The sequence below is a fragment of the Delphinus delphis genome, chromosome 4 (genome assembly GCF_949987515.2).
Source record: "Delphinus delphis chromosome 4, mDelDel1.2, whole genome shotgun sequence".
NCBI lineage: Eukaryota > Metazoa > Chordata > Mammalia > Artiodactyla > Delphinidae > Delphinus > Delphinus delphis.
Window position 1 is genome coordinate 3434093 of NC_082686.1, and position 141918 is coordinate 3576010.

At 50.7% G+C, this 141918-nt stretch overlaps 4 protein-coding genes and 1 long non-coding RNA gene across 10 annotated transcripts in view; 3 read left to right on the plus strand and 2 right to left on the minus strand.

Annotated features, from left to right (window-relative positions):
• The window catches only part of LOC132424021 (trefoil factor 1-like), a 7298-nt gene extending 7247 nt beyond the window's left edge, over positions 1 to 51 (plus strand). The window contains exon 5 of the mRNA XM_060009844.1: positions 14 to 51. Within this exon, the coding sequence (XP_059865827.1) occupies positions 14 to 51 (38 nt within the window). The remainder of the gene's footprint in view (positions 1 to 13) is intronic.
• Positions 52 to 16520: 16469 nt separating this feature from the next.
• TFF2 (trefoil factor 2) lies at positions 16521 to 19470 on the plus strand. Its single transcript, XM_060009775.2, has 4 exons — positions 16521 to 16599; positions 17271 to 17420; positions 18318 to 18464; positions 19360 to 19470. The coding sequence occupies exons 1-4, from the start codon at positions 16521 to 16523 to the stop codon at positions 19371 to 19373; spliced, it is 390 nt and encodes a 129-aa protein (XP_059865758.1). The 3' UTR covers positions 19374 to 19470.
• Positions 19471 to 26478: 7008 nt separating this feature from the next.
• LOC132423931 (uncharacterized) lies at positions 26479 to 40210 on the minus strand. Of its 2 annotated transcripts, XR_009519139.1 has the most exons (5): positions 39851 to 40210; positions 32163 to 32918; positions 31425 to 31576; positions 29053 to 29173; positions 26479 to 26718 (listed from the first exon to the last, which is right to left on the minus strand). It is a non-coding gene; the product is annotated as an uncharacterized lncRNA (long non-coding RNA). The 2 variants fall into 2 exon arrangements; XR_009519138.1 differs by lacking the exon at positions 31425 to 31576.
• A 4169-nt stretch (positions 40211 to 44379) lies between these two features.
• On the plus strand, positions 44380 to 47843 carry LOC132423932 (trefoil factor 3). 4 transcript variants are annotated; one of them, XM_060009778.1, is made up of 4 exons: positions 44380 to 44676; positions 44772 to 44902; positions 46467 to 46613; positions 47651 to 47842. In XM_060009778.1, exons 2-4 carry the CDS (start codon positions 44779 to 44781, stop codon positions 47662 to 47664), a joined length of 285 nt encoding a protein of 94 aa, XP_059865761.1. In that variant the 5' UTR covers positions 44380 to 44676; positions 44772 to 44778; the 3' UTR covers positions 47665 to 47842. The 4 variants fall into 4 exon arrangements, with proteins under 4 accessions (XP_059865761.1, XP_059865760.1, XP_059865762.1 ...); XM_060009777.1 differs by having other exon boundaries at positions 44380 to 44596; XM_060009779.1 differs by having other exon boundaries at positions 44380 to 44544.
• Positions 47844 to 56945: 9102 nt separating this feature from the next.
• ABCG1 (ATP binding cassette subfamily G member 1) lies at positions 56946 to 117123 on the minus strand. 2 transcript variants are annotated; one of them, XM_060010279.1, is made up of 15 exons: positions 116996 to 117123; positions 110213 to 110456; positions 76722 to 76839; positions 75129 to 75261; positions 72581 to 72631; positions 69727 to 69872; positions 69443 to 69566; positions 68620 to 68734; positions 66258 to 66406; positions 65984 to 66085; positions 64834 to 65002; positions 63880 to 63980; positions 63608 to 63766; positions 62304 to 62422; positions 56946 to 61184 (listed from the first exon to the last, which is right to left on the minus strand). In XM_060010279.1, the coding sequence occupies exons 1-15, from the start codon at positions 117035 to 117037 to the stop codon at positions 60956 to 60958; spliced, it is 2001 nt and encodes a 666-aa protein (XP_059866262.1). In that variant the 5' UTR covers positions 117038 to 117123; the 3' UTR covers positions 56946 to 60955. The 2 variants fall into 2 exon arrangements, with proteins under 2 accessions (XP_059866262.1, XP_059866261.1); XM_060010278.1 differs by having other exon boundaries at positions 66222 to 66406.
• Positions 117124 to 141918: the final 24795 nt, after the last annotated feature.

A 141918-nucleotide genomic window follows, 5' to 3' on the forward strand; every position in this document is an offset into this window, starting at 1 on the left:
TGTCTGGCCTCAGCCTCCCAGGACATCCCAGTGGGTCCCAGCGCTCAGTGAGGCTGTGGAGGGAGAGAGGTGAGAGCCGGGGTGTTGCGTCCTTCCCGTGTTCAGAGCCAGGATGGGGGAGACGGCAGGGGAGCGGGTGGGGGACAGAACAGGACCGTAAAGAAGTCACCACCACCCACGGGGGCAGACCTGCCCCTATGGCCGCCTCCCTGTCACGCTCTCGCATCACCTGCCCCTCCCCGTCACGCGCCCCCATGAAGGCGATTGGTTGGTGACCCCTCCTGGGGAGGGAAATCTGGGCTTCCCAGGAGCCTGGACCACCTCCCCGCCCCGCGTTTCACTACAGCCAGGAGTCCACGGCCAGGGAAGTAGAACAGATGGCAGGACTTAGGAGCAAAGGCGCCTTCTCACGGCCAGTGCAGAGGCCTTGAAGCATCCAGAAGGTGGTGGAAAAAAGGCAGGCTGCGTGATACAGAACAGCTCTGCTGGTAAGGCACAAGGAGCCTTGACATGGGGACCATGTCACACGCATGCACACACACACACACACATATGCAGACACACATACACACAGCTCTTAAGGGGCCCACGCTGCTCCCTCCCCCCAACCTTGGAAACCAGGCTGAGGGAGGCTATTTGGGGGTGAGCTCTCTTGCACATCAAGACCAGTGGATTTCTGCCAGAGGAGGGAAAGCCACCCTTATACTTTCTACATCTGAATATGTAGCTTGTTAGTGGAAAGTTTTATGTTTTCTATCTTCGTTTTTAGAGACAGGCCTTCAACTTCAGAACGACGCAATGGAGTGATGTGTCAGTTTAGAGTTTTCTTGGTTTTCACACAAGTGGAGCTACAAGGCTAACTGGCCAGTCAACGCGGCTGTCTGACACCCTGCGTACTACCCTTTCCCTCCAGCCTGGAAACCACCAATGCGGGAATTTTTCTAGAACTTTCCATGTCCTTGAAGAGCTTCAGACAAAAGTCCAGGAAGTTTCTCCTGGGAGAGATTCATATTTTGAGAGGAAGTCAGGGGTCTTCTGGTGGACACAACTGGTGTGGGAGGGAGTCACATCTGTATCAGCCCTGGAGAGAATGGGTAACAAATGCATAACAGAGGAGCCCAAGTGAGCACAGCTCCCCACGCGGCCTGAGGGGCTGGGCAAGGACAGGTGGATGTGCAGAGAGGGGCCAAAGGGAGAGGGAGCGAGTCCCGATCCCAAGGCTGGCAGTGCTGTCATCCTAGTGTCCCAGTGACAACTGAAGCCATGTGACACACCCTCCCCTTTCTTCATCAGCTTGCGCTGGTATCCTCGTCAGACCGGACGACTTAAACAACTGACATTTATTCTCACAGTTCTAGAGGCTGCAGGTCCAAGATTGAGGTGTGGGCAGGGCTGATGTCTCCCGAGGCCTCTCTCCTTGGTGTGTAGATGGCCGTCTTCTCCGTGTTCTCTGTGTGTGTCCTAATCTCCTCTTCTTAGAAGGACACCAGTCATATTGGATTAAGGCCCACCCTACTGGCTTCATTTTAACTTAATTACTTTTAGAGACTTCATCTCCAAATAAGGTCACATTATGAGGTCCTGGAGAATAGGACTTCCACATGCGAATTTGGAGGAGACATTTTAGCCCATAACAGCTGGTGTCTCTTACTTGAAACCAAGGAACCCTAATAAATGCAAATTACCAAAGGGCAGGGGTCACAACTGTTTGTTGCTGAGACTAGTCACTTCTGCTCTAGGTGGTAAGAAAACAAAGGGAATACATGAGACTGAGAATGTGTCAAATGCAGACAGTGAGCAAACCCAGAGACCATGAGACATAGGGGACATTCACACTGTGTGTTAAGGGCAGACAGGGAGTGAGTGGGTCACCTGTAGGGTGTGTTATGTGACAAAGAGGATGGAGCAGGCAGAATGTTATCACAGGTGGGACAGGATGGAGGATCCGTAGGAAGCAGACTGCGCGTCTCCAGCCTGGCCGCTCCGTCATCCTTAATCAGGCCCCCATTGATGACCCTGGTCATGGTCCAATTCAGGCTCCACGTGTCATCCCAGACACAGACTAACAGCATGGCTGCTCTGTGGGTCACTGTGGGCTGCAGTTGGGCCAACGCTGCTTTCCCTGAGTCTCCCCAATAAAGCCTGAGTGTGTGGTGGCACTGCCCATGTCCTGGCCCCTGTTCAAACCCCAGTTCTTGTCCTTGTCACCATGCATTGATGGAAAGGCCGAGAGAGGAACAGGACACATGAGCATCTCATGACCCAGGATCCAGGTGTGTGGTCCTTCCACCCACTTGCACCCCATGCAGAGTGCAAACCTGCCACTTCTGCCCCTCACTTTTCATCACGTGTGGGAGATAGATTTACTAAACCCCGTGGCTCAAGCACCTTAATTGGATCTGTGAGCCTTTCCACTCTGCAGCTGGCCGTGTACTTGGAGGTTATCATTGTTTCTAGAAAATTACCAACACAACAATAGGCTTCTATTCAGAACATGTTGAACTAAGGACCAGACCAGGAACCAACTCTGGAAGCCAAGTTGTGGCTTCAGATACTATTCGTAGGGTTGTAGGGAAGGGTATTGTTAGCTCAAGAAAACTCCCTTGCGTTTATTTGTGAGTGTGGGCAGAGACAGCTTGTGGAAATGTTCAGTGCTTGTGAGCCCGACAGGAAACATTAGCTAAGAAGAGACACATACCTGGGAAATACCAGCACAGGAATGTACTGGCAGGTATCAAACAGTCACCCATTTAAAGGTCCGAGTTGTCACATTATAGTTAGTTCCAGAAAGGTAAATAGTATTATTTTAAAGGTATTTCTTAATTGTTCTTCTCAGCTCTTGACATTGCCCTGAGCCGGACATTTTGGGCGTAGCAAACAGATTAAATTAGGCAAAGCCATACACACTCACATATATATGTGGTACCGTGTAGTTGATTGAACCTAAAAGTAGGGAACATCTATTCTAAAGACAAACAGTGATGGGGATTTTTACATTTAATCTTATCTGGTTCATCAGTGTTGAGAACTCAGAAGGGCTGAGAGTTTACCCTACTTGCAAGCCAGTAGCTTCATGGCCGCTGGCCGAGGACAGGAGACTCCCGGTTCAGAGATAAAGGACCTTATTACTCATCACATAGCAAGCAGCGTAAGCAGCAGCACGCTTGTCTTGGTTCCCTTTGCCCCCAAGTCCTGCAGGGGTGCCACCGATGAGCTCAGATGGGTGTCAGCACACACAGTGGGCTACCTTCCAGGAGAGAAACACTGACCTCTCAAGGGGTTTAAATCTTTCAAGGGGCAGTAAGCTTGCCGGCCCTCTGCCGCCTGCTTATCTACCTTCCAAGGTTGTTTGCCACACAAATATCCTGCCACGCAGGGCCACACGGGAGCTGCACTCAGGAACACAGCGAGCAGCCAGGGGCTGTGGAAGGAGCTGTGTAGTATCAAGAGGGCGGGGTGCTCCCTGGTTCCTGCAGGAGGATGAGATTGGCTTGATTGGATAGTTCTGCTGGCTGGCAGGGAAGTGAGGTCCACTCCTCAGGGATAAGCAGGAACTGTGCCCAGTCCCTAGATAAGGAGGTTGTTTGGCTAAGGGGCCTTATCTGTGGGAGCTGAGTAAGGAGGAGAATTCGTGGTTAGGCCACTCGCGGCCACTCAATTGCCAGATGTCAAGGCATCTTGACATCATTAACATTCAACTGTAATTTTAGGTCCTAAGCTATCGGGACAGTTAGCATCTCATTCACAAGACCTGCGGGAACGTGAGAGACTCACGGGGAATTGTCTCCTGAAAATCAGTATACTAAATATACCATTTCCAAGACCAGATTACAGAAGGGGAAAAGAGCACTGAGCCACATTTCTGTAACATTTCATTTATAAATACATATATTTACCACCTTCCTTTTAAAATTTTGTTTTTAGAGAGTTGTAGGACTAAAATACAGGGATAGGCAGATTTTTTTTTTCTTCAAAGGCCAGAGAGTAAATATTTTAGGTTTCCTGGGCCATACAGTCTCTGCCACAGGTAATCAACTCTGAAATCATAGCTAGAAAGTGGCCATAGACAGTGTGTGAATGAATGGGTATGGCTGTGTTTTTAATAAAGTTTTATTTAAACACAGGCAACAAGCTCATGGGCCATAGTTTGCCAACTCCTACTATAATATATCATTTTTCCTTGACTTGTGGTAAGTTTCAAGACTGGCCAGCTCCCACTCAGATACAAAAGGGGTACAAAAGAGACATTTTGAAGGAATGTAAATCTTGGTTAAAGTCCCTCAAAGTAGGACAAGGAGGAATTCCATTGCACAATACATTGAAAAATGCTAAGGTTTATGTCCGTCCAATTATGTCCCCCGGATATAACCCATCAAGACCTCTCTATTTGCTCCTTCCTAAAGTCTGTACCAAATTCTCATCAGCATTGGCTCATCTGCTTATGTCTCCTCCCAGCTTTGGCCATCTTCTTTATTATGTAGCTAAATTAAGTCCTGGGTTTTAGAAGAGTCTATTATTATTATTTTTGCCTGCATTGGGTCTTTGTTGCTGTGTGCCAGCTTTCTCTAGTTGCGGTGAGCAGGGGCTACTCTTCGTTGCGGTGCGTGTCTTCTCATTGCAGTGGCTTCTCTTGTTGCAGAGCATGGGCTCTAGGCACGTGGGCTTCAGTAGTTGTGGCACATGGGCTCAGTAGTTGTGGCTTGTGGGCTCTAGAGCACAGGATCAGTAGCTGTGGCACATGGGCTTAGTTGCTCTGCAGCATGTGGGATCTTCCCAGACCAGGGCTCGAACCCGTGTCGCCTGCATTGGCAGGCAGATTCTTAATCACTTCGCCACTAGGGAAGTCCCATAGAAGAGTCTATTATTTACCCATTCTATTGATCAGCACAGCCAAACTCCAGAAACCTGGAATGCTGGGGAGGGAAATTGAATTTGCATGTTTTTCAGCCCCACCTTCTATATTTAGGAACACTGTACATGCAAATGTTAGTAATAAAAATTTACTTTTTCCCCTGATGACAGTGTAAAAATGAAATATTATCCTAGTCAGTATCCGAGTGAGGGTTCACCAGGCATGTGAGACCTTGGAGATCATTTGATAAACTCTGATTCCAGCTCTCATTTCACAGATGAGGAAATTAATCCAGAGATGAGAAGAGGCTTGCCTTACTTATTTGCATATATCCAGGCCTAGGTATTATTTTATGAATTCCATAAGGAAATTTGGGCGAATGGGTGACATTAGGAGGCAGACTCCTCTTCCTCACCTTCTGGGTGTCACTTACCCATTTTTCCACCCCACACCACCTCACTAAGTAGGTCTAGTTTGTGCAGATGCTGGCTTTGGTTCTAGGGATTCAAAATAAAGGAGGCATAGGTCCGGCTCTGGATGCCACCCTGCACTTACTTTCTGTGTTGTTTGGGGAAACTATTTTTCCGTATACACTATAAACTGGGGGTGATAGGTTCAGCCCTTCATTTGGATTGTTGTAAGAATTAAATGACATACAGCACGTGAAATCCTTAGAATATCACCTGGGACAAAGTTGGCCTGCAGATTTAGCTGTTACCTTTGGAACAATTAATAAAGGAACCAGAAACATAAAACTCTACTTAAAATGCAGGTGTGGCTAAGTGTTGTGAATCAGGTGAACAAAGGATGCGTGGGGGAGGGGTGAAGGGCCCTGTCTTCTCTCAGGGGAAGTGAAGGAGGCCTTCCTGGAAGAAGTGGCTCCTGAGTCAAGAGCTGAAGGGTGGACAGGAGTGAGCAAGGCAAAGAGTGGAGGAAGAGCACTGAAGAGAGAGGAGGACATGCAAACAAAGTGTCAGAGGTCAGGGTGTGTCAGAGGGCAAGAGGCTTAGGTTATGAAGGAGACCCGGCAATAGAAGAGCGCGGGGCTGGGGGGGTGGGTATGTGGGGACCAGCTCATAAAAGGTCTTGCTTTTCACGCACGCTTCAGGCTGGGAGGTGTGAGGGAGTGCCAGGGGAGTGACATGTACTGATTGTCACTTTATAAAGGTAATCAAGGCACCAGACTTTTGTCTAGATGAGGACAAAACTCTGGCTGAGAGATTATTTAGGAAACAGTTGTAGCAAACCAAGGGAGAAATCATGAGACTAGACTGGGCTGTAAACACAAATGCTGACAGAGGCCCAAATGCTGCCATAAGTGAATAAATCCAGCCGGGTGGGAAGTGGTGGCAGCACTGCCCTGCGTCAAGGGACAACCACAGCTTCAGCCTGAAGAACCAATTTTAGATTCCTTGGAGGAGAGGTTGGCAAGTGACAGATTCTTACAGCCTTTGTTTGTCTAAAAAAGTGTTTTGAAATCTCTGTACCTTCTGCTCAATTCTGCTGTGAATCTAGACTTGCTCTAAAAAATAAAATAAGGACATTTTCCGTGAGTATAGAATTCTGACTTGACAGATTTTCTCCTTTAGCACTTTAATATCGTTGTTCCATTGCCTTCCAGATTGCACAGTTTCAGATGAGAGGTCCCTTGTCATTCTGTTCTTTTTCCAATACAATATTTTTAATAACTATTTTATAATACCAATTTTTCTAAAATATACTTTAAGTATGTTTCCATCCAAACCTTGAACTGACATTTAAAAAATTTTTTTAATTTAATTAATTTTTTTATACAGCAGGTTCTTATTAGTCATCCATTTTATACACATCAGTGTATACATGTCAATCCCAATCTCCCAATTCATCACACCACCCCCACCCCCACCCCCGCTTTCCCCCCTTGGTGTCCATACGCTTGTTCTCTACATTTGTGTCTCAACTTCTGCCCTGCAAACTGGTTCATCTGTACCATTTTTCTAGGTTCCACATATATGCGTTAATAGACGATATTAGTTTTCCTCTTTCTGACTTACTTCACTCTGTATGACAGTCTCTAGATCCATCCATGTCTCTACAAATAACTCAATTTCGTTTCTTTTTATGGCTGAGTAATACTCCATTGTATATATGAACCACATCTTCTTTATCCATTCGTCTGTTGATGGGCGTTCAGGTTGCTTCCATGACCTGGCTATTGTAAATAGTGCTGCAATGAACATTGGGGTGCATGTCTTTTTGAATTATGGTTTTCTCAGGGTATATGCCCAGTAGTGGGATTGCTGGGTCATATGGTAATTCTATTTTTAGTTGTTTAAAGAACCTCCATACTGTTCTCCACAGTGGCTGTATCAATTTACATTCCCACCAACAGTGCAAGAGGGTTCCTTTTTCTCCATGCCCTCTCCAGCATTTGTTCCTTGCAGATTTTTTGAGGATGGCCATTCTGACTGGTGTGAGGTGACACCTCATTGTAGTTTTGATTTGCATTTCCCTAATAATTAGTGATGTTGAGCAGCTTTTCATGTGCTTCTTGGCCATCTGTATGTCTTCTTTGGAGAAATGTCTATTTAGGTCTTCTGCCCATTTTTGGATTGGGTTGATTGTTTTTTTAATATTGAGCTGCATGTGCTGTTTATATATTTTGGAGATTAATCCTTTGTCTGTTGATTCATTTGCAAATATTTTCTCCCATTCTCAGGGTGGTCTTTTCATCTTTTTTATGGTTTCCTTTGCTGTGCAAAAGTTTTTAAGTTTCATTAGGTCCCATTCGTTTATTTTTGTTTTTATTTCCATTACTCTAGGAGGTGGGTCAAAAAAGATCTTGCTGTGATTTATGTCAAAGAGTGTTCATCCTATGTTTTCCTCTAAGAGTTTTATAGTGTCTGGCCTTACATTGAGGTCTTTAATCCATTTTGAGTTTATTTTTGTGTAGGGTGTTAGGGAGTGTTCTAATTTCATTCTTTTACATGTAGCTGTCCAGTTTTCCCAGCACCACTTACTGAAGAGACTCTCTTTTCTCCATTGTATATCCTTGCCTCCTTTGTCATAGATTAGTTGACCATAGGTTTGTGGGTTTATCTCTGGGCTTTCTATCCTGTTCCATTGATCTGTATTTCTGTTTTTGTGCCAGTACCATATTGTCTTGATTACTGTCGCTTTGTAGTATAGTCTGAAGTCAGGGAGTCTGATTCCTCCACCTCTGTGTTTTTCCTTCAAGACCACTTTGGATATTCGGGGTCTTTTGTATCTCCATACAAATTTTAAGATTTTTTGCTCTAGTTCTGTAAAAAATGCCATTGGTAATTTGATATGGATTGCATTGAATCTGTAGATTGCTTTGGGTAGTATAGTCATTTTCACAATATTCATTCTTCCAATCCAAGAACATGGTATATCTCTCCATCTGTTTGTATCATCTTTAATTTCTTTCATCAGTGTCTTAGAATTTTCTGCATACAGGTCTTTTGTCTTCCTAGGTAGGTTTATTCCTAGGTATTTTATTCTTTTTGTTGCAATGGTAAATGGGAGTGTTTCCTTAATTTCTCATTCAGATTTATCATCATTACTGTATAGGAATTCAAGTGATTTCTGTGTATTTTGTATCCTGCAACTTTACCAAATTCATTGATTAGCTCTAGTAGTTTTCTAGTGGCATCTTTAGGATTCTCTATGTATAGTATCATGTCATCTGCAAACAGCAACAGGTTTAATTCTTCTTTTCCAGTTTGTATTCCTTTTATTTCTTTTTCTTCTCTGATTGCCGTGGCTAGGACTTCCAAAACTATGTTGAATAATAGTGGCAAGAGTGGACATCCTTGTCTTGTTCCTGATCTTGGTGGAAATGGTTTCAGTTTTTCACCATTGAGAATGATGTTTGCTGTGGGTTGGTCATATATGGCCTTTATTATGTTGAGGTAAATTCCCTATATGTCTACTTTCTGGAGAGGTTTTATCATAAATGAGTGTTGAATTTTGTCAAAAGCTTTTTCTGCATCTATTGAGATGATCATATGGTTTTTATTCTTCAATTTGTTAATATGGTGTATCACATTGATTGATTTGCGTATACTGAAGATTCCTTGCATATATGGGATAAATCCCACTTGATCATGGTGTATGATGTTTTAATGTGTTGTTGGATTCTGTTTGCTAGTATTTTGTTGAGGATTTTTACATCTATATTCATCAGTGATACTGGTCTGTAATTTTTTTTGGTAGTATATTTGGTTCTGGTATCAGGGTGATGGTGGTGTCATAGAATGAGTTTGGGAGGGTTCCTTCCTCTGCAATTTTTTGGAAGACTTTGAGAAGGATGGGTGTTAGCTCTTCTCTAAATGTTTGATAGAATTCACCTGAGAAGCCATCAGGTTCTGGACTTTTGTGTTTTGGAAGATTTTGTTTGTTTGTTTGTTTTCTGGAAGGTTTTAAATCACAGTTTCAATTTCAGTGCTTGTGGTTGGCCTGTTCATGTTTTCTATTTCTTCCTCGTTCATTCTTGGAAAGCTATACCTTTCTAAAAGTTTGTCCGTTTATTCCAGGTTGTCCATTTTATTGGCATAGAGTTGCTTGTAGTAGTCTCTCATGATCCTTTGTATTTCTGCAGTGTCTGTTGTTACTTCTCCTTTTTCATTTCTAATTTCATTGATTTGAGTCCTCTCCCTCTTTTTCTTGATGAGTCTGGCTAATGGTTTATCAATGTTGTTTATCTTCTCAAAGAACCAGCTTTTAGTTTTATTGATCTTTGCTATTGTTTTCTTTGTTTCTATTTTATTTATTTCTGTTCTGATCTTTATGATTTCTTTCCTTCTGCTAACTTTGGGTTTTGTTTGTTCTTCTTTCTCTAGTTCCTTTAGGTGTAAGGTTAGATTGTTTATTTGAGATTTTTCTTGTTTCTTGAGGTAGGCTTGTATAGCTATAAACTTCCCTCTTAGAACTGTTTTGCCACATTGCATAGGTTTTGGATTGTCTGGTTTTCATTATCATTTGTCTCTAGGTATTTTTTGATTTCCTCTTTGGTTTCTTCAGTGATCTCTTGGTTATTTAGTAATGTATTGTTTAGCCTCCATGTGTTTGTGTTTTTTACATTTTTTCCCTGTAATTGATTTCTAATCTCAAAGCATTGTGGTCAGAAAAGATGCTAGATATGATTGCAATTTTCTTAAATTTACTGAGCTTGATTTGTGACTGAAGATGTGATCTATCCTGGAGAATGTTCCGTGCGCACTCAAGAAGAAAGTGTAATCTGCTGTTTTTGGATGGAATGTCATATAGATATCAATTAACTCTATCTGGTCTATTGTCTCATTTAAAGCTTGTATTTCCTTATTAATTTTCTGTTTGGCTGATCTGTCCATTGGTGTCAGTGAGGTGTTAAAGTCCCCCACTATTATTGTGTTCCTGTTGATTTCCTCTTTTATAGCTGTTAGCAGTTGCCTTATGTATTGAGGCGCTCCTATGTTGGGTGCATATATAATTGTTATATCTTCTTCTTGGATTGATCCCTTGATCATTATGTAGTGTCCTTCATTGTCTCTTGTAACATTCTTTATTTTAAAGTCTATTTTATCTGATATGAGAATTGCTACTCCAGCTTTCTTTTGATTTTCATTTGCATGGAATATCTTTTTCCATCCCCTCACTTTCAGTCTGTATGTGTCCCTAGGTCTGAAGTGGGTCTCTTGTAGACAGCATATATATGGGTCTTGTTTTTGTATCCATTCAGTAAGCCTGTGTCTTTTGGTTGGAGCATTTAATCCATTCACGTTTAAGGTAATTATCAATATGTATGTTCCTATGATCATTTTCTTAATTGTTTTGGGTTTGTTTTTGTAGGTCCTTTTCTTCTCTTGTGTTTCCCACTTAGACAAGTTCCTTTAGCATTTGTTATAGAGCTGGTTTGGTGGTGCTGAATTCGCTTAGCTTTTGCTTGTCTGTAAAGCTTTTGATTTCTCCATCGAATCTAAATGAGATCCTTGTCAGGTAGAGTAATCTTGGTTGTAGGTTCTTCCATTTCATCACTTTAAGTATATCATGCCACTCCCTTCTGGCTTCTAGAGTTTCTGCTGAGAAATCAGCTGTTAACCTTATGGGAGTTCCCTTGTATGTTATTTGTCATTTTTCCCTTGATGCTTTCTATAATTATTCTTTGTTTTTAATTTTTGCCAATTTGATTACTATGTGTCTTGGCGTGTTTCTCCTTGGGTTTATCCTGTATGGGACTCACTGTGCTTCTTGGACTTGGGTGGCTATTTCCTTTCCCAGGTTAGGGAAGTTTTCAGCTATAATCTCTTCAAATATTTTCTCTGTTCCTTTCTCTCTCTCTTCTCCTTCTGGGACCCCTATAATGCGAATGTTGTTGTGTTTAATGTTGCCCCAGAGGTCTCTTAGTCTTAGTCTGTCTTCATTTCTTTTCATTCTTTTTTCTTTATTCTGTTCCACAGCAGTGAATTCCACCATTCTGTCTTCCAGGTCACTTACCTGTTCTTTTGCCTCAGTTATTCTGCTATTGATTCCTTCTAGTGTAGTTTTCATTTCAGTTATTGTACTGTTCATCTCTGTTTGTTTGTTCTTTAATTCTTCTAGTTCTTTGTTGAACATTTCTTGCATCTTCTCAATCTTTGCCTCTATTCATTTTCTGAGGTCCTGGATCATCTTCACTATCATTATTCTGAATTCTATTTCCGGAAGGTTGCCTATCTTCACTTCATTTAGTTGTTTTTCTGGGGTTTTATCTTGTTCCTTCATCTGGTATGTAGCTCTCTGCATTTTCATTTTGTCTGTCTTTCTGTGAATGTGGCTTTTGTTTCACAGGATGCAGGACTGTAGTTCTTCTTGCTTCTGCTGTCTGCCCTCTGGTGGATGAGGCTATCTAAGAGGTTTGTGTAAATTTCCTGATGGGAGGGACTGGTGGTGGGTAGAGCTGGGTGTTGCTCTGGTGGGCAGAGCTCAGTAAAACTTTAATCTGCTTGTCTGCTGATGGGTGGGGCTGGGTCCCCTCCTTGTTGGTTGTTTGGCCTGAGGTGACCGAACACTGGAGTCTTCCTGGGCTCTTTGGTGGGGCTAATGACAGACTCTGGGAGGGCTTACACCAAGGAGTAACCAACTTCCCAGAACTTCTGCTGCCAGTGTCCTTGTCCTTGTCCTCATGGTGAGAGAGAACCACTCCCCGCCTCTGCAGGAGACCCTCCAACACTAGCAGGTAGGTCTGGTTCAATCTCCTATGGGATCACTGCTCCTTCCCCTGGGTCCCGATGCGCACACTACTTTGTGTGTGCCCTCCAAGAGTGGAGTCTCTGTTTCCCCCAGTCCTGTCGATGTCCTGCAGTCAAATCCTGCCAGCTTTCAAAGTCTGATTCTCTAGGAATTCCTCCTCCCATTGCCCGACCCCCAGGTTCGGAAGCCTGACGTGGGGCTCAGAACCTTCACTCCATTGGGTTGACTTCTGTGGTATAAGTGTTCTCCAGTTTGTGAGTCACCCACCCATCAGTTATGGGATTTGATTTTATTGTGATTGCGCCCCTCCTACCATCTCATTGTGACCCTTCATTTGTCTTTGGATGTGGGGTGTATTTTTTGGTGAGTGCCAGTGTTTTCCTGTCAATGATTGTTTAGCAGTGATTAGCAGTGATTCCAGTGTTCTTGCAAAAGGGAGTGAGAGCACATCCTTCTACTCCGCCATCTTGAGCCAATCTCCGACTCACCTGTCATTCTTAATATGCTCCCCTGTAATTCAGTGTGTCTTTCTGCCAGTTGCTGTAAAAACATTTTAAAATTACTGATTTTCAACAATTTGATCATGCTCTGCCTTTATCTGGTTTTCTTTACCTTGCTTGGCATTCATTGAGCTTCTAGGATATATGAGTTTATATTTGTCAGCAAATTTACAAAAAATTTGGCCATTATTTTTTCAAATCCTTTTTCTTGCCCCAATATTTCTTCCCCTCCTACTGGTACACTAATTACATATATGTTGGTCTGCTGACACTGTCTCATGGGTCACTGAGGTTCTGTTCCTTTTTATTTCAGCCCTCTTTCTCTCTATGTCCCAGTTTGGAGAGCTTGTACTGCACTGACTTCAAATAAATCAGCGATTTCTTCTAAAGTATCTAATCTAATTAGAATTTTTCATTTCAGATATTGTCGTTTTCATGCCTAGAATTTCCACCTGGTTCATTTTTAGTTTCCATTTCTCTATGCAGATTTTAAAATGTGTTCCCTTGTTATATTTCTCTTTAAGTAGTTGAACATTTTAATGCAGTATCTGGTCTGTTTCTATTCTCTGTTATTTCCAGTGCTTAAGGTCCTGCTTCTTCACACACCTAGTAAGTTTTGAGTTTGTGTTGAACATTATGGATGCTATGTCATGTGTCTGGATTTTGTTGTCTTCCTTAACAAAATGCTGAGTTTCATTCTGTTAGGCAGTCACTTTACTTACAGATTAACTTGATCTTTTAGGACTTGTTTTAAAGTTTTGTTAGAAGGGGTATGGCTTTACTCTAGAACAAGATCAAGCCTACTCTTATGGCATGTTATGGGCTGAATGTTTGTGCCCCCCCCCACATTCATATGTGGAAGCCATACCCCCCAGTGTGATGCTATTAGGAGGTAGGGACTTTGGGAGGTAATTAGGGTTGGAAGAGGTCATGAGGATGGATCCCCCATGATGGGGTTAGTGGTCTTATAGAAAGAGACAGCAGGGAACTCACCCTTTCTCCACCAGGTGAGCACACATTGAGAAGGCCACCATCTACAAGCCAGGAAGAGAGCCCTCACCAGAACCCTACCCTGCGGCCACCCTGATAATGAATTTCCAGCCACGAGAACTGTGAGAAACCAATGTCGGTTGTTTAACCCATCTCCCTGTGGTATTTCGTTATGGCCACCCAAGCTGACTAAGACATGGCATGGTCATTCTATGTCCCTACTCAGTGCTTGGAGAGCCAACAAGCCTTCCCCTGTGGCTGGTCAGAACTCATGTGAATCAGGCTGCTGACAGCCCTGTCTCCTTGGTGTGCGTTCCTTCCTGGGAGCTGTTTCTTCCTGGCCTTTTGTGTGTGGCGGCTTAGCATCTGACTAAACCTCAGGGAGTCCCCAGCCCTGTTTCAGGTGTCCCTCTCCTCCGGCCCCCACCCTGGAAGCACATCACCCCGTGGTCTCTGATTCCACCCTCTGTCCCTCAGCCCCATAAACCTCTGATGCTCTGTGGCCAGACTGTGTTTCTAGACAGAAAACCAGGTGACCTTGGGCCTCTCCACACTGCTTCCCTTTCTGTCCCACACAGCCTGTTGCTCAGCATCTGTAGACGGTTATTCCACATAGGTTTAGAGTTACTTATGGCAGGAGGAAGGGTCTGGTACCAGTACCTCCATAATAATCAGAAGTAGACTGACATGGGTGACATCTAAGGGACCCCCCATTTGGCTTCTGTTTCCTGTGAGAACTGATAGGTAACATCACTACAAAGAAGAATTGCAATCCCACTAGGCGCGGGATGGGTCTGAGACTGGGCGCTCCTGTGGCAGCACCAGCTAGCACAGCAGGTGGGGTGGGAGGGCCTGGAGATGGTCAACAGATGGGTACTCCTGGGGGTGATAAGACAGGGGGGGAGCAGGTGGAGTGGGGACCATGGGAACCAGGCTGGAGAAGGAGGGGAGGGGGAGACGCAGACGGTACAGTGCTCAGAGGGGAAGCCGAGGGGTTAAGGGACTGGAGGGTTTAGGAGTAACGAGGAAGCAGTAGAAGCTTAGACATGCTGAACAGAAAGGACATTTGCATGTCCTCTTTCAGAGGTGGAGTACGGGTTCTGAGTGTGGTCATGGGAGGGGTGGCAGAGTGGAGGAGGGATGGAAGTTCCCAGAGATGAGGAGGAAATAAAAACCTGAGCTCCTGTGGCTTTGGGTGAGATGTCCCTGGAGTGCTGAAGCCGCCCAGGATGTCACACATCTTGGTGTGACAAGGGACACAGCGAGCGCGGTGCCAAACCCTTAACAAGGAGCAGGTTGACAGTCAGCCGATGACGGTGGGGCAGGAGCCTTGAAGGTGGTACAGTCACAGCTGCGATTCCGAGGAGCATGGTGACACTGGGGCTCAAGGTCAATGTCCAGCCCCCAGCCTGAGCCCACGTGATGGGAGCACAGGCACCCAACGCAGCTTAGAGGTTGTGCCGTGCACAGAGCTCCACGTTCAGGTGGGTGCCACTCCTACTGCAGACATTGTCTCTAACGTAATGACTTCCCCACAGTGGAAGTAACTTGTCTTGAAGAAAATGTGCCTTTTTCTAAAAGCACTAAAATACCGTGTGGGCGGATGGTGCCCTGGATGGGGGCCTGAGCACCTCCACCTGAGATGCATGCAAGAGGAACATCGCAGGGAAGATGCAGGCTTCTGTTAGGGCCAGAGCAGGTCAGAGACCAAGGGGCTGATAAGCCGTCTCTTTGGCATGGGTCAGGCGGTTTCGGTGGGAATCCCGGAAGGGCCAGGAGGGTGCAGAGGGAAGTCGGGCAAGGGGGAGGAAGCAGAGAGGAAAGTGGAGGTGAGAATCTGGGAGAAGAGGGAGGACTTGGGGCCCTATGTCTTGGTGGTGACTAAGAGTGACAGGGACGCAGTGGGGAAAGGTGACTTTCTCAAGGTTTGCAAAGATAGAGTCATGGTGGTTGCTCAGTGGGGGAATAGGCAGGGGTCTGGGGCGGCTGGAGCTGGAGCTGGCAGAAGCCCTGAGCTCTCCAGACCCTGAGGACCCAGGGTTTCCGATTCCACGCATCTCTGGGTTTCTGGCTGCTCAAGCCGTGCTGGACAGATTGGTGGCTCCTGGAAGTCCCCCAGAGTAGGGAGTTTATGATCCCCTCTTTCCTCCACATTCCCCTTCTGTGTTGTGTGTCTCATCTCCACTTCTCTTTTCTCTCTTTGGGTCCCATGCACAGAGTCTTTTCCCCGGAGTATCTTATCCTGGGCATAGGCTGGCTTACAGGTACCATCTTTTAGGCAACACAGACAGTTCCCATGGAAGAAAAACATGACACACTTCAGGCTTTGCTGAAACGAACTTGTTACTTCTACACTCATCTGGGGCCGTTCCGTTTACCTGGACAGCTTCATCTCCACGAAGAGCAGCCCCCTCCCCAAAACAGAGACAAGGAGATACAGACAGGGGCTGAGAGAGGGGTCTGCAGCCCTGAAGGAGGGTCTCCTGCCTTCCTCGGAGACCCTCCCATTCCTGGAGGAGGGGTCTTCTCTCTGTCCGCGGCTGGCCCGGTCATTTCCCCCAGTAGCCTTGGGCCCAATATTTTAAAACTCCTGTGGTAGCCGAGTACTTTATCAGGAGAAATACATGACTTCTCCCTTCCTGGGTGGGACCCTGTGAGTACCCAGCGCCACACGCACACGTGGCCCGTCTTCCATGTTGGCATCCTGGCATGACCTGGCTCCCTGCCTGGGTCGGGGGGAGCCCGGCTGTGCCCGGGGAGCCCGGAGACCTGCTCTGTCACCACTTGGCACTTCAGCCAAGCTACCTCAGCTCCTTCTCCTAACAAAGGTTCCAAAGTGTCAGTGCCACGGGGAGAGAGGGGGTTATCTTGCTTACTGAGCAAACAGAGAGAAGCTTATAAAACAACCCCCCGCAGTGGGGAGCGTGCACTCTTCCGGCGGCCCTGGAATGCAGCGGAGCGTGGGCATGGGGGTCCGCTGCACCCGGCTCCTGGCTGCGCTCCTTCTGCTAGGGCTGTGTGCCCTGGGGGGGGCCCAGAAACCTGGTAAGCGAGGGCTCAGGTCCTCGAGGGGCTGTGGGGACCATTCGGACCAGCGAGCCTGGGGAGGCCTCTAGGGCCCCGAGCGCAGGGAGGGCGTGAGAGGTCCTTGTTTTCTGCCCCTCGGGGTGTCTCTGTTCATGTTAGTTTCCCTCAGAGAGAAAACGCAGGGGATGAGTTAACTTGAGAAGGGAAGCAGGTGGGAAGGTGTCCTGAGGTTTGGGACGCTAGCCACACAGCCGGCTCCTGTGTGCGTCCCCCCGCTTCCCCGCCACTCAGGAAGGGCAGCAGGGGGGCACTGGAGGGGGGTGAGACCTCCCAGGAGGACCCCCTTCAGGATCAGTAGGTTGGCCTCAGGCTCAGGTGGGCGGGGGCTCCAGGAGAGGCTGGGTGGGAGGCCCACTAAGGGCTCCTGGGGGTCCGGCCTTGCCCACTTTCATCCCGACCTGGGCCTGAGTGCATCTGTCCACTCTCTTGCCAGAAGGTTTTATTTTTAAACTAAGAAAACCCTTTCAGCTAAGCCCTGTCAGTTCCTCTGAAGGACACTGGCTGGTTCAAATACGACCAAGATAAGACGGCCTTTCCCAGGGTGGGAGTGGCACTGCTGGGGGGTCCCGGATGCGCCCGGGGGCTGGGGGCAGGTGTGGGGGGCTGGCTGAGCCAGGGCCTCTCCGCAGATCCCTGCCAATGCTCACGCGTGAGCACCAAGAACAGGTTGAACTGCGGCTTCCCGGGCATCTCCAGTGACCAGTGCTTCTCCGCCAGCTGCTGCTTCGACTCCAGCATCCCCGGGGTCCCCTGGTGTTTCAAGCCCCTCCCCAAGCAAGGTAACGTCCAGGAGAGCTGGGACCTCCTCCTGTGCCCCGGGTGGCAGCCCGGGACCTGGCTTCTTAGGGCTCCAACACCACCTGGGCCAGCCCCAGGGAAGGGGAAACGTGCGCCCACCCCTATGTCCACACTGGACCCCAAGGGGAGCCTTGTTGGAATCCGTTTTACAGTATTTGAAGAAGAAACAATTCTGAGGCCCCTCTTCGCTGTGGCTCCTGAGAAGCTTCTAAGGGCCGTGAGGCATTAAGATCAGGGCATTATTAACACAGCAGCAAACAGACCCTGAATGTTAAGAAATTCACTTAAGTCTTCTTGAGTTACCTTTTGAGAGTGAGTTTTGTGCCTGTGCATGCTATCAATTTAGAAAGTCCCGACTCCAAAGCGTGCACACAAAAAAGTCTGTGTGCGAAGCTGATCCGTGTGTATAGAACTGAGTACTCTGGCCTCCCGTCCACAGCCCCCGAGGCTGCCGGTCAGAGGCTCCCGGGCTCCGGGGGTAACAGGCCCGATGGCTGGCTGTTGGTTGGTTGTAGCCAGGGCTCTCCCGGTAGTGGGAGCATCGCTGGGTTTCAATTCTTTGGTCTAATGCTTTACATCCTTAAAGGGTCCCCACAGGAGGTACAGTGGGCCACCCCGCTTTACAGAGCAATGTCAAGTCCAGGGAGGTGAGACGATCTTCCCTCCAGACCTTCTGACTTTTGGCATCAGGAGGAAGGGGTGCCCACCTGCTGGCGCCCACTCTTAGCCCAGGGGTGACAGTCTCAGAAGCCCCTCATGCTACCCCGAGCCTGTGAGCCCAGCGGCGCTCCCCTGGGAGGATGGAATGGACATGTCTGGTTAGCTAGCTGGCCTAACTGAGTCCCCTTGTCGTCCCCAAATCCGGTGGCACGCGGTAGAGTCGGAGGAGTGTGTCATGGAGGTCTCAGCGCGCGAGAACTGCGGCTACCCAGGCATCAGCCCCGAGGAGTGCGCCTCTAGGAAGTGCTGCTTCTCCGACACCATCCCCCAAGTGCCCTGGTGCTTCTTCCCGCTCTCCGTGCAAGGTAATGTCCAGTTCCTGGACAAGGATGCTTCTCGAGGGCAGTGGGAGCTGGGGCAGAGGAGGTCCTAGGCTGGGCAGGATGCCTGATGCCATCCCGGCCAGGCCCCTGGACCCAGTGGGTGACCAGTTCAGGAAAAAGTGTCCTCGTGTAGGAAGCCACCTCTATTGTGAACCAGCTCAAAAGGCAATTCCAGAATGTTCTCAACAACGACAGCTTCTTTTTAATCAGTTAAGCCCTCCAGCCTTCCCACTGTGGCTTTTGGACGGTTGCAGAAAGCATCCCTTTCTCAGCGCACCCCCAGGTCCCAGCACAGTGGGGTGGTGTCACTATTTTGGGTGCTCTGAATGCCACGTGCTGTGCTGGGCACAGTGAGAGGGACCCAGAGTGAAGCAGATGTGGTCTCTTCTCTCGTGGACCCCGCAGTTCTCTCCCGTGACCACGAGTGACAGGTCCTGCCCCAGCGCCAGTCCCAAGAGAGCCCATCTCCCCTCCCCCGCCACCCCTCAGTTACAGTGTGTCCCTGACACTGAGTTTGACAAGATCAAGGAAAGACCGGGTATTCCAAAAGGTGGTGAGAACGCACTGATCCTTGAAGGACGCCTCTTCCCATTTTGAGAAAATCAGTGTGCTCTGAAGAGCATGGCCTTTACTTTCAGAAATTTCCAAGTGAGTTTTTTGTGTGACCTAAGTGTCTACCTGGAAAATTACCAGTTATCTGGGGAGAATGGACTCCCAGAGGGCATCTGGCCCCAGGGGCCTGTGCCCGCAGGCAGCTCCTTCTCCAGCAGGGACGGCTGGACTAAGGGCTATAGTCCCGTGAACCCACGGGGCCTTCTAGCTCAGGCACCCTGGCTCTCTGACGTGCTCACCAACAATGTCACGTTTAAATTTCTAGACTGTCACTATTAAGAGGCAGTGGCTTCAGAGAACCCCTCAGGCTCCTTGGATATCCTGAAACTAAAGAAGAACATGCACCGTCTTATGGTTTCAGATTTCATGTTTCCCGAATTCCTGGGTTTTCTTAATCTGCTTTTTATCCTTTTCAATGGCTTCACATGCAATTTCTTCAAATAAAGAAAACACTTAAAATGTGCTAAATTTCATTTTGGCTTCATTGACACAGAGGTGGCAATAGCAGTGTGTGTGTGTGTGTGTGTGTGTGTGTGTGTGTGTGTGTGAGAGAGAGAGAGAGAGAGAGAGAGAGAGGGAGAGAGGGAGAGAGAGAGAGAAAGGTTGAGAGTACGAGTGTGTGTATAATTTTAAGATTCTTTCATTTGCCGGAAGAGCAAGAATTCATCTAATACGTTCAGGCTACTCTGACCGTGAAAAAGTATTGCATGTAAGGAATTTCAGAATCCATGATCCCTTTATAACTCTCGTACTAAATCACTGTATTAAAATTCAAATGATTTTACCCCAAAAAACATACTAAAAATTATATGCTGCTCTTGGTGCAACGTATAATTTCAGATCGCAATCACAAAACGGCTTTGCTTTTGCAAATGCATCGCAGACCACGTGCTTTTGAAACTCGTGCCAGGAACCCCAATACCTCTTCCAAAGGTGAGTCGGGGCTTGTGCCAGATTAGCCCCTATGAGCTCTCCCCTGGGCTTGGGAGCGCACGGCTGCAGCGTCCGTCGTGTTGCGATTTGAAAGCCGTTCCAAAGAGGTAGTTGACAGCTTCCGTCAAGGCTTTTAGGAAGCGTGTGTGAAAGTCGTTGCGTGAAAGGTATTTCAGGCATCCGGGTGAAGGGGTCCTGGCATTCTTCGGCTCAAGGGTGGAAGTGCAGGCGGGTGACCCCAGGCCAGACTTTCTGTGGCCTGTCCCTCCTCCCTAACCCTCCTCCAGCCCGGGGCCTATGGTCACCCTGGAAACCCAGGGCCTCTCCTTCTAGGTGACACTGGCTTTGCATTGAAAAGAGGGAATTTTAAAAAGTGTTTCTTTCAGGAAGGGACTTGGCCTCACATCCCCTCTCGGGACACCTATGTTGAGAAGGGGGCCCCATACGGTCTTAGGTCACTGAGGCATCTTCATCTTGCTAATAACACACACACAAGCTCCATGAAACAACGGCTCTTGCTGGAACACGGGGTCTGAAACATTCAAGACAAGTGGCCGGTGGAGACAGGCGCGGCCTTAGTGAATCGATTCCTCACCGGGAGCCATGTCCTCACGTGCGGTTCGCCTGTCCCGACTCAGCCCCGCGCTCGGCCCCCGCAGAGCCAAGGCCGGCCCTGGTATTGGCACATTGGGGAAAGGGTCTTTGACACATGAATTCTTCATACCCACACCCCCGGGGTTGGGAATTGGGCTGTGCCGCTCCCAGAGCGGCCCTGGCTGTCTTGGATTTGGGGTCTGGTGGAAGCTTTTGGTCTCAGGCCTCCTGTTCCAGGGCTGCAGGTGCGGGAGCCCTGGTTCTTTCTCAGGAGTCCTCGCGCACGACCCCCACCCCACCTCCTCTCGTACGTTCTCTCTGACGCGTTGACGCCCTCATTTCCCAGCCGGCTCCCTATGGCCCTTCTGATAACTGAGCGCAGACTTTTAGATTTTGAAGCAATTTCAGTGGCGCTCCCCGGGCGGGGGATCCTTAGGCCATTTAAATCTTTTTGACGTTATTTCCATACCTCCGCTTGCTCCAGCGCCATTGATTACAGAGAACGGCGTGGCCCCCCAGAGTGGTTCAGACCGTCCCCCTTCTGGAGGTGGCCCATGGGGAGTGTCCTCGTTGCCCCTGGAGCAGCAGCTGGTGACATCCGAGCCCCCTCCGTCAGACAACCGACCTTTCTTCCTCCCGCCTCCATCCCCTCCTCGGCTGGGCCTACGCCCTCCAGGGGCACCCATAGCCCCGCTGGGCTCAGCTGGGACATAGCTGAGGGTGGAGAAGGGCGGGCTTGGTGCAGAGGGTCTGGCAGGGGGAGGGGACGGCAGCTCCGCCCCTCACTCCCACTGTCCTGGTCTCCGGGCTCCGGGGCTTCACCCAGGTCCTTGCCTGGCTGGTTCAGGTCATGAAGGAGCTTCGAGGCGGTCACAGGAGAGGGGATGGGCCAGGTCTTTGGGGCGGAAACAACAGGAGACATCACAGTGCTGGTGTGTGACCCCGGGGAGGTTCTCCACATCTCCTGAGATGTGGTTAGAACAGTATCGGGCACGTGGCGAGGGCTTCATGACAATTAATGCCAGTTATTGTTATATTCACACATACTGACCCGATAGTCCAGGCCCTATTAAGTGGGGGGACAGATGCGATCTCCTTACCCCAGTGCCCGGTCATCAGCCCCTCCCAGGTCGCCCCTGCTGATGCAGGAAGGCTAATCCCTGCCAGGTCCCCTCCCCGGGGGTTCTTCTGTGGCCCTGGCTAATGCCATGGTCTTAGTGGACAGCTGTACCCACAGCAGGCTGGGCCCCAAATGCTGGACCTCCTGGGAACACCCTGGGAGTTGGCCTGGCCAGCAGCGTTCCCGTGAAATGAGGGGAAGCTTCATCTTCCCTCTCGCTGCACTTGGTGGGGACCCCGGAAGGGATGCTGAGCCTTGGCACCCCACAGCCTTGAGAAAGTGGCTGAAGCGGAGTGTCCTCTGCAATCCCCGAGTCCACCGCTTCAGGGCCACACACACAGAGTGCAGCGTGTTTCTGGGGTTTGCACACCTAAGCATCACCTGGGTGCTGAGCAGTGCCCCTTCCCCTGGCTGGTGGCCTGTCTTGCTACAATGAGGTGACACCGTGCCTCCCAGCCAGGCTGGCTCGGGGTGACGTCCTCATGGACCTCCGCTCTCCCCTGCCCGGTGTCCCAGAACCCCTCCCCCCTGGTCAAGCCCTTCCCTTTTCACAGCCTCTGGCCCTTCCCCAGGGCTTGTCTGCATCTGTGTGAACAGTTGTGGGAGGTTCCAGGACATGCTGGCAGCTTCCTGGGCTTCCCTGCAGCCCAGACGGATGGGGACCAGAGGAGCAGCCTCACTGCACAACCCCTGGGGGCCGGATCCCCGCTCCAGCCCAGCCAGGCCTCCCTGGCAGCTCAGACACACGCCCAGGTGTCAGGTACCTGGGTTGATACTGCTCCGGGGCTGAGGGGCTGGGTTTCCAGAAAGTCCCGTGGGTGGCAACTTCTGTATTTATTTCCTGGGATCCAAAGAGAGCTCAGCACTTAATGAAGACTCGACCTTAATTTAGCACAGTCAGAAACGCGGCTTCAAGGAAGGAAGGCCCGTCCTGTTCGTCTCAGGACACAGGTTTAATGAACTTCGGAAGGTGTTTCCCCATGAAGAACCTTCAGGCCCAGGATGCTCGAAGGGCTGTCTGTCCTCCAGTGCCCTCTGCTGGCCACCCTGGGGACTGACGCACCTGCCTTCACCAAGGGGCAGGGATTTGTCTGACAATAGGTAGCCTCCTCATGTCCAGAGATTGGCCTCAATAACTATTGTAAAGGGGGAAAGGGGGGAGTGGGAGGAATTGGGAGATGGGGATTGACATATAAACACTATTGATACTATGTATAAAATAGATAACTAATGAGAACCTACTGTACAGCACAGGGAACTACTCAGTGCTCTGTGGGGACCTAAATGGGAAGGAAATCCGAAAAAGAGGGGATATATGCATACGTAGAGCTGATTCACTTTGCTGTACAGTAGAAACTAACACAACATTGTAAAGCAACTGTACTCCAATAAAAATTCTTTAAAAAAAGATTGTAAGTTGCTAAACTTATAAAGTTGGATCAGACCGAATTTACTGATATGGGTTCACGAAGCAGAAATGTCACATGTAGTGTTGCAGCCTAGGAACTTGGAAAGGGCTCTCTTGCTGGTTTGAAGATGACCACCTTCTGGCTGTCCTTACAGGGACTTTCCTAGGTGTATATACATGGAATGAGAGGCAGAGACTGAGATAGAGACAGAGCGGGACAGGGAGAGAGAAAGCTATAAGGCCTAATCCTATCAGGTCAAGGCCCTACCCTGATGACCTCATTTAAGCTTAATTACTTCCCTAAAGGCACCATCTCCAAATACAGTCACATTGAGGCTTAGGGCTTCAACAGGTGAATCTGGGGTCGCAATTTTGTCATAGCGTTGACCTTTCATTCAGCTCACTGTCTTTACACCAGTAATACTGATAATTGTTATACATTGAGGTTTTTTTTTTTAAATTAGCCTTATTGAGGTATAATTCAAGGCAATAAAATTTGTCTATTTTAACTGAATCCGTTCAGTGAGTTTTGAAAAATGTTTGCAGTTGTGTAAACACTACCACAAGGAAGATATAGAAGATCTTCATTCCCCCCCTCAATTCCCTCATGCCTGTTCGTAGTCAATGCCCTCCTTCCACTTCCAGCCCCAAGTAACCAATGAATCTGCTTCCTTTCACTATAGTTTTGCCTCTTCTAGAATTCCTGTAAATGTAGTCACGTTGTGCATGGTCCTTTGCATCTTTCTTTATGAGATTTATCTGGGTCGTCCACGCCTGTTGCTTGCTGAGTAGGATTCTGCAGGAGGGCATTTCACTGTGTGTTTACCATTCCTCAGTCGATGGGCATTTGGGTTGTTTCCGGGGCTTCACTCTTAGGAACAGACCTGCTGGGGACAAGTGTGTACGAGTCTGGAGTTGGCTGTGTAAATACCTTTTCTCTTGGAAAATATCTGCTAAGTAGGATCGCTGGGTCGTATGGCAACTGTTCTGTTGGACTTGATAAGAATCTAACAAACTCTTCTTGCAAAATGGTTGTGCCATTTTGCCTTCCCACCAACAAAGCATGAGAATCCGGAGGTTTCCCACACCCTCTCCAGCACGATGTTGTTAGCGTTTACTTTGAGTCATGCTGCTGTGTGATGGGCATCTCATTTCCACTTTAATTTACATTTCCCTAGTAACTAATGATATGGAGTGTCTTTTCATGGGCTTGTCTTTTTTTTTTTTTTACTTTTTCTCCGGTTAAGCATCTGTTCAAGTCTTTTTATTTTAAATTGATTTTTATTGGAGTAGAGTCGACTTACAATGTCTTGTTCGTTTCTGCTGTACAGCAAAGTGAGTCAGTTATACCTATATCTACACTTTTTTTAGATTCTTTTCCCATTTAGGTCATTGCAGAGTATTGAGTAGAGTTCCCTGTGCTCTACAGTAGGCTCTTATTAGTTATCTGTTTTATATACGGTAGTGTGTATATGTCAGTCCTACGGTTTTCATCAGTTGTTTTGTCTGCTTTATATTGAGTTCTAAGAGCTCTTTATCCATTCTGCATACAGATCCTTTATCAGATTTATATTGTGCAGATATTTCCTCCAAGTCTGAGACTTGCCTTTTCATTTCCTTAAGTATTTTTCAAAGAACAGATGTTTTTAATTTTGTAGAAGTCCCATGTTTTCCATTTTTCTTTCATGATTCACACTTTATGTGCCCTAGCTAAAAAAATTATTTGCCTAATCCAAGACCACAAAGATTTTCTAGTATATTTTCTTCTAGGAGTTTTACAGCCTTAGCTCCTATATTTTGGGTGTATGACACATTTTGAGGTAATTTTTTCAGTGTGAATTTTGGCATTCTCCTTTGCTTTTTTTTAAATTCTCTGGAACAATATATGTTGCACTGGGACTATTTGGTATTTGCAGCGTTGTTAGAATTTCTCTGTGAGACTATCTGGGCATGGAGAGTTTTACAGAACAAATCTGTAAAACTTGATAACGTTCTCTCTTTCCTCTATGGTTGATTTGAGCTTCATGCCTCTACCAGATCACTTCAGGTAAAGGGTGATTTTCCTAGGAACTTGTCTATTTCATCTAGATTTTCAAAATGAGCTGCATAAAGTTATTCAGAGTAGCCTCTTATAATTTTTAAAGTTTCCTCTATTGTAATAGGTGTTTCCCAAAGAATTCTTATTTTATTTGGGGTTTCTCTCTCTCTCTCTCTTTTTTTCTATTTTCTTTATTAGGTTTGCTAGTGGTTTGCATATTTTATTTTTCAAAAGAACCAAGATTTTGATTTATTACTTTATTCTTGTTCTCTGAGCTACTTCATTAATTTCTTCATCTTTGTGTTATTTTGGCTTGCGTTCCTATTCTTTTCCTAGCTTTCTGAGTTGGGAATTTTCTTCCATTATTACTGATATGTGTTTAAAGCTATACATTTTCTTTTTTTCCTCCCCCTCGCTTGCATGTTTTGTTTCTGCCGTACGCGGGCCTCTCACTGCCTCTCACTGTTGTGGCCCCTCCCGTTGCAGAGCGCAGGCTCAGCGGCCATGGCTCACGGGCGTGGCTGCTCCGCGGCACGTGGGATCTTCCCGAACCGGGACAAGAACCCGTGTCCCCTGCATTGGCAGGCGGACTCTCAACCACTGCGCCACCAGGGAAGCCCTATACATTTTCTTTTGATCACTATTTTAAATACTCTTCATAATTCAGAAATGACGTGTTTTTATTACCATGATTTTTAAGAAAGTCTGTAATTTTGGTTTGTAGTTAATCTTTTAGCCACAAGTGTTTAGTAGAGATATTTAAATTTCCTTATGCAAGAACCTTCAGAAATGTTGTCATTATTTTCTAGCTTTTTTTACATTTGACCATAGAGTGATTGTCACATGTCTGCCATATGGAACACAATGCTTTCTTTGTGAACAAACCTATGATTAAATTTTGTGAATATTTCACATGCACTTAGGAAGTTGTGTTATGGAACCCACGTTCGGCTGCTGGCGGCTCCTAAGCCAATAGTTCGAGAGGCAATAGCCGGTAGAAAGGAAAGTTGCTTCAATCAGAAAACCCAGCCATCTGGGGAGAAGGTGGACTCGTGTCCAGAGACCAGCTCCAGAGACTCTGCTCAGCCATGGCAGTTTTAAATGGAAAAAAAACCGGGGTGGGGGAAGGGGCGAAATCTCAGTGAACTATGGAGTCAGGAGGTTGGGTTCTGCATCTTTCTCCATTGCGTGCAGACTGGATGACTCTTCAGATGTCATCTTTTTTTTTTTTTTGCGGTACACGGGCCTCTCACTGTTGTGGCCTCTCCCGTTGCGGAGCACAGGCTCCGGATGCACAGGCTCAGCGACCATGGCTCACGGGCCCAGCCACTCCACGGCATGTGGGATCTTCCTGGACCGGGGCACGAACCTGTGTCCCCCGCATCGGCAGGCGGACTCTCAACCACTGTGCCACCAGGGAAGCCCCAGATGTCATCTTGCCCAAGTGGTCTGCAGGATTGCTGAGGGGCTGTTGGGGCAGAGAGCTGGTCACCCTTTAACTGCTTACTTCTTCATCCTTACTTATTTTTATCTAGGGAAAGAATCAACAGGTCAGACACGGCATGGTGGGCATTGAGGAGAGCACATGTCAGGAGTTAGTTTCAATTGCTTAGTGATCTCATTCCTATAATTAGGTTCTTTGTAAGGTTAGAGGGGAACAGAAAAGGGGACACAGGAAAGGGGCAAAAGAGCTGCTTAACAAATCCCCACTTGTCAGACATCACTCCAGCTCTAAAGGGTTATGGGCAAAAGTCCGCCTTCTGTAACTGACGGGCAAAAGTCCATCTTCTGTCACTTCTTCATGCTGAATAGGATGCCGTATTCTCAGAGCGGAAGATGTCAACATGGGTCTGTAGCATCCCTGGGCTGACAATTTTGGTTGCCCGTTTACAGACACGGGCAGAGCAAGCAATTATTTTGATGCCCACAAAAATATAGATTACTATGAGCAATCATGTTAATCCCATTCTCTTGAGACCAGTTCTTGGAATTGTGCTATAGCTCAGACTCAGTACTGCTCAAGATGGAGTAGCTTATGTCATGGCTGCAGTCTGGTCACCATGCAGTTAGCTTTTCCTCTCCAGTGGCAGTTCCAGTATCCGTAAAAGCAATTCGGGAATGTGCATCAGACAATGAGTCTGTGACTCTATTGACCTAATTATTAACTACTCGGTTTTGTACTTGGAGCAGGCAGGGGCTTCAGGGTTCTTCTTGGTTCCAGTTGTATTATCAGGCCCTAAGTTCGACATATGTATGTCCGTAAGATCTACCTTATTGATTATATTGTTTGTCTATCTTTTCTTACTTATATTTTTGTTCACATGACATACCCAGAATGGTGTCCTCATCAACACAGCATGGTGTTCCCAACTCAACATCAGCTGTGTTTTTCTCTCTTTCTGCATCACCTATGCTTTCTGGTTAGTAAAGTAGAATACCTTTGCCCAGCCCCTTATTGGTACAAAGATATTTGTAACTGGTATACCTTCATGGTGAATTGTGGCTTATAAAGTGTCCCTGTGTTACGTATAAGTGCTTTGTCCTGAATTCTATTTCGACTGAGGTCAAGACACATCCCCTGCTTAATGTCACATCAGTTAAATCACTTTTGATCCTTAGTGTTTTCAAGTTTACATTTATTAGCAATATATTGACTAATTTTTCATCATAATGACAACTAGTTAAAAGCAAGAAGCAAGAGAAGACTGGTCAAGAAATACAGGAAGCCAATGAGGAGAAAAATCATAAAAGTAATAATACTGAAAATTCACCTTCAGATCTTCAGCAGAGAAGTTATCTGAAGAATTGATTTAAAAACCTTACAGAGAACATCAAATTTCTCCAGAAAGTAAAAACGTTAAGAAATAAACACAACTGTAATAGAAATGACTGCAGTTTTAAGGAAACACCTAAAAGAAAATATTTTTATATCAATTCACTTTATCCTACACCATACAAAGTTACTGCGACTTATGTTTTTGTAATTCCTAGAAAAGCGTTTGAGGGTTTTTATGTTTTACTGTGAAAAGGGCACAGTGGAAAGGGCTGGGAAGCCCGGCTCCAGGGCCTGCCTCCACAATTCCTTATAACTCGGAACCTCAGAATCACCCCACCAGTTATTTATTAGCTACAGAATCTCTGAATTTTTCTACTTTATGGCTACATCATTCTGCAGAAGGTACCTTGGAGCAGTGAGTGTATTGAATTATGGTCCAAATGACCCTCATTAAGGCAGATAAACCCAGCACAGAGATCCTGCCTGCCTGCTCTCAGTTTCCTTTATTAGAGTCTATAAAAGTGGGATGATAAGCAAGCACCCAGCTGGTGGTTCTCCAGTCAGTTAACAGCCTTTGGGCGCTCGCCCGGAGCTGTGCAATCTGCTGGACTGCTAACTGCTGGCCTCAGGGTATAGCCCTCGCGTACAGGGCTCCTTATCCATGAGCTCCAGGCCAGGTCACCTCCTTCCTTCTCCTCCGTTAGCCATCCCACTTCCACACTCACCTACTGGGAGGACTGCCATCCCCCGCAGCTGGGGTGCCAAGGAATTGAGCAGACAGCAGCTTCCAGCTCAGGGAGAAGAGCTGGCAGGGCAGGGGGTGCCAAGGGTCTGGTCCAGGACCGGACAGCTGCTCTGGGCACAAAACCGAGAGTGGGACCCAGTCCCTGAGGCCAAGTCAAGCTGAACTGAGTCTTGAGGGATGGAGAATGTTTACAGGGTTTGCACCTCCAGATTATCACAACTGCACTAAAGCAGTCACCTTGTATAGGACTCCTGTAATGATGGCAACACCACCTGCGACCAGCACGGGAATGACGCGTCGCCCATTAGATTATCCTGACATCACTGCTCCAGCCTCATACCCACCTCGGAAGGCGTCCTAGTTGCCCATCAGGAAACCACAGCTCAGGCATGCGGGGACACCCACGAAAGCTTGAATCCAGTTTTCCGTCGCTCGATCCCACAGGACCATCCTCTCTCAACCTTCCTGCACGACAGCAAAGATGACATCATGGAGGGTCCAGGTCACGACCACTGTGCTTGGTCCTGGAGCTGCTGCCACGTGGACACCAAGTGCTGGGGACCCTTCTGCCCAGGGCTTTCCAGGGTCTCTCACCACGTATGCTCCAGTGTCAGGACTGTCTCACTCTGCCCTGATGCCCTGGAAAGAGGCGTGTTCTTGCTACATCTTCATCTTCCTCTTTCTCACATTTAGGACAACATACCCCCATTGCCCCCTGCCTGGCAGAGCCTGATTCAAGGTATCCTGTATCTTTCATATTGATATACCCTCTGTTAGGAAGAGTGATGTGCAGACATCGGGGCCCCAACACTCACATCTTTTCCTCCCACACGACTGCCTGTGTGTTTTGAATTTATTTTTGAAATCAGCATATTCACCCACTCAATCCTTCCTAATATAACGAATATGAAAAAGAATGTATATATATGTGTGTGTGTGTGTGTATGTGTGTGTGTGTGTGTGTGTGTGTGTGTATAACTGAATCACTGTGCTGTGCAGTAGAAATGAACACAGCAGAGTAAATCAACTGTACTTCAATAAAATAAATTTTTAAAAAAATGAGTAAGTTTGGGGAATGATAACAGCTTCCTTTTATGCAAATTGATGTCGGATTAATTTAATTATTCATGAAAGGCTATGTGTTATTCACCTCTATTCAGATAGAATTAGAAGGTATATACATAATAGAAAACAAAGCCCTAAGTTGACTATAGAAGTTTTCCAATTAATTTCGGGAGGAAAGAATTCTAAGGTGAAATTAAACTTTGAGACAATGTTATACCATTTCGATACACATACGACCATGTAAAAATAAAGAAATATGGATTATAGAAAAATAAATAAGTTGTTGTATTGTGTGTACTTTTAAAGATATAAGCTATTTGGAGTACAATGGAGTCTTTCATGTCATGTTAACCATTTACTTAGTAAAATACCCCCCAAACATCTAATAAAAAGTATTCTTAACGTTTGGAGCCACTGGAGGGAAGTAGCTGCAGCAGAAGGAATGCTGCGTGGATTCCGTAATGAGGCATCTGGGTTTGAGTTCATGGTGCTCCCTTCATGACCACAGCTTCCCTATCAAATGTGACCACATCACCTTCTCCCTTTGGAACCTCCCCAGGGTATCTGGGCCAAAGGCTGTGCACACAATGGATGTTTAGTAAATATTGACTGATTTTTCTTTGCTCAGTAATGTATCGGCCTGTGGGAGTTGAACAAATATTAACGCTTTGGTAAAACCTCTCAGACAGTCAAACACAAGCTATCATGTGAGCGCTGTGGGTATGAATCATCTGTTAATGAGCCTTGGTTTTAGCTTATTTACATTTAATATGCGACACAGGACTATTCTGAGTCTTGAGAACATGTGAGCTCCTTTATAACCAAGAGCTACATGTAGGGAGGCTTTGGCGGTTGAGGTAGGCTCTGGCCTGTCGATGTTGCCATTCTTGATGGTCTCACACTTTGCTTTCAATTTCCTGGTGGACTGAATTCTTAATGAGGAGAATATATTATAGCCGGGGAAATGCATTCTCTGAAATACTGAAATGGTGATGGTGAGTATGAAGGGTCAACCTGAGAGATAGGCTTGCTTCAAACCCATGTGGCACCTTAGCACAAACCAGCCAGAGTCCCTGTGAGCAGCAGCCCTGGAGAGGTGGCAACCGTGAGGAATTCTCCTCCATGCAGAGAAAGCTCCTTTCCCCCTGTGTAGACAGCTTCGAGGGATCCGTCGGAGATTCCAGTCTGGGTAGCGGATACATTCTCTTTGCAGTTTTGATGGTCCAGTATGACTTTGTTTCTGGCGACACGTTTCTCACTGGACGGATCTGCTCTCCATATCTTCTGAATTCCCTACAAACTACTTTCTACGCAGCGGAGCCAACAGTGGTCTGGGATGTGGTGGAAAGAGCCAGGGGTGAGATATGGCTGCAGTGTATGAGATGTAAGGTGCCTTCAGTTCTGATCATTCTATCCTGCATTGTAGTGAAAAACTGAATAGGCCATTTGCTCACCTCTGCTGGAATCACTTGCTTTTTGAACAACTTAGTGGTCATCCCTAAGAAGTCAGAACCACAACCTCCAGTTTATTTTCTCTGACGAACTTTGAGGTGAAGGATAAGCTGCTACATGGTGCGAGGGTCACACTGAGAGCACATTTGATCCAGGGATTCTATACGATCCAGGGATCGTATAAAACATGGTCACTTACTGGACGCTTCCCTGGTGGGATGCTAAGTCACTATCACGAATGTTGTCCATCCTCACCCAGGGATGTAGCCGGGTCTTGGTAGAATTAGTAGAATTTGGCAAATCTACTAATATACAGAGAAAGTTGGGATTGCACTGCAGATGTCCAGGGACCTAGGAATTAAAATAAGAAAACTCGAAATGGCTTGAGACTTGTATTTCCTCTTAAGCTGGACGCTGGGTAGGATTTCAGTGGTTCCCTCCTTCATCCCTGGGCAGATACATCTCTTCGGTATTGACTGGGCATCCAGGATGGGACGTTCAAATGGCTCCCAAACCGGGTCCCCAGGGTTCTGACCCCAAGTCTTAGTGCTGGCCTCTTCCAGGCCTGCCTCACTCTCAGCCCTTCCTCTCCCTGCTTCCCGGACCACCTTATTTATTTGGATATTTTTAATGAAAATTTTAAGCTGCCATATTTTAAGCCCTTTTCCTCAGATTAACAGTGTGTAATGTTATGGGCATCTATATATGTGCTACCCAGATTTATCCACCTTGGACTTTGGTTCTATTTGCCTAGATACCTCTCATTTTATAAAAAGAAATAAAACAATAAAAGTGCCCCCTTAACCCATCTTTTTTCCCTCCCTCCCCAGAGTCAACTGTCATTCTAAAGTCAGTGTACATTATTTCCATCATATCCATAAACATTCTATAGTATTTGTTGCTGTTTTTAAAATAATCAGAAATGGTAGGGACTTACCAGCGGTCCAGTGGTTAAGGCTCCATGCTTCCACTGCAGGAGCATGGGTTCGATCCCTGGTGAGGGAACTAAGATCTCACGTGTTGCACAGCACAGCCAAAAAAAAAAAAGAAAAAATCAGAAATGATACCATAATACGCAGGCTTTTCATCTTATATTGTACAGTTAAATTCTGAAATTTATTTCTATTGATAAATAGGTCTGATTCATTTAATTTAACATAGAATGCATTCCCCTACTGATAGGCAATTAGGTATATTATTCCCAGTTTCTTCCTTTTGGAACGATACGGACTTGTTTGATTTCCTAGGTATCGCCCAAATGCTTGCCAGGGTGGATGTGTCAATGATACCCTACCAAATTTAAGAGTTCCTAATTCTCTGCACCCTTATCAACATTTGGTGATGTGTCATCATTCTAATGTTAGTTTATTCTGTAATTATCAGTTAGGAGTGAGGTGGAGCCTCTTTCCACATCCTTATTGACTACTTAGGTTTCCCTTACCTTACATTTCGTATTTGTGTATTCTAAAAACCATGTTTGTCCTTTGTGGCCTTAGTTTGTAGGAGTTCTTTGTGTATCCTTGATAGCAATCCTCTGTCAATTATGTGGGCTCCAAATATCTTCTCCGAGTTCAAGACTTGACTTTTTACTCATCTGTCACATACTGATACATACGTAGTCTTGATTTTAATTGAGTCATATTTATCAACTGTGCCTTCACAATTTGTGCTGTTTTAGAAAATCCTAAGAAACCTTTGAAACAAAAAAGTTATAGGATACAAAGTTAATATAAAAAATCAATTGTGGTTTTATATATTAGCCACAAGCAGTTGGAAATAAGATTGTCTTCTGTGAATAAAGTCAATTTTACTTCTTCCTTTGTGATCTCTACTATTTTTTTACCTTGCCTTATCACATTTTCTGGAACCACCATCATAATGTTAAAAGAAGTGGTGCGATTGAGAATTCTTGCTTTGTCCCCAGTCTTAGAATGAGAATGTCCAGTATTTCACCTCAAGGTATGATGGTACTTGTGGGGCTTCTTTTTTTGCCGATACCCTTTATCAGCTTAAGAATGTTCCCTTGTATTCCTAGTTGCTGAAATTTCTATCATGCATGGGTGTGAATTTTGTTGAACGCCTTTTATGCATTTATGAAAATGATTGCATGTTTTTATTTTCATTTTCCTATTAATGTGGTAAATTGCATTAATTATCTGATGTTAAACCTACCTTGTTTTCCTTAGATAAATCCACCTAAATCCTGATGTATCATTATTTTTGTGTCTTGCTGGATTCAATTTACTAAGATTTTGTTAGGTATTTTTGAATCTATATTCACAATGGTCTTTCATAATTCATAATGTATTTGTCAGGTTTGAGTATTAGGCTCATGCTGGCCCCATAAAATGAGTTGGGAAGTGTTTCCTTCTTATCTTTTTTTTCTAAGTTTGCATTAAGATTAGAGTTCTTTGTTTGATAGAATGCAATAGTGAAACCACCTTAGTCCAAAACTTTCTTTGTAGGAAGGTGTTTGATAGTAACTTCAAACATTTTAATAGAAATAGGGATATTTAGATTTTGCTATTTATTCTTGTGCTCATCTAGGTAAATTTTGTTTTTCAAGGAATTTGTCCATTTCATCTAAGTTGTCAAATTTGTTGGTATTAATATTAATTAATATTATTCTGAATATTACCTATTTTTCCTTTTAATGTCTGTAGGACCGTAGTAATAGCCCATCTTTCATTTCTGACGTTGGTAATTTGTGTTTTCTTTAATTTTTGTTTCTTCACCAGTCTAGTTAGAGGTTCATCATTTTGTTAATCTTTTCAAAGATCAAAGATTGGTAATTTTTTTATCTTGTTCATTTTTTTCTATTTTACTTCTGTTAGATGTTTTGATAGTTTCCCACAGGTACTGAGGACTTTGTGCATGTTTTAAACTTTTTTCTTCTCTGTTCTTCAAATAGGATGATTTCCCTTGCTCTATCTTTAAGTTAACTGACCCTTTCTACTGCCATCTGTATTTTGCTAAGTCCATCCGATAAGTTTTAATTTCACATATTGGAGTTTTCAGTTTTCGAATTGTTATTTGTCTATTTTATTACCATTTTCTTTCCTTTTCTTTCCTTCCTTCCTTTCTTCTATGATTTTCTATCTTTTCATACATTGTGAGCACATTTTTCTTTACTTCCTCAAACACAGTTATGGTTGCCGTTTTAAAATCTTTATCCTATTGTTGCAACATCTGGGCCATCTCCGTTTGTTTTTTCTCTTAAGAATGCATGACACTTTCCTGTTTCTTTGTCTTTTAGTAATTTTGGATTAAATACAGGATAATATATTGTTATGTTGTGGAGACTCTAGATTCTCTTACATTCCTCTGAAGACTGTTATATTTGTTTGTTTGTTTGTTTTAACAAACCATCTACTTGGTTGGATTCAAACTTCAAACTCTGCCTCTTGAGTGGCACTCAAACCTCAGTTCTTTTATTTTAGCTGGAGTCTGTCCTGCATACACATGGTTCAGAGGTCAGATCAAAATTTGGGAAGAGTTTTTACACACAATTTGGGGTTCTCCCTGTGGCTCTCTCCTTTTGGGAATTTCCCCTTCACTTCCCAGCCGCTGGGCTTGTCTTGTTCTCTGTATGCTAGTTACTTAGGCTAGAAAGACTGTAGATTTTCTGTTGGGGTTTCAGCCACCACTAGACAATATCAACCATGACCTACCCTCAGGCAAAAATCCATAAAGATAGCAAATTCACTCCATTCCCTTCCTCCAAGTGTCAATGCCCCTCTAGGATCTTACAGGGCATTTTTGTTCTGTTTTCGCTTCATTTTTCACTCCCCATTGCCTACGGGTCATTGTTTTTGTATATTTTCCAGAGTTTTCATTATTATATTCAGGAGGGTTGGGTCTGGTGTGAGGTAGCTGGTCATCTGTATTTTCTTTTTAAATTTTAAGGCTTACTTTCACTTTGGGGCCTTTAATTTATCTGGGAATATGTTAATATGAGTTGTAAGTTGTGAATCTAAATTTACCTTTTTCTCGATATGGATAATTAAGAGATGCTTAGCGTTGTGATGCAAGGATCTAAGTTTATCCTTTTCTGATATCAATAACTGATTGTCCTGATACCATGTACTTAGCTGTCCTTTCTTTCCCCACTGATATGAGTCTTTTTCTGTTATTATCCAAGTTACCTTATGTAAATGGATCTATTTCTAGGCTTTCTGTTCTGTTCCAGTTGTCTGTGACTCTATCACTGCACCAATACTTCTTTGCTTTAAACACAATTTTTGAATAATCTGATTAGACAGATACCTTCTGATCCTTCTCTTCCTCTTTTTACTACTTGTTTTTTAAAAGTTTCACTGGATATCTTTGGTCCTTTACCTTTCCATATAAATACTAGTACCAATTTGTGGTGTTTCATAAAAATCTCCCTCAGGGATTTTGATTAAAAATGCATAGAATATGTAGTTTAATTTTGAAAAAATTGCTACCTATAAAATCTAGTCTCTACAACAAGTGGTGTTGGGAAGGATGGACAGCTACATATAAATCAATGCAATTAGAACACTTCCTCACACCATATACAAAAATAAACTCAAAATGGTTTAAAGACAAATATAAGACATGGCACCATAAAACTCCTAGAAGGGAACATAGGCAAAACACTTTCAAACATAAGTTGCAGCAATATTTTCTTGGGTCAGTCTCTCAAGGAAAAAGAAATAAAAGCAAAAATAAACGCATGAGACCTAATCAAACTTAAAAGCTTTTGCACAGCAAAAGAAATCATCAACAACCAAAAAGACAACCTTCAGAATGGGAGAAAATATTTGCGAATGATGTGACTGACAAGGGGTTAATATCCAAAATATACAAACAACTCAATATCAAAAAACCAAACAACCCAATCAAAAAACGGGCAGAGGACCTAAAGAGACATTTCTCCAAAGAAGACATACACATGTCCAACAGGCACATCAAAAGATGCTCAACATCACTAATTATTAGAGAAATGCAATCAAAACCACAGTGAAGTACCACCTCACACCTGTCAGAACAGCTATCATCAAAAAGTCTACAAATAACAAATGCTGGAGAGGGTGTGGAGAAAAGGGAACCCTCCTACACTGCTAGAGGGAATGTAAATTGGAACAACCACTATGGAAAGCAGTATGGAGGTTCCTTAAAAAAATAGAAATAGAACTACCATATGATCCAACAACCCCACCCCTGGGCAGATATCCAGAAAAGAAGAAAACTCTGCTTCAAAAGATACATGCATCCCAGTGTTCATAGCAGCACTATTCACAATAGCCAAGACATGGAAACAACCCAAGTGCCCATCAACGGATGAATGGGTAAAGAAGATGTGGTACATATATATAATGGAATATTACTCAGACATAAAAAAGAGTGACATATTGCCATTTGCAGCAACATGGATGGACCTAGAAATTGTCATACTAAGCGAAGTAAGTCAGACAGAGAAAGACAAATATTATATGACATCACTTATACGTGGAATCTAAAAAGTAATACAAATGAATCTAAACACAAAACAGAAACAGACTCACAGACGTAGAAAACAAGCTTATGATTACCTAAGGGGAAAGGGGGTGTGGGAGGGATAAATTAGGAGTATGGGATTAGCAGATACAAGCTACTATATATAAAATAAACAACAAGGCCCTACTGTATAGCACAGGGAACTATATTCAGTATCTTGTGTAATCTAAATCTATTTCTATTTATGTTTACATATATATATATATATATAAATGAATCACTATGTTGAAACCAGCACAGCTGAAACCAACACGATATAGTAAATCAACTATACTTCAATCAAAAAAAGTACAAAAGAATGTGGTCTTCTTATCCATGAAAGGCACCTCCCTACTTATTTAGTTCTTTCAGGGGCTTCAGTAAAGTACACAATTTGTTTATTTATTTAGTCTTCTGTTGTGTTATGAAGTCCCTCATGAGAAGGAAATGTTCATTTACCTGATTTTGTTCTCTCTCACTAGAGTCTGTCACAGTGACCTGCCCATTAGAAGATCTCAAGAAACAAACTTAGAACTTCTGTCTTTGGGTTTTATATTCAATCAAGAATAAATACAGTTATAATCTCTCTTCTAGGTCCCCTACCCCTAGGGTCATAGGATGTTAAGAGTGGAGGGTCAGCTGGGACATCCAGAAACAACAGATGTCATGTTTCAATGTGAGATACAGACCATGACATCTTAAAAGTAATTTGGACAGTTAGACGAGTCTTAAATTTTGTACTTGTATTGAAGCTATACAAGCTTCATGAGCAGAGACTTTTGGAGAAAATGACATGTGAGAACATTCAGAGAGAGCTGTTTAGGTGCTGCGAGTCCTTCCCACTCCCATCTTGCCCCAACAGGGAAGGAGGGTGGGTGTGCCCGCCCTTGATCTCAAGCCTGGTGGACAAGGTGTAGGGGGGCCACTGAGAGAGCTTGGTCCATGCCCGCCATAGCTGGGGGTGACAGAAGGCTCGTTTCTGACTCTTGAGAACTCTAATCTCAAGCAAGGAACAAGATGAGCTGTTAGGCTCTTCCTGCATCCCAGAGTTCGTTGGGCAAAGGATAAATAAATGTTTCTACTTATGAACCAGAGGCAGGCCATGGGGCCTAGGGGAACTCTGTGCATCCCCTCTAGGGCTTGTACAAGAAGTGTGAACTCTTCTTTTTTTTAAAATAATCTAACTACCAATTTTTTTAAAAAATTAAAAAATTTTTATTTTGGCCATGCTGAACAGCAGGTGGGATCTTAGTTCCCCGACCAGGGATCAAACCCGGGCCCTGATATATATCTGAATATATATAGGTACCTGAATATATATACAGATACACAGTCATAAATCTACAATACAATTATCATGCTACCACTAATCCCTTTATAGCATCAAATGAAATCAAATTTAGAATTTTGAATTTAATTATAACATGGAGCTTAAAGCTTCAGTTCCTGACAACTAAGTTTTGTGACTTTAGGGATTATGGGATCACCTGAGTTTTCATCCCAAAAGGAAAAGAATCGGTCCCCACTGAATGGGAAGTGAAAACAAAGACACTTAGTGATGCAATCCCACAGGCCCTGTGTGGTTACTCCGCTCACTGACTACTGATTAGGGCCTGCAGTGGCCTGAATGCTTGTGTCCCTCCCAAACTCCTGTGTTGAAATCCTAATGCTCCATGTGATGGCCTTTGGGAGGTGATGAGGTCATGAGGGTGGAGCCCTCATGAATGGGATCAGTGGCCTTATACATGAGGCTCCAGAGATCCCCAGCCCCTCCCGCCATGTGAAGTGCAGATGTCTCTGAGCAGGCAGGCCCATCTATGAACCAGGACAATGACCCTCCACAGAAGGCCTCAGTGCCATGATCCTGGGCTTCCAACCTCCAGAGCTGTGAGAAATACGTGTTGTTTATAAGCTGCTCCATCTGTGGTGCTGTTACAGCAGCCTGAACACACTGAGACAGGGCTGGATATTCACACTCATACCCACAAGCACACTGCCCGCCAGGGCACAGGCATGCACGTCAGAGCATGACGGACCATGACACACTCATGTTTGCACCCCTTGGCTTTGTGTCTGTTTCCAGAGCTTTAGAGAGCGCCTTGCCAGTGCCCCATCAAAGCCTCACGCTGTTCAAATCAGACTCAGAAGTGACTGCCATTGGTGAGGGGCTGGTTGAGTGCCCTCTTGGCGGGTGGCCTGGGACCCCACACCTCCTGTCCTGGCATAATCGCTAATAGCACCCCATACTCTCTGAACAGGTCCCAGTTTGGACAACTCAACTCACGACACGGTTACCTCCCTTGGGCCTCCCCTGGTGTGGGCTGCTCCCTGCCCTGGCCCATGAGGCCCTGATTGGGAAGTGGGACCGCTGCACTTCCCTGCTGGTCAGTGTGGTCCAGCCTCCCCAAGACAAGGAAATTGGAATAAAGGAGCCATGGGGATTATTTGGGTGACGTGTGGAAGCATGGGAAGGGATTCAACAAGCACGTGGTCATTGATTATAGCCTGTGATTCAGAGGGGCCAACAATCACATGCGCACAGTGAGGACAAATGCAGGGGCCCGGGGCAGGGGTGGAGTCACAGTCTGCACAGCAGGAGGGTCGGGGTCCCAGGCGGGGGGCACTGGGCAGAGTGCATCCAGTTCACCAGGGGAGGGTCAGGGTGGGGAAGACGAGGGTCTCTTTTCAAAACAACTGCCGAGATTTTTAGCTGTGCCCTCCCCTCCCTGCCCCTCACCCGAGAAAGTACAAGTTAAAATAGCCCCTCGGAGCTGGGTGTCCCTTGGGGCGACCATAACAGAGTACCACAAACTGGGTGGTTTCAACCACAGAAATCCCTTCTCCCACAGTCTGGAGGCTGGAAGTGTCAGCGGGCTGGGCTCCCTCTGAGGGCTCGCCCCCGTCTCCGGACTCCTTGGGTCTGCCCGCGTTCCTTGTATCTTAGCTGTATCTCCCGGTCTCGGTCCCCGAAGTCAAGGGCATCTCCCTGTCTGTCCGTGTTCACATCGTCTCCTTTCTGTGTGTCTGTCTCTGCATTTCCTCCCCTCTTATAAGGACACCAGTCAGATCGGACCAGGGACCCACCCTACTCCAGCCTGACCTCGTCCTAACTGAAACACTTACATCTGCAACAACTCTGTTCCAGATAAAGCCACACTCTGAGTTTCCGGGAAGGACGTGAATCTGGGGAGGACACGCTTGTATACCCAGCACACCTGCAAGTCATTCAGTGACAGCGGCTTGATTCACAGGGAAGAAGTGTGCGGTGGCTTTTATCCAACTTGGCTGGCGGGAGGATGGGGTCCCCGGGGTCTCCTGCAGCTGCTGGGCCTTTGTCCTGCCCCGCCTGTACCGGGGGCTCTCAGGGACCACCTCTGTCTTCCATGGCTGTCCCCCTGGGACACAGCGCAGGGCCAGGGGCTGGCGTTCGTCAGCCCCAAGTGGAGGCACACCCAGGTGCTGCCTTAGCAGCCGCCAGGCCTAGGTTCCTGCTGGAGCCCGTCCAGCTGCAGAGAAAGGCCGTCTGGGTCCAAAAGGCAGGGCTGTCCACGAGGGGCCGGGCACATCCGCTCCCGGCTCCCAGCTCTGTTTGCTTCTGACTTATCTCTGTTCCTTTGGGTGCCCTGATCATCAGCTGACTTGTTCTTGGGAACATTTCCTGGGTGTCACAGCACCTGGGGCTGACGCAATAGCTCCAAACCCAAGCGAGCCCTCGACGTAGAGGTCACTGGGGCAGCATCACCAGATGTGTACCTTGAGCTGGACGCTGCTTTCCCTGAAACCCCCAATGGCTGTCACATGCCCCTGTATGTGGTATGACGGGTGCTGGCCCAGGACTGGGGGCAAGAGATCCAGGGTCCATGAGGGGCGTGTTCGGGCCCATAACCTCCGTCCGGACTCAGGACCCGCTGTCCTCTACCCCTCCCCTACAGCTGGTGCGCGATACATGGGCACGACTCTAAGCCCCCGCTTGTCCTCGGTGTAAGCCAGGAGCCTCCCTGAATCGGTCCATGGTTGCGTCCCCAAAGCATACACACTCAGGTCCGGCTCCTCAGGAAGGGTCGGGCTGGAGGGAACTCTGTACGGAACACAGACGGCAGGGCCACACCCAAGGCAGCTGCAGAGCGATGCGACAGCTGGTCAGCAGGAAGCTCCCTGGGGAGGTCTGTGGCCCCAGGGCTACCCTAGGTGTGTGGAAAAATGTGACTTTGTACCTTCTATCTCTGTGTGGCTCTCTGCCGGCTTGAGTAACCCAGAGGGACGGTATTAGAAAGCTGAGGGGTGACATGGAGTATTTGGCCCTGACTGTATTTTCTGTGAGGTGGTGAGTTCACAGTGACTGCCGGGAACGCGCTTCTGACCTTCATCCATCTGTGAACTCCTACTCATCCCTCAAGACCCAGTGCAGATTTCGCCCCGGATGAGAAGCCTGCTGGGCAGCATTCTGCCAGGTCTTGTGGCGTCATACCACAGTTCACACTTCAAGCCTGGTTCGCCCTCACAGGGCTGTGGGCTCTGAGGGCAGGACTCTGCCTGGTGTCCTCAGGGCCCTACATTACAGGTCAAGTACCGGGCCTGTGATCACGCTCGGCCCATGCTTGTTGTATGCGTGCCAGGGGCCATGCATCCTGCAGGTGGGAGGTTGCAAACCTAGCGCTTGGGGCCAGACAGTCTGCTTCGTGGCCCTCGCCTTCCCTGGGCACCAGCATACAAAGACCAGGGAGGGAGCGATGCAGGGTGGGCTCCCAGGACGGCCCAGGCAGCTCTTTACCCTGGTCTCTGGGAGCGCTGGGCAAGCCATCTGTCAAGGCTGGGCCAAGACAGGTGACCCTGGGGCCTGCCGCTCTGGCACTGGTGTTATTTCATTCCCAGAACTTGAACTCTCCCGGGGGAACGCGGATGGCTATGGGCCTGTGCGCTCTGGAGGGCAGGATGGGCTCTCTGCCCCCATCTTCTGCCCCTGGTGGACAGCCCAGGGTCCCCAGAACAGAACAAAGAGCACACACACGGCTGAACTTCCCCCAGCAACGTGTGCTCACCTCTCGAGGCTCCGAGGCCGGCCTCACCCTCTTCCCTCTAAGAAGCCTGTGCTCCTTCCCCCCCGCCCCCCTTCCCATAGCTGCTACTTCTATCAAGACCTGGAGTCTGCGAGGCTGGACCCTCTGCCGCTATAGCTGCTGCACCACAGCTGGCAGGTGATCAGGTGTGACCCCAGCACCTGGTTCGGGCTCACCAGCTCAGGCAAACCTGCACATGAGGCTGTGTGTGACAGGCGAGGAGCTGGGGCGCCGGCGGGAAGTGAAGCGTCCAAGATCACACAGCCCCGGACTTGGGACCAGGCCTCGCGGCTTCATCATTGTAACGGTGACCCCCGTCTCCCTGTGAGGGAGTCTTTCAGGACGGGGCTCTGCCCCCTTGTTATTCCTTCCTCAGCCCCAAGCCCCAGGCTCCTGCAGCGGGGTCTCCATCCACATCCACCGAGTGAAACTGCAGCAGACCAGCAGGCAGTGGCTCGCGCTGGCTGCCGGGAGAACTCAGTGGTCTCCCAGCCACCTGCCCGGGCAGGCAGGTCCCAGGGGTCCACGCCGGTCCGGCCCTCCAGGTGATTCCAAGGGCAGCCAGGCGGGCTCCCTGCCAGGGCAGCCTTCAAATAACTGCCCCTTCTAAGACCGTTTCTGGGGGTCTGTGTTTTCCTGAAACCTGGTCCAACCCCAGCCTGGCCTGGCCTGGGGTACTATGGGGGGTGGGATGGCGGGGGCTGTGGCAGCAGTGTGGCCAGAAGAGGCTCCCAGGAATTTCTCCTGCAATGACATAACCATCATGCCCTCTGTTAGCTGGGACGACTCTCTCCCTCTGGGAACAGAGCGAGGGGCGTGAAAACGATGAGGAGCCTGCTGTCTCCAAGCCTTGGAGCGGGGAGCAAACCAGATGCAGGTGTCACGGCATGGGGATTCCCCCAGGGCTCACTGGGTAGGCAGCAGGGCTGGGTCAGGGGAGTGGCGAGGGGGGACAGAGTCCCCGTTCCCAGTGTAAGCACAGGCTGGTCCTATGGGTCACTCAGGGGAGGACAGCTCTGAGGAGGAACCCCTGGGTGGTTTGGGGACCCCCTCCAACACTGTAACCCCGCCTGGGGATTAAAGTGCGGCCAGCAAGTGGGTCCGCCCTGGGATGGTGTACAAAACCTACCCCACGGTTCCTGGGTCAGAGCTGAACAGAGAGAAGAATAGCCCAGCCAGGAAGGAAGCCTGAAGAACACACGATAGCTGGACCCCAGGGGCGCCCTCTCTCCCCAGTCAGCCAGCTGCAGGGTGGGGCGGGTACCCTGAATGGAGAGTGGAGACCGCAGGGTCCCACAGAGGCAGGTCGAATCCCAGCTCCGCCGGGTCCCCTAGGTAACCTTTGACAGCCATCCTGTAACAGAGAAGTACAAACCTGACTCCAGGCGGGATCTGTCCCCTCAGCTCTAACCTCTGTGCTCTGTGCTTAATCTTGTTGCCTCTTCACCTGGGTACCAGAATGTCCCCTATGGCCTGAAATACACGTAACAGCCCTTTCTCAAGGCTCTGCCTCCCAGGCTTGACCTTTAAAGATAAACCCCTTTTCACTCACATAGGGATAAAAAGTTGCACAATAGAGAATAACCCTTGTCTTGTTGGAAGTTTACAGGCACGCGGTGACTAGACCTACGTGGAGGCTGCAAGAACAAAGGTCTGGGTCTGGCGGCGCTAAGAAGTTTCAGGCATCAGCCGCGCCCCCTCCCCTTTTAGAATAAAAGAAGCCCGAATTCTAACCCGGGTAAGATGCTTCTTCGGGACACGAGTCCACCATCTTCTCGGACTCCCAGCTTTCCCAATACAGCCGCTCTTCCTGCCCCAACCTGTCTCTCGATTTACTGGCCTTTTGTGTGGCCAGCAGTATGAGATTGGATTCAGTAACAACGTTTTGAGTCTTGGTGTGTTCCTCCAGAAAATGGGTAAAATTATACCCGTATCATGTAGGTATGCTGTTAGAAAATAATTTCCAAGATATAGCCTTCACTTAAAAAAAAAAAAACCAGCCAGCTGGGCAAGGTGTAAATTCGCCTTTGTGTTAAAAATGTGCTTAAATGTACAGAGAACATTCTGGAAAACACCTAAGAACGTGTTAAACATGGACAGCGCCACACAAAAGGGGGAGAGTCTTCTGTACTGTCTGATTTTAAAAACCTACTGCAGGGACTTCCCTGGCAGTCCAGTGGTTAGGACTTCGCCTGCCATTGCAGGGGGAGCGGGCTCGATCCCTGGTCGGGGAGCTAAGATCTCACATGCCTCCTGGCCAAAAAACCAAAACATAAAACAGAGACGATATGGTAACAAATTCAACAAAAACTTAAAAAAACCAAATGGTCCACGGCAAGAAAATATTAAAGAAAATAAAAACCAGCTGCAGGTATTGTATTTTTATGAAACTGTATTGAATAAGTTTATTTAATACATTTGTTAACGTGTAGCTGATGATAAAAACAATTGTTTTGCTGGAGAAAAGCAAAAAAGAAAGAAAAGGAACTTCTACCTTTCAAGAGTTGTGAAATCTGTGTGCACCACGTACCGCACTTGCGCCGTCACCTGTCTTTTCAAGTACCCGAGACTGGTCTGCGATTACGCGGCCTGGGAGCTCTTGTCGCTGAGCAGGAACCCTGGCGGCCTGCTGCTGGGCGGGTTGCAGGATTGATGCCCAGGCCTGTTGACCCTGCCCTCCAGCCCCACGCTGAGCCTGTATCCTTTTCTTCCAGCCAGGCTAACACAGGCATCAACACGGCCCGGCTCCCTGACAGAGAGGTATTCGCAGGAAACTGGAATCTGCTACCACCACTGGCTTACTACCAGAAAGGTGGGTTCGGAAGCAGCCTCTCCCCTTTGGGATGGACGACGCTCTGGGGGCTGTACCATCCTGTGCAGGGGAAGAAGCAGGTGGGGCTGGACCTAGAGGGAAGGGCTCCCCAGACAAACAGAATCCGGAGTGCCTGTGTAAACACAGGGGTATAAAAAATGAGTCTTCTTGGCAGACGTGGCATGTCCTCTGAGCCGACGGGTCCCCAGAGCCCGCCCGTGACCATGGAGGCCAGAACATTCTGGCTGCTGCTGATGGTCCTGCCCTTGGTGTCCTCCAGCTCGACTGGGCAGTACGTGGGTCTGTGTGAGTACCGCTCTGACCTCCTTAAGGAGGAGGGGCCGGGTGGCGGGGTGGGAGCACATGACAAGGGGACGGGACGTGGGAGAGCCAGGCTGGGGGCTTCCTGTGGCTTGAGGAGAGTGACCGGGCCCCTTAATAAAATTGCCACTTACCAGACACACACGTTTTCTCTCAACAGCTCCACATAGTGGGTCTTGCTGTCCCCATTTTACAGACAAGGAAACTGAGGCTCTGACCCTCTCGGGCAGTGTGGAAATTAGGATTGGAGCCCAGGTCCACCCGGCTGGCAGCCAACACCGAAGCCCACTACCCCACTGCCTGTCTTGCTGGGGATTTCCAAATTACAGTATAGGTCTTTGTGCATTACGCTAGCACATTCGCAAGACAAAAAGAAAAGACAAATGAAAACGATCACATTTTCAATACCTACAAACACAGTTTTCATTTAGCCATTGCACTGCAGTTCCAGTGGAATGAGTCTGCCCCATTAACCAGCGTGTGAAGAAATTAGGGTGTGGAGCTTCCCTGGTGGCGCAGTGGTTGAGAGTCCGCCTGCCGATGCAGGGGACGTGGGTTCGTGCCCCGGTCCGGGAGGATCCCACATGCCGCGGAGCGGCTGGGCCCGTGAGCCATGGCCGCTGAGCCTGCGCGTCCGGAGCCTGTGCTCCGTGGCGGGAGAGGCCACAACAGTGAGAGGCCCGTGTACCGCAAAAAAAAAAGAAAAGAAAAGAAAAGAAAAGAAATTAGGGTGTGGCAGTTATCTGCTGAGAGGTCTCGAACTTGTCACCCATCAGAATCACCTGGAAGATTTTAAAACTCTTAAAGCCCAGGATACGCCAACTATATCAGAGAGTCTCTGGGTGGGAGGAGGTATCAATGGTTTTTCAAGACCCCCGGCTGATCCCAATGTGAGCGAAGTTTGGGGACCAGTGGAATGAGGAATTATGAATTGGCAGCCATAGGAGAGGATTTGAGATTTCACGTGATTTCTATTTTCCTAAGGACAAATCCAGTTTAAGAAATGAGGCAAAGTGGAATTTTGCTGAACTTCAGACATAAAGGCTTACTTGGAAAATGAACAGTAGAGGCCAAGGATGTACAGGGAAGGCTTGACAGGGTGGTAGGGAGATACAGAAAAGAAGCAGGAAATAGTAAACATTGTGATTTTCTCTTCTGAATGCCCGCCTTCTGTTATACTCCTTTTGTTTTAAGGGGGAGATTTTGTTGATAAGACAATAAAGAGGAACATTGTTTCCGGGTTCGGGGGCCCTGGATTCCCATGGGTGCCTGCCAGCTGGAAGGAATCCAGGCCCTATTGACTTCCTGGCAAGGTTCTAGGAGCACCCGAGTGAGAGACACCAGGCAGCCAGCCAGATCGCCTACAGAACGCTTCTCTTTAAACACTTACGGGAAGAGTGTCCTCGACAAGCAGACAAGCACAGGTTATGGGAGGGGTGAGACCACAGCCTTTGAACTCAGGAGCTGGGGGAGGGTGCAGACCAGCAAATGCAGCCGGTAGACCAACCCCAAGCCAACAAGGGCTCTGACTGGGCTTTGTTTGGGACAGCGCCGAACCAGTGCATGGTCCCAGCCAAGGACAGGGTGGACTGCGCCTACCCCGACGTCACCGCCGAGCAGTGCACCAACCGGGGCTGCTGCTTCGACTCCAGCATCCTCGGGGTGCCCTGGTGCTTCAAGCCCCTGCAGGAAGGAGGTGAGTCAGCCCCACGTGCACGGGGGACCTTTCTGGGCTCCCAGGAAGCCACACACACCTGAGCCCTGGGTGGGACCCCCTGCGCCACGGCTGTCAGTTGGCCGAGGAGGTCTGTGCAAACTCTAATCGTTTCAGAAAGGTGTTCAAAGTCGAGGCCCTACGGAGAGGGAACTAGTTTGGAGAGAAATGGACAATACGTAGGTTTGGAAAGCTGGGCGGATTTCAAGGTCATTTTCAGCACACGACCCCTGCAGAGTCTCTGTCCTTTGTGACTGGCGACATGCTGGGCTGGAGTCCTGGCACCTCTCCCCACCCTGCCATCCCCCACCATGCCCCCAGCACGAGGTGCTCACCCCTCCATCGCTGGAGCAGTGGGGTGCAGGGCAGCCCCTGGGGAGCCGCGTGGCAGGAGCAGACTGCGCACAGGTGATTTGCCTCCATGCCCCGCCCATCACCTGTGCGGCGTGGAGGTGGCCGTGAGCCACCTGGCAGCCCCGGTGCCAGATCACCGTCTACGATGAACGTAGCTACCTAAGGCCCCTTCCTGGAACGAGCACCCAGGGGGCCCCTCTTGCGCTTCGTCCCCGGGTAATGACGAAGGAGGCCACGTCTCAGCCTGATGCCGGCTCCCTAATCAGCACGGGGCCCCTTCCCACTGTCCAGGGCCTCCTTCCCTTCCCGGCAAAGCCGGGCAGAGGTCCAGATAAGGCTCTGGGCCCAGGAGGGAGAGTCAGCCCTGTGCTGGCCGTCCCCGCTCTGCTGGCTCCTTGGCCAGCAACAACACTTCTTTGAACTCTGGCAGTGGCCCTACCTGGGCCCGTCTCCGGTGCCGTCTGCCCCGACAACCTGGGTCCCCGTGGGGCATGTGGCTATTCTCCCACGAGGGTCGGGGGGAGCTCAACCCTTCCCCAGGGACTTGGTGTGGAAAGCAGCAGACGGCGCTGACCTCGGAGCCTGTCTGGACCTGGAGAAGCGGGGCAGCGGGTGGGCAGGCACGGGATGGCTCAGCGCAACGCACGTCTGTGCTTTGTTTCCAGAATGCACCTTCTGAAGCCCTGCTGCTGCCCGACAGCTTGGGAGGGGACTCTGCCTGCCACTAGCACCTCTCCTTTTCTATCACCTGCTCCCGGCAAGCACTGCCCCTAATGTGTGAGGCCTGATGTTTAAAGAATAAAGCTCCCGTGCTCAGCATGAGTTCACGTCTTCATTCCTGAGACTTTCCGCTGCTGTGTTTTATTTCTACCGAGTCACACTCTCCCTTCTCAGCATTTCACAGACGGGAGCGGCGGAGGGTGTCTTAGCATCTCCCAGCGGAGGGTCTCCCCCAGGCCTGGGGAGGAGGGAAGGGTCCCAGAGTAGCTCCCTAGCTGTGACGGTGCAGCAAACCTCACATCTAGCGCTGACCAGACGGGGAGGGCAAGCCGCCTTCTAAGTGTCCCTTGAGAAACTCCGTTTCAAATGTAAGTTCCAAAAAAAAAAAGATTATTAATGTCTTTCCTGGCGAAGAGAAAGCTAATAATACCATCTTACCAATTGGCACTTTTTGGTATTTCTTTGTAAGTCAAGTTTACCATCTGTGAAAGCTTGGGTGGCCTTCTTTTGCTTTTTTCCTCTGAGAATGGATGCAGCTTTGTGGATACGTGAACAAATGTCACCACGAACACTCAGGAAGTCTTAGTAACCCCGAGATGGAGAGCTGTCCCCTCCCTCCCTCTTGGGGACACGCAGCTCTCCATGGACACCGGGACGGTCTCCAGCCGTCCAAACTGAGTGTCCTGCTCTCCTCCTGCTGACAGGACTCTGTTAAGGTTGCACAGACGATTCTACTCATTCTACCGCAGGGCTCGTTTACGCCGCATGCGCGGGGCGGAATGGAAAGCAGCGCAGCCTCCGGTCGGGGGTTTCTGGGTCTGAGCCATCCTTCCCGCTGGAAAAGAGCCACTTGCTCCTTTTCGAAACCAAAGGCTTTGTTTTTCAGCTTGCCCTTTGGGCCAGGTCTCTCGAGTGAGATCCCATGAACATCCTAGCAGTGAGATGTTATTCCCTTTGTTGTAGGATAAGTAACTCATCCCAAAGCCCCCGCTGAGGGCCCACCCAGGGGAGGCCTGTTACACTGCGATTTGTCACGTGAGGTCTAGTTGGAGGAGCTAGAGCCCCTCTGAGGTGCACGTGATTCCCCAAGAGCGAGATGCCCAGCCCGCTCCCTGAGCACTCTCACGCCCTCCACCCTGCGAGAGGGACTCCATCCTGTCCTTCCTCCCTGACGGCCGAGTCCGTAGCTCTTTGCGGCGTCTGCCCTCACGCCCTCGACTTGTCCGCAGAGTCCCACCAGCGCCTTCCCCCACCCGCAGGTCCCCGCTCGCCCTCCACCCCCAGGAGGACCAGGCATTCAGCGCACAATCCCGTGGGGTGAGGAGGGAGCGGAGGCTGGGGACCACCCTCCACCCCAGAGGCCCCAGCATCCCAGGCCCCTGCACCCGCCCTTCTGGATGGAGCTCGAGGCCCGGGGAGCTGCTATCTCCCCTCACAGACGCTGCTGCCACCACCCCCCGTAGCTTCCGTGGTCAGATCTGAGCCACTGCTTCTGTGTCAAGGCCACCGACACCATCAGGGGAGACGGTGCTCACCCCTCACCCCCAGGCCCCAGACGGCGGCTTCTGTTCCCTTGCCGGCTGCTCAGGGCCCCGTCTTGAGTGTGTGCTTTCCCGGGGGAGACCCCGGGCCAGACTCAGACGCTGGAGCGACCTTCATCCCTGCTCAGGAGAATCACCCACAGGTGGGGGGATGGGGAGATGGACCTTCATCTTCCCCTCCTGGGGCGCACATGTCTCTCCCCAGCCTTCGCTCCGTTGTTCGTGCAGGGGGCAGAGGCGGTCATTGCGCAAGCCGGGCCGCGTGTGCCCTGGGGTCCCGGTGAACGTGAATATGGAGCGGCGCACCGTCCTTCAGTGCCCAGCGCCGCAGCCCTGCAGGGTTTTACACATTTGACTTCCGTTAATTCCCACAGCAGCCCCGGATGATAATCTCCATTTCTGCAAGTGAACGAGCAGAGGCACAGAGGTTAGGTCAGGACCCCACGGCCACACGCAGTGCAGGGAGATCTGGTTCCAGTGTCCGAAGACACTCTCCCACCCCAGCAGCTCTGAGCTCTCACAGGACAGGGGGCTCTTTCTCTGTTCCCAGCCTGGACGCCGGACGGGGCAGCCTCCGGGTGGCGGGGAGGGGAAGATGCGCGGGTGTGGCGGGCGGCTCCAGTGCCCTCAGGTCAGTGAGGACCCCGGTCTGCTGTGTGTCCTGCCAAAGAGAGCGGGAAGCAGCCCCGCTGAAGCCGCAGCTTCCAGAAGGGTCTGGGAGGGTGTCCCATCGGGACCCCACCTTGGTGCGTGCCAGCCCCGGTGTGGGGGGGCTTGCGGAGGTCCTCACCACCCTGTCCAGCATGGAAGCCCGGACCCCAGCAAGCCCCAGCTCGCTCAGCAGGGAACGGGATGGAATTTGCCCCAAAGTGCCTGGGTGGGGATTTTAAGTTCGGCAGTAGAGAAAACTCAAGTCACCGACGTGCCCATCGCAAATGAATTTTGCGGTGAGGCCGAAACACGTGTGTGCCACATTTCGTGTGTCTGCCCCTCGTTTCACCCTTTGGGCAGACACACAAAGGGGCTCGTGAAGCCCAGCGTCTCAGGGTGACGTCTGGGGGGTGGAAGGAACTTGGAGAGATGCCGTTCCCGGGGTGCTCTGTGTTGGGGGCAGGGTGGTTTCTGCCTTTATCTTTCCCCCAGGTATGGACATCTCACGGTGCAGCTGTCCCTGGCGGACACCCAGAGGAATCTGTAAAGATCATCAAAGCTAACGAGACGACCAAGCACTTGGCATGCGCCAGACACCCCCCAGGTGCTTGAGGTTTGCTACCTCCCTGAAAGCCCACGCGGTGAGGGGCGCCACCATCCCCATTCTCGTTTTCGGAAGAGGGAACTCTCCACGGAGCCCCACAGTAACTTGGTCAGGGAGTGGCGCCCAGCGGCAGCCTGCGAGGACAGGCCAACAGCAGCAGGCGGGGAGGGTTCAGAGCCCTTCTCGAAGGTTGTGGCTGAATCCTAGCCCCTCCCACGGGTCATTCCCATCTCATTCAGTCTGTAAGTCACAATAGATCGGGGGTAAGGAAATTAAATAGTTAATACGTTTCCAACCTTGTGTAAAGGTCCATAATAACTGGCTAGGTTTAAAAAGGAAACACTGAACTGCCGATAAACTAGAGTAATTATTCTAATTACTGGCTTGCCAGGAGCCAGCAGACGATCCCACGGAGCCCTCTGCTGTCCTTGCGTTCACTGTGACTCGATGGGGGTCCCTCAGGGGTGGGCGGTCTCTGTCGGGAATTTTAAACAACCTTCTCGGCTCCGGACACTGGCTGTCAATTAAGTACCCAGAGAGCGCTAACCGATTTTAAAATTCTGGGATAAGAAGTACTACAGTGTGGACTGGAAACGTTTTTTTCTTTTATCTAGAGTGCAGTGAGTAACTTGATATTTACCGTTCCTTCGCCAATGAGGACATTGGGACAAATTCTCTCCAGGACACAGCCTTGCTAAGACTCAAACGCGGGATGGGCTGTGGCCACTTCTGCTGGGCTGCGTCTAATATGGTCATCATCGGTGGACTTCACCCCCCCTGAAGGCACTTAGCTGACACTGACTGCCCACGGCCCACGTGACCTTTACACCCCCTTACACCTCCCCACCTCCTGGTCATGCGCCTCTAAAATTTGAATCCACAAGTGGCTCAGGGTGAATGATCAGTTGAGTTTCACAGGATCCAGGGATCACTTTGATATCAAGTACCTTCCTCACTGACTAATGGTGCATATTTGTAGAACCTTCCAGAAACCATGGAATGAGAGCTTTGACTTGCCAAGGAGAAGCCAGAACCCCACTGCTGCTGGTGGAAAAGGAAGATAACACCAGGCTTCCCCCCCACCAGCCCCCAACACACAGCGTGGCCAGTAAACCTACGGATAACTTCTCGTGGCGTTTATGTGCTTCTCCCCTCCTCTTGTGTCAGTGTGGTTGGTCCGTAAGAGCGTCGCTTCAGCGTTTATTTGGCAATTGTTCCCTATGTACTGTTCCAGAGTATGTCAAAAGTTCACTGGAATTCGTCACGCTATTCCAAGAATTCTTGAACATTCAGTGGCACGGAGAGGAGGGATTTAGCTTCCAGCTCAGACACCTGCACAGGGTCAGATGCTCAGCAGACTCATGGTGGGGGGGACCCTGTGAGGGAGAAGACCGGGTGGTGCAGGAGGTCTCAGATCTCACTGCGGATCTGACACCACTGAATGGAGCGGGGAAGGAAGGACTGGGTGGGCAGGGTCTCAGGCCACAGCCAACTTAGACAAGGTCTCCAAAAGGTGGATGGACGGTCCCTAAACCAAGGTGCCCCGTAGGGGAATCCTGTTTGGGGCAGGAATGGCCTTGTTGGGAGAGGCCAGGGGGAAGCGTGCTCGTGTAGGTGACATGGGACTGGAGGCAGAATGTGGGTGCTGGATGGGGCTGCCTTGAAAGCACCGTGAGAGTGGGAGGCACCCGTGGGGTCTGCAGCTCCACCTCCAGTGGGAAACCTTCTCTGCGTGCCTGTTTCACATTTTGGGTTTCCTTCCGCTTGCGTTTCCAGAAAAGCTTCTGTGGTTTAAACGGTAGGTTGTAAGGATATAAGTATAAGGATGTTTTCCAAATTTTCAGACTTACTGAAACACGGTTGTTATGGTAGAAACCACCACAGCAGGGATCAGGAGGGACATGGCTTTACGGATTCTGGAACATTCTGACGAGGGCATGAGTGGTGTACCTTCCGGTCCAGGGCGCTGTTGGCAATCTGGGGCGAGGGGCGGGAAGCGCGGCAATGAGGAGTGTCTTTCTGGGTGGGATGAGGGGCTGGGTGATAACCTGCCATCTGGTTACCTGGAGGGGGTGGGCTTGGGATAGGATGGTTTGGGGATGAGATTACTAACTTTTGTATTATTTGTTCAAAGAAGTGTGCAGGGTATTTGTAAATTAAAATTTCTAATAAAGAGCATTTGGGAAGGAGTGGGGAAGGAGTGGGGAAGGAGTGGGGAAGGAGGGGGGAAGGAGGGGGGAAGGAGTGGGGAAGGAGCGGGGAAGGAGCGGGGAAGGTGGCAGGTGGTTCAGGAGCACAAGACAGCGTCCAGGGACAGAGAAGCCTGGGCAGGGAGAAGGAACGGAGGAGCCAGGTTTCTCTCTCTGTCCTGTCCCTGCACACACACCTTCCTCCACACCGACAAAGGTAACCTAGTGCAACCCCATTACGGCCACACCCGGGTGATTAATCCCAGAGTGACGCCTGAACTCCAGTGCTGACTCATATGGGGCCCTAACAGCACAAAGACCCCCAAAGCTGACTCCTGGGGATGTTCGCCCATCACCCTACCCTAAGCAAAGCGTCTGGGAGAAATTTCCCCTGGGTGTGGGGGACGGACTCCCCCAGGCCACTTCCTGTGACCCGATGGATTTTTTGCTGACAGTTTCTCAGTGTCTTCTTCCAAACGAGGGAGTGCGAAGCAGGGGCCGGAGCGCCGGTTCCCTGGCTACTGTCACCATCTGCATTCTGCCTCCACCACTTGCCTCGGGCCACTTGTCTAACCTCTCTGAGCCTCAGTTCCCTGGCCCGTGAAATGGGCTGGCAGTGACACGCTGGCCCCAAGGATGGCAGTGAAATGAGACCACATATAAAAGGCACCTGACCCTGTGCTACCACATCACCTAACAAGGGGGGCTTGCACATCACCCCCGTCACTCTTATTTTTCTTCCCAATTTCATCCAAAGCCATTATAACACCTACCAGAGGAACTTTTTCATTAAAAGAGAGGGTAATGCAAGAACGAGAAAATTCCCCACCGGCTCCGTCAGACCCCAGGCCCAATTCTCCCGCTGGTCCGCAGGCTGCTGTTGTTAAAAGCAAACCAGAGAGAGAAACAGAAATCTGAAAAGAGCGATGTTTATTTTGATTTATGTCACATTTTCATAAATGGCATCTAATTTCAGAAAACAGTGTTCAAGTCTGCAAAAAATGCACGTACAAATTTTCTAAGGAGATCTCTGCAGAAATATACAAAGCAGGACCACGGTCTGTAGAGTCAGAAAGCTTACATGTTAGGGTCTGCTCGGGTCTGTGTTCCAATAGACCCAAGGGAAACAGCCAGGGAGACAAGTACCCAAGGGGGCCGCTGTTATTATATATATACACACACACACACACATATGTGCGCGTATGTATAGATGTTCTCACCCGGGACGGTGCACACCTCTCCCAGCGTGCGAGCACAGTACTTCCTAAAGTCACGTGGCTAAATCAATGTAAGGTTATCCGCACAGCGTTATAAAAACCAGACATTACATAGTTACGTAGTAGATATACAGACATATGCACATCTTTACACGATGATTCAAAGTGTTATTTGCATTGACTCTTGCTTTGGAAGGAAGAACAAAGGAAAAATGTTAACTAGCTAACCGTTAAGGAAAAGGCAGCGATTCAGACTCAGCTACGAGCAGGTATTAAGCCACTCGGTCTGCAAAGGAAAAACAAACCTGGGTGAGGGGGTCAGCTACACACGCTCACTTTTGAAACATACTCATTCTGTGGAGAAACTCATTTCTGGTCACCCCCTTCCCCAGGGAGCATTTGGCTAGAGAAACAGAAAACTCCTTGTGTGGGGTGGGGGGTCCATTTTGTTAGCGGTTTGGATGGTAGGACCTTCGGCTACCAGTTTTCACCGGCCGAGGACTTGAAATGAGATATTTATGATGAAGCTTGGGCAACCTGTGTTCCAAAGGTTGTGGAAAAGAGACCCCCCCAAGGTACGTGATGACAGAATTGTGAAAACATGTAAAGATATAAAAACAAAATATCTACCATGGCCACTGACATAGAAACCAACCGTGGTACCTTTCAGATCAGGTTGCACCTCGGGTGTCCAGGAACCCATGAATATAGGGACCTTAACCTTGACCCAGGTACCCATGACTTTCAGCCTTTCCCTTCAAGGCCAGATCCATTCCACCCAGCACAAGAGAGCACGTGCTGGGGCCCCAAGCGCGGAGGTCGGTTTGATAACTTCTCCCCCAGAAATAGACGAGCCTGCTGCTTCCTCTGCTTCAGCAAAGCCCTGTTGGGTAAACACTGTTTTCTCGAAAGCTCCACCACGCTGATCCAGGGCTGTGATGGAAGGAAGGGGCTGAGGCTGGACAGTCACCTCACGGCAGGTGAGATGAAAGAACACTCCCCTCCCAGCGGCTGGCAACAAGGGCTCCCCGAACCCTCCTTCCAGGAGACGCCCTGCGGGACTCGAGAACTGGCCCCCAAGCAGGCGGCAGGGAGGGTCACATGTCACCACTCCGACGCTCGCCAGCCAAGCCTCAGCGTCTCCGTCCCAGCTCACCTTGGCGCCTGCTGCAGGTGAGGGATGACTCCCGTCCTGCAGAGGGACGAGCAGGTGGCTTACAAGTTCCCCAGAATCAGATGTCCGAACATCAGTGGACAGAGGAGATACCATTTAACTGTATACAGCATCACGGCCACGGTTAGATTCACGTGCAAAGTACAGGCCAAAGGCACCCACAGGTGATCAACGGGGTTCTCTTTCACGTTTATTCAGACACACCAAGCGGGGGACGGGGCCACGCCACTGAGAGAAAACGTCAGCTGAACGTAATCGCTTCCGGCTTTGCTATTTTTCGCTCGTGTGTCTTGGGCTCATGCCGTTCCCAACATCTGGGTCAAAGCACGAACCCCGGGGAGGAACTCACACGTTCCTGTGGCCACGGCCCTGGCTTGGCGTGTCTCCCTGGGAACCGGTGGGCCGGGCCCTCCATCTGTGTGCGCACATCCCACCACCCGCCTTCCCAAAGCGGGGCTCGGCTTCCGCCCAGCCTGTGACAACACGAGGGCACTTTTGTGCTTCTGTTCCTTTCTCTTCGGCTTTACAATGGTCACTATATTGTGGAAAAGCCCTGAAGCCATGCCCCCACCGGTGATAACCCCTTGGCTGGACAGAATGCGATGGCCAGTGTGCCTGGGGTACTTTCTCCTTTCTGACACCACGGACTCTTTTGCGAACAGGGAGGGGGTCAGGAGCTCTGCGCCTGACCTGTGCTCACTTGAGTCATTTGTAGAAACCTGGCTTCCTCGGCTGACCTCAGGGTCCGCTCGAGCAGGCCACAGAATGTCAGTCTGAGGAATGATTCCAAGTGGACTGTTCAGAGGTAACGTAAAAAATTAAGCTGATGCTAAACCCTCGTTTCCTTAAAGATGGGGAGAAGGGAAGGATACGCGCTAGTTAACAGAAAACCTAGGCTAGGCCTGCAGAAGGATGGGCGTGAGCGCATCACCTTCACGCCCACTTCCTGCCCAGGAGGCTGGATCTTCAGCACAGGCTGAGCGGAGCCTGCAAGTGTGGAAAGTGGACTGTGCAAGGGGGGTGCGGGGCTCCCCGACGTATTCCTGCTTCTGGCCCCAGGGAGGCGCGCCAACAGGGACGTCAGGAACATCTGGCTTTGGCAGACTCCGGGGAATCTCCCTGAGGCGGGAGGCCAAGTGCCCGGACCTGAAGGACCATGACCTTAACGGAAGCTGCACAGAAGAAGGGCGGGGTCCGCAGGGCAGGAGGGGTGCAGAGGCTGAGGGAGCCTCGTGAGTTTGCCCCACCCCAGGGTGCTCTCTGAGGCTCCCCGCACCCTCTCTCCCTGTCGCTTGGCGGGGCTGCAGGGGCCGTGAACTCTGGGACTTGGCCCAGCACCGCATTCTGCCCTGTGTCCCTGAGGAGGAATGCAAGCCGGGGATGACAGCCTGGCCCTGAGCGTGCTGCTCTCGGAAGCGCGGCTCAGTGTAGTTCACCCACCAGAGCTGAGCTAAGACAACACCCTACGCCCGGCTCCTAGGTCCTCCCACCCAGGGCCCATGTCCCCGGGGACCATAGCAAGGGAAGCACACGTGGGGCCCGTGCATCTGGGCTCCGGGCATTTCTTAAAGCCCCGGCCGACATTAACAAGAGGGAAGAGATGGGGGACGAGGCTGGAAAACGGAGGAAAAACACAAAACTTTAAGACAGTTCAACCTAAAACATGCAAGTCACCGAGAGAGAAGGGTGACTGTTGACACTGGGGTGTTGGACCAGAACACTGAGGAATGAACCAGAACCCACGCTAGACGTACAACGAAGATATTCCAAATACAACCTAAAATTCCCCTTTGCCTGGTACCGTTCAAGCCAGTTATTTTGAATTTGAAGCATTTAACACTGAAAACAAGTAAAAAGTTTTACATACAATACTTTATTAGCAGTCTTATTTCTTCAGAGCATCTAACTTTATAGCCACACACGCTGCACCACCCTCCGCCCTGCTGGGTTGTTTTGTTTTGGTTTTTGTCACATTCTAATGGAGCTGGTATTTGCTGAAAGACTTAGTGGGTTCTGACTACACTTTACCAACTGCTCGGCAGGCATGAGGTGAGGGAATGTTCTCTTTCTTTCTTGCAGTAAAGGACGATTGACGATTTAGAAACACCACAGATAATACTATGAGATACATACCCGGATCGAGCTGGCACGTGCCCTCGTGTGTGTGCACACGTGTGTGCATGCACACACTCATAGGCACACACGCATGCGCGCACACACACACACCAGCCCCTCTCGGGCCCCAGCCAGCCCACTGGTGCGCTGAGTTAAGAAGCTAAGGCTGAGCGAAGGCAGAGGAAGGCACCTCTCCACTGAGACGGGGGGTAAGAAGCTGGGCCCCCAGGCCAGCTCGGGACACCCCTACGCCAGGCAATTGAGGAAAGGGGCACAGGCTACCCCCCATCTCAGCTGTCCGTTTGGTGACAGCAAGTCCAGAGCTAACCTAGCATTGCATTTCACACCTTGCAAAGTGTTTTCCTGGACATTTGCACACTATGAACAGGAGGCAATACGGCAAAACAAAAAACAGAGAATTTGGGGTCCGACGTGGGCCCTTTCCCGGCCCTGGACCCGGGGCCTCACGGACCCTCTCCAGCCTCGGCACCCTGCGTCTGCAGAACAAGATACCCTCCGGCCTGCCAGCACTGGAGGGCGAGCCCGCTCTGAGCTCCAAGCCCCTGTGCCTGGGCCACGTCAAGCATGCAGGGATGGGTCAACACACGTCTGCTGAGTGAGTAAGTGAACAGAGGCGTGGGTAAGGCATCCAGCCAGCTCCCGGGCCACCCGGCAAGGAAGGATGCTCGCGGCACTGAGGCCCAAGCTGTTCTCTCCTCAGTGAGCCCACCGGCGGGCTTTCTACCCCGTGGATTCAGCCTGCCCCTGACCTCCTGGCAGTGCCTTTCTTAGGTGGGAAAATGACCTTTTTGTGGGTCTCCAGGATGAGTTTTTACCTAAAAGCTCAAGTCCTATTTCTTGGTTCTGAAGCCCCTCCCCACAAGGTGACAATCAGATTCCAGCATCTTCTATGTAAAATGTTTACCGGATTTCTTTCCTTCCCATGTCACCCACACAGGAGCTTTTGAAGCATTTAATTCTCGAGCTGATACCCAGCAAGGGTAGAGGAAACGGAGGCACAAAATGCTATGAACGTGGACAGAGGTGCACGGCTCCCGAGACAGGGCTGGTCAGCAGACCCAGGCCCTGACGCCTCCGCGGAGCGGGCACTAGGACCCAGCGGAGGCCCTTCCTCTCCCCAGTTCCATGGAACAGTGATATTCTTTGGACTTCCACTTTCTTCTCTACTAACAACTGCAAAGGCTGCACATCGTTCATCCGATGTTTCCTCCGTCCTTCTAAACGAAGAAGCGCGATCAGACGAAAGGAAGATCTGAGTCATTACATTCAGAAATTACTTAAAAGAAGTAGATTTGGGAAGTCGGCCTGGTTTAAATTCCAGCGTATGAAAGGTAGCACGTCACTGCCCCCCGCCCCACACTTCTTATCGGCACCTACTTAGAAAAATAAAATCAACAAGTTGCTTGCATGTTTTCTTGGGCCATTGCAATAAGCAATGCAATCTTCCCTACAGCGAAAAGCAGAGGGGAAGCATCTGGAGACCCAAACTGCAGCGTCTGAGTCTATGCTGCTGAGGGTTTAGGGTGAGAGAGCTGGAGCGAGGGGCATCGCTGACACTTGAAGACTGATGAAAGCAGCTTTCCAGGTCGACATCCTCACTGGATACGGCCTCAGGTGCTCCGAATCAGATTATCCTGCGGTGGTGACCTCAGCGTACTCGCCGCACTCCAGGTAGCATCCTTGAAAAAATACCCGTGTGCATGTCCTTCTTGGGCTCACAGACCCACGACTGGAAGGACTCACCTGGAGGGAAAAATCTTTCAACAGTGGCCTCAGCTGATGTAATTCTGAGGCATGGTCCAGGACTTTTCCTATTCCCAACTCTCTATTTCACCAGGCTGTTCCCACCTGTGTCTTCCTACGTGTGACATTCGTACAGGCAAGTCTACCTTGAAACTGAATAAAGACTTTTTATAAAGGCTAAGTTTGACCCTGGTTAAGTAACTTAATCTGGAAGGCAACGCCACATTGGTGTAAAACAGTAAACGTAAAATTACATTTGAAATACCTCAATTGTGTTTACTAAAAGGGATCTGAGGGTGAAAAAGAGGCCTCTAAGAACTTGCAAATCAAATGCATGTGACTAAAATTTGCACCTTCCTCATTCTCTTAAATAGGAAAAAGAAGTTCTGGAACACAACCTAGGAATCTCAGAACCTTTCGGAGCTGAACGTGACCTTGAGGACGATCTCGTGCTGCTCTTTACAGGTGGGGAAACTGGGGCTCAGGGACATGAATGAATCTGCCCACAAAAAATACAGTCTTTCATTAGGAGACCCGGATTCCAGGTTCACGGCATTCTAGAAGGGGAAAGCGATTCCGTTTTCCTTCCGAGGACCTTCTATGGCCAGAGTCCCCTTCCACACTGGGGTCATACTGCCGCCAACAAGCACACGGGCGCCCGCCATGAATTCAAAGGCCGTTTACCCTGCAGACGTGCCCACTGCTCCTGTGCTAGAGGGATTTTACTTATGTGACTGTATCACTGGAAAGGAGTTTCTGGTCTGGAAAGACTATGCTAGCCCGGCGCTGAGAAGGTGAAGGTGCCGCTGAGACGCCATGGAAACCAGATGTGGGAGACGGACTCTCCCACGGCTCTCAGTGCATGATGTGATGGAGTTCCAGATGCCTCGGCCACACTAAGTCTTCGCTAGTTTCTGGCAAAGGCCTTGGATTCTCAGGAAATCTCAGCATCTTCCCTCCTGTGCAGTTAGTGCAACTTTTGCGGGCTACACCTGCACAACGTTCACACCTGGAGTTTCTCTAAGCCCAGCTTCCCCAGGTTCAGTGGAGGTAGTTGATGTGATATGTCAGGGAAGAGAAATGTTTGTACAAAATCAACAGGATTGATTTTCTAGAATTTTTTTTTAGGCAAAATTAAGGTGCTTGGAAAGTTAGGAAGAAAAAAAAAACCCAATATATTTTGCTTAAAATAAGAAGCACGGGGAAAATAAAAGACTTTGAAAGAGATGGCCAATTTCACCTTACAACTTTCTGTGTAACTTTAAAAGATTTCCACACGGCTTAGTGCGTACGGTTCCAAGGTCACCCTTCAACCTGGAGCCGGCTTCTGTGTCTTTCCCAAGTTCTGTCTGTAAATGAGACCAGCTCAGCGATCAAATCAAACCCCTCTCATCTCTAAACAAAGTATATTTACCCTGAATAATTTTCTTCACCAAGTACTAAAAAGGTACAGTTTCTGGAAATGAATGAAATTTATCGACTTTTGGCTTGGAAAATGACCTCGTTGGAAAAAGAGACAAACCGTAGAAAGGTGAAACTACGAAAACACTAGTCACAGAATGGAATCGCTCCTGGCTTCGCCTTTCTGCCCCTGGACGTCTGACTGCACAGGGATCTCCAGGAAGCTGCCTGAATCCCCGGTCCAGGACCAGAGCTCCCTGGTCAGAAGGAAGAATTTTGCCGAGGAACCCTCTCGTCACCAGCTTTGTTGCAGTTTTAAATTCTGCCTCAGGGGTGGTATTTTAAAATCCCGCACGTGGAAAAAAAAAACCTTTCTACTCTTCTTCTTAGTTACAGCTAGAAAGGGTAACGGAGAGAAGGCGCAACCCAGCGGGGCGGCGATGTCCATCCAGCACTGGACGCCCAACAACCAAATGTGGTCCCAGGGGTTGGGTCACAGGAGTGTCTGTGTCCTCGGGCCAGGGCTTGCCGCAGGTTCTGCAAGTGGCCCTTGGCCACTGTGTCCGATTTTCCTCTCTCTGGCTCTCCAGTGCTTTACCTCTCTGCCCGGATTTTGTATCTCAGCACAAGGTAGGCAGTGAGACGCAGGGAGATGAAGAAAATCCCCAGGACAATGAAGTCCAGGTAGAGCTTGGCGTTCTCCACGTCCAGCTCTCTGAGAATGGCCGCCGACTTCTGGAAGTGGCACGTATCATCGATGTCACAGTGCAGGTCCTCGCGGTCGAGGCCATAGATGGAGAGGATGACCCCTTCGAACCCGTATCTGAGGAAGGAGGTGCCAGTGTGAGGAGGGCTCAGGAGCCCTCCCCCCTGCCTCTGCCCACATCTGCGGAGGGTAAGGTACCACCACCATCCCCCCATCCTCAGCCTGGCTCCCCTCCCTCCCCGGAGATCTTTCTCCCTGGAACACTTCCTAACGACTCCACAGCTTCCTCAGATAAATCCATTCAATGGCTTGACGATGTGTTTTCCAATTTTGTTTCCTCCAAAGTCTCAACGAAAAAAACCAAAAACCCACCCAAAAAAACCAAGAGTAGGTATTGTTCAAGGGTGATACGAATGGAAAAACACTTTGATTACTTCTGAAATCATACTTCTTTTAACAGTTAAATATAATAAAGGGTCTGATAGCTTTCCAAGGACTGGGGAGCATTTAAATAAAACATTTCTGCATCACCTTTCATTCTGTTCCAGCCCTGCATCATCAGAACAAAAACGCTAATTCTGAGAAGAAAGACACGGGTTTCTGATTTCTTGGTCTTGGAAGGTGCACCTATGGCTGAAACTCCGTACAAGTGCTTTGTTTTGATTTTGTTCTCCGGAACAATAGACCTGGGTCTGAATTGACATTCTAGAAAAGACAAGCTTGTCCACAACCGGGGACCCTGGCTGTCACGTGGAATGGCTGTGTCTGGGGAGAAAAGCTCTAACGACCAGCCTCTCCTGCCGAGGGCCGACGTGCCGAAGCACCTCTGCGTCGAGAGCGTGAAATCTGATCGCCTAAGGGCTGAGGCACCAGAACTGCCTTGTTCAAGAACATTAAGATGCTTGAAACATGACCTGTTTTCCCCTGGATTTCTTATTAAGGTTTTACGGGTTCCGAACCTTGTTCATCCCAGAGAGGAATGAAGTTCCTAAACGACGGAAATATGCAAGGCAGCGCTCCGAGGCACGCAGGACACGGAGCCACGAGCATGCGTGTGTGTGTGGCATGCAAACTAGGAAAAAAACAAAAGGCACCGACACTCTTTGGGCTCACGATCCAGGAAACATGCCGTCGTCTAGCTGACAGCGAACAGGGGGCTTCTGTGAGCCTCTGCACGTCCCCAAGTCCCTTCCCTCTGTCGTCCTAAAGTCCCTGAGGCGTAAGGTGCCCCCGTACCTGACATAGGAAATGTAGGACATCCACTGCAGGTAGGTGGGGATTGTGTGGAAGCTGACGAAGAATCCTGAGAAGAGGAGGACGGGGACGGCCGTGACGGGGCCCACGAAGGTTGCCACCTGAGAGGGGACACAAAGGGGACTTACTCCCATCTACCTCCTCCTCCCCAGGTGGCCCGGAGGCCACAGCCCGTGTTTCTGGACGGTCGCCAGCAGCTGGCAAAGGGCCAGAGACTTCAGGACGGGTCACACCAGGGCCAGGACGGTGCAGAGAAGCACCCTGTTTGGGGAGCGAGCTGGCTGGTCTCTGGCACAGGGAGGGGCCGGGGCTTGTGCCCAGAGGCCCAGCAGAGGGGACAGAAGGTGAGAAAGAGTAGAAACCCCACAGAGCAGGGGTGGCACGATGCTGGACATGTGGTTGAGGGGAGAGAGGCACAGCGTCCCAGGACCTGATGTCAGCGTGTTCCAGGGAGGAAGGCTCGGGAGCACGATTCCCTGGGTGCTGACTGCAGCTGGCGTGGGCCGAGCACTTTCTACGGCTCGGCTGTGGGGTGGATGCCATCGCTATTCCCAGCCACAGATGAGGGTACCGCCCAGAGGCTCTGAACACAGAAAGGAGTCCATCACACGCCGGGGAGGGGGGCGTCAGAAGGCCACGGTGGTGCTGACTGCCCAGGCTTCTGGATTCGTCTTCTAAGGGTCGGACTGGCCTGAGCACCAGGAAGCCCCAGAGGAGCAGAAACTGCAAACGCAGTGGGTTTGGCAGGTTGGGGGTGGGTGGTACCAGGCATCCAGAAGGGACACCTGGAGGGGCTCGGGAGGGTGGGAGCATGGGGTGCAAAGGGGGGTGTCTAGGGGACAGCTGAGTGGATCCCGCAGGGGCAACAAAACGTAGGCATTGAGAGCTTGGCCTCTGAGCCGGCTGCGTGACTCTGACAAAAACATGTTGCCCCTCTGGGCCTCAGTCTCCCCATCTGTGAAATGGGGAGCATTGCACGTAACTCATGGGTGTGCTTGGACTCGATGAGCTGATGTTCAGAAAGCACTGAGACCAGCAGCTGGTGTGCCCCGAGCTCCACACAAGGGCACCTGCTGCTGTCAGTTGGCCCATCCTGAGAGACCAGTACCACTCGATCCCTTCCCTGGGGGTCAGTCGACCTACTGAAGCCTGACTAGGAACTCGGGGCAGAATCAGGAGCAGGGTCACAAGGTGGGGGTGCTGAGCCCCACCAGAGCCACAGCCCCGGTCGCACGGGCCAGGGTGGAGAAGCGAGGCCTGTCTTGTGGTGCGTCCTCAGCTGATACCTGCAGGGAGGTGGAGGCGGCTCCGATCAGCAGGCCCAGAGACTGCGCTACCAGGGAGGTCATGGTGCCCAGCGCCGCGAAGAGGACGAAGCGCACGGCGTCGGACGGCTGGGACGTCATCCAGTACACGATGCTGCAGTAGGCCACGGGGAACATGATCTGGAAACACAGGGCCTGTCACCCTCTCCTGGAAGCCGGACTTTCCTCTCCCCCACTGGGGGTACTGGAGAACCCCTGCCCCTCTTCACATCATGCCACTGCCACTCACATACCTGAAAGGGCACGTCAGCCATGGTCTTGGCCAGGTAGTAGGCCTTCAGGCTGTACCAGTAATTCAGGTGTTCTCGAAGAAACACTCCCATCTCCAGGGGAACTAGGGGACGGGCAAATGGAAAGGGTCAGGCTGACATCACAGTGGGATCACCACCTCAAACAGGTGGTCTCAGGCTTCCCTGGTGGCGCAGTGGTTGAGAGTCCGCCTGCCGATGCAGGGGACACGGGCTCGTGCCCCGGTCCGGGAAGATCCCACATGCTGCAGAGCGGCTGGGCCCGTGAGCCATGGCCGCTGAGCCTGCGCGTCCGGAGCCTGTGCTCCGCAACGGGAGAGGCCACAGCAGTGAGAGGCCCGCGTACCGCAAAAAAACAAAACAAAACAAAAAAAACGGGTGGTCTCCTGCCAAGCCCTCTGTAGCCCCAACCTGTCCTACCCCTCCCTGTGGACCATGCAGTACTTACAAAGTACATTAAGGTTGAATGGAAAGGTGTGAAATGATTGACCCGTCTGGAAAAACTGCCAATCATTTTTATAATGGAAGCATCACGAAGGGGAGAATCCAAGTGCAGAGCATCACTGTAGTGATGGGTACAAATGTCTACGGTCGCCCGTATTTTCACTGAGTAACAGTGTGATTCCCTTCCTGGACAAGACCTCGCAAGCTGCTCTTGGAAATTCAGGGCAATTTAAGGAGGAGGCATTGCCGGGAGGGGGTTAAAAACGTCTCTTCAGCCTTCCACCAGGCTTACAGGACTTCCTAGCGGTTCATTCCTTTGGCTTAAATATAGTATGTATCTTCTTGTCTAACAGAAAATACAATAATACCTACATCTGTCAACGAAGAAAACGGTATTTAAAAACACAAGACGCTACGTGTTCGTGGCCAAGCCAGCCATGGCCTCAGTGGCAGATAAGGAGGGAGAGGTGGGCACGGGGTCCGCCAGACACTCACACGTGAGGACGGTGGGCATGAGGGCTGCAAACATGAGGAAGAGCATGGAGAAGAAAAGGAAGCCGGAGTTGCTCAGGACCTTCTTGGCTTCGTTTCCGATCCCCAAGTAGAGTAGCCCGATGAGGAGCCCGATGCCGATGTGGGAAGTGATCCGCAGGTGCGTCAGGACCTGGGGACAGACGTGGTTCACACTCAGGTGTGCAGAAGTCCGAAGGCGGACAGTGAAAGAACAAGGCGGCCAAGGCCCCCAGAGGCAGCGGCCAAGGCGGGTCACAAGCCCTGTCCTGCCCCTTCCCTGCACGAAACAAGCCCCCGACCCTAAACCAGCACACGTGCATGCGTGCGTGCGTGCCCCCCCCCCACAAACACGCGCACACACACACACACACACACACACACACACACGGCAGCCTTTTACTGCCGTTAAAACAGAAAGAACTGCTATCCTTTGTGAAATCCCCTTCAAAGTGGCAAACCAGGGAGGGCAGTGTACCTTCAGCGGGGAGGACAAGGGACAACGATGGTGGTGAAGGGGGCAAAGAATGGACACGTGACAGGCCCACCCTTGCAGAGCTCCGCCTGGTGGCTACCAGCCCCTACATCTTTCAAACTGGGTCCCAGAGGCCCCTGGGCACTCAGCCCCCTGCACAGGTTGTCAGATCATCAACTCGAAAGGGTGGATATTGTCACGGTTCCCAATCCTTCACCAGCTCCTTCCTGTAAGTGTCTGCACCACCCACCATACCCTGTGTCGGACGGAACTTTCCGGAGGGAGGAACACACTCCCCGACGTCAGCCTTGGCCAGCGGAATGTGAACACCAGTGACCGTTTCCCTCCGGGAGCCAGAGCCGTAAGGGCTGCCATGTGGTTTCTCCTGCACTTTCCCTCTGCCATGTTCCAGAAAGGAGCCGGTCCTGCATTCTGGGTCCCAGGACGAGAAGACTCGTGGGGCAAGGCCATGGCCCACAACCCGTTACACGAACCAGACATAAGTATTTACTGTCCCAGCCACTGGCATCTGGGGAGTGTTTGTTACTACTGCTTCACAGGGAGCTGACGGATGCAGATGGAAGAATAGGCTGAAAGTGCAAGCAGGATGAAAACCCGGAAATGACCCGACAGCTTCCTTTGCCACAGAGACCGCCTTACCGAATCCCTCATGATGCTGAGGAAAGTCCTTTTGAAGAGGATGCAGAACTGGGTGAGGCAGCTGGCAGAGAAGCTGTGACAGCCTTCCATGGAAGTGGAGTCCTGAGGACACACCAAGGAGGGAGGAGGGGTGAGACCCCAGCCCTGGGACGCCTCCCTTCTCAGCTAAGAAAAGTTCTCATGCAGCGGGCGCACGAGGGGGTGTGCAGCGCTGCTGGGGGCTGGGGCTTCGCATTACCTTTCTCCACCCCTTCAATCGTTTTGCCTGCTTTACCTCTTCAGAGGGCCGGTGCCAAAGAAAAGGGTTCACCTCGCCATCACCTCCGGGCTCTCTCCTGTAGTCAGAGTCACACATGCCCTCCCGGACGGCTCTCACCAGGCGGCCGTTCTGATCGCCATATTCACCGGACGCGACTTCCATGACTGCACCATGAGATACAGACAGGGTCACCCTAGGCATCGCTCATGTGAGCGGTGGGCCTCTTTGCTTTGCAACAAAATCATTAATCTAGCAGGAATAATTGTAACTGATTATGTAGAAGCTGTGTGATGATGCTAACGATATGATAAAAATCATTTAGTGACCAATGTTCTTTTGGCTCTAAACGCCCAGGCAAGGCCATTTATCACATCAGGAGCCTGAAAACGCAAATACGGATTTGATGTTGGGGAGCCCGGGAAGTCATGAGCTCATGCATCTGTTAACTTATTCATCTGTCCAATATTTACTGAGTGCCAGCCATGGGCATTCAAGCACCAGAGCTGGAGCTGGGAGGAGGGCAGAAGGAAGCAGGATTCCTGCTGGGAAGGCAGTTCCCCGGGCGGGGGTGAGTGGCGGGCGCTGTGGCAGCTCTCTGGGACCAAGGAGAAGTGCTGGGGGTCCTGAGGGAGGTGCGCTCGGCGTCCTGGGGACGTCGAGATCATGGACCACCAGCCCCACCTCTCAGATCCCCAGGGACCATCTCTTCCACCTTCCTTCCTTGGCCCCGGTGTCATGCCTCTGCACCTCAAAGTGTCCAAGGTCCCCCGCTGCCCCTTCTCTCCCGGGTCCACACTCCCCCTGGCGACAGCTGTTCCTTCCTGCCCTCCCACCTGCCCTCTCCTCTCCCCCATCCTGTCCCTCCTGGTGTGGGTCCCAGCCCCTCACCTGCATAAGATTCTTGCTAATGCAAAGCCCGCAGGGACCCCCCCTCTGGCAAAACCAGCCGTCTGTTTCCTGAGCCGGGGTGGCTAAGCCGTCCTCCATCTGGTCACACACCAGGAGAGGTTGTCCTCACCAGAATGTCACGATCAATGACACCAAACGAGCCAGCACTGACCACTCTGCTGGTCACTCACACTCACCACCCTCCAAACAGCCATCCTCATCTCTCACCCTCTCAGGTGTGATACTGAGGGTCTAGAAGCCACCGGACGGGCACACCGTCCCCTTCTTGGGCCCTCCTTGCAGTCCCACGTGCTCTGTTCCTTCTCCTGTCATCTTTCTCTCTAGGTTCTCACCTCTTCGCAGGCCACGGACCTCACTGCCCTTTCCTGTGCAGCAGCGCCTGTCCCCAACTGTCCTCTCTCCTGAACAACCGGGCAGCTATCAACCTGACCCATCCCTGCCTTTACAGACGCTCAAGCCTCCTCTTCCTCTCCCTCGGCCCCCACGTCCTTCCAGCTCACAGCACTCTGGTCCTGCTTCGTCAGAGCCCCTTCTTTTAAGAGAGAAGCAGTTCCCAGCAACAGCGTCTTGTGGAACACTATCTGGGAGATGACATGTAGAGAATGCGGGGTCTGGATGCTTGAGAGTAAAACAACTGAGTGAGAAAGCCCGGTGACCAGGAGACCAAGGAGGAAAATTATGGTGGATTGAAGGGTGTTCCCCCAAAATTCACGTCCACCTGGAACCTCAGAATGTGGCCTTATTTGGAGAAGGTTCTTTGCAGGTGTAATTTTCTGGTTATAGATCTTGAGATGACATTATCCTGGATTTAGGATGGGCCCTGAATCCGAAGACTGCCCTTATAGTAAGAGGAGAGGACACACAGAGACACACAGAGAAACACGGAAAAAGAGCTGTGTGAAGACAAGGGGCAGAGACTGGAGGGATGCGGCCACAAGCCAAGGAATGCTGGAGCCTCCAGAAGCTGGAAGAGGCAAGGAAGGCCCCTCCCCCGGAGCCTTAGGAGGGAGACTGGCCCTGGAGACACCTTCACTTCTGGCCTCCAGAGCCGTGATCAAATGCAGTTTCTCTTGTTCTAGGCCACCCAGTTCGTGGTGCTTTGTCATAGCAGTGCCAGGACAGCAGGATGCAATGGCCAGGAAGGGACCCCAGATGCAGTGGCGGAGGGAGACTAGGACTGGGTCGGGCTGTTTGAGCACGTGGTGGTCTAGTGAATATGAGCTCGAGAGAAAGAGAAGGCGAGGGGGGTGCAAGGTCTCCCCCCTTGTTGTAGTTCCCAGGTATTTTATCTGGAGGAAACGAAACCTCTTTTGACGCGGCCTTAAAAGTTCTACCTCAGGGTGGCACTTGAGCTATCTGTGGAACGTTCAAGTAATTCTTGATGCGGAGGCTTCAGGTAAAAGCGGAAACCCACCAAGAAAAAAAGACCCCCTTTCTTTTCCTTCCGGCTGGTCATGGCTCTACTTACCAAAATCGGCCGGGTTGTGGTAGGTTGGGCAATTCAGACCTAAGTCCCTCAAATACGGTACAAGATTTGAGACTTTTCCCCGGTACACACACTGTCCTTGACTGAGGACATAGAGCTGGAAGAAAGTACGGAGAAGGGAAACATCAACTCCGCCTTCCTCTGTAAAGCAAGAGACACTCTCAATCCATACATCCATCCACCCATCCATCCAACCATCTGTACATTCATCCAGCCATTCACCCACCCATCCATCAATCCATCAATTTCCCTCTCAGGAGAGCTTTATGTTACCTCCCAAGGACTCAAAGTTCAAAGGGAAATCCATGATAAGTCAGGGAAAACAGAGGATATCATGCGACCAGGAATTATTATGATGTTGCTTTTTCCCCTTCATGCTAACCACCTGCTTAGGAAAGATTTTGGAGCTATATACACATTTCATGCCTTGGGACATTTTTTTTGCTCATGATAGTATCAAAACCTAAGATTTATAAAAGAGATGATATTGTCCAGATATCACAACCTGCTATCTAATTCTGTATGGCAAGTACTCCCCCACTGTCACCAGGGGGTGGGGAATGAAGCCTCAGTAATGTCAGTGACTCGCCCAAGACCCCGTAGCCGGACAGCAGCCCCAGAGACAGGATACTGGCCAACTCTTCTACCCCCTCCGGTCCTGCCCCCTGAGCTGCTTATGGAGACAAAACCTTAAGAAACATAACACTTAAAGCCACTCAGAAATGAAGACACCCCAGTGAACTAAGGGGAAGCCGTGAGCACCGGGATTTGGTTTCCCCGGGCTGATCAAGCAAGGCGTACGCACCTGGTCGAACAGCTCGAAGAGCTTGGCGCTGGGCTGGTGGATGGTGCAGATGATGGACCGCCCCCCCTGGGCCAGCCCCTTCATCAGGGAGACCACCTGGAAGCAGGAGGCGCTGTCCAGGCCGCTGCAAGGCAAGGGGCACCGTGAGACGCCTGTGGTCCCCAGCCAGACCCCGCGTTCGGAGTGTCCCGGCTGGGTCTGCGCAGGGAGGGGAGGGGATTCAGGAGGCATCCCCTCCTGTCGGCAGGGAGGGCAGGGGTCCTGCCTCCATGGCTCCTGCTTACCTGGTGGGCTCATCAAAGAACATGACCGGAGGGTTGTTCACCAGCTCCAGCGCGATGGCCAGGCGCTTCCTCTGGCCGCCCGAGAGGCTGCCGGTCCGCGTGTTGGTGCAAGACAGCAGGCCCAGGGCCGTCAGGATCTCCTTGACCTGGGGGACAGTGGAGCCAGAGTGGCATCAGGGACCACCTGCCCCCTAGCCGCCTACAGGGCCCACGTGGAACCCCCAGCTGCCTCCCCAAGCCCACTCGCATGCCTGCCCTTTGCCAAGGCGGCAGACATTCGGCAAGTGTGAGCCCAGGAGGCTGAGAGGCAGGGCTGGGGCCAGGCCGTCCCGGGTTGGGGTCCTGGTCCTGCCCCCTGCCGGTCACCTGTCAAGTCCCTTCACTTGTAAGCCTCGCTCAGGGCCCGGGTCAGGGAAGATGTTGGATAAACACTGCAGAAAGTATGGATCAGTGAACACATAGGTGGACGAGTGACCAGGTGTCTGACCAGCACAAAGGGGAGGGCCACCCTGATGGTCTGATGCAATGCAGTAAGTCCCCTACATACGAACCTTCAAGTCGCGAACTTTCAAAGACGCGAACGTGCCCGTGTGTGCCAGCTGTTGTACTGTACTACGGTACTTTTCAAGGTACTGTACTGCGATATCTAAAATGTTTTATTTTGTGTGTGTGTTTGTTTTTTATGTATTATTTCTGTGAAAAGTATTATAAACCTATTACGGTACAGTACCATATAGACGATCGTGTTAGTTGGGTACCTAGGCTAACTTTGTCGGACTTATGAACAGATTGGACTTACGAACGTGCTCTTGGAACGGAACTCGTTCGTAAGTCGGGGACTCAGCACAGCGGATAAGATGCTTGGCGCCCGGTAAGCATTTACTCGAAGGCAGCCATTAGTGACACTGTTACTAGTGTACACAGCTCCTGTAGACACAATCAAGCAGGCCGGGCCTCTCGGAAAGAAGGGGTGAAGCCCCTTTCATACTTGTAAACAGGCAAAGAAGGTCTCTGATTCAGCAGCAAGGCGAGGAAACTGCTTAAAGCTGTCCCCACCTCCCTCAGCGGCCCTGCCAATGCCACCCTGGAAGCAGCCTGGGCACCAAGATATAAACGGCCCGCTGTGCACTGAGCCCTCCCCGGCTGTTCCCGCCCGATCGTTGATGCGGTATCAACGCGGGGGGCAGGAAAGGTCAGCGGACTTCGGTGCAGGCTGTGGTATGGGTTTCGGCCGCAGTGTTCAGCGTTCAGGGTCCATCCCAGCGTCTTGCCGGGGTCAGCGGCCCCCTCTGCCTCCAACTCCAGGTTCACCTCTCGGGGGACAGCCTGCCACGGAGGCCCTGCCAGCATCCACTGGGCCATCGTCCCAGCTCCTGGCGGCAGCAGGGGGCCCCGGTCCGGCGGCTTCTCTGGGGAGATGTGGTCACCCAAAAGGAGGAGAAGCTCACAAGGAGGAAAACTTCCACCCCAGCTCTTGAATTACTTGCACGGTCAGGACAAAATGTGGCTTTGGTGACGGGAAGAGTCAGGGGATAGCGGTTCCACGGGCCGGGAAGCAGGCAGGTCAGACGGACATGGGTTTGAATTCTGCTTGGTCTCTCGCTTGCTGAGCCCTAACCCAGCTCCGCTGCCTCTTCCCCGGAAGGCAGGTCAGCGTGGTCGCCCAGAAAAGGCCATCTTTCAGGCACACTTTCTCTCACATGGACCGTCTGCTGGCGTTCCCAGGACAACACGGCTCCAGCGGTCCCCGGGAACCCAGGCGGAAGGTGCAGAACAAAGACCACATCCCCACCTGCCCTCAGCTCCACCGGAAGGATGCTGGAGGTGGAGGTCAAGGTAAATCCCTCCCGTTTCCACCCTGTGCTGGCCTCTGGTCCCCGGTTCTCAAGAGTGACGCCCTGAAGGCTGGTTTTGTTTTAAAATTAATCAGAAAGAACAATGTTCCGGCCTTGGGAGAACTGGCTCCTGAGGAAGGCTCCTCGCTGGGGGTTCTCGAGGGTTGAGGCTGCTTTTCTGGGAAATGAGGGAGGTAGGCAACATTCTACCACCTGCTGGAACATTCCATTCTATTGTGTTTCCTCGAGAAGTAAACAACCAGGACCTAGGTACACACAGGGGCTGGAGGGAAATGAGTCAGGGCATGCCCTCAGCAGCAGTCCTCCGCTTAGACGGTCACACAGTCCCGTCAGGGTTAGGGTTGGCTAAGTTGAGTTTCCCTTAGACAATAAACATAAAGGATGTGTAAATATAAACCAGGCCTCCCCACTAAGTGCGGCTTTCTGGCGCTCCCTGCGGGGTCTGCTTACCCAACACCCTCGTGCTCCCTGGGGTTTTAGGGAAGCAGAAAAAAGAATTTAAAGAATTAGGAGATCTCCATCATCCCAGAAACTTGTTTGTGCTATTCTTAAAAGGCTGATGAGTAACACTTAAGAACCCAATTTCTCCTTGCAAATGTGTCGGGGTGGACTCTGGTTACTTTTAAATGAATGATTAACTATCTTCATTGTTGGTGTTTTATAAACAAACGAACAAAAAAAAAAAAAACAATGGAGCATAACGAGTATTAAACACTGAAAGGGCAGAGCGCTGGGTCTAACCCCGAGGCTGGGGCCTCAGGCCGGTGTCCTGCACATCCTCACTGCGTCTGTGTGTCTGCGTCGGAGAGTCCCTGGCGGCGCGGTCACTCCGGGTGTGTGCCAGCCCAGGCGCACACCGCGATGCCACCGCCACCCACACGAGGACAGCCGGGGCCAAGCCACAGACTCAACCTGCCCCCAAAGGCCCCTCCACGCACGTGTGCTGAGTGGATTTCGGGCAATTCTGGAGCACCTGTGGCCCGAGCAGACACACTCACCATCTCCCGTCTCCCTTCGTCCTTGTCCTGGAGTTTCAGATGCGCAGACACCTGCAGGGGATGAAGGCCACAGTGTGGAATCAGAAGAGGTGGCCGGCAACAGGACAGACTCACTCAGCGACTGCAGGCCCAGTGCCCCGGGGGCTGAGCCGCCAGACGACGGAGGAAATCCTCAGAGGTCTGGGCTTCCAAGCTTCCTTGGTTAACTAAGGTAGGTCCAGGAGAGCAGCATGCCTGGGTTGCATCCTGTTACCTCAGGGGATTCTCTGCTGTGCCCCGAGGGAAGTTAGAGAGATGAGGAATCCCCAGGCATCCTCGAGGGCTTGAAGCCGACTGGCGCCTATTCAGGAATTTCACAAGTCACCTGCTCAACCACTCATAGCTTATAATTATCCACAGCGGAGGATTTATGCCACAGAAATTGGTAAGTGGGACATATAAGAGCTCCAGTTTTCTTGCTGCTGTTGTGTTGTTTTGTTTTGTTCGAAATCCTGCCTGCTAGCGCACCGTGGGGCCCCGACCCTGCTTGGTGAAACCCCGAGGAAGCATCACCGTGCCAGCGTCAGCCTTGGTTCTTCTCTGCCAACGCCTGTGACCTTGGGAAGCAAGGATTTCGGCTTCCCCATCAGCACAGTGGTGAGGTTAGAACCTGCCCACCCGGTGAGCTAGTGAGGTTGTCCCGAGGCTCCATGAGAGACTAAGGTGCAGGGGCAAGGGGCCAAAGGGCCACGGTCGCAGAGTCAGACAGGGCCAGCCGCCTGCCCTGTGACACCAAGTGTGGTGGTGGAGGGCCAGAGCAGCACATGGAAATGTACCACCAATGGCTGGTGGCCAATATCACCCCTGCACGTGGGACAGGACCCTGCAGAGCGAAAGGTACCCTTTCTCATTAACTCAGGGGAACTGTATTTATCAAAGGAATCGTGAAATTCTCAAAATCAAAATCGAATTGATTTTAACTCTGAAAAATAAATGGATTTCACAGCAGAGCCTGGTGACAGGTTGGGGGAGGATGGAGGTGACAGCAGGAGTCACCCATCTTGTTTGCAAGAGAAAGCAGTGATTGAGCTGGAAATCAAAGTGAAGTTCCTCAAACAAGTAACCAAGGACTTCATGCAGTAACTCTGACAAGCGAAACGCTGGTCACCCCAGATGAAGGTGAAGTAGCGATTAAGGAATCCACAGGGTCGGTAGAAATCTTGGATTTCCTAACTTTACCACCCTATTTTCAAACACCTCCTGAGCTCCCGGTGCCCCCATCAGTGTGCCCACTTGGAGGCCAGAGAAGCTACATGGTCAGGGTGCCCGGCGCTCATGGCTGCTGGGGGAGCTCGTCAGAGGGCAGATCACGTACCCGACACCTTCCCTGCTTCTCTTTGCTCAGCTAAGGAACTCCTGGAATTGCCCTTCGGACAAGATGCGACACCACAGACAGGAAGCCTTGCGCCATGCGAGTCAAGAGTGCAGGGCATGGGCTTCCCTGGTGGCGCAGTGGTTGAGAGTCCGCCTGCCGATGCAGGGGACATGGGTTCGTGTCCCGGTCCGGGAAGATCCCACGTGCCGCGGAGCGGCTGGGCCCGTGAGCCATGGCCGCTGAGCCTGCGCGTCCGGAGCCTGTGCTCCGCAACGGGAGAGGCCACAACAGTGAGAGGCCCGCGTACCGCAAAAAAAAAAAAAAAGAAAAGAGTGCAGGGCAACACTTCACCCGTAGCAGCCCAAGAGGAATGGCCATCCACTGCCCAAGTACAAGGCAGACCAGCTGGGAAGGTCCCAAACATGCCAGGAGAGGCCCAGAGGTCGGGCACCGCCTTGTGCCGTGGACGAGAAGATGCAGGACATCGAGCAGCCCCGGACACACACGTTCCATGACGGACCAGGGCAGCCCACTGACCTTCCAGCCTCCTCTGGCCGGGAGGCTCTCTAGTGGCTCCCGTGGCCCACGGTTGGTCACTGTGGTCCCTGTCCACCTGGTACTTGGCTGGGTCATGGTCTGTCCAAAGAGCACAGCTGGGCCAGGCCATCCTGGACCACACTGCACAGGACGCCCGGGCTAACTGCTAAACTCTCGGAGGTGCCTTTCCTCGTGTGTTTTGCAGGATTACATGTCTGAGGACTGTGCCGGGCTATGAAGGTGAAGGCCTGGGACCCAACCGGTGTGCAGCAAACTCTGGTTTCACCCCCACCTGGCGGGCACGTGAGTCAGAGGACGAGACCCTCGGGGCCCTAACCCAGGCACCGGACTGCCTGGAACTTGTGCCCGAAGCCACAGAACACTGATGAGAAGGGAAGAGCCTCAGCTGGGGCACAGGACTGTGGCCACCCTGGAAGCGGTCCCTCACATCAGCCAGGCTAATAACCTTCTCAGAAACCTGACCCCGATTTCGTCATCCAGGCTCTACAGAACCCAGGGCCTTGAGGGGTTGCCTTGGGCAAAGCTGTCCAAGGTGCCAGGGCTCCATGTGAGGGAGGGGTGCTGGGCGCTACGCTGTCTCACGCGAGGAGAGAGGGGGGCGGCCAGGTGAGGGGCTGCAGGCCACAGGACGCTCACCATCATGGCCTCCTGCACGGTCAGGTGAGGCAGCAGCATGTCGTCCTGCATGATGTAACAGGACACCTTCCGGAAGCAGCGTAGGTCCCGAGGGAGGCCGTTGATGAGGACCTCGCCCTTCATGCCCGTCTCCCTGCAAGGCCAGCGAGAGGACGTGTCAGCCCGATCCCTCCTGCACCCCTTCCTCTTCCAGGGCCTGGGGACGGGAGAGAGGACGGCCCCTCCCAGCATCTTCTCACTGGACCAGTAGGGACACCAAGCCAGGCAGGGATGGGCGGCCCAGACAGCACCAGAACTCAGAGGAGGGAACTGCACAAAGAAAACACTCAGCGTGGAAAGGGAGAGGCAAGCGTGGGGCCTCTCTGGGACAGCACATTCGTAACAGGCGCCTGTGGACCAAACCAACGGAGATACACGCGGATGCTCCTACACGCAGCCACGAGGCCCCACGCACACCCCTGGCTTTGCAGGGGTTTATGAGATGGGCGTATGAACAGTGCTGTGTGCAGCCGAGGCTACACCAACCGCCCCAGAGGCCCCAGAGGCCAAGAATCTTCAGTCTGGGGTGTGGCCACTACATCAGAAGCAGTTCCTGGGGGCTGCACGACGATGATGCTGACTGGGAGGACCACTGCATGCTCTCTGGGCTCAGGCCTCAAAGAGGAGGAGGTCTGCGCCCTGACCCTCCTCGGCCAAGCGATGGGAAGCTGTTCTCTCTGACCACAGTGGAGGTGGGGCATCCTCTGTGTACTGTGGAGATGGAAGGGCATGGCCCCGCCAGCCACGCTCACTCCCTCATCCACAGACCCGCTGGACATCGCTATGGCCCGACGCTCTCCTGGGCGCATCATCTCAGCCCAGGGTCACAGTGGGAGCCATGGGCATCCTACCAAGGATCCCCGTTCTCCAGCCCTGCCTCCCCGATGCCATGAAGAACAGAAACACAGAGGGTCTATGGAGACCAGTGCAGTTACATCTGGCGTCCAACTTCATCCAGCCCATTGCTGTGACTGTGGGCCCTGTGGTGGGTCCCTTCTTTCCTTCAGGGAATGGGTGGGATCAACTGGTGTCCCAGGGACCCAGGCTGGGAGCTCAGTTGTCTCCAGGTTGCCCTCTGTGGCTCCAGGACGGCCACGTGCCGCGCAGGCTGGATAGCAGCTGAGGGTGTGGGATGAGCTGAAAAACGGCTGCTCTCCCCTCCCGTGTCCCCAGCATGACGCTGCTGCTTTTCTTCTGAAAATGGCTCATCTTACCTTTGACCTTCATTCACACTTGTCTCAGCGTTCTCCTGCCGGCCCCCTCCCCAACCTGGACCTCTCCATTACTTCCTGTCCCATAAGGCCTGGCCCTTCTGCCCCAGGACCTCCCTCTCCTGAGCACAGCATCCACTCACCACCACCAGGTGACAACCAGCATGTGCTGCCTTCTGATGCCCCCAATGCCGGAGCTCTGTTCCCTTCACAGGTTCCAAAGCCCCTTACTGTGAGACACCCCTCCGGCTTCCCGGGAGGCTGTCCAGAGCCTTAAGAAGTGACGGGATGGACCATTCATACTGGTGGCCCCTGGCTGACCACTGGGCGAGGGTCTGCTCACCTGTATCCGGCCAGGATGTTCATGAACGTGGACTTCCCAGCCCCGGAAGGACCCATGATGGCCACCAGCTCTCCGCTGTTGAATTTCCCAGAAATTCCTTTCAGAAGGGTCTTGTATCCTGTGAAAAGCGGATCACATTCATTTTCAAACCAGGACTCACTGGTTTTGCCCCCAGTACTGCAGAGGCAAACACACAGTACACTTGGCTGCAGAACCAAGGCCAAAGGCAAGGCGTTTCACACCATAGTACAGCATTCCCCAACCTTTTTGGCACCAGGGACTGGTTCCGTGGAAGACAATTTTTCCACGGATGGCGGGGGGGGGGGGGGGGCGATGGTTTTGGGATGATTCAAGTGCATTACATTTATCGTGCACTTTATTTCTATTATTATTACACTGTAATATATAACGAAATAATTATACAACTCACCATAGTGCAGAATCGGTGGGAGCCCTGAGCTTGTTTTCCTGCAACTAGAGGGTCCCATCTGGGGGTGATGGGAGACAGTGACCCTCGAACGGTGTTGCTTATGTCCAGTCTACTCCATAAGACGCAGCTTAACTGTCACTTGCCACTCACTGATACGGTTTTGATATGCGTGTGCAAGCAACTGATTTATCATGGTCTCTGGGCGGTCAAACCTCTCTGCTCATGAGAACCTGTATTTGCAGCTGCTCCCCAGCGCTAGCATCAACACATCAGCTCCACCTCGGATCATCAGGCATGAAATTCTCATAAGGAGCGCGCCACCTAGATCCCTCGCGTGTGCAGTTCACAGTAAGGTTCGCACTCCTATGAGAATCTAATGCCGCAGCTGATCTAACAGGAGGCGGAGCTCAGGCGGTAACGCGAGCCCTGGGGAGTGGCTGTAGATAGAGATGAAGCTTCGCCTGCTCCCCCGCTGCTCACTTCCTGCTGTGCGGCCTGGTTGGAGGGGCGGGGCTTGGGGACCCCTGCCCTAGTATTTATGAAAATGCTGAGTTCTGGGCAAGAAAATGGACCTCAGGTTTTTTGGATGCCTCTGCCTGCTTCCTCGATTGTACGTCATGGGTGTATCAGTGGTAAGTACCAGTGCACGTACAGTGCTCTAGAGTTTACAAAGCCCTTTCGTGGACATCATCTAGGGTACGAGGACTCCACCATTCTCATTTCGGATTGAGGAACTGGACGTCCAGTGGGCCTGGGCGACTTGTCCAGGACCCCAGAGCCAGTGTGAACAGATCCTAACCCAGGGCTGCACCACCCACCACGATGGTCAACTCATGCCTTTATCAATTAAGTGATTCATTTATTATTTCATGTATGAATGTTCTGTTTCTCATCTCTACCAGTATAAATTATTTGTATAGAATTTATTCACAAATCATTACTTTATAATTAAATGATTCATGTATTAATAACTCATTAATAATTAAAAGCTTATCATTTTGCACTTGCATCACGTGGCTTTGGACTTTCTGCCCAATCTCCATCCGAGAGCTTCGTAAAAGGAAAAAAAAACTACGTATGCCAAATGGAGTCACGTTACTTTTCTCGAGCAGACTGTTCAAATGAGCTACAAAGAATAAAATAGAAGCAACTGGATTCATCTACAGACTCCTAATTCAGAAACATTTTTCAGGGACTTCCCTGGCGGTCCAGTGGTTAGGACTCTGCGCTTCCACTGCAGGGGGCACAGGTTCGATGCCTGGTCGGGGAACTAAGATCCCACGTGCTGTGCGGCTCAGTCAATAAAATAAAATAAAAATTAAATTTAAAAAAGAAGAAACACTTCTCAGTCCCTGAGAAACATTCCAAGGACACACCCTTAAATGATCAGAATCGGGCAGAAACAGTACTTCGGCTTCCCACGCAGAGCTGAAAGGGGCCTGATGAGGAAAGGGCCTGCGGAGCCCTCCACTGAGCCCTGGTCTCGGACTCTGCCCCTAGTCGCTCCCTGAACCCCCAAACCTGTGTGTCTACTCGAGCCCCAGCCTGGGTCTGGGGAGTCTTCTCCCAGCCGCCTCTTGTCTTCCAAGATGGGACACCCTAAACGCCCAGCCTGTCACCAGCTGCCTCCTTGAGCTGGATGGCAAGTCCCTGAGGACCTTTGAATCACGCAGAGAGAAGCAGAAGCGAAAGGCAGGAAGCACGCGGCCCTGCGACCTGACTCGTTACGGGGAGCGGCAGTCACCTGGGGAGACCTGAGACGGTCACCCCTGGTTGGGGGGGAAGGGCTGCGGAGCAGACGGACGGGGGCAGGGGGGCCTGGGGCAGCAGCTCAGGACCGCAAGTGAGTCAGACTCCTACCCCCGGGACGTGGGTGATGGCAGGTGGGCAAACGCACAGCAGGGGAGCCCAAGGAGACCAGGGTTGGGGGTTGGGGACCCTGAAAGATCATGTCTGCCACATGGGGGACAGATGGAGGGAAGAGCTGGGGGACAGCAGGACCCCCTCCCTGCAGGGTCAAGCCCCAGCGTGGGCTCCCCATGGGATGGAGCTCTGCAGAGGGGGGCCAGGTGCTCCGGGCCCCGGGCCAAGGGGACCTGTGTGACATCACTGAGGGAGCACTAATGCCGGGCGTCTGCTCCTTGCTGTCTTCCTGGGGGTTCAGGCGGCACTGGGGTTACTCCAGAGCAAACCTTCCTTTAGGCTGTTCTGCCCCGAGTTCAGAGCCGATCCCCAGCTGATCCCCTGGCAACCGGGAGCCGCCCGGTTAGGGAAACGGATGGCTGAGGTGACCACTGGCCACGTAGAGGCCACGTGCAGCCTGCCCCTGGGTCATGACGCCTGAGGACAGCCTTACCTTGGGGATCTGAGGGGTCCGTTCCCTCCAGCAGGGCCCATGGCTGCTGCTTTCACTGTGACCCGTGGTGTTGGGGTCCACACGGGGGCACCGGATAATAACACTGCCAGGGAGCTCCCACAGGCTGTGACACCCACGGCCAGGACGCCAGGAACAGACACGGGTCTGGGAGTTGGGGGAGCATCAGGCCTTTCAGGGGAAACGGCGGGCGGACCGGGGTTATAGACCGTGGTTTTGTCATTTACAGCCAGCAAACTGGAGTTGGGGGTCTGGCTGTGGACCCCAGAGCTAAAGTGACACACGTGGAGCCAGGTGAGTCAGCGGCCCCAGCTCTCGCTCTGGAGGGGCGTGGGCTCCCAGGGGGACGTGGAGCGAGGGGCAGGGCCTATGTGTGACACGATGCAAGGCCGGCCAGCTGAGAAGCGTCCTCACGTGCAGTCCACCCTCTCGGGCGGTGCTTCTCTAATATCAGAAAACTGTTTTTCTTTTATTTCTTTCTTTCTTTTATTATTATTATTTTTTTGCGGTGCGCGGGCCTCTCACTGCTGCGGCCTCTCCCGTTGCGGAGCACAGGCTCCGGACGCGCAGGCTCAGCGCCCACGGCTCACGGGCCCAGCCCTTGCTAAGCACGGTGTGTTTTGTAAGGGAGGGACAAACATGCCACAGCATTTCTAACTCTCCCACGGATCCACTAAACTCGGAGCTGGTGGACGGGCCAGCCCTGTGCCTTGCCCAGTGGGCATCAGGAAGGAAAACCACGATGGAAAAACCGGTAAAGGCTTTCTCCATAAACCCCGCTAGTGACATGAAAATGAAGCCAACTGGAAGTGACTTGTCCATGATCTAATCCTTTCCAAGGGGAGTTGTGACGTGGACAGAAACTCCACACGTCCGTCCAGCAGCTACCTGGTGGGGCTGTAACTGTCTCTAAGGACATGGAGATAAAGGTGCTTATTAGCAGTTAGCAGTAAGTGAACCTGAAGGGCTTTCTAGTTATGTCTGCAGTTACTTTTAGTTACGTTACTTTTAGAATGTTACCAGTTTGGAAGAAGCCTGTCCAGACATCCTGAGTTTCAAGAACGAAGGAGACATCTGAGCAGGCTACTTCTAAAGGCAACGCCCGCCTGCCAGCCTCAAACCGAGTGCCCGACAGGAGCCCAGTGCCTGACACCTGCCCCCAACGCACACCTCCTTTTGCCTCCCGCCCTAGCATGGCCCCTAGAGGCCGTGAACATCAGCTCCCCGAAGACATGGCCAGAACAGCCTTCTGAAGCGCCGTGTCCTGTGCATGGAGCGGTGCTGGGCACGTTGCGGTCACTGAAAAAGCGTCTATGACGTTGATAATAAGAAGGTGAACTCTTGGCACAAGTGAATGCAGAGTGACAGCCACCGCCTTGGGCATTGCCCTTTGGCTGTCACTTCTTTCCAAGCTACCCCCAACAGGACCAGACCCCTCTGGCGAATGCTGGGCCAGCAGGAAACGGCCAGGAGCTCCCGGAGGACCAGCTGTCTGGATGGTCTCTGAGGTCAACTCACAGGGCGGGCACTGCCTTATGGAGGGGCCGTGGTGTCCCTGTGCCTCACATCCTGTAAGTATAAGCCCACGCCCCGTCGCCAGTAAACTTTTACGTAGCAGCAATCAAAATGTGCACATTCCATCATTTCTGGGCAATCACTTTTGCTTGTTTGTTTGTTTGTTGCGGTACGCGGGCCTGCTCACTGTTGTGGCCTCTCCCGTTGCGGAGCACAGGCTCCAGACGCGCAGTAGTGGGATCTTCCCGGACCGGGGCACGAACCCGTGTCCCCTGCATCAACAGGCGGACTCTCAACCACTGCGCCACCAGGGAAGCCCACTTGTGTGTGATTTTAAGCCACCCAGTTTGCAGCAATTTGTTATAGCAGCCACACGAAACGAACACGCCCAGCCTCCCACTGCCCACACCAGCCACGCCCACGCCAGGCCTCCTGGGTCCTCCCCGGGGGACCACTTCCCTCGGAAGATAACTTCCTGCTTCTTCCATGAACATTATGTAACAGTTGCACTTTTCAGCTAGCAAGCCTTCCCAAGGGGCAGTGTCCTGAGAAGGAATGTTCTAGAAGCAATGAGGGCTGCCACCTTGCAGCTCTTCCAGGGGCCCTTCTCCAATCCAGGGTCATTCTCAGACTTTCCTGTGCAGCCCACATGGGCACGAAGCCTGGTTAAAGCATCCCCAGTGCAGGCTTTTCATAATGAGGTTAAAGGAGCCGATTAAGCTCTGTCCAATTAAATGTGAAAAGAAAGATGATCGACCTTGGAGTTTCCAGTGGGGACCTCGGGAGAGGGGGGAGCACGGGGGTGGGTGGCAGCCCGGGCCTCATTCCCAGCCGTGCTCATGGCTGGACAGTGGCCATGCACAGGCCGTCCGTCCATCCTGGCCTCAGTTTCCCCTGATGAAAGAAGAGGTCTACCCTCCAAAGACCCAGAATTCACCAGGTGTGCGCGTCACGTGGGGCTTTCTTCCCTGGACAACCAAATGTCAGCTGAGGTTCAGGTGTGGGCTTTCATTGAAACGGCCAAGGGTCTCAACCTAAGGGCCGGAGACACGGAATTCCATCTGCAGACTCAACGCTCACGGCAAACGTTGCTATCGAGGCTGAACCCAAGTTTACCAACATGCAGAGCCTGGCCCAGAATCCTTCCTCAATCTGAAGCAGGTCTTTCCTTTCACAGAGATGTTTTTCAGTTGGTTCTAAACAGTGACAACTAAAAAGAAACGAGGGAGCCCAAGCAAATTAGAAAGAGCCAGGCACTAAGCCCAGATCACTGACTATTTTCAAATGGATGTGTGTCTTTAATTTTGTTTTTTAATGGTAAATTTTTGCACAGTGGACTCACAGGATTCTAGAGTGAGGCATTTCCTAGCTCTGCCAAAGAAGACTTGCCCAGCCCCAATGCACTGCCCTCATACCACACACATCCCTGGCTCTCCCCTACCCGGAACTGTGCTCACTGACTGTGTATTTTCTCTGCTGAGAGGGAGAAACGAGGCAGCCATTCCTACCTGGCTGATGAAAATTATCGTCGATATCACGGGATGCGAAAATTACGGCATCAAAGGATTGTCTGATGTGGTGAGCACGAATCACTCTGGATCCTTCTCAATGTTTGGAAACCAGGAAGGGAACATCGGCTGAATGATGGGAGAGGGAAGTGGGGCTGCGGGACACAGAAGAGGTTGCCTTGGCGGCTCAAGAGAGGACAAGTCGTGTTCTGGTTGTCCAGTCGCCTCTGGAAGGAAGTGTAAATGTCTCCTGTGCTCGCCAGTGTTGTCCCTCGTACCCAGCTGGCATGGAGCAATTCAGCCCATATGCACATTCTCCGTCCTCATGAAGCATCGTTTTCGAGAACTCCTTTGCTGGCATGATAGCTGGGCTCACTCTAGCCATGCAGGGAAGCACCTCTGGACTGCAGGCGTTTCGGTGGCCAGTTCCATCACATTCTAACGTGTGTGAAATTCGTCTTGACCACGAATTTAAACATATTCCAATTTCTGGAGTGTCGTATCCGCTGTGGGGGGATGAGCACAGTGGGTGGGTGGCCTGAGGGAGGGGTCGGCCCTCTAGAGTCTGGATGTCCCAGCGTCGTGCCTTCCCGTGGTCGGTGTCTATGCCCTCACACTGGCCCAGCAACAAGCTTTGGGACGAGGCTGCTTAGAGGAGGGGGACGGACAGCGGGTCTCAGCTCATCTATCCCAGCACCAAGCAAACTCCAGCACGTGTCCTGCCTGAAGCTGTGTCTCTTCACCAGCCCTGTGCCTCCTTAATAATAACTCTGTAAACAACGAGGGATAATTCAGACCAGACACTGAATGGGAAATAATTCTGCAGAGCCGCCAGCCCCGTGGTCCCCAATATCGCCCGCATGTGGAGTCTTCCTGGAGATTTGGAAACAATTCTGATGGAGTCGGTCTGGCCCCAGGGGCCCCTCCATCGCCCTACAGCTGTGCCTCTGGTTTGCTGTGTGACTGGGGCCAGTTCCTTCTGCTTCCTAGACTCACCATCCTCACCTGGTGAGGGGCAGGGAAGAGTACTTGACCTTAAGGGTGTTTGTGAAGATAGAACAAGATCACGTGTTTGAAGGATGTCACAAGGAGCTGCAGGTAGATGATGTACTAAGCCGTGGTCGCTAGAGATGCAACTGGGACAAAACACATCCCGGGAACCGCAAGCCACGTGACAGCAGTGTCTCTTCACCCGAGGAGGAATAGCTGGACCACTGTCCTCATTCAGGTGGACTGAGGATGCCACACGTGTCCTGGCGCATCTGCGGGGAAGGGGCGCCCACCAAGAGCGCCCGCCTCAGGGGTAACATCTGGACGTGGGTGCTCAGGCTCATGATCATTTTCAAGGAGCCAGAGCCCATTTCTGGAAGGTTCCAGAAAGCCTCCAAGTGCTGCTGGGTGAAGAGACGCCGGTCAGCCTCTGTGAGGAGGGACAGGGCTGCCTGGGAACCCTGACCCCAGCCTCCCCAGGAGAGGACCTGCATCTGTTTACACCATGAGAACTTCTGTCTCTCAGTGGCTCAGGGTCCCAGAGAACACTGATGGGACATTGCTGGGAAATCATTTCCTGCACCCAGGCTACACGGGTCACCTGGAATCACAGCCCCCTCAAGCCAGAACGCCCGGGTTGGGTGCTCAGAGCAGCTCTGATGCTGATGCCAAGACAACGTGCTGTGCACCCCTACATGCACACACACCCCGTGTACATACACTGTGTACACAGACACACACCAAGTACACACACACCGTGTACACACACACACCATGTACACACACACCCCATGTACACACACACCCCATGTACACACACTGTGCACACGCACACCATGTACACACACACACCACGTACACACACACCCACGCCCCACAGGCAGCTAGCTCATCAGCGCACTGGCAGCGGAGCCCCTACCCTAGTAAAGATACTAAAAAATAGGTGGGAGTTATTCACATCTGCCTGTCAGGCATGAAGCAGTTTTCTATCACTGCAGTATTTTTATCCTTCTAAAAGAAGAACTGGTCTTTTTCACAAGCTTCTAAACCTGCTAGAAGAATGAAGAAAAAACATCCTTCTGATTACTTAAATTATGCCAAAAGCACCAATAAGGTTGCCAAATAACCTCCTAGTATCACGTCAACTTCAGTCTGAAATCAACACAGCAGGTCCATTTCTGCACCCAAAGTCGTGTTTTCCTCTAGATGCCAACATTGACCAGATAAGCCCAGCTGCGCTCCCTACTCCTCCCCCTTCCCCTCCCCCATCAGTCTCCCCTTGGAGCTGAAAGGGGCTCTTGGTGAGAACAGACAGCCTTATTCTCCAGACCCCTCTTCCCCCCTCTCCAAGAGAGAGCTCAAGGCAAAAAGGACAAAGGTCCATATTCCCAGACACCAGTGACATTTCCTTCTCCCCCACCTGCTTCATCCCCCAGTGCCCAAGGGCCAGCTCATCAATGCCTCACTTTTCCTTATTAAGGGGCAAAGCCACACCCACAGCTCAGACCTCTTCTTGTTTTTCTCACCTTCTGAAATCGAAAGGCGGCTTTTTCGCCGACAATAACAACAAGAACCAGGTCTGGGAAGCTGGGCTTAAAAATATCAACATGGACGCGACCATAACATGCGAAGGCTTCTGAGTCACGGGGAGGGAGAACCACTCGTGAAATGAGGACATTGTCATTTGTCCCCAAACCGCGCAGATAGCACGTCACCCCCTGCCAACCCCTGCTGGATGTTGCAGCAGGAAGTCCACTCTGCCTTCAGAACAGCTGCTCGCTTTGTCAGGCTGTGAACACGGATCCCTGGCTTTTAGCAGGCGCGCACGCTCTGGAAGTCGACAGGGCAACAGACAAGGCGGCAAGTTTTCCGGAAGGTTCCCCCGAGGCGCGACTTTAATGGACGTAAAATGGTCCCCTGGGGACTTCCCTGGCGGTCCAGCGGTTAAGACCCCGTGCCCCCAGTGCAGGGGGCCTGGGTTCAATCCCTGGTCAGGGAACTAGATCCCGGATGCCGCAACTAAGAGCCGGCACAGCCTAAATAAATAAATATTTTTTTAAAAAAAAACCTCCAGGGACACCCAATCACAGTGGGTCCCCATGTTTTTAAAAAAAAGATGGTCCCCTGACCACAGCTCAGGGATGCTTTCCATCCTTTTGTCCTGAGAGCCTCTCCCCGCTTCACCACCCCGATCTCCTCATGTTTCGAGGTCCCTGTCAGTCTGCCTGCCCTCCCCCGCCCTCCACAAACACAGTGCCCCACTAGGTTCCACTTCTGCCCCGACCCCGAGCGGAAGCAGCCTCTCATCCTTCGGCCTGAGTGAGTCTAAGTATTCTGAATTTCGGCGGGCCATGATCACGTCAGTAGGCATCGTGTACAGTGATGCTCTGTGTCCGCAACACCGCCAAGGAGGCGCACACAACTTCCTCTCACCTCTGATCCCACAACACTGTTGGGAAATCCACCACCTCAAAGTGCGCCCCTGCAACACAGAGCTTCTTGCCTGTCCTTCAAAGCCCATTACTCTGCAGACTTGGAGGACAGTGGCACGTCAGGGGCCACTCAGCAGAGTCGCTGAAATGCAATTTCCCTTTCGTGTTCCCCAGAAAAAAGTCATAGCACCGAGGGTGGCGCCCAGCTCCTCCCAGGCGGGCTCCTGGCCTGGGGACAGTGGGACGCTGGCTGCAAATGCCCGGCGGGTCCCATCAGATGGGGGCCTCCCTCCCTACCAGGATCCAAGGGGCTCTGTGAGAAAACGATACAGTGGGCTGCATCCCAGGCCTTGCCGAGCTGAGCCCGGCACGGTTCTGGCTCACTCCCCACCCGCCGAGGGGGCACCTGCGCATCCCTGGTCTGATCCTGGGACCTGCTCTGGGCACCTGCCCTGACAGGTGCTGTGGTCTCTGCCCCTCGCCCGTGTTCCCGACTGACATGCCCACGCCGACCCTGGTATCTCCTGCTGGAGCAGTGACCGGACCTTGATTCAGGGCACAGCAGGCATACTCCCTGGGGACCAGCTGCCCCCAGGCTGGGATCTGGATTTAGATACCTTGTCTGCTGCTTCTTGAAGCTCCGGCTACGTATGTCCCCACGTGTCGCTGTCACATGCAGGCGTGTGGGGACTCTGGAAGGCAGAGCACACAGGTGGCAGCCCCAGCACAAAAGTCCCTTCCACTGCTGTGCCCAGGCAGCAGCCCCTGAACCTCGCTCACTGCCGCCACCACCTGGCCTGGGACGACATCTAGAGGTGGCCTTCCCTCCAAAGACTTCCCAAACTCCATCCCCAAAGCGGGTTAAAATCCAAGTGGTGAACCTTGAAATCCAAGGTTGCCGGGAGGAGGGAGGAAAGGTCGCCTCCAGCCTGCAGTCACCCAGCCGGGAAGATGCTGAGGTCCCCAAGCAACTCATCTGTGAATAAAGCTTCTCTTGGGACACATTTCAAAGCTGAATGACATTGGAGCCACCTTCTATTAAAGAAAGATCACAGTGCAACACCAACCAGAGGCCACAGACGCTCAAGAAAGGCACAGGTAAGACTCTCGAACGGGACAGCCCAGGAGGTGAGCCAGAACGCCCCGCACCCAACAGCCGCCCCAGCTCTGTGCCTCTGAGCTCGGCTTCCCAGCCCCGCTGGCCGATTCGCAGTCGGGGGTCTGTATTTCACGAGAGCCGGGATCACTGCTCTGATACAGCAAATGGCTGTACTCCTGGCCCCAAATTCATACTGTGAAAGAGAAAGAGAAAACAAAGCAAAAACCAGCCCGCACACAAAGGCAGGTGCAGAGCACATTGGAAGCGGGGCTTGGCTGGGAACCACCGGGCTTTGGCGCTTCCCCAAATGTTTACGTGAATGACATTTCTCAGAGCCCGGCAGCCCGCAGCTGCCGCGCCTCCAAGTAGCCGGGCACAGCTGGAGATGCTCGGCTCAGCCACTGGCTGCTGTGCGGGAGCATTTGGGGGGCAGTTTTAGAAGCAGCAGCTCGGAGAGCTGCTGTGTGTCTACACTGGGGATGTTCAAGAGCTCGGTGACCTGGCTGAAGCTGCCGCCACCTGCTTCGTGAACTTGCCCTGTGTCCCGCGGAGAGAGCACTGCACACGGGGCTGGCTGTGTGCCCGTATGTGTCCTCGACGGGCTCCGGGGACACATCCTGGACCAGTGGGGCTCCTGGGTGGGGTGCTGAGCCTCTCAAGGCTCCCTCTGGATGGGGCCCCCCCATCTCCCTCCAGGACCAACTCTACGTGCCCCAGCCTGGGGTTCACGGCCTTCCTTCCACAGTACACATGAGCCCTTCTAGGCCCATCTCCCTTTACCCCCCTTTACCCACTGCCTCAATTTCCCTGCACGCCGGGCTGGTCTGCTTGGGCTCTCCCCAACCCGCCCGTGCTGGTGCACTTCCTCCACTGAGAACATGCCCACCGTCCTCTCTCAACCTTGTCCTACCTGTTCTTCAAACCAGCTCCCTGGCCCCTGAGGAAGACAATGACCTTTATAGGGTGACAACAGCTCAAACCTTAAACCCACCCCTCGAGTACCGTGGGACTTGGGGCAACTTGATGTAGCTCTGTGAGCCTCTGTTTTCTCATCCGTAAATTGGGGATACACATACCTCCTACCACTGGGTGCTGCTGGAAGATGAAATGACACAAGGACTGGGAAGCATTCCATACGTGGTTGGGTCTCAAAGACTGCCCCCCACAAACCTAGAGCCATGGCTTCCTCCTCCAAGCACCTGGGCCATTTTCATCCATTTGCCCAATTTGCCAATTCATCATTTCACCACCCTGAGGGTCAAAATGGGAGGCCTGGAGGCAAGCCAGCTGATCCCCTGCCCGCCTCCCTCCTGGGCCAATGACAGAGTCCCCTGGGCCCCAGATTCCTCACCTTCAAGGGAAGGGCGACATAGCTCTGCCTGGGCTGTAGGTGGGTAAATAAGGCAGCGTGTGCCAGGCGGGGACGGAGCCTGGCCCCGAGTGGGGGCTCATCGCGCTAGTTACTATGATCGACGCTGTGCTGCGATCACGTCTATTGTTGGCAGCAGTGTACTTATTAGCTCTGCCGTGGTTCCCCTTCCCGGCTGTCTGGCAGGTCTCCCCTGGAAGCCCTATCCTCCCAGGTACCTGGAGCAGGCCTTCCACACACCGCTGTCTGTTCCTTGGTCTGACTCCTGAACAAATTCCCAAGCCAGCAGTCAGGCATGATAGGAGGAAAGGCGCAATTGCAAGAGAGACAGAAAAGCTTGTGCTATCCTCAGTTCTGTGAACATGAGGCATAGAACCGGCCTGGGTTCACGGTACCGTGTGAGAGACCCTGATGCAGACAAGCATGCCTTCTGCTGACACCATGAGTGACCCCAGAGGACCAAGAACAGCCACGGGGGGACCCACGAGCAGGCCAGGAGGAGGCGCTTCTCCTGAACGGCCTTGACTCATTCCCGCGGACGCCCCAGTGCCCATCTTCAGGCGCCACGTCCAAGGAGCGAGCTTGAGTGTAGCTTCTCAACGTCTGAGCGCCACTGCATGCAGCTGCCTGCCCCTGGGGAGCCCGGAGCCACCCTCCCGGTGCAGGACATCCACAGGAACCCCGAGGAGACCAGAGGACGATGCAGCGCCCAGCAGCACGGGGAGGGCGAACTGGGTTTCAAGCTGCCTTCTGTCCATTTAAATGCTTTCAAAATGTGACCAGAAGGGCCAAACCCCCCCTCCCCCAAGTCCCAGCTCAGCTCCAGCCCCTGCTTTCCCCTGGGAACACGCCTTCAACGGGGCCCCTACAGCACCGGCCAGCAGAGGGACGGGATTCGCCCCAGGAGAACGCCAACCACCCAAACAGAATCATCAGCTCCGGCCAGGCCTCACCCCTCTGTCTTCATTTTGTGTCACTGCCTCCTGTGGTTCCCGGTCACCCAGGCTGACAGTTAGGGTCCCCACCACCCCCGTGTGCACTCACCTCATTTCTGCATGGTCCCATCCCTTCCTTTTTTTAATTTCAGTGCACTTTACATCTACAAGATGATGATGATGACGTGATGACAACTCCAGTAGCCGACGCGTATCCAGACGCACTCTATGCCCTGCACCATTCTGAGCTCTCACGCGTATTGACTTTGATTCTCACCACAGCCCTATGTGGTACAGACTTTAATATCCCCATTTTATAGGTGAGAACATTGAGGCACAGAGAGCTAAAATAACTTTCTTAAGGTACCATGGCTACCAGGTGGAGGGCCAGAACGTAACACCAAGCAGTCGGGCTCTAAGCCCATACTTGACACTATACTAATTCTCTAACGCAGACTGCATGTTTGTGAGGTTTAAAGAAGAAAAATAAATGAAGACACACGCTGGGCCTCTTCTGATCTCAGTCCCCTGCCTCACTCCAGATGTCACCATTGTCTTGAATTGTATTATTCCCTTATCTTTGTCTCTATTGTATCACATTTGTATTTATCCTTAAATAATTTTGGTAAGTTTTGCATGTTTGGGGGACTTATATAAATGGTGTCATAACGTGTGTCTTCCAAGAATTGCTTTTTTCTCCTCTCCACCTTATTTTGTCTGTAAGATTCATTCTTGTTGATGCTACGACCGTGCTCATTTTCTTTCACGCTTCCACAATGTTCCACCGTGGAGTTAACCACCGTTTGTTACCCACGCTTCCTTCGATGAGCATTTGGGTTGTTGTCTCCAGTCTTTCTGCTATTAACGAAAAACACACGACTGCACTGCACACACCTAGGAGGGAAAGTGCTGGGTCACCAAGCGTATGCGTCTTTGACCTGGCTTCATAAAGCCAGATATGTTTTCCGGGGCTGCACCCCTCCACACCCCCGGAAGAGAGGAGTGGTCTGGAAGAGGACGCTCCCTCTACGTCCCCACCAACGCTCCGCAGTGAGGTTCTTTGTCAAAATGTTGATCCCTTCTTTTCTTCTGTAGTCGTCTCCTGGAGCTGCCGCAATAAGTTACCCCAAAGTTTGCAGCTTAAAGCAACAGAAATGTATTCTCTCACAGCCTGGAGGCCAGAAGTTTGAAATCAAGCTGTGAGCGGGGCCGCGCTACCTCCAAAGGCTCGAGGGCAGGGTCCTTCCTGCCTCTTCCAGCTCCGGTGGCTCCGTGGCCCCCTGGCTGGTGGCCGCATCTTCAATTTCTGCCCATCTTCACCTGCCTTCTGCCCTGTGTCCTTGTGTCTTTTAGCTCAGAGTGTCCCTTTCTCTCCTAAGACCTTGTCCTTGGATTTCAAGTCCACCCTAATCCAGGATGATCTCACCTGCAGATCCTTAACTTATTATCTGCCAACACCCTTATTCCCAGTAAGGTCCCATTTACAGGGTCCAGGGTTAGAACAGAGACTCATCATTTTTCAAGGTCACCATTCAACCCACTACCCCGTTGTCACTGTGGGTGAAGAATGTCACCTGCCACATGGGTAAACAAAGGATGCTGTGGCCATGAAGCCAACAGCCACTGCAGGCGACCCCAACCTTGCATCCTGAGGGGACTCGGGATGGGAAAGCACAGGATGCTGGCCCCAGATAGCTACGGTGCCTATGCAAGGAATGATTTCCATGAGCCCAGACTCTAGCATCTTCCCATACATAGAAAAGCGCTAAATGCGTTAACTTGAGATGTCTGGTTTTCTTTGATTATCAGTAATCTTTTGATGGTCCAACTACCTGTTGCAAAACCTCCTCTATATCCTGGCTCCCCCCAGCCTCTCTGGAGCCATCTGGGAGGCTGCCTCCTAGGCAGGCATGAGTCCTCAGAAAGTTCACCAAATAATCAACTCTCAGCCTTTAGGTTGTGCATTTTTTTTCAGTCAACATCACACTCGAGTCCAAGATCTTCACCCGAATTGTGGTGAAACACCCTTTATGGGCCTCCAGCCTCTCTCCTCCCAGGCACCCTGCACCCTGATCAGGCAGCCTCCGGAAAGCCCATTTCCATCACCAGGTACCACTGACCTCTCCCAGCACCAAATCTCAACTCCACAGCCAAGCCCTCAGCAGGGTCCTTCCTTGTGGCTCCCACCCGCCTTCTGTTCTAAAGGGGCTTCCTGCCAGCCGTGCTGGGCTGCCTCTGCTCCCCCTGGACATTCTGTCCCCAGCCCCCTCTTCCCCACCAACTGCATCTGTGTCCTGTCTTCCCAGGTCATCCAAGTCCCCCCTCCCAACGCCCAGAGACCTTCTCCATGCCAAAGAGAAACTCATCGAGGGCCATGGTTCATCCACTTTTTCCTCCCCAACACTTAGCAAAAGTACTTTGCTTATAACAGATAATTAAAATAAAAACGTGTTGAATGACAAACAGATGCTTAATCCCGCAGAATGAAATGGAAAAAAAATTCAAATATTTTCTACCTTGAAAATTACTCAGATTGAAAAAGAAGCAAACGCAACAAGAAGTAGGAAGAGGCTCAGCTAGAAACTGCTTCTTGAGGGTTTATAATCCCTCGCATTCTTACCTTAGACGTTCCTGACTAATTTGAAGTACAAGGTTTCCCCAGTGCCATTGTAACACCAGAGTCAAGGCTACAGCTTGGTGGCTCTGTTGTAATTGCAGGTGTTTGATTTTTTTTGATTTATCCTAATCTGGTTACATGAGGCTTTAGTATTGACAGGAGAATCATCAATATTTCACTTTCTCACTCCGAACAAAATAAATACATGTATATGAGACACAAATTTAGACGTGACAGTGATAGGACTTGATCTCAAAAGCTGGTTTATCTTAAACCCCAAATCTCTCAACCTGCGACTTGGTTTTCTAATCTCTAGAATGAGAAGACTGAACTACAGGAATCTTTCACGGCTTTTCCTAACTTAAAAAAATACTCATATATAAATATAATCACCCATGAACATATTTATATATGCAAAGCACAAATACATGCACATGCTCTTGTATCGTGAAGTTACATTTGTTCCTTTCTGCAAAGCAAATTATGAAAAAGAAACTAAAAGGCTCATGGAGTTGTACTTCATCCCTTCACGTCAGTGAGGAAAAGCCGTGCTGACTTCTCCTTTAGCCAAAGCAGCTCTGTTTACTCTTTTTGCACTGGACTGAGCTTCGTCTATGAAAATATTCATTCACAGGCAAATTATTAGAACAGCTTCATTGTCTTTGCCAGTATCTTAGGTGAAAAATGTCTCGATAGTAATAATTCCTTTTAAAAGCTATCTTATATCCATTGATGACTATGTTTCCCCTCGAGCAACAGCCTCTAAAACTCCCCATATTAATTCCTCTGAAGTGCTTGGATGGCAAATTCAGTTCCTGCCACCTCCCAAGTCTGGAGGCTGACAGCTGAGCCAGTGAGCTGCCCAGAGGTGGGAGCTACTTGGTGGGACGGTGACCTCCTGCCCCCTGGGCATTTGCTCCTGTTCCCCCTCCCAGAGCTGTTACCTCCTCCGGTGACAGGTGTCCCACTGCCCTGGGCTCTCTGGAATGTTCCTGCCCAGGGTTGCTGTCCCTGATTTTATTCCGGGACATTTTGTGGAAGAGACGCAGGCAAGGTGTCTCCTGCTGCCCCACCAGCACTTTCCCCACCTTGAGCCCCGTCTGCCAGTCGTCAGAGCTCCAAGACACTCAGATGTGGAGGTGCCTTTGAGAAACGGGGTGCTCAGAAACAGACGGGAACTGCTGGATCGCCTGGCTTCCCCCAGAGTTTGGTCAGTGAGCTTAGTTCCCACCCAACGGGCCTCCCCTCCCCTGAGCCACTCTTGTCCTTGCCCTGACGGGACATCTGCCCGCCTGGCCAGCCACTCCCTCTCCCCGGATCTCTCCGTGCCTCCCTCCCACGAGGGGACCCGGCTTGTCTTTGCTTCTGCTTTGCCATCTGTCCTGTCCCCTGGCTGCCCATCTCATCTGTGCCGGACTGCAGGATGTGTGGCCCAGCTTACAAGTGAGAGGACCCCACTGTCCACGAGAGCGCCTCGTCTGGGCAATGTCACTGTCGTGAAGCAAATCAGGACGAAGGTGTCCTGCTTCCCTCACTGGGTAATCCCTTTATCTGGCCCGAATGCCTAAAAGTCAACTGGAGAAAAAAGCAATTTCCGGTGTCTTTATAATTTTTATGACTACAAAAACCCCAGACCAACGTCTCCCTTATGAATCAGGCTTATACACAAACCAACAGAATGGCTCAAGCTTTTACATAAACCCCTTTTTCTTTGGTTCTTCCATCTATGGACTTTCAAAAGTCTTCTGATTCTGGGGCTTCCCTGGTGGTGCAGTGGTTAAGAATCCGCCTGCCAATTCAGGGGACACAGGTTCGAGCTCTGACATGGGAAGATCCCACATGCCGCAGAGCAACTAAGCCCGTGCGCCACAATTACTAGGCCTGCGCTCTAGAGCCCTCAAGCCACAACTACTGAGCCCATGTGCCACAACTACTGAAGCCCGCACGCCTAGAGCCTGTGCTATGCAACAAGAGAAGCCGCCGCAATGAGAAGCACGCGCCCAGCAACTGAGAGTAGCCCCCGCTCGCCGCAACTAGAGAAAGCCTGCGCGCAGCAACGAAGACCCAGTGCAGCCAGAAAAAAAAAAAAAGTCTTCTGACCCTGAAGTCGGCTTCAGACTACACCCTCCGGTACAAAGCACAGGGCGTCTGGAATTCACTGGAGGAGGCCCAGGGGCAGCCCCGGAGGACACACTCCAGAAAGTCAGCTGCTAGGATGGGGCTGAATTTCAGGAGGCACCTGAAGGGCAGAGCTGGGCCAGTGACTGGGCGATTCGGGACCTGCTAGGCATGGGGTAGTCTTCCTTGGAGGTCACCCTCCACAAGCGAGTCGGGAAACGATGGCGCTCACATTTCTGGTTTCTCCTCCCCCTCCCGGAATGACTCTCTCTGAACCTGAAGTTCCTCCAGCAGGTTTGGGGTTTTCTCTGCCTAAGGTCACCACCCCCAAAAGGGAAGGTGCTTCCCCAGAGGTGCAGGTCACAGTCATCTCTCAGCGGGTGTTTTCCAAGCTTTTCGTAGAGTCGGTTGTTTTTGTGTCGGGGGAACGGACTTCCTGGAAATAGGCCCTCGCTTCAGCACAGAGGCAAGAAGGCTTCCGATCACCGAGCTCACGCTCCGACCACTAGGACACCTCCGTGCTCCAAGCAGAATTTTTAAAATTCATGAATTACTATCCCTGCATTTCAGAATCTGCCATCTGGGAGACGAGGAAGAGGCTCCAGTTCTTTGCCAGAAGGAGAGTGGGGATCACAAGGTACGGCAATGCCATCCATTAGACGGTGGGTACCCGGTGCGTGAGAGGACAGACTTCGGAGGCCTTTCCGATGTGCCGAGTGATTGGCAAATCAGTGATAACATCAGGTGCCCGTGCTTCCTATCTGGTCCCTGGAGCTGCTGCAGAGGACTGTGGACATGCCGACCTTATTCTGCAGTGACCGGTATCACTACTTACAAAATACCGAGAGAAGGGCTCAGACAGGCTCACGTCAGAACACAGCGCCGGGAGGGGACGGAGAGGCTCAGGTCCAAGGCCCCACCCTAAACACCCAGCAGCCCCGCAGCTGCCCCTGCCATGCTCTCCCCACCCCAGACTGACCACAGGCTCCAGCCTCTGCAAATGATTTTGCTATTTGCTGTGTGATTTTAGCCAGAAGAGGACAATTCTTCTTTTAGTCAGAAATAAGGAGGTTTACAGACAAGAACAGAGAACAGCCAGGGTAGCCAGGTGAGGAGTTGTGCGCACCTGGCTCCCGCCGACGACTCTCCCACCGTCCGTCTGGGCAGTGCTGCGAAGCCCTTCCCACCAGCCCTCTCCCCAGATTTCACAGAGGAACTGGCCAGGGGATAAGTCGGACAGTGACAGAGATCAAAACAGCTTTACTTGGAGGCTTGACCAGGTTTTGCAAATAAGCAGAAGGAAACTTTTTCTTTATCCTGCACAGAAGATGCTGCAAACCAGGAAGCATGAATACACACACACACACACACACACACACACACACACACACACACACACACACACACACACAGAGGGATGGGTACCTAGAACACGGTTCTCTGGATCAGATGAAGATAAAAATACAATCTGTGCTCTCTTAAATAATGGCATAAATTGCTAAATCCTCGGAATTCCCTGGTGGTCCAGTGGTTAGGACTCTGCGCTTTCACTGCCGAGGTCCTGGGTTCAATCCCTGGTCAGGGAACTAAGACCCCCCAAGCCGCGAGGCACGGCCAAAAATGAATAAATAAATAAATTGCTGAATCCAGGCATTCCTGCCCTGTTATCCAGCGTCTGGAAGCACAGAGACGCCTTGAGGGACAGTGAACTTCTACAGGTCGCTGTGGAGGGGAGGGGCCTGCAGGCTCCCTAAGTCCACAGACTGGGGGGCTCAGAAGCTATGCCTGGCCCTGCATCTCCCACGAAGTAGGGTCTGCATCCTTGTCCCACCACCCTCATCCCCAGGGAAGCTGACTGTGTGAGCAGGGCCGTTTCCGGCTCCGGCTTTTAAAAAGGTCGAGTGTGGTTCTCAAGTGGCCGCCAGCTTCTCTGCTCTACCCCAGCGGCTCTCAGAGCAGGGTCCCCGGGCCAGCATCAGTGTCACTCAGCACTTGCTGGACACACCGAGGCTTGCCAGCCTCAGATCCCCAAAGAGGAGCCTCGGGGCAGGGCAGGGGGCCGGTCACCCTCCGGGGCCAATTTGGTGCTCACTCGGTTTGGGACCGCTGCTCACTGTGATGGACTCCTGCCACGTCAGCTTCTGGCCAAAGGGCCACCTCCCGGGCCATCGCACCCTCACCAGCTCTGAGAGCAGCTGTGGACGTGTGACGTGTGAAACAGCCCCCAGAGAGGTTGGCCTTCTCCCAGCAGCAAACTCACCCCTTACCTCTCGACACTTCTCTCCATCCCCAGATTGACCATCCGGGTCTGGGTACCAGGCATCGCTGCCCTTAATTGCTCCAGCACCCTCCTCCCCTCTCATAGCACAGTTTTTGAAAAGCCACTAATCCCTAATGGGAACGCAGAAAGTCCAAATACAGTAGTAAGAATAGCACGTGCTTTGATAATTTTGCACAAAATAAAAGAAAACCTCACTGCCCTACGTTCCTTAGGGAGGTATCTGGCCCCACTGTAGGGTCCATGGCAGGCACGTTTGTAAAAAAAGTGACCAGGGCTTCCCTGGTAGCGCAGTGGTTGAGAGTCCTCCTGCCGATGCAGGGGACACGGGTTCGTGCCCCGGTCCGGGAAGATCCCACGTGCCGCGGAGCGGGTGGGCCCGTGAGCCATGGCCGTTGAGCCTGCGCGTCCGGAGCCTGTGCTCCGCAACGGGAGAGGCCACAACAGTGAGAGGCCCGCATACTGCAAAAAAAAAAAAAAAAAAAAGTGACCAAAGCACCCTGGGGCCTTCTCCATACGACGGAATCATTTACCAAACAGTAACAAATAACATTACCAAACCCTGTGGATTTTCAAACTCCCCCCAGAAACACAGCTCTGATGTGTCCCCCTTCAGTCTACAGCAAGCTCACGGATGTCATGTGAACCAAGAAGGCCCACTTTGCACAGGTTTTCATGAAACCTGGTGGCCCAGCCAGGTCGTCTGGCTCTCACATTCCAAGTCCAGTCACTTCTGGACGTGGGCAGGGCTCTCAGAGCAAGTCCTTGAGCGTCAGAGTTACGAAACTCCCAGAGATCCACGTGCTCCTTCCTGGCCATTACAGGCCTCCGGGCCCCCGATTCCTGCTGGAAAGTCTGCCCACGTGACCACCCCACCCCCGCGAGGCTGACAAAGTCCCAGAGCAGCGGATTCACCCCGCACTGTCCTGCGTGCGCGAGTGTGGTGTCCACTTGTCACAGCCGTCTGCTGTCCCCAAAGACGCAGAGCAGGCTTCATCTGGGCCGGATGTGAGCCCTGGCTGCAGGATCCCCACACCACAGCCTCCAAGCTCATCAGATTTCTCTCTGATGACACTACCTCGTTCTCGAAGAAGACAACGCTGCAGGGCACATGCGTGAAAGAAGGAAATATTTTAACGTTTCAAGTTCATTAAAAATGCCTGTGGACCTGGGAGGTCAAAGGATCTTTTGACAGGAAGCAGGACAGAGAGGGGGAGCCTGGGGTCCTAGTGGCCCTCGTAGGAAGGCTGAACGTGTCGCTCACGCTTCTCCAGCAGCGGTTCCCTCGTCAATGACAAGGCGGTGGGGCCGCCGGCAAGGCTGGTCACACCACTGCCATCCTCCTCTGCCCACTGGGGGGCCTCGCAGCCCAAGGCAGGTACACAGGGCTGGACCCTCCCTCTAACACAAGACTTACAGCCCTGTGACCTCGGGAGGTCTTTCCCCTCCTCCCTCGCACCTAGGAAATGCTCAGCTAAGTCAACGTTCACCATAACTGTGCAGTAGCTTCACTCCTTTTATTTCTAAAGCCCCAACTTACTTTTAGAATGATAACATCCTGTTGACTCTAGGCTCTTATTATTTTATTATATCCCATATTATACCATTCATAAGGACTGTAGCTACTGTTTATTAAATGCTGCATGTTGGGCACAGAGCTTCACCTGTATCAAGATATTTGGTCCAATAAGATGGGTATTATTATTATTAATAACTCCTTTCTACAGGGAGGTTACGTGACTCAGCCAGTTGCCCAGCTGGTAAGTGGTAGAGCCGGGTTTTGAACCCTGACTCTTTTAGTCTGGAGGCCACGTTTCCAGCCCCACCCCCTTCTCTGCTGAGTGCATGTTGCTAAAAGGCGCTAGACGGGGAATCATTTTATTAAAATAAACAGAGAGAGAAAGAAGGAAAATTTTAACTAAACCCCACATACAATTCAATTCATCTTAACCTCCTTCTTGGTACACATTAATTCAGAATGACTGTAAAGGAAGGAAAATACATTTTCTACAAAACTGCAGGATTTCACATAAAATATCTGCAATTCCAAGAACAGCCTTCTGTGCTGGCCATGCCGCTGCCACGCTGAGACCTCGCTCACCACCGACACCCCCGCGGCTGCCAGTTGGAGCAGTGGGTACAACATACTTAATGTTCAATCGTCAAAGTCTAGCCACCAGACTAAAATGTGTGGCACCGGATAAAACCTCACATCCTCCTAAGGTAACCTACACAAACCTCACTGCTGAGGCCAAGCCCTAAAGTGTAAGGTTGAGGGTAGCTTCGTTGCAACGGTGGAAATTTCCATCCAGTAACGACAAGTGTAGATGCTTCCTTGTAAATGTCTGGACCATGCAACCCTCCTCAGGTGGTAACCTAAAGCTCTTGGAAGACCTCCCGGATAGAATAAACTCTACCTAGCTGGTCCACGAAAGCACACGCGTCTTGACAAGAGGCATTTGTTCACATCTCTGAAACGCTCGGTTGATTTAGTCCTAATTGTTGCCATGAGCAGGAAACCCAGGGGCACGGTAGAGAAGGAACAGTATAGAAATTCTCTCGCAGAGCAACCCTCGGGAAGCTTGTCAGCTGTCTCCCCCTGGGAGGGCAGGAAGCTCCAGGCATTTGGATGAGAGATCCCGGATGCCGTGCAAGAGACGGCACTACTGTGCTGCTGGACAAGTGCGCAAGGGACTTAACTGCTCTGAACCACAGGGCAAGGGTAAGCAAACCTTCCCACAGGGTTGCTGGGAAGACGGGGTAAGTTACTGCACATGAGCTGTATTATTATTATTTTATTATTATTATTATGCCAAATCTTTAATGAAGCCAAGAACCCAACCCTTCAGAGACCTTCGACCCACACACTAAAAAGCATTGAGCCCCACTGTGTGCACGTGGGTCACAGTCACTCCCCCCACTCCGACCCTCTGAGACCGGCACTCTTATCAGGCCCATTCTGCAGATGAGAAACCGAGGCCCCCAAACCACGTGGAGCCAGGCTTCAAGAGCAGGCTGCCTGACCCAGAATCCAGGCTCTCCCCACTGCCCGGCACCCCATCTGCCCATCCACGATGCTGTAGCTGAGGCCAGCGGTTGAGCTGCCCCAAGGAAGCAGCACCTAGAAACCACTTCCTACATGGCTAGTCAGAGATGGTGCACGGGCTTGACACAGCAAGGGGAGATCGAAACAGTCCATCTCCTCAGGCTCTTGCTTTTCCTCCCCGCTTCTCCTAAGACCTCTCCTGGGGTGAAAGCATATGCTCTTCTACTGTGATGCAGAGTTTTGTTATTTCATACATCCATTCGGCAGACACCTAGAGGGTGCCGACTCTGAGTGAAGCCTGGGGTAGGTGGCAGAGATGAGGGGTGACGGACACAGCCCCTGCTTGGAAGCTCAGAAGAAGAAACACATAACATCATGCACTGAGTTCTATGATCGTAGGGCAGAGGGGTGGGGAGGTGCCCAGGAAGGACCCTGGCCCCGGAGGTAAGGATGGATGAGGGCAGGCTTTCCCCCAGCTTGGGGAGGCAGGGAGGGTTCCTGGCAGAGGGTGTGGCCCAGGCAGAGAACACACAGATACTGGGTAAGCAGCCCCTTCTGCAGCAGGCGGTCCACCTGGCTGGCACATGCAGAGTGGCTGCAGAGAAAGGAGACAAGGAGGAAAGGGCCCACAGAGAGACTTCCGGCCAGGCTAGGCACCTGCTAGAGACTTATGCAGTCCTGAAACTAAGAACACTCTTAAGAAGAGACGAAGGGACAAGAGGACAGTCGTCATCCTCCTCTCTAAGCCAGACAAAAATCAGAGACGAGAAAAGGGTGTGGGGTTTGGACCAAGGCATGCAGCACATTTCTGACAACTTACAGGGTAGACCAGAAGCCCATGATTAGACCGCGCCCTCTCATACCATTTAGGACATAACCATTTTCTGGACAGGCTGACATGCAGGTCTTAGAAACAGGAAACCCACAAGCTTCCTGTCCAGGTCTCAATGGGGACTCTCATGAAATGTGAAACTAAATGTAAGCGGTCCCCACTTTTCAACCAGCTTTCGGGTATAGTCTGTGCTTGGGTTGGCAATGAGCACTGTTATTGTTTATAGCAATGGAACGTCTCGGCTATCATAGATGTGCACTTCCTTCTTTTTTCCGAAGGTTTTTCACCCACCTCACCAGCCGCACCTCGGGAAAACACAAGAGGGAATTTATGTGTAGAAGTTACCCACCACCATCTCTGATTCCTGTATCCAACCTTCAGGTCAGTGAGTCTCAGAGATTTGAGAACCATACTTTCTAGGTAGGTTTATGTCAACTGTACAATCACAAAATCAAATGAGCAACCAAGTAAAACCCAAGACTGTTCTCATAAGAACAATCATTAGCTCCCGGTCTCCTTGTGTTTGATCAGGAGCCATATGAATGGCGGCATTGAACGTTTCATAACTCACCTAAATTCAGCCCATAGGAACCAGACCGGCGGGTGTCTAGGGAAGACCCTGGTTCCCAGGGACAGGCAAAGCATGGTACCCCCAGTTCCATCAAGGCATCCCAGGCCTTTGAGGCGCTGGAACGGAGCCCAACTTGTAGAAATCATGTTTATATTTATGATCGCATGTATGGATTCACACACACACACACACACGCACACACACACGCGCGCGCGCTTGCGCACACACGACGTGTACTGGATGCTACGGGAAGCACACCTGAAGTTCAGCTGCTATTTCTCTAAGCCTCGCCAACACACCCAGGACGGAAGTGAGTCAGCAGGGATCAGGGAAGCGGCAGCCTTGCAGCGTGACACTGGATTCCAGCCCACTTACTGGACCTGCCACTCAGATTCCTAAGGGAATTCCAGGATTCCAAAATCCACCCTGGTCATTTGTAAACGCTGACTGCTTCATCTGCTTGGCCCAAGCTGGGAGGCCTTGCCTCTCATTACTTCACCCACAGGGAGAACCTAAAACAAAGCAAAACAACATTTCCTGAGGATTCAGGTTTCGGTTGTCTCACAGGAAACGCATGCACCTGACCTAATGGCCCCGCTTGCCACTTTAAATAGAAGTCTGGAAAATTCATGAAGCCTCCCCATTCTGATGAACGCGATAAGGACTGAGACACTGCCCAGGACGCCAGCCGTTTTCCTGAGGACAGCCTTTCTAAATATCTATGTGCTATTCTATTCCAAGTATGCTTAGAGACATCAAAATAATAATCACTGGGTAAGAAATGTCTCCATTCCTCAGATACATTTTAGTGATGCCTCCAGAGCAAAATTAGGCTACTGGAAAGGTGCTCCCACTTTCTGGGTCCAGGCGTTCGACGGATCTGGGCTGGAGCAGTGGGCAGCGCATGCCCGGGGGTCCGCTGTGCACAGGGCGCCCCAGTCGGGGGTAGGCGCTCGGAGGGGCCGCAGCATCCGGACCTAGGAGCTCGGCGTCCTCTGCTCGCGCTTAGCAACAGCGCCCGGCGCGCAGCCAATCGCGCGGCGCCGCCGAGGTTACCCGCGAGCGTTGACCGGTAGTAACCCCGGCGCGGGCGGCGGCGGCGGTGGCGGCGGCCGGCGGCCACTGCGCACGCGCAGCGGGGCGCACCTGCCCGGCCCGCAGCTAGGCCGGCCGTGCTCTTATCTTTCAACTATTGAAAATTTAGGATTCCCGAGGAGCACGAAAACCTCCAGGGAGCCTCTGCCGGACCCTCAGCCAGATCTATATCTGAAAGCAGGTATGTCCCTGCCGATTGGCTGGGACAGCGCAAACGTCGCCCTGGGCCCCATGCCTGCAGAGTCAGCGTCCGCCCCGGCCAAGAAAAGAGATGGGTTTTTACTCCATTTTTAAAGCCGGCGGAAGAGCCGTCTCGGCGGGCGGGAGGTGGGCCTGGCCAGAATGAATTCGCTCCTTCGAGACAAGCCGGTCCGGTCGCCCTTGGAAGGAACGTAGGGGTGGACGACAGGGGGGCTGATAACCCCGTCCTGGAGAGGCAGGGCGAGCAGAGGCTCCCTGCACAGACCCCAGCCAGCTGGACGGAGTTCTGATTCACGATGGAAGCCAGAACTCGCCCCAGCCCAGCTCATGAAGGAAATCTGGGGGTCCCCTTCCCCAGCAGATGAGAAGGGCTTTTGTGGCACCCCTGCTGCCGCCAGGGTCTGGGGTTGTGTTTGTCATCCGCAAAGAAAAGGTGAGAAAAACAGCTCATCTTACGTGGACCTGCGAAATGACAAAGGCGAGAAGGGTTCTCAGTGGAGCTTGTTGGGAGGCAGGTCGTTAGGACTTGCGGTCTAAGCCCGAACCTGAGATCTGCCTCCTTCTAAGCCTCCTTTTCTCCTGGGTAATGTCCACACTGATAATGGCTTTCCGGGGAACACATATGAGACAATGTGCTAAAGCAAACAGCATTTGCTTAGTAAACAGTTATTTTTAATTAAAAAAACCCAGACACTTCTCCCGCCAAAAAAGTGGGAGGGAAGAAATAAAAACTGAGAAATCCCATAATATTCCTGCTAAAAGTTTCGCTTTCAAGATAGGCAGTGGAGCTATCAAGGCGAGGGACTTTTTTGTCTGAGTGCATCAGCTCACCTTATGACAGTAAAAGAAACAGAAACAGTCACTCAGGTTCTGTTTTTCCGTTGATCTCCACCCTTACCAGTTCACAACCAAAACCAAGAACATTCCAGCAGGGGCCCCTGCTCACTGCCCTGCCCCCAAGGATGCCACCTGCTCCCAAAGCAGGACTCCAGCCTCATCTCCTCCACAAACCACAGGCTTCTTATTTCCTCCTTTCCAGGTAGCCCTGGGTCTTGATGTACCTGTTTTGTACGTGGTTACGCTTTTCTCCTCCCAGTTGGTGAGCTCATTTCAAGACCAAGATTGTACATGTTCTGCAGAATTCCAAAAAGCAGAACTTGGATCGACAAACGAACATGACTCGAATTGAGATTTCAGCTCAACAGACAGAATTCTAAGAATGAGAGTTGTGCAAACATGGACCTGGCCACGCAGAGGGATGTCAGGGTCTGGCTGCTGCCCAGACAGGCTGGCCGCCCGTTGTCACGGGGCGAGAGGGACTGCTCCACGGGTGAGAGGTCAGATGAGGGAGCTCCCAGGACCCTTTGGGCTCCAGGATTCAGGCTCTAAATATAGGTGTCAGCTGGACATCATCACAGTCTTGAAATCACTCTGGCATGTCTCAGTTTTGACACCGAATGCCGTTTACCCCACAAGCACAAAGGTGACTAACGACAACACAGCTGACAAAGTGAGAAGTGAAACTAAGGGCTGTGGGTCAGGCCGGGTCCCTGCAGGTGCATCAGCCTCCATCCTTCACTCTGAAAACTCCTCTTGACGCCTTTTCTCAAATTAGGGGCAAAACCACTCAGTATCAGAGATATTTCACTTGAATGTAAGCGTTCCTATAGAGGTTTTGGAACTCCATCAGCAAAGGTTTTATAGCGCATGTACCTCCATTCTACAAACCCCTGGTTTGTACGGTTCAGTCTTTCCAAATGTTTTTCAATCTGACCCACGTGGTTACCTTTGTTCCTTAAATAAGCAAATCTGTTGATTCTACAACGGAACTCAAAAAGAGCAGGTGTAGGGTTACTAAACGTTTTCTTCTGCCAATTTATAGACAAAAGAAATGGTTTCGTGCTCAGCAGAATGTCACCCTGTGTTATTTCTTGGCCTTGATGGATTCGGTTCCAGTTTACAAGAGGGGACGTTAGTTCCTGCATGTGAAGTTTTCAAGGTGTCAGCATATTTGGGGGTGTTAAAGGAAGGCAGGAGGGCACCCCCCCCAGCAAGTGAAAATGAGTGTCACAAGAATGTCCTTGAAAGTGATAGTGACACCAGCCCCCCACTGAGCAGATCACAGTCCTGCAAAGTCACACTGAAGAGACCAGATGGCTCCAGACCAGGCACTCTCTCTGGAAAAACAGCAACGTGTTACCGTGCGTTGCCGATCGGAAGGCGACGGGGGTGGCCTGACAGTGACGCAAAGGAGAAGAGCCGGTGTCGACGGGGCCACTTGTGCCGTGTCTACGGGGGCTGTTGAACCTGATCGAGCCACACTTGAATCACGCACCCCTGATTCCAGGTCCCAACTGGTGACGGTTTGGCTTCCGTGCAGTGTGCTCCAAGGGAGAGAAGGGGCTGGCTGGAGAAGGGGCGCCTAGACCCCTTGGATGTTCAAGTTCTGCTGTAAACTAGCAAACCCTTTTGGTTTTGTACATGGTCACGCTACATCCGTCTGTCCTGAGAGTCAGCTCATCCTCCACAGTTTTTCAAAGCCTCTTTTGGAGCATGTAAGACGGAGGTACAGAACTATTCCAGAAGACCTCATCACCAAATGGGCCTGAGAGGAAGCCACTGAGAGCCTAAGAACTGGCCCGGGAGGGGACGGGAGGAGGTCTCCAGCCATCTGCATTCACCAAGGTGACCTGGGGTCATTGGGCTCCTGGTGTAAAGCCCCAGCCTCAGGCAGGGAGCTCTGGCAAGCAAGGTTTAGGTTTGCCACGCTGCACTATAAGACCGTCACAGCCTCAAATAAAGACAAAGGAAGAGCAGCAAAAGCCATTTCTTTTGCACCCCAGAGAAAGCCCACCTTAGCACGATAGTTTCCAAGAAGTACAAAAGTAATTCATTCATGCTTGGGGAAGAGAAATCCGCCTTTGCACTTGAGCAGCTCCCCCTCTGGAGCCCCCTCTCTGCTCTGGGATTTCTAGATTCTCCCTTTCTCTGGCTTTCCCTCCCCACCCCTGTCCCAGTCGGTTGGATCAAGTCTCCCAGCGCTGGGTTGGAATCCAGTCTTCCCTTAATGGAATCGCTGAAAGGGAATTTTTTTTTTTTTTTTTTTTTTTTTTTTGCGGTACGCGGGCCTCTCACTGCTGTGGCCTCTCCGGTTGAGGAGCACAGGCTCCGGACGCGCAGGCTCAGCGGCCATGGCTCACGGGCCCAGCCGCTCCGCGGCATGCGGGATCTTCCCGGAACAGGGCGCGAACCCGCGTCCCCTGCATCGGCAGGCGGACTCCCAACCGCTGCGCCACCAGGGAAGCCCGCTGAAAGGAATTTTAATGGCACGTTGTACTCGTTTTAGCCAGCCTGTCAGCGCAGGCCTTGTGCAATGGCCGTGGAAATTAAGAGGAAGCAAACTTCAATTTGAGAAGGGTGTTCAAATGCATTTTTATAGCTCAGAAGCAAACCAATACAGATAATCTGATGTGGGGCTGCCTAGCATACTTAACTCCATCCTGGCATTTGGCAAGGATGAGGCTGGAGGGTCCGGCTTCAAAGTAGGAGGTGCTGTCCCATTCCATCGGAGGGTTACTGTGGTGAGGCCCCAGCTGGGCTGGGGAAGAGTAAAGAAAACTCTCCAAACCCTCAGATGTGACTTTTGTTCTCAACCCACGAGGTAATCTTGGGAGGCGTTATTTCATTTCTAAGAATCATGTCACCTGTTTGCGCAAAGCATGCCGTACATGCCAGCCTCACCTCCCTGGGGAGGAGACAGGACAGCCAAGCCTCCCCATGGGATTAGGAAACCTCTTTGTGGGTCCTTGTGAAAGGCAGAGGTGACTGACATCCAAGCAGGCCGATTAAAGGGGAAATGAGTCAGAGGTAACAGTCAAGGCCACCCCCAGTGGTTTTGTAAAATGGGGTGAGACACATCCGTGCCATAATGGTCCCGTTGTGTGCTCACATCAGGGCCGGATGTTTGCTAGGTGTCTTGTCAGGTCCTGTAGCCTCAAGCCCCCCAGACCTGCCTTCACGTCCCCTCTCCCCTGCTCCTGTGACCTGGGATCTATCTCTGAACCTCGTGTACTCCACACATTGAAAGGACAGAATTGGCCCCTGCGCCATCTGGACCAAAGGGCTGCTTGAATTGTATAAATGCAAATGGCTCCAGTCTCCTTGGGGGACAGGCGACCCAGAGTACCCCCTTAACTCCACCATGTGGACGAGGTCTGAAAGCCAGAGAGTGCTGTCTGAGTGCAGAATTTTCTCCGCTCCACCTCAGCATTTCACAATGTGGTTCTCTTCTTAACAAGGGGTCCTAAATGTTACCAACGCCAACGCAGTGTCTACCATCCAGGAAGCAAAAGCCGCTTTCAAAAATAAGTCACACTGGGGTGAGTGAGGACAATCAAACCGGATTGTTCCCCTACGTCCCTCGACACAATAGTTTGTGTAACGGCACCAGAGTCCACATTGTTCCAAATCATCTGTCCCATCAACTTAGGCTATGTGAGTGAATTCCTTGAGGGAAAGTAATCACTGTATCAGAAGCCAGGGAAATCATCCTTGGGGTGTACTTTTTTTCTCCTGAGAACAGTTCCTTTCACAATTATGTTGTCCACTAGGAATCTATTATACGATCCAGATTTTCCTCTCAAGCCATCATTAATCATATGGTGAAAATGGAGCTAGAATTGAAAATACAAGTTGTTTTCTTAGACGCTGACGTCAATGCCTGGCAATTGTCAAGCTCAAGAATTAGAAAGCATCAGTGCCTGACATTTGCCTTCTTCAAAATGCTGCTATGGAGTCACTTACGACCCTTCTACTAAGGGTTATGAAGCTCTCTTTCTCCGTCTTCTTTCTTTAAAATAACTGTGTAGGAGTTTTTAGTATTATTCTAATCCCAGTGCCAGGCTTGGCTACAGCATTCTGTGTTGAGTGTGTGTGGTAGCACCATGTTCTGGGAGAAAACGGCTTTCCTAGAGTTTACTGGAGTGGCCCAGTGTCTTCGAGATGGAAAGAAGCCTGAACTAGGAATCCGACGGCTGGGTGGCGGACCTTGCTGGCTCCGACCTTGAGCGAATCACTCCAGCCCTCAGGCTCCTTTGTCCTTCACTGCACACTTCACTGTGGGCATTACAATGAGCTCAGCACATAAAGTTGAATTTTTAAAAAAACAAAAGACTATTGACTTGATACAGACAGAAAAACAGAATATGGTCAGAGAAGTAAGAGCATAAGCTCCTGCCCCAAAGTTTGGTCACACTTGGCATCACGCTGGGCATCACACAGAGGCGACGTGAAACCTAAAACTACCACCAAGAGAAAAGGGGAACGCTTGCCAGCTCGGCAGCGTCTGTGGGCACCAAGCCTGGAGAAGGAGCACAGCTTCCCTATGGCCGTGGGGACCCCGGCACCCTGAGGCCCTGCGCCAGGCGCTGCCCGGTGCCCAAGCGTCGGAAACCACCACCCAGCCCCCGGCCTAGCTCCCAGCTCAGGCTCGGGCAAGCCCTTCACACGTGGCTTCCTTTCTATTCAGTGAGAATGTGGACGAGTATCCCACACCCTCGAGTTATGCGGGAGTGATAAACAATCTAAATTCTGAACTGCGAGGGTACCAAGAACAAAAGAAACGATGGGGCTGCACGGGAGAAGGGGCACAGAGAGGGAAGTGGACACAGGCACTGGGGTGGAGAAAGAGGCCAGGAGGAAGCCAGACAGAGAAGTCAGGCCTCGTTGGCTGAGAAACCAAACACCTGGACACACCAGGCTGACGGTGCCGACTTCCTCTCCAGCCCCAGCCATCTCTGACTCACAGGCAGGTCCCGGGGGCCCACTTTCTACTCCTCCCCGCTTGAGCCCACACAGGTTACTGCAGGGCAAGTGTTTATCTGGCAGCCATCTGGGCGGGGCTTCCTAGGAGGCCACCGGCCATGGACGGTAGCGGCTCCTCCCTCATTAATTAAGAGGCCATCACTGTTGACAATCAGTGTGACCAGTTCTAAGACGTAGAGAACAGAGGGTGGGCAAGCCGCACACCTGACCAGGAAATGATATTCTTCACCTGCCAGCCCCAAGTGAACACCTGCAGGGTTGGATTTCAAACCAGGATTCTGCCATGGTGTTCAAACATGTGCATTTCTGCATCTCAAGCCTTCACCTGCGAGGATACCCACCCAAGCGTTTTCAGCATCATGACCACGTTTCTAAGGCCACACGTAACACGTGGACAGAAACCTGCCCACGTGGCCCACAGGTCTGCCGCAGTTTGTCTATAGAGACACAGCAGGTCAAAACCTCACGACACCCTCCTGGTCGCCCAGTGCATTGTTTCGGTAAAATCTTTGTTCAAGTGGAGAAGGAAAAGGCTGGAATCTTATGTCGAAATTTCAAGAGACTCCACCAAATGGGCCCGACCCTGAGCCTCTCACAGAATTTCTTTGTTAACAGAACAGGCTGGCACACTCTGAAGATGTTGAGTCTCAGATAACAATGCGACGGTATCAGCCGCTGGGGAGGTTTGGGATCTGTTCCCATTGGTGCAAACAGACACAAAATCATCCCACAACCAGCTCGGCTCAAAGGTCCCAGGCACCAGTCAATCAAGGTTCTAAAATCATGGCTCTAAGGAATTCCAGGGTGCCCACGCCAACCGTCTCAACTGCTTCACGTCAAGAGAGTAGGAAGCAAAATGAAGGCAATAAGGGGCAGAAAGATGCAAAGTAAACAAGTGAGTCTTGGTGGGTCTCCTTCAAAAACGAAGAAGGATTGAATCTAGATTTAAGTTGAGAGCTCTAAACAACCCCAATATTCCAGGATATTCCGGGGGTACCTGAGTCACTTTGTTGCAAATTCCTCATAGATTTTCAAGTTGTTTTCAATGATTCATTAGAAACTGAGGACCACTGTTTCTGGGTGATGTGTAGCACGTCCTCTCCCAGTCACCCCCCCGCCAAAGATGGATACATGGAGGGTGCACGGGGCAGCGGGGGACACGGAGTGAGTTCCACGGGAAGAAGTCGGTCGGGCTCGAGAAAGAAATACCAACGCAGGGAGGCATTAACTCCACACACTTTGAAAACCTAGAGCTGGCAAGGGAGCATCCACGTTGCTAAGAAAACTCAGAACACCGTCAGTCATCAATTCCCATTAACATGCAACAGGCTGGCGGCAAACTCCTGTGGGCGTGGCTCTCCCGAGACCTCCGAGTCCCACCTGCTCCGCCCTCTCTTCTGTTTTTATGGATAGCCCACCAACGACCCCCATGAGACAGTCCTTTCAAGATCTGTAAACATACACGTCTGGTTTCCAGAGAGGTTACTATAGGTCACTTGTTACTTTTCAACACGTCAAGCTTGGGAGGAAACACCTGGCTTCCACTTTGCTCTGAAACATTAAAAAAAAAACAGTCCTATCTCGAAAGACTAACATTAACGGCATCCAGTAAAGAGGACCCTCCGAGTGCAGACAGGAAACTGGCACACATGGACCGTGGTCAAACTGTGTGATCAGATCAGAGCTTAAGAACCAGCGTGTGACTCACAGACGTAGAAAACTTATGGTTACCAAAGGGGAAAGGAGGGGCGGATAAATTAGGAGTTTGGGATTAACAGATACACACGACTATATATAAAATGGATAAACAACAAGGACCTACTGTATAGCACAGGGAACTATATTCAATATCTTGTAATAACCTATAATGGAAAAGAATCTGGAAAAGTGCATATATATATATATATATATATATACGTATATATATATATACGTATATATATATATACGTATATATATATATATATATATATGTATCACTGAATCACTTTGCTGTACACCTGAAACTAACACAACGTTGTAAATCAACTATACTTCAGTCAAAAAAAACCAACAAACGCTGTGAATCTTGAGTCATCTAATCTGATCTGTTCATATCGTAAGTGAGGAAAAATCAGGCATAAAGCAATTACATGCATTGGCCACAGCAGAGGCAGAGTCTGGAAAGAGAATCAGCCTCCCAGCTTCCAGACCCAGATCCTCCCAAACAACCTGTTCCTTCCTCCGAGGTGCCGCGCCTCTGGATGCCCCCGCCCTACCTTTCCTCCTCCACCAGGGACCTTCTGGGACCGAGTAGGAAAGGTCCTTGAATTCGATGTTCACAGCCGCCCTCCGCGGCAGGGAGGAGAGGCGCTGGGCCTCTGTGAGACTGTTATCCTCTTTCTTCAAAAGTCCGTTCAGCAGCTCCATCTCTATCACCTCCCTGCTGCTGGAGACCACCTCGTCCACAGAGACGCACACTGACTTGGGCTCTGTCATTGCTGCAGAGTGACTGCTGCCATTCTAGAAAGATGGGGAGGAAAAGCACCAAGAGGAGGTATAAGTTACACCACGGGAAGGACCACAGGGACTCACCATCAGGCTCAGGGCCATCGATCAGTCAGAGTCATCGATCAGTGCTTCTCACCCTCCATGGTGCCCTCAGCGTCACAGGAAGGATGCTCACCTACAGGAATTCCTCCTCCCCGGCCCTCACTTACTCTTCTACTAAAAACATGCTAAAGATAAACTATGATCTACCGTCTTATCTAGGAATCCTAACATCTAATCACAAAACTGATAAATACATCACCTGTCTCAAAGAATGAGACACCAGCCACCCTAAAAATTATCTGCCTGCAGTCCACTCACTAAAAAATCCCATAAAAATGCATGAGGCTGCTAAGAAACGCACAACTGAAAAAGCTTTACAATGAGCTCTTTTAGTCCCTTCCTGGCGTAACCTCAAACACGTTTCTCAAGAGCAGCGATACCACTTGGACCGACGGGGTTTGTAGGAGATGGCCTTTGTGTTTCCCTTGTAAATCTTCCAAATCCCTTACAGCTCTCCTCTCTCACTGTACCTTCATAATGGCACTGAAGTGTTCGAAAGGTTGATTTGTTTTTCTCTGGGATACAGACAAGGAAACTGAGGCACAGACTATGTTAAGGAACTTGCTCTGAGCTCTACGATCAAGTGAGGGGCAGAAGTGATCCCAGTGTGAGTCATCTTGAAAAACGGTTGCCTCTTCCACTGCATCACCTGGATACCTAATACATAGCTACACCGGCTTTTCGAGATTCCATCGGGAGTCCTTTGAACTGTTACAGATAAGCCAAGAACCAAAGGTCTTTAAGCAAAGAAAGGAATATTCTTGCTAATGGCTTGGCAACGGCTGGACAAGTCAATATACTTTAGGCACCTCCAAAACACAGAAGAACCCTGGGGTGGGTGAACAATGCGCTGTGCTTTTTCTAGCTGCCTCTTGAATCAAGACAGAACATTCCACAGTGTCCAGAGCGTGGCCTCTGGCGACACTCCTCCGTACTGTTGCAGGCAGTCAGCCTGATCTCGAGAGCCTGTGGACAGCCACCTTTGATAATTCAGGCCCTTCTGATGGCCGTAGGACTGGGGAGACGCCGCCACACTGCTGTTTGTTCTAAGTAACATCATACCGTTATTTTGCCACAGCTTGTGAGGTATTTCTTTAAAGTTGGTGGCTTTTTGATCGCTATTGTTCCTAACAAAAGGCTAAAACAGAACCAGAGAGTGCGTCATCCATAAACACCCTTATAAACTCCAGCAACTCTAGTGACCGAAACAAGCCCTCCCCCGCCTTAGAGTGGCCTCTTGAGGGTACGTGACCGCATCCTTGAAGAGGATTTCCATTATTATTATTCCACATGATTTCCATCGTGGAAATCTTGGACGATTTGGAGGTTCTGAATCTTTAAAACACAAATAGGGGGATGGGGAGATGTGGGCACAGGGGCTTCCGGTTCTTGTGCTGTTTGAAAATGTTGCTTTGCTGTTTAAGAAAAAGACACACAACACACACACCTCCCAGGCATCTCCTACCTCTGGAAAGCTTAACCGTATCAAAACTTAGCTCACTGACTATAACATTCTGTGGCTAAAAATTAAAGTGCGGAGTAAAACTCTGACAAAATTAATCTTGGTTTGCCGCTGGCGCCGAGCATGAGAAATGCTTCAAACACAAGCAGGAGTACGTTCGTGCATCCTCCGCATAATTGGGGAGGTTTGTCTTAGCCTGACAACGGGCCATCTCAGAGCCTGGGCTGAGCAGGAGCCTCTCCCGCTCCCGGGAGGGCGCTGCAGGGCGTGGCCTCTGCATCCGGGCTTGTCAGGTGCCTTCTGCGTCGGCGCCCCTTGCAGGATCAACGGGAGGCCCTGCCCCAGCTCAGCAGGCTCTTGGCTTCGTGCACCTGCAGCTCTAGCACCCAGAGCAGCACCAAATGCCATCCCTGGGCCCACCTGTCTTGCTCTTGGGGAACACGAGCTGCTGTCCCAGGGTTATAACCCCGTTTGACTCCACAGGGGCCCTGGAAACACCAAATCCTGGCTTTGCTGGGGGGTGGGGGGTGGGTAGTGGACAGAACAATGGGTGAGACAGCTCCAGGCCTGGTCCCAAAAGTCCATCCTCACCTCCACCTGGAAAGGTGAGACGTCTACTTCCAGACCCGCGTCCTGCCGGGGCACTGGCCCTAACGCCGGGAGAGCCAATTGCTCTGTCTTCAGTTGGGGGCGGGAGCTTCCAGAAGCCCCTCCCCAGGGCGTGGCCCCCTCCACCTCCAGCCACCTTGGACCATCCACACCCTCCCCCAGCACCCACCACTTGCGTCAACCCCTGAGGAAGCCCAGGGACAGGTCGGGTCTTCCCTTTTTAATGAAACCTACACGAATACAGGGACGAACGGCCATGACTCCACCCACCTGCCAGCTGGAGCAGATGCCAGACCTGGATTATGACGAGGGTCTGACTTGCCTGTCTAGATTCCAAGCCTATCTATCCTCTCACCCACTCACTCACTCACAGCCCAGATAAAGCCCTGGGCATCGGCAGTCAGCCAGACAGACGTAGCCTGTGGCCTCAGCTCGCTCAGGTCCAAGACTGGGCCGCAAACGATTTCAATGCCAAGGGGCAAGAGCTAGAACAAGATGATGCAGGGACCCACGAGGGTCACGCAATGCAGTGGGGGCCCTGGGTGGGGATACACGGTGTTTCTGAGGAAATAAACTGTGAGGTGAGCTTAGCGAGGTGGGGTGGGGAAGGGGTGCTCGTTCACGACCGACATTCCCTGCGAGGGAACAGCACGTGCAAAGGCTCGGCAGCAAGACAGAGGAACAGCTGGAGATCTGTAATTCAGGGTCTGGAGCTCTGATCTGGGGAAGGCGGGAGGGGCTTTTGGAACAAGGTGGGACTAGCGAGGCCCACGGGGTCCGCACGGTGGAGGGCTTGCAAAGCTTGTTAAGGGATGTGCACTTTATCCCGAGGTCTCTGCGGGCCGCGGAGGCATCTCAAGGCGGAAGTAGCAGACCAGCGAGCCGGTGAGAACGTCTCCTGCAGCTGCCTGCAGTGGGGAGGGTGCGTGGCCTTCACCAGCGGGGGGCAGTGGGGAGGGAGACAAGTGGACGGGCCAGTGGGACAAAGCTGGGGGAGTAAACTGATTTGGGAGCGAGAGAGGCCCGTACTTACTATTTACAGTTTTGCATTAATACCTCCCGCGGAGTAGGTAAGCAATTATGAACAGTAGCGGCTATTCGTGCAGCAATGCACAATTACAGTGCGCGCATTAAACTCCAGACTGCACAGGTTACTCCTCCTCTGTCTCCACAGCTCTCCGGGGGCCGGGGCCGGGTGGGGTACGACCCTCTGCCGCTCCATTTCACGAGGACACCACCTCACCTGCCTGAGACCCCACCGTTAAGGAGTAGCCAAACTGGGGTCCAGCTCTCTGCAGCTTCCCTGCCTGCACAGGTCCTCCCAAACAGTCCCCAGCAGCGCCGGGACGTTGCTTGGCTTTCTGTAGGCAAGCTGTAGTGGACCCTGGGTCATCCCAGCCCCCGTCCCTTGCAGGGAAATCCACAAGAGAATGGGGGACCACACAACCCTACCCTCAAAGCAACCGACACCAAAGCGGTGCATGCCATCACCCACTTTTCCGCCATGGGTGTCCAATTAATAAAATTCTATCTGAAATCCTATCTGATGGGTGGCAGTGGCTCTCACTCCAAAATAGACCAGCTCTCTGGAAACACATCCTCAGATGAGAGCCGCTGGTGATGTAGGTTACAGCTAGCTTGTCCTCAGCCTCCTGAGTTCATTAAAGATGAAATACATCCTCCCTCCCCATTCTTTCCCTTTCTTTGTTCGCTTCCCTATCTCGCTGAAGCATTGTCTTTGACCTCCTCTTCCACACACAATTTGTGCTGCATAATAAATGGTAAATACTAGTGAGTCCATTCACAGGTGTGGAATGCAGAGGAGACCCTGTTTGGACTGTTCCTGCCCGCTGTTGTTAGGAATATTTTCTTGGGCACTGATTTCAGTTTGAATGCTAATATATTGAGATGCTTGTTTAGCTGGGGAGGGTCTCTAATGGTCAGAGAGCCCCTGAGCCATTGTGAGGCTGCTTCACTCTCTTTACCCAGGGAAGTCCAGTTGGAGATAGAAACTTGCCCCACAGCATCTTGGGGAAGGGAGGAAAGCCAAGAGGAACTCGCAGGCTCCAGGCATGCACTCTCACTGCTGCCAGCTATGGTGCCCACCTAGACCAGCAGACCCTGCAGTTGAAGGGCAGATCCCTCCCTGGGACCCTGGGCACATTAGAGGAGAACCTACTGGTCCAGAATCCTCAAGACCACCGCCTAAGGGAAAAGAACCCAAACGTCACGCCCTTAACTAAGCAAAGGGTAGGTGTCACTGGCATGGTCACTCAGAATGCCAACCTCATTGTCTCCAAAATCTGGCTTCCAACAGCCCCAAATACCAGTCCCCATTGGGAGCCCTTGCCTGCCCCGCCCAGCCCAGCTCAGGGACTCTGAAACACCATGCGGGTGCTTCTTCCATCCTCCAAGGCACCTTCTCCAGACTCACACCTGGCAGCCAGCCCCAGGCTGGACCGCAGAGCAAAGTTTAGGATGCTGGGTACCTCCCCAGGGCTCTGTTTATGACTTGGGTAGAATTTTTAAAATTAAAAACAAAAAAGCACAAGGTTTTCAGGGAGAATGGTTTTCACACAGAACAACATTCTCTGAAAAAATGAGCTCAGCCATTAGCACCTCCACACGAACGAAACACCTGAGTTCTGGGGCTGTCTCCAACCATAACGTAACATCCAAAATATCTTGACATAAAACCACCTGTACCTTAAAACATTCTGATTCATTATTGTCCCACGTGCATGAGCTACTTCTGCAGTCTTGAAAGGGCTTCAGGAGTTAGTTACCCAGTGTCTCCACGACCTGAAACGTTCCTTACCCACAACTAACAATACTAACCTCCTTCATTTTCCATTACCACCATCATTTAGGAATCCCAAAGAAATGAACACGGGTAAAATGAAGAATGGCCAAGTGTTACCCAAACATGCAACCAGATAAAAGCAAATGTCATGAGGAGGGGACTGCCTCTTTCAGTTTTTGATCCCTCTTATATGTAAGAAGCTAAGTCATAGAGGCAGAACATGCCCAGAGATGGGACCCGGCCTGTGGGTCCCCCTGCCCCTGGCTCTTTCCTGCTCTACCAACCTCCTTAATGTGCCCGAGGCCCCACTGTATCGGTTTACACAAAATCATTATATAATGAGCTGCCGAGGCTCGGTATGTTCTACAGTAACCTGTTTGGAATCATAGGATGCAGTTGTCAGAGCAGAGCATGCGCAGAAACCCGGCTACTTCTTCTTTTTTTTTTTTTTTTTCTTGAGCTCAAGGCAAGAGGTAACTGTCGGTCACATCCTGCTGAGCCCTGCTGACTTCAAATACGGGATGCTAAAAATGAAATAAAGGCGAGGGGTGGAGGTGAAAACCGATGTGCACGGTGGGGTTACAGCTCAAGGGAAGTGACTAGCAGGATAGTAAATACATAGACAAAGGATAGAAGGGGGATGGATAGGGAGGGCGAGAGGGCTTGGAATACGGAATGCTTCCTACTTGTACTTTAGATGACCTGAAATCGGTCCAGAGGTACCTAACTGCACTGTTGGCGTGCTAGGCATAGAAATGAAGGGCCCTAGGATGGGTGAGACGATGGTTAGTTTGTTTTTTTTCCCTAATGTGACTTTATGGAGATATGTTAAAGGGGCAAGAGGAGACTCTTGACCACTCAGAGGAATAGCACTTACTGTAATAGTGTCTAGCAAAGAATGCGCCTGCAGCCGGTGGAACCCCTACGGAGCTGGCACCCTTGGGAAAAGTGAGATGCGTGCCTCTGTCCCCACCCTATTCTCTCTACAGGGTGCAGAAATGTGGCCAGAGGTACCCAGGCTCGGCCCTCATCTGCCTCCCCATGACTCCGCCGCCCCCTCCTGAGCAGGTCCGGGAGAGGCTGTCCCCGAGGGCGAAGGGGCAGCACGGGCCCCGGCTCTCCACCGCCTCTCTCTTTTGTTCCCCCAGACAGTGCCGGTGCTCCGGAGAGTAGCGCGAGAGGCGCCCGCTCCCCAGGCTCTGGCCGCACGCGCCGGCAGAGGGATGGGGCCCCCTTTCCCTCTGGCCCGGGCTGCCGCCCCGCCCCAGTACACTCCGGGTCCCCAGGCCCCAGGCCCCTCACTCGGAGGCAGACGAGGTCAAGGCCATCAGTACACTTGTGGGGCTGCTGGCCTCCTTCCTCCCTGCCTCTCCTGGCCCCTCCGCCTTCCCCGCATCCTCGGCTGCAAGGGGCATCCCGAGGAGCCAGGTAGCTAGGGCGGGGGGCGATGGGAGGCGGGCGCCTCTCCCGGGGCTCGGGGGACAGGTGTCAGGGTGCGGGTGCGGGTCTTTGTGCGTTTCTTATTCTCCTAGAGAACAGAACCAAGCCCCGGGGCCAAAGGATGCGCTCACTCACCATGGCGGTGCCGACCGAGAAAGCGGCCGTCAGACAGGCCATGCCCCGGGGGCGGCGGCGGTGGGGACGAGGCTGCGGGCAGCGGGGACGGGCGGCGGGCAAGAGGCGCGCTCGCCCTAGGCTCGGCGGCTGCGCCGGGCGCGGACTCTGGCTCTGGCTCCGGCTCCAGCCGCAGCTGTGGCCCCGGCCCCGCCCACGACCCGCCCGCGCCGGCCCCGCCCGCGACCCGCGATTGGCCGGCGCGCAGGGGCGGGGCGGAGCCGGCAGGTGCGCGTGCTCTTGTTTTGCTCCTGTGCGGCGCGGCTGCCCCAGTTCTAGGCAGTCCGGTTCCTCGCGCTGCCCGCGCCCCTGGCCTGGCTGGTGCCGAGGGTCCGCCCCGGCCCCGGAGGCGCCGAGTTCGGAAACCCGCGGGGCCTGGGCCAGCGACCCCGGGCCCCCTGCGGTCAGTCAGCGGGGGTCCCCCTCCAGAACTGCCACCTCAAAGCCTACAGTGCCGGGCCAGGGAGGGCCAGGGGAGGCGTCTGGGGGGGGGGGGGGGAGGGGGGAGGGGCACTTTTTCCCTTGTTGGGCATCACTCTGCCACGTAGGAGCGTGAGAACTAAAGGAGAGATGGCCGCTCCAACGACCCCTACCCCGCCACTGCAGCTCCATATCTGGGGTGGTACCCCCATACTGAGGCAGCACACTCACTCATTAATGCAGCATTGCTGTGTGCCAGACGCAGAGCCAAGTGCTGGGTAACAAAGGGGTGACTAGGTGAAGATGCCCAGGCCTCTGTCCTCCCCTGGCTCCCACCCCCCGATCCCAACAAATAAAGAAAAGACCCGGTGTTCCCAGTACGTGGCCCAGCACCTGGCCCAGAGCTGTGTTCAGGTAACTTCATAAGGAGTAACACTTCAGGCACCCTGTCTTTTGGCCCCAGATGGGAGCATCAGATGGCCTGGCCTCTGCTAAAGCCCTTATTATATATAAGTGGGACCATTTCCCGGTAACCATGGTGATAAGACATTCCTTACTCCCAGTCTCAGAGGCTAATGCTTTTATTCAGTGGTTTGCATGCGGGGACCACAGGTCGGAATGCATCTCTTCTCCCATCCAGCACACCTGGATCGCCCCTTCCCACTACCCCTCAGATGAGCTAAGCCCCTGTCCTTCTCCTCACCTAGAAAGAGAGCATGGCTTTTCATGCCAGGCAGGAGGGCTTCACACCACAGCCTGATGGCCATAGGCAGATTCTCCCCTCAAATCAAAGGAGGGCAAGGCAGTAAATTGTATGATTTCAAGGGGAGAGGGCCCTGCTTTTGTCTGCATAGTTCACTTGAAGAGTCCACGCATTACCTCTATTCTATTGTTAGGAAATCTGACTGTTGCATTTCCAGGTGCCACCCTCTACATGCCGGGCCCACGGGGCTGTGTGGTGCCTTAAATGTGCTGAACAGGGAGGCCAACAAACTCTGAATGTTCTGGAAAGAGGATTCAAATCTACAAACCTCCCTGGGAGAGTTTAGGCCAAAAGGCAGAGACAGAGGTGCCTCATCTCTGGGATCCAGGATTGGTGGACGGCACTGAAGCCCACCACGTGCTCCAGGGGCAGATGGGACATAAAGCAGGGGAGAAAGACACAGAACGCGGCCGGGGAGAGATTCTCTATGAGGACCTGGCTGGTCGCTGCCCAGCTGTGTGGCTGGGACAAGTGACAGCGTGGTCCTGTTGCACTGGCATCTATTCTCTGCCCAATATCCATTCTCCATGCTGCTAGGAATGTGTTCAGAGTTTCCTTCTGGAACTCCCCTTGCCCCCAGTTCTACACCATGCGATCCGGTCAGTGGTTGGTCAGGAACCAGAAGTGTAAGGCGATGCTCGCCGGGCTCCTGGGAGTGGCCAGGGGGACAATACGTAGAGCCTAGGATGAAGCCAGGGAGGGCAGACAGCGATAAAGTGCGTCCTTATTGCCGTGGCTTGAGCTGCTGGCGTTGCACTTGCAGGCATGGAAAGAGTCCCACTTATACGCATCTGTACGTTGGGGTAATGATCATCTCAGCCGCATGGGAAATAGTGCCTGTCAAGTGCTGTCCACTGTGCACGGCACACAGCTAGCACTCCAGTTCTAATCCTTACTAATGTCATCCCCCTTGCGCCAAATCTGAGAATAAGCAAATGGTAAAGTAGGTCGGATCTGTGACATTGCTATTGGGACTTTGGTTGTAAGTGACCAAAACTCTTCTCCAAATGGCTAACAGGAAGGCTCAGGGTGCACTTGTTTCAGGCCTGCCAGGACCAAGCACCCATTCTGGGTTTTCAGCCCTTGATCTCTAGCTCTCTCCATGGCTCTGCCTTCTATCTGCTGGCTTTCTGCTCCACGAGGCTGTCACCACGGCCCTCCTGGCAGCTCCAAGCCTGCATCCCATCAGTGTTACCAAACCAAATTCGGGTCCACTCGCCTGCCACACAGCAAAGCCAATCTACTGACACTGGGTTGTGGTGAAGGAAAGTACAGCATTAATTGCAGGGCATCAAGTGAGGGAAGGGGAGACAAGCCTCAGAGCCACTCCCACCTGGTCTTTGGGTTGGGGGATGCGTTTAAGGGGAAGAACAAAGAAGCTGGGGTGAATCTTTGTCCTGTGACATTTCTGAATCATGGTTTCGCGAGTCAGGGTGTCCCAGGTGGTCCCCGGCTAAGGGGTCTGTGAGCTCACCTTGCCCTGGAGAAACGACCCGAGTTTGTACGTTAATGATGAATCTATAATAGCAATTTTAGTACGTTAACGATGGACAACAGCAACCTTAAGCATCCGACTCTGGTAATTAGTGTTGTTAGCACAGGCTTGAGGCCAGAGGGGACAGAAACGGGATGAAGTTTGGGATAGAGATGAATCCTAAACTTGGTAAAGGAACTTGGTTTTAGGGGACTGGGTTTCATCAGCTGGCAACCAGCCATGATGCCCAGTGAGGAGGAACCAAACTCTGACTGGCCTGGCTTGAATCCCAGGGAACCAAACAGGCCAAAGGGAATGCCGGCCCTAATGGGAACATGCAGAAAGATTGGGACATGCGTGCTTCCTCAAGGCCATTTTGGGGAACTCGGAGCCCAGTGTGCGTGCCGGGGAGGCAAACATAAGAGGAGCTTATCACAGGACTGTCCAGTCCACACCCCAACCCCAACAGGAATTTCCACAGGACATCACAGGCAGGTGGACCAGGCTGGGCTTGAGAATGTCCAGTGGGAAAACACTTTCTGCCTCAAAGGGCAGCCCGTACCAGTTGAGGTAGCTGTCATTGCAGGGAACGGTCCCTGTGCCTAATGGGACTCCCTGTCGCCCCGCGGGCTCTGTGTTCCACCGTGTCAGTGAGCCCCGCCCCCACACAACAGGACTTGAGCTCTTCAATCATGGCGCCATATTTCTCTCCAGGCCTTGGCTTCCCTGGACAAATCGTGCCTGGTCCCTCCGACATTGTTCTGGAGAAGATGCCCCTTCTTCCTGCTCACCTTTCTCAGTGTCCCCTCTGAAACTTGGGGTCCACAACCGAACACCTACTCCAGGTAACTCCTCTGCTCTCTAATGAGCATTTGCTCCCTCAAATTGTTGGTAAGGACCCGCTACCAAGCTGCAGAGCCAACTGCCCGATGTCCTGGGAGCGAGCAGGTCAGTGGACTCAACCAGCAGCCGACTCAATTCACTTTCCTTGTAATTGTGTAGTTTCAGTTGCCTGGTTTGCACTTTATCCCCCAAATCCCATAGATTGGGGGGCCAGACATACAGCCCCCGAGGCTGGGGAATGGAGAGGACACCCTGAGGACTTCGTCTCTGGTGCAAGGATTCCGCTCTTGGTGCCTGGGGAGGGGGGGCGGGTACAGGTAAATCAGATACCCAGGTGGCCTTGCGGCAGGCCTGTGGATTGACCCAGGTGTACTTCTGCAGGGAGCTGGCCACAGGGGGTGAGCATCTTGGATGGCCCCAGCGCTGGAGGTCCAGAACAAAAGGTCTCTGATCCCTCCAGAGGAACCTTTGGGCACATCCCCTGGCTTCCCAGCCTCCCCGCTCTCAGCTGGCTAGGAAGAAATCTAATGAACACAGTCTTCTTCACATCTGGGTGATCTGCCTTTCGATAATTTGACCTTGAGCTCCGAATTAACCCAAGTGATCCACCTAAGTGGACTCTGCTCGGCCGACTTTCTCCTGTTTGACTGCAGAACTCCACCAACCTGAGCTCTGTTTTCTTTCCAAGACCTACGATTTCAGCCATGCCCTTCAGCAGACAGAAATATCTGCGTCACTGGGACCCGGCCTCAACGCTGGGAACCCAGTGTGGACAAAGGGGAAACCTGGCCTCGGGTGTGGACCAAGGGGAAACCAGGCCTCGGGTGTGGTCAGTGACGGAGAGAGATTGGAAAGCTGACATTCTTGTCTAAGCTGGGTATGTTTTCAACTTGTTCCATGAGCTCAACATATTTTGTAAATAGAGGAACTCTCACCGTGTAGATTAAGGGAGATCCTGCCAGAGGAAAACTGGTACCACAGGGGCCTCGGTCTATCGCAGTCCAGCCCTTTTGGAGTCAGCCTTTCAGGTGTCCCACCCTAGAGACCTGATATCTGCAGTTGCATCCCGCCAAACTGCCTCATCCCCAATGCTATGCCCCCTTGTAATCTGGGCATCACATGTCACATAATTAATTTACTATTGGTTGTGCTTACACATTCCTTGAGAATGGAAGCTCCACGCCGGAAGGAATGTCCATCCACTGATGGATCTCCAGCCCCAGGAACGGTGCCTCATAAGGGATTTTGTCCCGACTCATCAGCTATTTGGTCGATACCTCCTACCCCCATCCCTCTGGGTCCCCCAGCCCGGCTGTTGCCAGTGTGCATGAAGGCCCCAGTGTGGAAAGCGCCTGCCCTGCAGTGTTCCACCAGGGGAACACCTCTGGCACCCCACCATTTCCCAGAGGAAAATAAAAGCCCACAGAAGCCTGATCCCCCTGCCCCGTCCCCAGCTCCTCTCACCACGTCGACACCTGTACTGCGGCCATATGAGGGTTTATGGGATTTCTTTCCCCAAAGCCTCACCAAACTTGATTCTGGAGGCGTGGTGTAGGGGAGTGTTTGCTTAGTTGCTTGCTTTCTACAACCCAAAGCTCTGACTCTGAAAGTAAATGTTTTCAGTCAAATGAAAGCAAAATCTTGTGCCGCCACAGCCAGTAATAAAGAGGGGCTAGTCCCTTCCCCAGGCTGGCGGTGGTGGGAGACACGGTGGGGACTCCTGGGAGGCGGGGGTGGGGGTGGGGAGGAACCCTGCCCTATTATATCCCCAGGCTCACGACAACACAACAGGTACCGGAGGCGGCGTCGCTGGGGGACACTTGCCCTTGTCTGGGCTGGAGACCTGCATTCGGGTCATGGCCCCTGCCTTCTCGGCTTCTCTGATACTTCCACTTGTGTTAGCAGAGAATTAGTGGCCATCAGGCCCTTTCTAGCTCTGTTCACAAAGAAGCCATTGCCTCCACTTTTAAAGAGGAAGAGAGAGAGAGAATGAGAAAGACAGAGAGAGGAGGTGGGAGGGAGGGAGGGAGGGAGGGACACAGGAAAGAAGGAAGAGGGGTGAGGGAGAGGAAAAAAGACCCTTAAGTGGTAAGAATAGGTGCCTTAGCCCTTGACGGGGAAATGGTAAAAAGGGGAGCAGATGAGCAGACAGACACAGAGACAGTCCATCAGGGAGGGTGACAGCCTGAGGTAAAGTCACACACTAAATGGGGACTCTGTAAATTGGTGTATTTTAAAGCAACTTTATTTCCCTCTCTGTGGTTTGCTTGATCCCTAGTTTGCTGGCCCTCCTGACCCCTCCAGCTTCTGTCTCCACCCAGTTGCTTCCATCACGTGTGGGCGCCAGCCCAGCTCCAGAGAGGGGCCCCTCCCTCCCCAGCCTGCCCAGAGGTGGGAGCAGAGGAGGGGCCATCTGCTGAGAGCGCAGCACAGATTGGAAGGAGAGAGAGGGAAGGTTGAGATGAAGGAGGGAGAGGACAAGGCAAGTAAGTATTTCATAAGCTAGGTTAGCAAGAGGCAAGTTCACCATTGCAAACAGATTATTTCTGCCTTCTTCTGTTAACCTGGAACACAGAGTGGTGGGAAAGGTGCAGGAGACAAATGAAGAGGGAATAGCATCTGGCAATGAGATGACCTTCAAAGCTGAAGGTTAGGAGAGAAGTCTCAGAGGCGGACACTGGAAAATTACCAGAGGCCTCCTTCCCCCACAAAAGGTCCCAGCTGGGACATAGCTGGAACTCCCAGGCCACTGGGCACCCACTTGTCCTCTGGGAAGCTGCCCTCCCAGGCTCCATGTGCTCAATCCTACAAAGCAACCCCTACCCAGATCCATTCGATGATGCCATCTAATGGTTGGAAAAATGTCTTAACATGCATTACCCTCTGTGGTGCTCAAAACACCCCTGCGGAGCCGGAGGGCAGATGCCATCACCGAAACACGTGTGGATTTGATTCCCAAGCCACAGATTCAGGACAGGCCATGCCCCTGGGACGCAAAGAGACTCTCCACGCCTCCAGAGACCACAGCTCAAGTCCAGTGTGCTCAGCACCCTGGCCACGGGCAGAAGCCCTCTTGCCTCCACAAGACAACTGAGCTCTCCTGGCGTCTGCCCACCCACCTCTCCCCTGTCCAGGCCTGGAAAATGCTTCCTCTACCTCCTGCCTCTCCCCTCCAGAGCCCCAGCTCCATCCCATCCCCTCCGCTCCAGGAAGACCTGGTGGTCACTTTGCTGAGCCCTGGCTTTTGAAAGCAAAAGTCTGGTTAGGGAAATTATCCTCTGCATGCTTGGAAACTTCTGGACAGAGCAAGTCCCCAGGGTGAGAGAGAATCAATTTAAAAAAAAAAAAAAAAGTCTTGGCTACTTTTTAAGAAAAGGTAAGGGAAAGTAGCTTGAGCAGGGAAATCAGTGTCAGAGATTATTTCAGCAAATTATTTCCTGCCACAGAAAATAAGGAGATGGAGCATGAGGACTGAAACCTGCCCAAGGCCATGATGCCCAGGCAAGGACCCAGCTCTCCTGACTCCTGCTGAGCCCCTTTTCCACTTTTTTACAGCTGCCAAATGTTTGTTGAGAATAACCCAAACCTACTTCCAATAGGGAGACGGCTACAAGAAGTCCAAGTTCAATCTTTTAAAGGTCACAGGCAAGCTAGTAGGGAGATGGAATAGACATGCTTTTCTCTCTTCTTCCCCCCAACACAACTAAAAACTCTGGACATTATGCCAAACAAACACAAGGAGACTCTGAAAGGTGGAGAGGAGAAGGCAGGGTGGTCAGGACCCTGGGACCTAAGGAAGCACACTGGTGAGATGCTGGGTTTTCTTTTTGCCACACTGACAGTCTTCAGACATTCTGCTGAAGAAAGCAATAACCTGGAAGTGCCAATGGACACGAACAACAAAAGCCCCCACAAAAGACTGTCCTCTCTCACCACGGGAATGGAAAAGGAGCAGCCTATCACTATAGAAAATTTGTAGACAATTACTGCTCTATTCCAGCCAAATACCAGGCAATAAACTCCCCGCACCACCCACAACAGCAAAGATGAAGGGGGAGTCTAGATGTCCACCCTCCTCAAGCTGTAATGAGGCACAAAAACCTGCCCCATCCCCAGTTAAAATGGTGTCGGAGCAGACCACACAGGGAGTCTGGACCACACCCCTACTGGCAGGAATGAGGAACCCCTCCCCTTCTTACGGGGGTGGTGGCTGAGGACACCCAGAAGAATCAGTACTCTCACCACCATCCAGTGGTAACAAGAACACAATACTAGCCCCCAAGCCATGATGCCAATGGATAGCATGTGGGGAGCAGTAATGAGGTTCACCTCTCCCAGCCAGGGAGGTGTGGGTGGTGACCAGGTGGAGAGCCAGGACTCCAGGCCTTCCCAGCAGTAACAAGGAGTCCCTCCCTTGGATGTCAAAAAAGCCTGAACAAACAGAAGGCTAAAACAGAAGGCTTAAATAAGATCTAGCGTCTTGTAACATAATCCCCAAAATATCTAGGTTTCCATCAAAAATCATTCATCATCTAAAACCCAAGGGAATCACAATTTATATAGCAGAGATTTATAATTGGAGCATGACTCTTTGAACTTTTGCTCATTTTAATTCTAAAATTAACTGCTATATCAATATCAAAAAAACAAACAACCCAATCCAAAAATGAGCCGAAGACCTAAATAGACATTTCTCCAAAGAAGATATACAGATTGCCAACAAACACATGAAAGGATGTTCAACATCCCTAATCACTAGAGAAATGCAAATCAAAACTACAATGAGGTATCACCTCACACCAGTCAGAATGGCCATCCTCAAAAAATCTACAAACAATAAATGCTGGAGAGGGTGTGGAGAAGAGGGAACCCTCTTGCACTGTTGGTGGGAATGTAAATTGATACAGCCACTATGGAGAACAGTATGGAGGTTCCTTAAAAAACTAAAAATAGAACTACCATATGACCCAGAAATCCCACTACTGGACATATACCCTGAGAAAACCATAATTCACAAAGAGTCATGGACCACAATGTTCACTGCAGCTCTACTTACAATAGCCAGGATGCGGAAGCAACCTAAGTGTCCATCTACAGATGAATGGAGAAAGAAGATGTGGCACGTGTGTACAATGGAATGTTACTCAGCCATAAAAAGAAATGAAATTGACTTATTTGTAGTGAGGTGGATGGACCTAGAGTCTGTCATACAGAGTGAAGTAAGTCAGAAAGAGAAAAATAAATACCGTATGCTAACACATATATATGGAATCTAAAAAAAAAATAAGATGGTTCTGAAGAACTTAGGGGCAGGACAGGAATAAAGACAGATGTAGAAAATGGACTTGAGGACACGGGGAGGGGGAAGGGTAAGCTGGGACGAAGTGAGAGAGTGGCATGGACATATATACACTACCAAATGTAAAATAGATAGCTAGTGGGAAGCAGCCGCATAGCACAGGGGAGGAACATTGTCACCAACCTCAGAATGACGCATTTCAGTATTAAATATGAAGATATCAATAGGGTGGGCAAAGGTAAAAACTTCCAGTTGTAAGATAAATAAGTCCTGGGGATCTAATGTACAGCGTGGTGACTAGAGTTAATAATACTGTATTGTATATTTGAAAGTTGATAAGAGAATAAATCTTAAAAGGTCTCATCACAAGAAAAAACATCTGTAACTGTGTGAGGTGACTGATGTTAACTAAACTTATTGTGGTGGTCATACGGCAATCTATACCTATATCAAATCATTATCTTGTTCACCTTAAACTAATATAATATTATATATCAATGATTTCTCAATACAACTGGAAAAAAATATTTTTGCTGACTCTTAACTCATCTGAATTTACACATTTGTTCTGTCACCCACTAGTCTCTGAATCCAGAGGATGGAGTCACTCTGACTGGTTCTCACTGGTCCCCAACATCTAGCAGGTACCTGCCTCCTAGCAGGCTCTCCAATATTTGTGGACTGGCTGACTTAAGTCACAGACAATTTACATCAAAGTTTAAATTCCAAATTCCTGTTGGCTGCGTGTACTAGGAGACATGACATATTTTCCCTGATACACATCTAGTTAGTTACATTGACTCCATGAATTTATATAAAAATTTTTTTCGTAAAATGCATTTTGTCAGTGACTTACCCACAGCGTAGATATAAACACTTCCCAAGGAGCCCTTCTGCTGCAAAACAGACCCCTCTGAGGTGAAGTATATTTATTTTGCAGCTAATAAAGGGAAGAAGCCTCTGCCTTATGTAGGGCAGGTTTCAGCTGTCACCACTGTAGACATGTGAAAAACCCCAAACCCCAAACCATGATTCATACAACAAGGAGAATTATTATAAAATAGGCATGATGCAATCATATGTGTAATAGTATTGCCCAGTGTAACTGTTACTGTAGAAACAGGAAGCGAGTGAGGTTACTAAAGGGCAGTTTTGCTCCCTCCCAGGTTACTTGCATAAAAAAGCACCCACCACCTCTCTGTCTACAGATTGACCAAGTGTAAAATCTAGGTATTTCCCACGTTTAGTCAGATGATAGATTTTGCATTTGTGAACATGGTGGAATTTTTTATAACACACATTGAACACAATTACAGCAAAAACTGTAATTCATCAAGGTCTACAGGATAATAATAAAAGTAAACAGAGTAAAGACACCTGGAGTAGCAATTCTCATACTAGACAAAATAGACTTTAAACTAAAGACTATTACAAGAGACAAAGAAGGACACTGCATAATGATCAAGGTACGATCCAAGAAGAAGATATAACAATTGTAAATATTTATGCATCCAACATAGGAGCACCTCAATACATAAGGCAAATGCTAACAGCCATAAAAGGGGAAATCGACAGTAACACAATCATAGTAGGGGACTTAACACCCCACTTTCACCAATGGACAGATCATCCAAAATGAAAATAAATAAGGAAACACAAGCTTTAAGTGATACATTAAACAAGATGGACTTAATTGATATTTATAGGACACTCCATCCAAAAACAACAGAATACACTTTCTTCTCAAGTGCTCATGGAACATTCTCCAAGATAGATCATATCTGGGGTCACAAATCAAGCCTTGGAAAATTTAAGAAAATTGAAATCATATCAAGTATCTTTTCTGACCACAACGCTATGAGACTACATATCAATTACAGGGAAAAAAATCTGTAAAAAATAGAAACTGTCCATCAACAGATGAATGGATAAAGATGTGGCACATGAATACAATGGAATATTACTCAGCCATAAAAAGAAATGAAATTGAGTTATTTGTAGTGAGGCGGATGGACCTAGAGTCTGTCATACAGAGTGAAGTAAGTCAGAAAGAGAAAATCAAATACCGTATGCTAACACATATATATGGAATCTAAAAAAAAAAAAAAATTCTGATGAACCTAGGGGCAGGACAGGAATAAAGACGCAGACGTAGAGAACAGACTTGAGGACACAGGGAGGGCAAAGGGTAAGCTGAGATGAAGTGAGAGAGTGGCATGGACTTATAAATACTACCAAGTGTAAAATAGATGGCTAGTGGGAAGCAGCCACATAGCACAGGAGATCAGCTCGGTGCTTTGTGTCCACCTAGAGGAGTGGGATAGGGAGGGTGGGAGGGAGACACAAGAGGGAGGAGATATGGGGATATATGTATATGTATAGCTGATTCACTTTGTTATAAAGCAGAAACTAACACGCCATTGTAAAGCAATTATACTCCAGTAAAGATGTTAAAAAAAAAAAAGTAAACCGAGTATTTCCTAGTAGAAGGTCTAGAATAACTTATATAGTATCATATCATGATAGTTCTAGCCAATGATTATCGCTGCAAAGTGGAGAAAAAGTGAGCTGGGGAAGTATCTGAGACCTATGAGCTTGAAAAGAGCTTAGCCGTCACCTGGTAACAAGGACTACCAGCCTTGGAGGCCGTACTAGGTGCCTAGCACCGTGTGTTGAAATATAGAGCCATTAATTCACTTAATCCTCATCACAACTTCATGAGCCAGACACTATTATTATTCACAATGGGAAAATAAGGCACAGAGAGCTTAAGTAACTTGCCTGGGGTCACACAGCAAAAAAGTACCAATCTCAGATCCAAAATAGTCAGGTCTGGTTCCAGAAATAGCAAATTTTTTTTTTTTCTATAAGAAGGATTTTTTTCTTTTCCTTTTTTAAGTAAAGCACACAAATTTCAATGTAAACCTTGGTGAATTTTACATATCTATTCACTTGTATTCACATATCTATACACCTGTATACTCACCAACCACGAAATAGAACATTTCCAACTTATGAAAATGTTTCTTGTGCCCTTTCCCAATCAGTTCCTGTCTTTGGAGGTAAACAGTATTCTGGCTTCGATCACCATAGATTAGTTTTGTTTATTCTTGATCTTCGTATAACTGGAATATAGTACGTACTACTAGGTGTACTCCTTCTTTCACTCAACATTATGTTTTTGAAACTCACCTATGTTGTACGTACACATAGTTCATTCCTTTATGCCACAGTTTACTTTTCCATATTCCTATTGATGGACACTTGAGTTGTTTCCAGTTTGGGCCTATTATAAATAAAGCTGCTATCAACATTTTTGTAAATGTATCTTGGTGGACATAAATATTCATTTCTCTGGAGAATATACGTAGCAGTGAAATTGATAGGTTAGGGGACAAGAACACGGTTAACTTGGGTAGATATTACCAGTTTTCCAAATTTATACCAATTTCTATTCCCACCAGCAATGTGACGCCCCAGCTGGTCTACATCTTTGCCATCACTTCGCATTTTCAGTTTTTTTTTTTTAAATGTGGCTATTCTCATGGGTGTTTTTTTCCTCTCTGTGATTCATTTTGTATATTTTCTCTTGATCTGTCTTCAAACATACTAATCTTGTGTCCAGCTGTATTCAGTCTGCTGTCAAAGCCATCTGAAATACCTTCATTTCAGACATTTATTTGCACTTCCAAAAAGTCCATTTGATGATTTTTGTAGATTCTAATTCTCCAATGAAACGCTCGCTCTTTGCGTCCATACTTGTGTATGTTTTACTCTATTTTTTAACATATTTGTCAGAGTTATTTTGAAGTCCTTGACTGCTAACCCTCTTCTCTGGTCATTCTCTGAAGTTTGGCCTCTAAACATACCAGCCGTTTCCACAGACAAGAAATGAAACACGTCTCCTGACTTCTATGCTCTGGCTGTTGCGTTCGTCACCTTTCACCTACCAGTTTGGATGTCTGGGTTGGTTTGCCTTAGAGAGTCTATGACCGCAACCCCAGGAACCAGGCCAGGAGGTGCACATTGCAGTAACAACACCAACGCAATAACCCAAATTGTGTTGAGTCAGCAGACATCAGGAGGCATTTTTCCCTCCCTAAAACTGTTGAGGAAGCTGTCTTGGGCAACACAGGGTCTAGAGATTAAAACCATTTTCACCATTTTCCTTGAACTGGCCCATCCCCACTGGGGATTGTCGACGCACCGAGTTACAACCCACTAATTGAGTAAAATGTTCTTTATTTTCCAGAAAGTCCTAAAATTGACGCTCATGGCAATTTAGTTAAAAGAGCATGCTGTGCACGTTACAAACCCTGTTCTCTTAAAAACAAAGTTACCTCCTGGTTCCCGTCACTGGTTCGCTGGGGTTTGGTCTGCTTCTGTTGATGGAGGACTTTGAGGGATTCTGTAAAGGTCTGTGATTAGAGACAAGCACCCACGTGGGCACTGAGATTTGTGGGATAAATATCTCACGTGGAAAACTTGAGGGTGTTTCGGTGTTTATGTCTCAGTTGCTGCACAGTTTAGAGTTTGACACAATGCAGATACTTTATTATTTCCGTTGTACCAAGCTTTCAACTCTTAACAACACAAGAGATTAGGAGCGCTCTTTGGGCTGTCAGCCAGCAGTGCTTGGGAGGGAGTAAAGGGGGAAACCACGCCAGGCAAGGATTCAAACCTGGAACCGAGGCCGTGAGCGCTGTGCTGAGGGCCCCGTGGACCTGGGGACTGCCTGAGGTTTGCTCTGTGATATCCACCATCCCTGGGGCCTTTCTGGCCCCATCTTACTCGGTCAACCTCATCCCCACCACGCTGGCCCCCTCCTGGCCAGGCACCAGCATCCCATCATCCTCACGCTGCCCTTCACGTCTCCAGCCTGAACATCCTTCATCTGTCCCTCACCCGATATGGGCTCCAGATGTGCTTGGGTTCCGAGGCCTCTTGTAAGATGCTGCGCCCACATCGTGCTCCCTGCGAATAGAGTGTCGTCGTGAATTCTGCCCTGGAGGTGAGCTTGCGGACTCCCTTCCCTGTTGTGTCATTGGTACGTGAACCTCCAGCCTCCCCACTACTTATACCCAGGATGACCAGGCCTCCTGTCCCTTGCCCTGGTGACCACTCACAATGTAGTGAGTCGTGCCCAAAACAGGCTGCCCAGAAGAATCTCCTGGAGGAGGGGCTGTTAAAAAACACTAATGCCTCCAGGTCACCCCAGACTCATGAATCAGGACCTCTAGCTGGGATTCAGGAAAGGGAAATCTGATGGCCACACCTCAGAGCCCGTCCTGAGCCATGGGAGGAGCCCAGGTAGACGGAGGGCTGGAGGCCCCCTGACACCCCATCTTTCTCACAGCCCTTCGCCAGTTCCCCACTCACACCCCTGGTAGCTTTGCACCCCTGCTGGAGGTGGCTGTCCTCCTTCCCTAACCTGGTCTGTTGGCCTAAGTCTGTCCAGCTGCCTGTCCCACGTGGCCATGTGGTCTGAGGTCACTCACTCCAGGGCAGGATTGTGGTGTACGGGCTCAGGCCCATGAGGACATGAGGATGAGGGTGGTTTTTTTCCTGATGAACCACAGGACAAGAAATGAGAAGTAAAGCATGCGCCCCAGGCAACTGCCTTATTTGCAATTCCAAAAAAAAATGTCCGGAGTATGTTCTCTATGTGCCAAAGGTTAAATGGCTTAGAACTCCTGGCACCGGAACAAGAAGACAAAGAAAGTTGGGGGCAGGGCCTTTTACTCCCAGCCTGGAAGGAGGAATCCTAAGATGCTCCCAGGGGTGAGCTGCAGGTTCTTATACCCACCTCTATCCATGGAATCACTCTGAATGTGGAAACCGGAAAACCACATAAGAATATCTCACACAGTTGGGATTGAAAAATAGATAGACGATAGATAGCTAGATACATACAAACGTACATACATACATACACACATGCATGCACAGTTGATATAAATCGCAAGCATGTTGGTCAAACCTCAAATCCACTCACCAGGACAGCCTGGGTCCTGCCCACTTGGCCCAGACAATGCCAGTGGCCATGGGGAAGGCTGTCTGTGACCCTGGAGCCAAGAGGAAAGACAAGAGCAAAGCTAGCAAGTACCTCCCCCGGGCCAGAGGACTTTAAGCGCAGGAATGTCCCGGTGGCTGGGGTCGGCACAGGTGCTCTTCACCTAATGTGCTGCAAAGCCCCACGCGGTCACCATCAAATGTGGGTGGGGCTTGCCACAGTCAGGTCTCTGGGAGATGTCAATGGGGTCTGGGTATGGAAAACTGGGCCGGGTGGAGCAGGGTGTGCAAGGTGCCCTAGAGCATGGGACAACGTGTGGACTGGGCCACAGAAGCATCATGCAATGTCTGCAACCCATGAGAACCAGCCTTGACCACTGAATAGATGAGAAAATTCTATCAGGCAGTAAGCTGCCTTCTTCCAACAGAGCTGAAAGGGCAGCCGAGGGGTAACAGTGTGATTCAATGTCAGCTTCCCTGTGCCCCGGGCGTGCTCTTTACGTCACCCTGGACCCAGAATGAAAATACGCCCTCGTTATCAGGACATCAACTTCCAAAGGCTTTTTGCCTTTTGGAATCATAGAATTCCCCACTTAAGGGTTTTGAATCTTAGACTCTCTTTACAAAGTCCTGCTGCAGCCCTGGAGAAAGGATTTCTAAGCCCAGCTCCCTCCTTCAGGTCCTCAGCGCTGAGCTCCAGTCCACGGGGGACACGCTGCATCCGGAGTGTTGGCAGCCCCAGGCAGGGCGTGCCAGGGCTTTCTCCGGCTTATTGTTGAGCATTGCAAATGCATTTTCCCATAGACGAAGGGGTTAGGTTCCCAGGCCCGTCCATAAAAGCCCGTTTTTGTTTCATTTGTATATAATTTGCATTACTGCAATTCTTCACGGTACTGAAATGTGGAACTCTCAGTATAGAGAGCTCTACGACACTGCGTTCGTCAGAAAATGTCCCCAATTCAGCCTCGGCCTCCAGGAGGTGTGGTTCAGTGATGCAGGTCCTGGGGCACCCACCTAGTCCAGGTGGGCGTCAGTGCATGGGCACTGTGGCCAGCATTACCCAGAAGGTGGTCTAAGGCTATGGCGTCAACCCCAGGGCCAGGGAGGAGAACTGGAGAAGGAAAAGATGGGAAGAGCTGAGTCCCAGACTGAGGCAACCTTTCCTCCATTAAGGATATCAGCTGGTCCAGCAATTTCTGCAGGGGGAGCCTTACATGTCCTGCTAAATTTTCTGATACCCCGCACAAGCAAGGGCAGATGAAGTGAACCCAGCCAGACCTCCCCGTCAGGACAAAGGGTTTAACCTGGAGAAGGGCAGTTAGGGCTCACCCCACAGGCTGAGTTGGATCAATCAGTAAAGTTATCATTACCTTAATCCGTGTCATACCATGTCCAGGCTCAGCAAGCCTGGTGCCCTGATCGATTAGTGATGTCTGCCAAGGCAAGGGGCAGGGACAGTCTGCCACGAGGGCTACCCCCACCCTGGGAAAGTCAGTACCTGCCATATTTCTAGAATTCCCCCCTGGAAAGATTTGCTCTTACATACAAGCGGACACTTAGATCTTTTTCAGAAGTCCATAATAAAAGCATTACTTGTCAAAGATTATACAATTGGGCACAGAAATCTAAAAATGTTCTACACCAAATGATGTCTATGCAATGTAAAGAAAGTGGTCACGTTCTGGGGGAAAGGTGTTGCTTTGGGGTACACGAAATTAAGTGTCACCTGGATAAATGATATCAGTACTGTTGAAAATTGTATGTTTCTTTCTTCAGTATCCAGAAAAACTTAGTTATGTAGTGCATTTGCGGCCACTGTGCATCGTACCTGAATTTTTACTGTAACTTTATTTTACATACTTTATGTTCCTTCAAATGTGTATATTAATATATTGGGGGAAGTAAAATACTATGTTATTGATTGCTCTGCAACATAATGTAAATGATGCTTTATCTCTAAGATGCTAAAATTCTATTACTGTGGCTTTTTTCACCTGCAATCACCCCTCATACGGTCGGTTTCCTTGTAGGCTCAGGACCTTCTCTCGATGTAGTGCTTACACTATGTAAGTGATTACAGGCCTCAAGGGGAGCGTGGCATCAATCCTGGGATAGCAGAGGCTCCTTGGGAGAGTTCAATGTTCATGATACTCCACTGAGAGAGTTTGCTCCAGCACAGCCCAGGGACTGTTGACCTATGGGCAATCATTTGGTCCATGACCAGGCCCTCCAGCAGAGTAGCGCATGCTGAGCCCAGAGCTTCCGGTGGGAAGCGCTGGCTAGTTCCCTGACCCTTGCAGAGGTCAGCTCTCCACTGAAATCCACTGCAAATCTTTCATGCTTTTTAAATTAAAAAGATACCTTTTTAGTAATGTAAGTGAGTGCAACCCATATGAAGCAATCACATTCAGGACATCTTTCTGAATGAATGAATGAAAGATAGATAGATGATAGATATAGATATGGATGGATGATTAAGGCAGAGATGATAGATACAGATAGACAGATACTTAGTTGCACAGAGGTAAATATGATAGTTGGAAGGTAAGACACATTTTTAAGTGAGTAAACACACAGCTGAGTCCCTTTTGCCAATCCTTACTTGACTTCTGCTCTGAGGTCTGAATTCTGGGCTGAAGACAAAGCTCTTCCTGTTCACAGATTTGTTCTGCCTATTCTGCAGCCAACTGGTGAAGGACTGGCTGCCCGGCTCCTTCTTGCTGCCTGGTTGTTAGGGCCTCAGCTGAGAGGGTTGATCACAGTAAATACCCTGGTTTCTCTTTTTGGCCTTGTTGCTAAGGCTCCTGCAGCGCCTCTCTACCTATGGGAGGAGGATGCGGGCAGTCAGGCCCCCGAGCCCTCCAGCAGCCCGGTGGTGTCAGACTGCAGACGACTGGGCAGGTTGCCCTCCTGGACTGTTGTCACCGCTACATTGATCCCCATTACAGCTGCTGCGTGTAAAATAGACTTGGCGGCGGTACTCATCCCGAAGGCGGGGGAGGCGTGTGCCCTGGTCGCCAGCTCGACAGTAGCCTGCAGAGTAGAATGTAAACATATAAACATGCACTTCCGGTCGGCTGGCTTGTTTATAATCCCTGATCTGTTTGGTACACTAGATTTTAATATTTCACACTTTCTCTCAAGTAGAAGATGTTTGCAGTTTCCACTATTATGAAAATAATAATTTCTTTTCACCAAGTGTCTTACACATGCCTGGCAGTTCTTGGGCTGCTTCCATGTTTCCTGTACTTCACTCTTTAGGACAAGCTAGAGGTGGGGTATTATTTAGGGTGAGCAGCTGTCGGGTTTTTCCAGGACTGGGGGAGGATGGCAGAGGAGTTCCTGGGACGTGGGACTTTCAGTGTTAAAACCAGCATGAATTGATCACCTATATTAGCCCCATCTTATGGATGGGGCAACTGAGGCTCAGAGGAGTCCACGGCTTGTCCAGGGCACACAGCGTGTGGGGCAGCTGGATCCTCATCCTCTTGGTCCCAAGGCCACGGCCTGTGCTCCTGGCCACCCACCACAGGCATGTTCTTATTTATACAGAACCATCAGAACATCTTTCCTAACGATTTAGACTCAGAGTGGGCTGAGAATGTCTGTTTCCAAGCCTTAAATTCATCCTGAAGACACAGGAGCAGAAAGTGGGATGGACTTGCATGGAGCAAAGCTGCACGTGCAGCCTCCCGCCCCGAGGGCACTCCCACACCTTGCTCTGGGCCCCGCGCCCCACACCATGCCTCCCATCTCGGGGAATGGCCCTTGTCCTGCTCAAGCCCCAGTCCCTGCTTCTGAACCCTGGCACTGGCCCCACTCCAGGGGGCCTGCCCTGCTCAGCCCACCAGAGGATTTTCGGACAGAATTTTTCAGAAGGGGAAAGGAAGAGGAAGACCAGCTTTTAAAACTAAGACAAAGTATACATACTTATTATAACAAAATAGAGATAGATGAACAAATACTTATCCCCTCTTTACCTGCATCACACACACGAGACACGAGTGTAAAAAGGTTGGTGTATATCTGCTATGGGCTGAACTATGTCCCTTCAACATTTGTATGTTGAAGCCTTAACCCCCATGTGATGGTTTTGGAGGTAAGGGCTTTGGGAGGGAATTAGGTCATGGGGGTGGGGTGCTTACAGTGACATTAGTGCCCTCATATGAAAATACTCCAGAGAGCTTTCTCCTTTCTCTCTGCCTCTCAGTCTCTCAGTCTCTCTGTCTCTCTCCCTCTCCCTTGGGCAGACACAGTGAGAAGATGCCATCCGCAAACCAGAAGAGGGCTCTCATCAGAACCCGACCGTGCCAGCACCCTGGTCCTGGGCTTCCAGCCTCTAGAACTGTGAGAAATAAATTTCTATTCTTTATCAGCCGCTCAGTCTATGGCATTTTGTTACAGCAGCCTGAGCAGACCAAGACAATATCCTTCCAGAACTTTCTCTTTAGTCATAAAATACGCAATTGTCTGTGTGCACCTGTGTATATGATTTACGTAAAGTATTTGTTTGCTTTTAAATAGATATGGAACTATACTAGACACATTACTTTTTTCCTCACATGAAAGTATTCCATGGCAATATATAGATATCTCCTCAAAGCTTATGCTAGAAAAAAAGGAGAGGCTAAATTAATAATAAAATTTTCCAACATGAGAGATTAGAAAAAGAACAAGCAAATAAACCCAAGGAACACAGAAGGAGGGAACTAATAAATGCAGAACAGACATTAATAAATCAGAAGACAAATTCCATCAGATGCCTTACGCACAGCTCAGTTCAGCCTGGACTCTGTCTGATGTCAGCTGTGGCCTCAGCTTCCGGTTGACAGCCCTCCCCTCATCCCTTCCCAGACCTACACCTCTTGTGTCTTCTCTGATGCCATCAGGATCCCACCCAGCACTTGGAAGTACAGGAGGCTACTGCCCCATGGAGTAATTTCCCCCATGGGAAGCAGGAGTCCCGGTCCTTCATTTCCTGGGCAGAAAATGATGGGACTGAACACAAGTAACAGGTTCCCTTGCCCACTCCACCCCTAAGGGGAGGTGAGCTGGGTTGAGGGTAGGGGTGTGTCCAGGGGTCAGCCGGAGGGGTGGCTTAGGTGATTTGCCCACCCCTTTGGTGGTGTTGAGTGCAGGGGCCATGCCCAGTACCCTGTTTTTGCTCCCCGCTCTTCAGAAGTGGCAGTTGGGGTTTTTTGGTCTTTTTGTATCTTTGGGGGTTCTTTGGTCTTTTTGTACCTTTTACCCAGAATTTGCCCCCAACTGCAGATTACGCAGTTATTGTTAGTCCCATAATGTTTCTTTGTATTTTGTTGCTGGAGGAGACGTTTGTCCAGGTACAAACATTGCAACAAAGAGTCCCGGGTCCCAGCCTGTCTCACAAAGTCTGGGAGAATTCTACACCCATCTCAATAGGTCCCAGATGGGCCAAGCTCCAGTTGCGCATAGCAGTGGCCAGCAGAAAATGTTCATTCCTTCAAGTGCACCTGGAACTATGTTAACAATAAGTGAAGTGTTGTTGTTTTTTAAGTTTCAACATGTTTTTAAGATTGCCATCACGCAGAGCACATTCTTAGACCTCAGTGCGATTAAATTACGAACCAACAGTACAAACACTTCAAAAGTGTTTAGAAAATTTCAGTGTTCTCCTAAATGACTCGCGTTAGGAAATTATAATAGAAATTGTAAGACGCTGGCTCCACCGGAATGGATGGCTAGAAAGAACACATGATTTCACCATGTCATCCAGTCCAAGCTCATACTGCTAACCAATAAGTCTAAAGACGAGGTGTTGGGGCAGGAATCGTGACTTTATTTGGAAAGCCAGCAGACCGAGAAAACGCTGGACCTGTGTCCCAGAGAGCCACCTTACCAGAGTGGAGTTAGAACTCAGGCCTCTTTTATACTAAGATAGGAGGGAGTGTGGTTAATTGTTGCAGACTTCTTGGAGACGGAATCCTCTGTTCTTGCAGCTGTTCAAGTAGGTCTGGTTGTGATGTTAATATAAACGTCCAACGAGACAAATGTTATTCTCTGTTCTGCAACTTTTTATCTCTATGTGAATAGAAAAGTGTTATACTCTTAAAGATCAGATCCTATATACTCTTTTTTTTCTTTGCTGTATGCGGGCCTCTCACTCATGCACAGTCTCAGCGGCCATGGCTCACGGGCCCAGCCGCTCGGCGGCATGTGGGATCCTCCCGGACCGGGGCACAAACCCATGTCCCCTGCATCAGCAGGCGGACTCTCAACCACTGCGCCACCTGGGAAGCCCAGATCCTATACTCTTAAAGGTCAGATCCTTTAGAATGGTCTACCCTGTATATTTCAGGCTCTAGGCAACATTCTTAACTTGTAGCAAAAGCAATAGAATACAAAGGTTAAAGTAAAAGAAACAGATCCAGTATGGAGTCAGATTTGTTCTTGCCTATTACAATAACAGTCAAATAACCCTGGAAGCAAGAACAACAAATCAACAAACTTAAAAGTGAGTTCTTTGTAAAAACTAAGAAAACAGAGAAACCTATAGCCGGAATGCTATAGGAAGAGGCGAGGGAGGGAGGGGGGAGGAGGGAGAGAAGGGGGAGGAGAACCAATTATGGCTCATAAGAATTGAAAGTGGGATTGAATTGCAGTGCAAATTAAAAACACATTTAAGAGATACTAGGAAGAACTTTATCCAATGAATCTGAAAACAGCAATAAAATGGATAATCTTTACAAAAGCAAAAATCATCAAAATTGAATTAAGAGGAAAACAAAAGTCTGAATAAACCTATAAACGCTTTTAGATTGAGGCAGTAGCTAATCTTCCCACCTTTCCAGGTGTCCCAGACAGATTTTCAGGTGAATTTTATCAAATATTCAAGAACTAGATCATCTTCACCTCATACAAATTGTTTCAAACAATAGAAAAAGAGGGAGTGCTATACAGTTCATTTGAAGATGCTGATACAAGTTTGATAAAATCAGACTAGGAAACTACATATGTGTAAGTCAACCACAAAGAGTACGTGGACCAGATAAAGAAATCCTACACACTAATAGCAAAAAAAAATCCAAACAATCTTAACATTTAAAAGGTGCAAAGTAGATGAACAAGAAATTCACAGAAGAAACTCAAGCATCAGATAAACATACGAAAAGATGCTCAAATTTCTCAGCCGACACGGAGCTAGAAAGTAAAACAATGAAATACCATTTCACACTCGTCAGCCTGGCAAATGTTTTAAGTCTTTAGATAACAAGTGTCCCTAAGCATGTGGAGAAACAGGATTTCTAGCCCGTTTTCACGGTGGTATAAAATGGTACAACCACTTTGCAGGGCGAATTGGCAGCATTTGGTGAATTTGAAGACTCCTGTCCTCTACAACATGGTTCTCTTAAAGCTAAAGGGCCAGGTAGATCGTCAGCTCAGGGCAGGTCCAGGCTCTGTCCATCAGACCATCTGCCTCTCAAATCAGGGGGTTCATGCCGTGTGGTGATCAGTGTCTAACGGCACTGCGACATTTTAATAAGGCAAGGTTTTTGCTCACTCTAACCATGTCTCATAACTTAAAAAGAAAACAAACAAACAAAAAAAACCCACTTCCAAAGTGTTTAATCCAAATAGAAGATCTAACCGTCAAATGCCATAGTGTGTCAATATAAACGATGTCAAAATTGCAAGTGGAGAAAAAAAAAAAAACAGTGGGTGTGGTTTTAGATTTAATGCTGACAGGAAGCACCCAGTGCAATCATATGAAAATGTTTCCAAGAACATTTGAACCCCTTAAAAAAATGGCCTGTTTTCTAAAAGGAAACCAAGGCTGTTTTGCTGGAGGAGATCCATGTTTCTAAGAAGCCGAATTGGATTTTGGGTGAAGGGCATCACATAAGGGACCGCTTTTAGGAATTATCTTCCCAGATCCTGCACCCATAGACTGTGCTCTTGAGAGTCAGACTTTTTAGCTGGAAGGAACGTGGGGAGCCTCTGGCCCGGGCTCTTTATCTTACAGATAAGGAACATCACTGAGGCATTTCTCCTGATTCACTGTGAGTTCTTGGGGAGACTTTGGAGAGTCTCCCCAGCTACCTGGTCATCTTTCTCTACTTTGGGGGAGCATAGTGTCCCTGGGAGGAAAGGCACCAGTAACCCTGAGCTCTTCCACAGACGCATGAATACCTCACTGTCCTTGGGTTTTGTACGTTCAGATATTGGACATTAAAGTTCGCGCCACATCGAGGTTCCAGAAAGAATCACGAAAGCAGTTCTATCGTTGCCCCTCTGTGTCTGTGCGGCTCTGGGGGCTGAGAGGGCGCGAGAGCAACCTGATGGATGGGGACTGTGGGCTCTGACCTGTCACGGTGACGTACAGAGCGGGGAAACAGGACACAGGAAGGAAGAGACACATTAGTAAATGCTGAAATAGGGCTTGAGTTCATTTAAAAGCACTTCTCAAGCACCGGCTCTGATGTAAGCTGTCTTCCAAGGCAGGCACCGTGAGGATACCGAGCTGGGGGATACCTGGTCCCCAGCCTGGAGTTTTACAAGCTCACTGACAGTTACACTCTGCAAACACGTGACAGATACGAAAACACATGCACAGATGCCCACGTGCATCCAAAACGTGACACATCTTTAACCCGCCTTTGCTCATGCATCAGTGTTTTGTAGAGGCCCAAAGAAGAAAGTACTCGCTGCAAGGTGGAGTAGCAGGATGGCTTCCAGAAAGAAGTGGGAGTGTGGCAGGTGTGTATCGGAGTTAAATTCGCAGGAGTTAGACAGCCGTCGTGTGCAGGGAAGCAGGCTCTGGGCGGAATCACCAAACGACACAGGGTAGGGTCCCTGGCTTTGGTGATCCAGAGCAGCTCATCCCTGCTTTACAAAGCCAACTTCACAACTGCCACTGAGCTATGCGGCTGCTTCCCACTAGCTATCATCTATTTTACGCACAGCACAGGGAGATCAGCTCGGTGCTCTGTGACCACCTAGAGGGGTGGGATAGGGAGGGTGGGAGGGAGGGAGACACAAGAGGGAAGAGATATGGGGACATATGTATATGTATAACTGATTCACTTTGTTATACAGCAGAAACTAACACACCATTGTAAAGCAATTATACTCCAATAAAGACGTTAAAAAATAAAAACAAAAACCTGCCACTCAGGTCATTGCTTATAAAAACACATCAGATTAAAATATCTAAATGGCAGCTAGGAGAAGGCACAAGGAGCTAAGAAGCTCTGAGAAGTTGTGATGGGGAGGTGATCACGAGGTCTCTGCAGTGCGCAGACGGCCCAGGATGAAGGCGTGCACGCAAGGGCTTGACAGCTTTGAGAAAAACAAGACTTTTTAAGAACATTGCCAGTGGTGAAATAACATTTATTTTTTAAAGCAGGACGAGAAAAACATCCAATTCTCTCTCTGTTTGTTTGGGCCTCCCTCCCTCCCTCCCTAATGTGTAGGATTCCTCTGCATTACACATTGACCGACCTCCTCGAAGGTGGGAAGGTCTGCTCAACTGTAAAGGTCCACTTTTTTCCTTTCTTCTGACACCAGCAATGTAACTTCTTGAAAGAATTTAGTTCCTTCTCAACTCCACAGGGGGTCCTGGTGACCTGCTTCTTTTCTTGGTACGAGTTTAGCTGGGCTATGTGTCCTTGGTAAACTTGATGTAAAATATCAATATGTCATCTTTTTTTGTTTTTTTTTTGCAGTACGCGGGCCTCTCTCTGTTGTGGCCTCTCCCGTCACGGAGCACAGGCTCCGGATGCGCAGGCTCAGCGGTCATGGCTCACGGGCCCAGCCGCTCGGCGGCATGTGGGATCCTCCCGGACCGGGGCATGAACCCGCGTCCCCTTCATCGGCAGGCGGACTCTCAACCCCTGCGCCACCAGGGAAGCCCCAGTGTGTCATTTCGATGGACGATCCTTTGACTCGAAAGTGTTTATGACTGTGCCTTGACTTCTAACAGACAGAACCGTCCTCAGAGATTATACTTATAATCTGGCTCGAATAAAATTCCCTTTTTTTTTCTTCTTAACTTGTTGGTTAATTGAAATTTCACCGGGAAGAACAGGAATACCCCT

Bases quoted from the DNA above. Each gene is read 5' to 3' on its own strand.
- TFF2 (XM_060009775.2), top strand. From the start codon at position 16,521: ATGGGGGTCCGCTGCACCCGGCTCCTGGCTGCGCTCCTTCTGCTAGGG. The intron at 16,600-17,270 runs GTAAGCGAGGGC...GCCTCTCCGCAG, and splicing joins GGGGGGGGCCCAGAAACCTG to ATCCCTGCCAATGCTCACGC. The intron at 17,421-18,317 runs GTAACGTCCAGG...GGCACGCGGTAG, and splicing joins CAAGCCCCTCCCCAAGCAAG to AGTCGGAGGAGTGTGTCATG.
- LOC132423932 (XM_060009776.1), top strand. From the start codon at position 44,755: ATGAGTCTTCTTGGCAGACGTGGCATGTCCTCTGAGCCGACGGGTCCC. The intron at 44,903-46,466 runs GTGAGTACCGCT...TGTTTGGGACAG, and splicing joins TGGGCAGTACGTGGGTCTGT to CGCCGAACCAGTGCATGGTC.
- ABCG1 (XM_060010278.1), bottom strand. From the start codon at position 117,037: ATGGCCTGTCTGACGGCCGCTTTCTCGGTCGGCACCGCCATG. The intron at 69,873-72,580 runs GTGAGTGTGTCT...ACTGTCCCCCAG, and splicing joins ACGAAGGGAGACGGGAGATG to GTCAAGGAGATCCTGACGGC. The intron at 61,185-62,303 runs GTACGGGGGCAC...CTCCTTCCTCAG, and splicing joins TCCTACATTTCCTATGTCAG to ATACGGGTTCGAAGGGGTCA.